Source organism: Odocoileus virginianus, chromosome 30 (genome assembly GCF_023699985.2).
Source record: "Odocoileus virginianus isolate 20LAN1187 ecotype Illinois chromosome 30, Ovbor_1.2, whole genome shotgun sequence".
Taxonomy (NCBI): Eukaryota; Metazoa; Chordata; class Mammalia; order Artiodactyla; family Cervidae; genus Odocoileus; species Odocoileus virginianus.
This window is the reverse complement of record NC_069703.1, coordinates 27406791-27528686: the sequence shown is the minus strand read 5'-3', so window position 1 is coordinate 27528686 and position 121896 is coordinate 27406791. Positions and strand designations below refer to the sequence as shown.

The window sequence follows — 121896 nt, the reverse complement described above, 5'->3', positions numbered from 1 at the left end:
CTTTGGAATGCTGCATTCAGATGGATATATCTTTCCTTTTCTCCTTTGCCTTTTGCTTCTCTTTTTTTCTCAGCTATTTATAAACCCTTCTCAGACAACCATTTGGCTTTTTTGCATTTCTTTTCCTTGGGGATGGTTTTGATCACCGCCTCCTATACAATGTTATGAACCATGATTAGGTCCGTGACGTTTCACCTTCCTATCTTTAATTTACAGCTTTTCCTACATTGGCTCCCTCTAACTGTAATCTTAAAACACTTTAATAAGCTTGTTTCTTACCATTTGCCATATTTTTATAAAAACAAACTTGAAAATGTTCACCTTCAAAGAATAGCTTCTTGCATGCTGAAAAAATATCAACAACCTCACATATGCGGATAATACGACTCTAATGGCAGAAAGCGAAGAGGAACTAGAGAGCCTTTTGATGAGAGTCAAAGAGAGAGTGAAAAAGTTCACTTAAAACTCAACATAAAAAAAATTAAGATATTGACATCTGGTCCTACCACTTCATGGCAAATACATAGGGAAGATGTGGAAACAGTGTCAGATTTCACTTTCTTGGCCTCCAAAATCAATGCAGATGGTGACTGCAGCCACAAAATTAAAAGATGGTTGCTTCTTGGAAAAATAGTTATGACAAACCTAGACAGCATATTAAAAGGCAGAGACATTACTTTGCCAACAAAGATCCACATAGTGAAAGCTATGATTTTTCCAGTAGTCATGTATGGATGTGAGAGTTGGACCATAAAGAAGGCTGAGCTCCAAAGAATTGATGCTTTTGAACCGTGGTGTTGAAGAAGACTCTTGAGAGTTCCTTGGACAGCAAGGAGACCAAACTAGTCGATCCTAAAGGAAATCAGTCCTGAATATTCTTTGGAAAAACTGATGCTGAAACTGAAGTTCCAATACTTAGGCCACCTAATGTGAAAAGCTGACTCACTGGAAAAGACCCTGATGCTGGGAAAGACTGAGGGCAAGAGGAGAAGGGGACAACAGAGGATGAGATGTTTGAATGGCATCACTGAATCAATGGATACAAGTTTGAGCAAACTCCAGGAAATAGTGAAGGACAGGGAAGCCTGTAGTCCTGCAGTCCGTGGGGTCGCAAAGAGTCCATCACAACTTAATAACTGAGCAACCAGCTATGCTGAAATTAAAAAAAAAGGTAAAAGTAGGCACAGAATTGAATTGCATTTTGTTTTTGAATCCAGTGCTTATGTTTTAGCATGGGTGTGTGTGGGTGTGTATGTTCAGTCATGTTCAACTCTTTGCAACCCAATGAACTGTAACCCGCCAGTTCTTCTGTCCATGGAATCTTCCAGGCAAGCATACTGTAGTGGGTTGCCATTCCAGGGGATCTTCCCAGCCCAGGGATCAAACCCACATCTCTTGTGACTCATGCTAGGAGATTCTTTACCACTGCGCCACCTTGGGAGACCTTTCAGTATGGGAACAGTAGTCGCTCAGTGGTGTCTGACTCTTTGCGACCTCATGGACTGTAGCCCTCCAGGCTGGGGGGTGCTGGCCCAATTCTGACGACACGTAACATCTCAGAACTCTGTGTTTTGTTATCTGTTGCTTTCTCTTTGCATGTGTGATTTTCTCTGTTGAATTTCCGGCAGTTCTTTAAAAATTTTGAGTTTTCCTGGTGGTCCAGGGATGAGGACTCAGTATTTTCCCAGCAATGGCCCTGGGTTCTCTCCCTGGCCAAGGAACTAAGATCACAAAACCTGTGTGGTGTGGCCAAAAAAAAAAAAAAAAATTTGAATCAGAACTTAACTATTCTTTACTGGAAACATGTTTGCTGCTAGCATATGATTACTTATTTTATTTCTTCAGTTGTGCTGAGTCTTCATTGAGGTTCAGGGGCTTAGCTGTCCAGCAGCATGAGGGATCTTAGTTCCCAGACCAGGGATCAAACACATGTCCTCTGCAATGGAAGGCAGATTCTCAACCACTGTGCCACCAGGAAAGTCCCAGCATACAATTTTAAATTGTATTCATTTGAAACCAAGCCTGTCTGGATGTAAAGTTACATGTTTACCCCACCTACTTTTCTTTTCTTTGCTTTTTAACCACCACACTGCTCCTTCATCTTCCAATGGCCTGGTGTTACTGCTTCTCTTGTGTGAGGTCCAGTTTTTGTTCACCTGTTGTCCAGAGGAAATAGAGGAGGAAAATAATGGAAGAGGAAGGGTAGTGGTGCTTATTCTTTTTTAATCTTTGTGCTAAATTCTTCATTTGGGTTTTTTCATTTAATCCTTTTAAGAACCCTTTGTGGTAGGAACTAGTTTTATTCCCATTTTGCAGACAAAGAAATGGTCCTTAAATATGGTTTTGCTTTGTTTTTTCCTACCCAAACATTGATTGTGGCATCCTAGAGGAAGCCCAGGGGAAGTGCTAATAAGCACCTTCAAAGATAGCATGGGGTAGAAAAAGCAAGGACTTTGGTCCCAGGCTTATCTGGGATTGAATTCCAGCACTGCTCTTCACTGGCTAGGTTAACACTGGCAAGTTATGCAAACTTCCTGGCCACTAATTGCTCTCATTACCTGTAGAATCAGTACAATAATATTGTATATGTGAAAGCATAAAGTTTTTGAAGTAGCTAGCCTAGCATTCATACTGGATACTAGTTTCTCTCTCCTCTTTCCCTTCACTAGAAATGATGGAGATAAAGTGGAGACTGAACCTGCTTTGGGTAGGCTGATGGGGGATAAAGGGGTATGTGAGACACGTTCCCTGAGGCAAGGCTCACTTTAGGGTGGAGAGTTAAGGTGTGTGGCCTGATGGCATCCTGAATTCCTGGTTCACAGCCTAAAAAGAACACTGGTTGCTTTAACAAAATGCCGATACTGGGCAGGGCACGTAGGCGTTCCTTAGCCCAGGCCCAGGGGTACTTGTTATCAGTTAAGGAAAAATAAACATAAATCTGAGTGAGCAGGACTGGGGATTATGGGTGAGGCCGCCTCTCCAAAGGCAGCCAAAGGGTTCTGGAGTCCCGAAGGAAAGCGCCTTCCATGGGCCAGGAATTGACCTGCTGGCCGAGAAGACCGTAGGGGCCAGAGAGGAAGGGAAGGGGCCGGGAGAATCTGGAACCTCAGAACACTGCTCAGTGGGATCTTGAATCTTGAAGTGAGTTGCATTTTGATTCATTCAAGCATTCACTCAACATGGATTCACTCAAAAGCAGCCACTCTGCAGAGCTGTGGGGGTTCAGAGTATTGGGGGGTGGTGACCAAGACCATGGGCTGTGGAGCCGACTGCCTGGACTTGAGGTTCCTTTAGGAGCTGTGTGGTCTCAAACTGGTTATTTAACCTCTGGCTTAAGACTTCTTTACCCATGTGGTGGGGACAGTAATTACCTGCAGAGGGTCTTGTAGTGAAGGTGAAATGAGTTAATACATGCAAAATGTTCTGAACATTGCCTGCCACATTCAATGCCCAATAAATTTGAACTTGTTTGATGCACCAGCCTGGGCCAGAAGATTAGAAATTCAAAGAATAATAATGTATCTCAGAGGCCTGCACAACACTCAGAGGCCCTTCGTGCCCAGCAGGTGGAGTCTGGGAGTCCTTATCCAGGCAGAGATAGTGTCAAGCAGGTCGTCCATCCAGTTCCCAGCCCTGCTTGATGAGAGGGTGTTTGAAGAGTCTAACTGCTTCCCATGGTTTCATGTCTGAATCTTTCTTCCCTGGCTCCTGACTGGCCTTTTGTACTCAGGTCTTTTTCTGGGGGGAGCAGAGACCACAGTGTTCCCAAACACTGAGAGCCAAGCTTGGGGAGTGCCATGTATTTGGACAAGTTGCAATAGGGACTCTTTGAGGCCTGGGAATTTGGGTGGAAGTTTTGAAAGTTACAAGTTGAACGCAGCTGAGAAGAGCCTACGAGAGCACCAAATCCAATCCCCTAGCTCCTTCTTGACCCTGAGACCGGGTGTGGCTCAGTGACTTAACCACCTAAGGCAAAGGCAAGACTAGAACCCAGATCTCCAGCTGTCATCACAGGCTCCTGAAAGTGTAGAGTTGAAATGGCCACAGGATAGTACATGGGCCAAACGTACTATGTTCACTGAAGGTAACACCAAGGCCCCGCAAGGCTAAAAGACAGTTCATTACTGACCTGACTTCTTTTTTTTTTCCCTGCAGATCCATTTATTTATTAACTTTTTTTATTGTGGTAAAAATCACACAATATAATACAAACTATTTTAACCATATTTACCTGTACATTTCAGTGGCACGAAGTACATTCACGTCGTTGTGTAACTCTCACCATCATCTATCTCCTGAACTTTTCACTTTTCGAACTGAAACTCTGATCCCATTAAACACTGACTCCTCACTCCATACCCCATCCCCAGCCCTTTGGCATCTACCAGTGTTCTTTCTGACTCTATGAATTTGACTATTCTAGGTACCGTGTGTGGGCTTCCCAGGTGTCTCTGGTAGTAAAGAATCTGCCTGCCAATACAGGATGTGAGAGGTGTGGGTTCAATCCCTGGGTCGGGAAGATCCCCTGGAGGAGGGCATGGCAGCTCACTCCAGTATTCTTGCCTGGAGAATCCCATAGACAGAGGAGCCTGGCAGGCCACAGTCCAGAGGGTCACAAAGAGTTGGACATAACTGAAACAACTTAGAAGGTATGCCAATGCAGGAGATGTAAGAGACAGAGGTTTGATCCCTGGGTTGGGAAGGTCCCCAGGAACAGGGCGTGTCAGACCATTCCAGTATTCTTGCTTGGAGAATCCCATGGACAGAGGAGCCTGGCAGGCTACAGTCCATAGGGTCACAAAGTGTCAGACACAACTGAAGCGACTTGGCGGGCACGCATGCAGGTAACTTGTGTAAGCAGAATCAAACAGTACTTGTCTGCACCTAATGTATATTGGAATGCATTTTTAAGGCTCACTTCCTATTTCTTGGTGCCACTGAATCTGAGCTGACTTTCTTGTTTATTAAGCTGTATTTGGAAATATGGCAACTAATTACAGAAAAAAAAACTTCTTAAGAATGGCTCTGGTGCATAAAGGACATTTTTACACTTAACTCCTATCATTTTCTTTTTTTAAATGTGAAATGTCACTTATTTTTATTAATAAAATTTAGGGAGAAGTGTCTGTGTTTTTTTGTGATTTTTTAATCTAAGTATTCAAATCAATGAATTTCAGTTTAACAAACATTGATTACATTCTTACTCTCTGTCAGGCATGTAATTGGAGTCCATTCACTTTTTTAAAATGTTCTTAATTTTATTTATAGTTGGTTACAATGTTTTGTCAGCCTTAGGTGTACAGCAAAGTGATTCAGTTATACATACACATATATTCATTCTTTTTCAGATTTTTCTCTTGTACAGGTTACCACAGAATATTAGGTAGAGCTGCCTGGACTAGACAAGTCTTCATCAGTCATCTGTCATGTATAGTAGTGGATTGCGTTCATTCCAAGCTCCTGATTTATTTCTGTTTCTAATCAAGGTTCATGCCAGTAGCTATTACTCAAAATGAACACACGGGGTCTCTCCTGCCATGTTTTGGCTGAAATCAGCTCACTCTTTTGGTCTTCTTTGAAAGCTATACGAACACCTAACTCTCCTAAGACTGTTAGAGTCTAGTCTTTAAATCCAGCAGAGATTCCTCTGAGAGCTTCATTTCACCAGAAATCAAGCTCTGGGCTAATATGCACACTCCTCTTTTTGCCTGGAAGTGTAGTTTAATGCAAGAGAACTATGTGGGCAAATGTTCAGTGATTACATATGGGAGCAGTGGTAAATGTGGAAAACTCTCTATTCTAAGAAAAATAATTTCCTGGGTTGCTTATGGGGGGGCTCAGATAAGCAAAATAACTTCACTGCCGAGGGCTGAGATGGGTGACACCATTTATAAAAGGATTCAGAGAGGGGAGAGAGGAGTAGGGGACAAACATTCTCCTCATGAATTTGTTAGTCACTGGAAATAAGATTTGGGTGCCATTTTGTTTTAAATTTTTTAAAATTTTTGGCTGCCCTCTGTGGCAGGTAGGGTCTTCGTTCACCAACCAGAAATCGAACCCTGTCCCCTGCATTGGAAGCACAGACTTTTAACCATTGGACTACCCAGAGAAGTCTCTCCATTTGTCTCTTCTTGTTGTTCAGTCGCCAAGCTGTGTCTGATTCTTTGTGACCCCATGGACTGCAGCATGCCAAGCCTCCCTGTGCCCCACCATCGCCCGGAGTTTACCCAAGTTCATGTCCATTGCCTTGATGATGCCATCCAACCATCTCATCCTCTGTCACCCTCTTCTCCTTCTACCTTCAATCTTTCCCAGCATCAGGGTCTTTTCCAAGGAGTTGGCTCTTCACATCAGGTGGCCAAAGTATTGGAGCTTCAGCTTCAGCATCAATCCTTCCAGTGAGTATTCAGGGTCGATTTCTGTTAAGATTGATTGTTTTCATCTCCTTGCTGTCCGGGGGACTCGCAAGAGTCTTCTCCAGCACCACAGTTCTAAAGTATCAATTCTTTGGCATTCTGCCTTCTTTATAGTCCAGCTGTCTCAACCACAGGTGACTGGAAAGACCTTAACCTTGACTATATGCACCTTTGTCAGCAAAGTGATCTCTTTGCTTTTTAACACATTGTCTAGGTTTGTCATAGCTTTCCCGCCAAGAAGCAATCTTCTTCAAATTTTCTGGCTGCAGTCACCATCTGAAGTGATTTTAGAGCCCAAGAAGAGGAAATCTGTCACTGCTTCCACATTTTCCCTTGCAAAAGAAAGCCATGAAGTGATGGGATTGGATGCCCATGATCTTAGCCTTTTTAACATTTAGTTTTAAGCTGGCTTTTTTCACTCTCCTCCTTCACCTTTATCAAGAGGTTCTTTAATTCCTGTCACTTTCTGCCATTAGAGTGGTATCATCCACATATCTGCCTGGTAATCTTGATTCCAGCTTGTAACTCAACCAGCCCAGCATTTCTCATGATGTGCTCTGCATATAAATTAAATAAACAGGGTGTCAGTAAGTAGCCTTGTTGTACTCCTTTCTCAATTCTGAACCAGTCAGTTGTTCCATACAAGGTTCTAACTATTATTTCTTGACCCGCATACAGGTTGATCAGGAGACAGGTAACATAGTCTATTATCCCCATCTCTTTAAGAGTTTTCCACAGTTTGTTATGATCCACACAGTCCAGCTCCAGGGCCAGCTCAGGGACCCAGGCACCCTTGACCAGGTCCCAGACCAACTGTTGCTTGCCCTCGGGCACCATGAACAACGTGTACATGAACATGCCCATGAGCCTCATGCTCAATTGCCAGCAAGCCGGATCATGCCCCATCAGGGGCAGTACCTGCCTCCCCCTTTCGTGGGGGACACTGTGCAGCCAGACTCGGCACCCATGACCCCGGTGCCCCCGTTCCTGGACGAGCAGGCAGATCCAGGCTCTCTTCCCTCACACTAACAGCAAACAGAAGATGTGCCCAGTGATGACCGTGTGACACGGAGTGTGGCCAGGGTCCTGGAACGGAAAGAGGAAAGCGGGAACTATGGGCTCGGGAAGGATTCTAGCCTGGAAGACTGCACTTGGTGGTGGTGCTTTTTATGGCATGGTTCTGTCGGATGGCTTCATTTTCACCCAAACCGTATGAAAACATCTTTCTCCAAATGAAGTGTTTTTAGATATGTTTAGTGCTTCTCTGGTAACTCAGCTGGTAAAGAATCTGCCTGCAATGCAGGAGACACTGATTTGATTCCTGGGTTGTGAAGATCCCTTGGAGAAGGGATAGGCTACCCACTCGAGTATTCTTGGGCTTTCCTGGTGGCTCAGACGATAAAGAACCTGCCTGCAGTGTGGAAGACCTGGGTTTGATCCCTGGGTTGGGAAGATCCCCTGGAGGAAGGCAAAAGAACCCATTCTAATATTCTTGCATGGAGAATCTCCATGAACAGAGGATTCTGGCAGGCTACAGTCCATGGGGTCACAAAGAGTTGGACAAAGCACAGCAGAGCACACAGTCAAAAGGCTTTAGCATAGTCAGTGAAATAGAGGTAGATGTTTTTCTGGCATTCCCTTGCTTTCTCTATGATCCCATGTTGGCAATTTGATCTCTGGTTCCTCTGTTTTTTCCAAACCCAGACTGGATGTCTGGAAGTTCTTGGTTCACATAATGCTGTAGCCTAGAATGTAGAATTTTGAGCATGACCTTATGAGCATGGGAGATGAATGCGGTTGTCCAGTGGTTTGAACATTCTTTAAATACTGCCCTTCTTGGGAATTGGGATGAGGAATGACTTTTTCCAGTCCTGTGGCCACTGCTGGTTTTTCCAAACTTGCTGACATATTGAGTGTAGCACTTTGATAGGATCATCTTTTAGGATTTTATATAGCTCTGCTGGAATTCCACTGCCTCCACTAGCTTTATTGATAGCAGTGCTTCCTAAGGCCCATTTTGTTTAGAAAGGTAAAAGAATTAAGGATTTTTAAAATAAAATTCTAGCTCTACCAGAGTCCTCAAGGCCTGCCTCTCTTGGGAGCAAGAATTCTCCAACCGAGTTGGGACACACGCAGCAGCAAATGTCAGTGACCAGTAGCAGGGAGCAAGATCTTAGTTCCCAGACCAGGAATCCTAAACCATTAGACCACAGAGGCCAGCAGCTAGGGCCTGGATCCCTAGTACTTGCCTGCCTTGTCAAGAAAGAATTCAGGCGAGGAGGCAGAAGGTAAGGAGAAAAGGAAAAAGTATATTGGAAAAGAAAAGTACATGCAGAAAGACCCACAGGCGAACTCAAGAGAGCGAGTCATGCTTTTGGGAAGTTTAAATCCTTTATCTTGTTGTTCTGTCGCTAAATCGTGTCTGACTCTGTGCAACCCCAAGGACTGCAACTCACTAGGCTTCTCTGTCCTCCATTATCTCCCAGAGTTCGCTCAAATGCATGTCCATTGAGTTGGTGAGGCTATCTAACCATCTCATCCTTTGCAACCCCTTCTTTTTTTGCCTTCAGTCTTTCTCAGTTATCAGGATCTTTTCCAATGAGTCAGCTCTTTGCATCAGGTGGTCAAAGTATTAGAGCCTCAATTTCAGCAACAGTCCCTCCAATGAAAATTCAGAGTTGATTTCTTTTAGGATGGACTGGTTGGATCTCCTTGCAGTCCAAGGGACTCTCAAGAGTCTTCTCCAACACCACAGTTCAAAAGCATCAATCCTTTGGCACCCAGCCTTCCTTATTGTCCAATTCTCACACCCGTACATGATTACTGGAAAACCATAGCTTTGACTACATGTACCTGTGTTGGCAAAGTTTCTGCTTTTTAATATGCTGCCTAGGTTTGTCATAGCTTTCCTTCCAAAAAGCAAGCATCTTTTAATTTCATGGCTGTAGTATAAGGGGACAGTTTCTTGGGTCTTTTTCTTCCTTTAGGCCAATCATCTTGTTTTGTCCCCCTCTGGCTAATTTGTCTTAAGATTCTCTCCTGAGCAGAGCACTCACTCGTCAGCCAAGATGGATCTTGACAGGAAGGCTTCTGGGAGGAAGCCTGGCATTATTCTGACTTTTGACCCCAAAGAGTCTTTCTAGCTTGTGTAGTGTCTCCCTTGCCCCAAGAAGTGGGGGGAGGGAGAGTGGAGATCCCTTAATCCTTTACAAACAAAAACAGAGTTTTGTCCCTCTTTGTTCTTGCCCTGACTGTTATCTTAAGGTGTTTGCAAGAGACAAAGACTGTCTATTTACCCTGTTTCTGTTGTTATTTCAATTTTGAAATGCAAACAGGAGGCTGATGGTAAATGCCTTACCTGGAGCCCTCCTATCTCCCCTCTCAGGAAATGCAAGCAGGAGACTAGTTGTTAATATTCAGCCTGAAGCTCAGGTCTTAGGGTCCCATGAAGTGCAAACAGGAGGCCAGTTGTAAAAGTGGAACCTGGAGGATCTCCTGCCTCACAAATGCTCTGCTCCCAGGTGGTTCCAGCTCCACCTGCCTTCCTTCAGTCCCTCCAAGCACTCCCCTGTTCTCTCCCTTCCCCTTTACCTGGCAGGTCCCCTTTCAGCCCTCAGGTTAAATGTCTCTTCATCACAGAGTCTCTCCCTTTATTCCCCTTCTAGGTAGATTCCCCTTTACACTCCGGCCTCTGATTTTATCCATCATAGAACTTATCACAATTTCCAGTGATAGTGTTCTTGCTGGCATACTGGTTACTTTCCATTCTCCACTAGATTATAATCCACTGGGATGCTGTCTGTTTCATCCAATGGAACTTATGCACCTAACCCAGTGCCCGGCACATAGTAGGGACAAAATACAGAATAGTGAAATTGGGCTTAGCAAAGAAAGGAATGGTGACGTATGGATGTGGTGCTTGTAAATAAGGAAGTGACTTTGGGGTCTTCACAAGCTGTGAGGTCTTTAATCATTTATGTTAGAAAGTGAGGGGTTAAAAAAAAAAAAGAAAGAAAGTGAGGGGTAGCCTGTGCCTTGCCTTTGAGGTGCTCTTGGGGAGAGCTTCCTATTAGGGAGTGTTCCAGACAGAACTGAACTGAAAAATGACTGTATTTGTGTGTGGATGCCAGGACAGAGGGCAAACTCAGAACTCCAAATTCTCTACTGGTCTTAGGGGACAGAAAGTTTGAGTGAGATCTTTGTTTTTACCTAAGAAAAAAAATCACAAACATCTAGTATCAACAAGAACTGTTTCTTTTTTTAAATTTATTGGCTGCACTGCACAGCCTGTGGAATATTATCTTCTTGACCAAGGATCAAACCTGCTCCACCTGCACTGGCAGCATGAGTATTAGCCACTGGATGCTCAGTCACGTCTGACTCTTTGTGACCCCATGGACTGTAGCCTGCCAGGCTCCTCTGTCCATGAGGATTCTCCAGGCAAGAATACTGGAGTGGATTGCCATGCCCTCCTCCAGGGGATTTTCCCAACCCAGGGATCGGACTCAGGTCTCATGCATTGTAGGCGGATTCTTTACCATCTGAAACCCAGGGAAGTCCCCAAAACAGTCAATTTTTTTGAAGCACCTTGATGCTGGGAAAGATTGAGGGCAGGAGGATAAGGGGACGACAGGATGAGATGGTTGGATGGCATCACCGACTCAATGGACATGGGTTTGGGTGACTCCGGGAGCTGGTGATGGACAGGGAGGCCTAGTGTGCCATGGTTCATGTGGTCACAAAGAGTCAGACACGACTGAGTGACTGAACTGAACTGAACTGAACTGAATTATGTACCACGGGCTTCCCAGGTGGCTCAGTGGTAAAGAGTTACCTGCCAATGCAGAAGACACAGGAGACTTGGGTTCAGTCCCTGGGTCAGGAAGATCCCCTGGAGGAGGAAATGGCAATCCCACTCCAGTATTCTCTACCATCTGAACCACCAGGGAAGCAGCCAATCCTAAAGGAAATCAACCCTGAATATTCATTGGAAGGACTGCTGCTAAAGCTGAAGCAGCAATACTTTGGCCATCTGATGTGATGAGCCAACTCTCTGGAAAAGATCCTGATTCTGGGAAAGATTGAGGGCAGGAGGAGAAGGGGGCGATGGAGGATGAGGTGGTTAGATAACATCACAGACTGAATGGACATGAATTTGAGCAATCTCTGGGAGAGAGTGAAGGACAGGGAAGCCTGGTGCGCTGCAGTTCGTGGGGTCACAAAGAGTCACAACTTAGTGACTGAACAACAACTGGTATTCTTGCCTGGAAAATTCCATGGACAGATGAGCCTGGTGTGCCAAAGTTCATGGGGTCCCTGAGAGTCAGACACAACTTAGTGATTGAAACAGCAACAACTATGTGCCAGGCACCACACTAGATTTTTCAGGTATGATTATTGTGGTTCATGGTCACAACAAAACTGAATTGTATGTTGGTGTTATATCTCCATTTACAGATGATGAAACCGAGACACAGAGAAGTTTAGGCAATCAGTCCAAGGTGGCAGAGCTAGTGCGTGGTGAGACCAGGACTGAAATCAAAGCCTGTAGTAGAATCTGGGCCCTCACTCTAGGCCTTGGAACAGAGATCCTGAGTCTGCATTTCTCTAGGCAGGGGGCGATTATCATGGGCCCTCCTCACTTCTTCTGTGCCACCAAAATTTGGAGTTCAGTGGCTCTAGTGAGCAGGGCCAGAGTGCTCACAGCTTCCCACCGCAGGACCTTTGTCATGGGTTTGAGTTCACCCTTCCCATCCTTGGGACTCTGACTCACGTCTAAGGTGGTGACTTCATACCTCAGGCTGAAGAAGGGTATGAACGATGTGTGCAGGACTGGGAAGCCTCTTCAGAATTGTGGTTGAGGACTTCCCCAATGGTCCAGTGGTTAAGACTCTGAGTTTCCAATGCAAGGGGTGCAGGTTCCATCCCTGGTTGGGGAACTAACATCCCACATGCCATGTGGCGTGGCAAAACAAAACAAAGAGTTGTCCTCTAAAACAATGGGAGGTTTGGAGTTGGGAATGAAAGGGACAAGACTAAAGGAAGGCTCAAGTGTGGATAAAACATGTGCTGGGTGCTGAAAGAGCACCTTAGTGGAAAGATGATGGACTTAGAAGCCACAGTTACCCCAATCTGAAACCTGGATCTGCACTTTACCACTGAGGTGATATTAACAATTTTTCATCATTCTGAGCCTGTTTCCTCATGTACAAAGGACAGATAACAAAATACACACTATCTGGAGCAATCTCAGTACTTTTCAAAATGTGTGACCAGGGTGGAAACAAGAGTGAAACAAGTGTGACCAGAGAGGAAATGAGTAGCCAGAGAGGAAAAGCATGTGGTTTAAGAAAATAGATAAAGAAGGGACTGAGCCTGCATAGAAAACCTCACCGCTGAATGAATTCTGGCTAGTTGTTTGCTTCACCCATGTCTTAAAATACTAGATCAAAAGGGCAGTATGTTTGTATTAAAGACAAAATTAACAGCCATTATCTAGTACCTACTAACACTCTATTTAGAGTACTGACGAGTAATAGAAAAAAGCCTGACAAGGGCCTAATTTCCAAAATGTACAAACAGTTCATACAAATAAACAAGAGCAACAACAGCAAAAACATCCCAATCAAGAAATGAGCAAAAGACTTGAAAAGACATTTCACTAAAGAAGACAAACAGTTGGCCAATAGGCAGGTGAAAAGATGCTCAACTTTGCTAACTATTAGAGAAATATAAATCAAAACTACAGTGAGGTATCACCTCACATCATTCAGAATGGTTATCACTAAAAATCAACAAATAATAAATGTTGGAGAAGGTATGGAGAAAAAGGAACCCTCCTATATTGTTGGTAGGAATGTAAACTGGTACAGCCACTGTGTAAAACAGAATCTAAATGTACAATCCTGCAATCCCATTTCTGGGCATATATCTAGAGGAAACTCTAATTCAAAAACATACATGTACCCCAATGTTTATTGCAGCACTATTTACAATATCCAAGACATGGAAGCAACCTAAATGTTAGTCAACAGATGAATGGATAAAGAAGATGTGGTATACATAAACAATGGAATACTACTCAGCCATAAAAAAGAACGAAATAATGCCATTTGCAGCAACATGGATGGACTTAGAGGTTATCATACTAAGTGAAGTAGGTCAAAGACAAATATCATATGATATCACTTTTATATGGAATCTAAAATATGATGCAAATGAACTTATTTGCAAAACGAAAATAGATTCACAGACATAGAAAACACATGTTAGAGAAAGCAGTGGAGAGATAAATTAGGAATTTGTAATGAACAGATACACACCAGTATATATAAAATAGTTAAACAACAAGGTCCTACTATATAGCACAGAGAACTACGTTCAATATCCTATAACAAGTCATAATGGAAAAGAATATGAGAAACGGAAATTCCCTGGTGGTCCAGTGGTTAAGACTCTGTGCTTTTACTGCTGAAAGCCTGGGTTCAATCCCTGGTCAGGGAACAATATTCCATAAGCTGTGAGGCACTGCTAAAAATGAAAAAGAACACACACACACACACACACACACACACACGGTGAATCACTTTGCTGTATACCAGAAACTAACACAACATTGTAAATCAATTACACTTCAATAAAAATGCAATTATAAACATATAACCCATATCAATGGATAACTGTATTAGATAAGGCAATACATTTAAAGCCTTCCAGTAAGCAGTTAGTAATTGTTAATTATTATTATTATTAAGAAAAAGCCAGCATGTAATTAGGTATTTTGATGGCATAATATTATAAGGACAGAAATTAGAAGGCAGAGAACCTGATCTCTTTCAACAAAGGAAGGAAAGCATTCTCTCACAAGTTCCTGAATGTAACAGACAGTGAGCTGACATTTTCTTAGGTGATTATCTCCCCTACGCATTGACATCACTGACCCTAAAAACTCTTAGACCATGTGATCACCCAAGTCTTGCTTGTGTGTGCAGATTATTACTCTGCTTATTGCTTGAGTTTTGTGTGAAAGTCAAGTGTGGCTTGCACTGCTGGGGATAAGCTGGCTGGAGACACGGAGCTACCATGCCACCCCACTCAGCTCTCTCCATGGCTTTGAAACATGCTTTTTTTAACTTAATTTTTTTCCCCTGTGAAACATGCTTTCAAGAAGGCACATCAGACTTTGGAAAAGGTGTTTTGATCAGTGAAGAAATAAGGCAGCTTTTAAATAAAGTTAATGCTGGATTTCCCTGGTGGTATACTGGTTGAGGGGCTTCCCCATTGCTCAGCAATAAAGAACTCCCCGCAATGCAGGAGATGCAGGAGACTTGGATTTGCTTCCTAGGTTGGGAAGATCCCCTGGAGGAGGACGTGGCAACTTGCTCCAGTATTCTTACCAGGAAAAATCTCATGGACAGAGAAGCCTGGTGGGCTATGGTCCATGGGGTCACAAAGAGTTGGACACAGCTAAAGTGACTGAGCATGCATGCACAGTGGTTGAGAGTCTGCCTGCCATTGCAAGGGACATGGGTTTGATTCCCTGGTCTAGGAAGATTCTACATGACCTGGGACAATTAAGTCCATGAACAACAACTACTGAAGCCTGCACTCTAGAATCCGTGCTCCAGAAGAGAAGCCACTGCAATGAGAAGCCCAGGCAGCAATGAAGACCCAGCCCAGCCAGAAATAAAAAATAAATTAATTAATTTAAAAAAGATACAGTTAACACTAATTAAATTTACTTCTACTAGTAGCAGCAACTATAATTATAGAGTGTGGACTTTTTAATCCTATGCCCAGTCACTCAGTTGTGTCCAGCTCTTTGCAACCCCATGGTCTATAGCCAGTGTCTTTAGTGAAAGTGAAAGTCACTCATTCATGTCCGATTCTTTGTGACCCGATGGACCATAGCCTGCCAGGCTCCTCTGCTCATGGAATTCTCCAGGCAAGAATACTGGAGTGGGTACCCATTCCCTTTGCTCTGGGGGATCTTCCCAACCCAGGGATTGAACCCAGGTCTCCTGCATTGCAGATGGATTCTTTAGCATCTGAGTCACCAGGGAATCCCTATGAATCCCTTTAGGAGGCATGACGATGATTATCTGCACTTTGGAGATGAGGCAAATGAGGTGCAATGAGGTTAAGCATCTTGCCCAAATTCACCTGGTGGGTCAGAAGAGAGATCAGACCTGCACTTAGGGCATCTGATTGCAGAAACTCTTCCTCTGTAAGACAGTCCTAGCACATTTCCGTGGGCAATGTTAACTCTCCACTCTTTCTGTCCCAACTCACTTGAGGACTAGGTGATTCTGACTCTTCATCACCCTCCCCACTACCTGACCTGGATTTTGAAATCATTGACTTTGAGGTTCAGTCCCTTGCCCAACATATACATGGATCTAATGACTCTGTAGGTATGCTCAGCCTACACATGACCACAGGATTACCTGGGGAGTTAGACTAAATCCTACAAAACCAAAGGTTGTTGCTTGTCAGGAAGATCAGGACTAAGGATTCTCTACTTGATATGAAATTTAAATATCAACCATGGAGTCCAGTATATTTCAGAGGAGACTGGCAATGATGATGGACTTCCCTGTTAGCTCAGATGGTAAAGAATCCACCTGCAATGAAAGAGATCTGGGTTCAATCCCTGGGTCTGGAAGATTCTCTGAAGGAAATGGCAACCCAATCCAATATTCTTGCCTGGAGAATTCCATGGACAGAGAAGCTTGGTGGGCTACAGTCCATGGGGTTGCAAAGAGTCAGACATGACTGAGCAATCAACACTTTCACTTGGCAATGATGATACCACTGTGGCATTAAGCTTCAGTGAAGGCCCCTCCTCCCCAGCTAGAAATCTGAGCCCAAACATCACATCTATGCCTTAGGCAACTCATCAGCATTATACCACTGGATATTGTGAGTGGCCATAAGAGCTTCCTGGAGCAAGGCAGTTGTTTGAGCATTCAGAATTCCAAAGTAGGGTGGGAATAAGTAAGGAGAAAATGGTGGCATAAGTCAGACAAAAGTGCAGTGTTGTTGTCAGGAATAATGCCAATCTTTTGAAACCAAGACCTGGAAGGCAAGTCTCTGAACATGACTGGAGGATTAAAGGCCAGCTCTCAAGGAATTGTTTCAAAGGCTCTTGAGCTTAGTTGGCATCCATTACAGTAACATATGCTGCATTTTTAATGGTAATTGTAACTGCCAGCCAATGTCAAGTTGTATCCGCATTCCATTTTCTTTTCTCCTTCAGTGAAGCAGTGATAACCATCAGCCTACTTTAGTTGAAGTATCTTGTATTTGACCAGATTAACAAGATGAGAAACCCAGGAACTACTCCTCCCCTTCCATTTATTTTTACTTTAGTTAGCCTTTAACCAAATTACCATTATGATCAGAAAAAAAGAATAACCTTATTCATTTCCTGACAAATCTTCTTTGATGACATTAGTAAGTCATTTATTCACAGATTCCAAAGATTACTTTTAAGAATTCAATAGCCATCAGGAAGCATTTTGCTTAATCACACACACACACACACAAATGCATACTTTGTACCTTTTTTCTTTTCTAAAGACAATATGGAATTTACCGTGTGATAAAGAAATATTTGAATAGTATTAATCAATATATATTAATATATCATCTAGTTAAGTACCATTAAACCTCTAAGGCAGAGATACAGGTAACCACAGGGATATTTGCCTCATTCTTTAATAATTTCTCATTCTCAGGGATTTGCAATGTCTATGTCAAGATGGGATGTTAGAGCAGCCCACTCTTATATGCACGTAGCTATGCTTTTAAAGCCCACTTGTGGTCTCTAGAGAAAATAGATGTAATTAACTTATGGAAGGACCAATAGAGCTTGGCAGTCTTTCCCCGAAGAGGGAGGTGCCTACTCAAAGTACCCCCGCCAAGAACTTGTAAGGGTGACGGTGAACCTACGGCATCTGACTTGCTGGCTTTCCCATCTTCCTCAAGGATCTGTCCTGACCTCACTGCATCTCTGGCTCTGGAGTTTACACCCTCTTTCCATAAATCCCTACTGCATGAAAAACATGTTGGAAACACACTTATATAGAAATGGCAACAACTTGAAAGTTTGTGTACTGCTTTCTCAGTAATCAATAAAAGACATTACCTGAAGGAACTGCTTGTGGAAATTTTGTTTTCATTGGAATATGTGTGTGTGCGTGTATGCATATGTGTGTTAATTCACATGCATGTCAGTAAATTAAATCACATTCACACACTGAATTTCTTGGCCAAGTTACTAGTTTCTCTTCAGATCTCAAAAAGGACACTTACAGTCCCACGTGATTGGGATCTAGTTTGAACAGCTCCTTCTGGCAGCATGTCCTTATGCCTTGCAGCCAAATACCTTTTCAAGTTTATCTTTCAAGGACAGCTTTGTTTCAGCCACACGCTGCTAACCTTTTCCACTGCACCCACTCCTGACATCCTCGCCCCCGCTATAAAAACATCAATTGATTCTTGTTGTCTAAAAGTGAAACAGAATTATTTGACTGGCATTGTGCTGTGTTGTGCTTAGTCATGTCCAACTCTTTGCAACCCCATGGACTGTAGCTTGCCAGGCCCCTCCTCTGTCATGGGTATTCTCCAGGCAAGAATGCTGGAGTGGGTTGCCATGCCCTCCTCCAGGAGATCTTCCCAACCAAGGGATCGAATCCAGGTCTCCTGCATTGCAGACAGATTCTTTACCAGCTGAGCCACCAGGGAAGTCCTTGACTGACATTGTTGTGTTAGTCGCTCAGTCGTGCCTCTTTGTGACCCTGTGGACTGCAGCCCACCAGGCTCCTCTGTCCATGAGATTTTCCAGGCAAGGATACTGGAGTGGATTGCCATTTAGTGCCCTTCAAAAATTGGCACAAAACCACACTAGCAGCTTTGAAACACTCACTACCTTAACTCACGCCACATCTCAGTTAAACTTGGAAGTGAGCGTGAAGATGAGAGAGGTCCAGACTCTGACCTAGGTAAGTTAATGCTGTTTGCTCAGCAGTGTCTGACTGTGATCCCATGGACTGTAGCCTGCCAAGCTCCTCCGTCCATGGGATTCTCCAGGCAAGAATATTGGGCTGGGTTGCCATTCCCTTCAGGGGATCTTCCTGACCCAGGGACTGAAACTGCGTCTCTTAACTCTCCTGCATTGGCAGGTGGGTTCTTTACCACTAGCATCACCTGGGAAGCCCCAACCTTGTTTAAACTGAACTTTTATTTTATTTATTTATCTATTTATTTATTCTAGACTTCCTGGGATCTTGGTTGCTGCAAGTGGGCTTTCTCTTTCTGCAGGGAATGGGGGCTACTCTGTGGTTGTGATGCGAGAGCTTTTCACTGCAGTGGCTTCGTTTATTGCAGGGGCTCTAGCGTGAGAGCTTCAGTGGTTGTGACGCAACGGGTTAGTGGCCCTTCAGCACATGGGATCTTCTTGGACCAGGACTGTGTTCCCCACATTGACAGATGGATTCTTAACCCCTGGGCCACCAAGGAAATTCTGAAATTTATTCTTAATTCAAGAGTTACCTGGGTTGTTTGTTACTGGTGGGAATGTAGACCAGTATAAACTGGGACACTCTTTCTTGATGGATATATGGAGAGAGGCTTCAAAAGGTTTATTCTTTTGGACAGTAGTTTGAATTTTATGAATTTATCCTGATGTAACCAGAAACTTGGAGAAAAACTTTATGTACAAGGTTTCCATTGTAATATTCATAACATAAGAAGTGGAAACAATCTCAGTATTTAGTTGTAAGGACTTAGATTTCTAGAATTTCATGATGGGTTTCTTATAAGGGACTAGAACATGAATAGTTCAAGAATGTACTATTAAGTATTATGTATTTTTCATTAATTTCTTTTTTTGGCCCTGTCTTGTGGCATGCAGGATCTAAGTTCCCAGACCAGGGATCCAACCCATGCTCCCTGCAGTAGAAGGGCAGAGTCCTAATCGCTGGGCCACCAGAGAATTCCCTGTGTATGTGTGTGTTTAACTAGAAACTGATAGAGAGATTCTCACAAAATAATATTACATAAAAATGTGTTACCAAGTTTCCTGGTTGAAGCTTGTATCATCTCTCACTTGAAACATTGTAATGACCATTTAAGTCTCTCTGAATCCTCTCTTGTCTGCCACCCGTTAAGTCTCTCTGAATCCTCTCTTGTCTGCCACCCGTTCCGCTGTCCAAACCACAGCAAGTGGGATTGTTAATAAACATCTTTAAACCACAGTTTTGACCCTTCTCTACTTGCAAGCCTTAAATGGCTTCTCATTTCTTGATCTCATATTTTGAATCTTTAATCCAACCTCTGAGGCCCTGCATGTACTCAAGCGTTTTTGTCCAGTGTTCTGACGCTTCATCTGCTCCAGGCCTCTGTGCATGCTGTTTCGCCCCTTCATCTGCTTTCCTTACCTTGTCTCCTGCTCCAGGCCTCAGGTCTCATCTTATACCTTCCTTCCTCAGAGAAACCTTACCTGACTCATTTACGCCTTGAATCCTCTTGAACCAGCCAAATGGTTCAAGTAACTGCAAAATTCAGGCTTGATCTAGGACTCAAAAAGTGTCACGAGCACCTGATTATCTTCTTGTCTCTTGGACCCATTTCTTTGGTGATGGCTTCAAAGAGATGTTCATTCTTCATGGTGCTAAGATGGCTGCAATGGCTCCAGCTTCCTCCTTTAACTTCAAACCTAGTGGGAAGAGTGGATATACTTCTCCAAGAAGATTCCAGTTAATACCCCAGAATTCAGTCTTGATGGCTTGGGTTACTTAACTCCAAGCATATGCCTGTTTCAGAACCAGCCACTGTCTCTGTTGGGGAACAACATTCTGATCTGCCAGGATGCTATCGGGCCATGTGCTATTCCTGAAGTGAAGAGTTATGTATATGTTGGGTCTCCAAACCCAAACTGGGATTTCAGGAAGCAGGGAGAATGGATCCTGGAGAGGAAAGTAAATGTCCATCAGGATTTCTTACAGGTTTGCATAGCACTTTCTCTTTTTGATAATTATATATTTATGTATGTTACTTAAAAAAAGTTGCTTCCCTATAGCACTGCATACTCATCTTGAGAGGGACCATTCGTATCTTTCCCCCTGCCTCACTGTTCTATGCCCAAGGGCCAAAACAGTTCTTGGCACAAAGCAGATGCTCAATTAATATTTGTTCAGTAACTGTTACCCTCACCCCCCAAAAAGCACCAAACAAAAAAACAATCAGTAGAATATAAAACAGTACATATGCTAGGATTCCCATTTTTGTTTTAAAAACTAAATTTCACTCTTGTCCTCTATGCCTGTAAAATACAAATCTAAAAGGAAATACACCAACTATAACAGTGGTTATTTCTTTTTAAAAAAACTAATTAATTAATATATTTTACATTTGACTGTGCTGGGTCTTTGTTGTTGCTCAAGGGCTTTCTCTAGTTGCAATGAGCAGTGGCTATTCTCTAGTTGTGAATTTCTCATTGTAGTGGCTTTTCTTGTTGGAGAGCACAAGCTCTAGGGTGTGCAGACTTCAGTAGTTGTGGTGAGCAGGCTTAGTTTCCCTGCTGCAGGTGGGATCTTCCTGGACCAGGGATCGAACCCATGTCCCCTGCATTAGCAGGTGTATTCTTAACCACTGAACCACCAGGGAAGTTCCAACAGTGTTTATTTCTTGATGGTAAGATTAGGAATGAGGCTTTAAAATAACCCTCTCCTGTATTTTCCAAACCTACACTGAACCTATATTATTTTTTAACTGAAAATGTTTTGAAAATATTCTTAAGAGATACATTGCATAAGGTTATTTTCCTTGGAATAAAACAGTCCAGTTTTGAAAAGAAAAGTTTTCTAAAAACATAAGGCCTCAGACCACAAGTTTTGCCATGACGAGGTGAATTCCTAGACACTTCAGAGGGGGTTACTGGGGATGTTGATGCCTTAAGACACTAATAGGAACACACTGAAGGACAGTGGGGCTTTAGTAAAATGCGTGCTGCCATGGAAGAATTGCACAGGCTGGCTTTGAAGCTGGCTGCTGCTTTGTTCCTTTTATATTGTAAAACTTGCATCTTGACTTTTCTCAATTTCTAGACAGTCGGCATTCTGGTTTATGGACTATCAGTGTTTTACTTCACTATCATGTCCCTGATTTGTAACTCCACCCTCTTCCCCTTCTGTGGACCTCGTGGCGGCTTTAGTATTCTCTGTTCTTTCTGTTAACGTGCAGTTATAGAGTCATCTGAGAAGTGAAACTCACAAATCGAGTTGACCTAATACCAGGGCTTTGTGCACAGAATTACACGAATCAGCTCACAGACGACCTGATCTGAATCATGTGTCATGTACCATGCTTCCTGGCTTCTGCTTATGACAGCGGATTTAGAATCAAAGGCACTTTCAGGACCATCTCCCCGGTAGAGCATCTTGATTTCCAGGGCCTCTGGGTACTCCCTGGGGTTGGGCCTTCTTAATAATAGTGGACCTGCTGTGGAGGTCAAGAGGGAGCAAAGATGAGCTAGGGAAATCAAGACTCAAAAATGCATGCTATTCCACTAAGACCCATGGGTGTTCTGGATAAACATTGTTTCTTCCCCACTGTGTGTCCCGTGTGGCTCTACCATGTGTGAGGCTTCAGTGGGAATAAACTTGAACCTCAGTGCCTTGATTCAAGGCTCAGTTCTGCCTCTGATTAGTTGTCTGTGCTTGCTTTGGTCTCAATGCCTCTGCGATTCAGGCTCTCATCTGTACAGCTTTCTTTTGGAGGCTGTTTGAGGGCCAGATAAGACCACTTATGTAAAGTGTCCAGCCCCAAGAGTGATTTAGGGTGTGATGTGGGAATCTGGAGGGAAGAACATTAGTGAGCAACAGCCCAGGAGAGCATCCTCTGCCCCTCTCAGCAAGGTCATGTGGGAAGACAAAGGATGCTCTTATTCTCAAACCAAAGCTTTCCTAGTCTGGGCCACATAATAAGCGAATTTTCTTCTGCTTTTATCTTTTACTTAACTGTCATGACAAAAGCTTCATTTCTTTAACTTTAAGCCCCACCTTTAGCATTCCCATCTCTTTCCAATGGCAACATCTTTAAAGCAGAAGATTCACAGAATGGTCAAGGTAAATGGGACAGGGGTGAGCCCTGAAGTCAGATAGCAAGTAGGAGAGACAAAGTTTAGACTGAAGCCCAAAATGCCCAAGATAGGAAGAAAATGAACTTTGGGGGTAGAATTTGCTTAGAAAACAGCTCTTCTAAATTTACAGTAAATTGCAGATCCTCTGTCAGAAGGCAAACTCATCCCATAGCCCGGGTTTTAATTATTTCTTAAATAATCCTATTCTAGAGTACTCTGGGCAGATGCCACCACACCAGGGATGGAAGCCATCAGGACAAGGAGGCAGTGAGCATGTTGAGAATTTCCAAGTTTGAAACTGCAGATGTCTTGGGGGCTTTAGTACACGAGTTGCCTTAAGGTAGGAAAGACCCATTGCCTCTTGCCCACCTTTTGACTTCCTGTCACTTAACTCCAGTCACAGAGGTTTTCTTTGAGATCTTTGAGAAGGACAATCCTTTTTTTTTTTTTTTTTCTTTAGCGCACTGACATCTCATCACCATATCTCATGTCACCTCCCCGGGGGAAGCCTTCCCAGGTGCCCCAGCTAAATAACTGTAGCTTCCCCTGTTCCTGTCCCAGCAACCTGTACTCATTGTCTTGGTAATGTTCTCACCTGCTTACTCATTACTTTGTAATGATCTATTTACTTGTTTATTATTTGTTGAGCCAAAAGAGGTTATAAGCTTCTGAAGAAAGTGTCTTGCTGGTTCCCAGCCGGATCCCCCGTGCTCCGTGTGTAGGGCTCTGATTAATGTGGCTTCAACAATGCACGGAGGTGGCTTGATGTTTTTCAGTTGCTAAGCCACGTCCAACTCTTTGCAACCCCAAGGACTGCAGCGCATCCGGCTTCCTTGTCCTTCACTTTCTCCTGGAGTTTGCTCAAACTCACGTCCACTGAGACAGTGATGCCATCCAACCATCTAATCTTCCGTTGCCCCTTCTCTTCCTGCCCTGAATCTCTCCCAGCATCAGGGTCTTTTCCAATTACTTGGCTCTTCACATCAGATGGCTAAAGTATTGGAGCTTCAGCTTCAGCATGAGTTCTTCATGAATATTCAGAGTTAATTTCCTTTAGGGTAGACTGTTTGATCTCCTGCAGTCCAAGGGATTCTCAAGACTCTTCTCCAGCACCGCAGTTTGAAAGCATCAATTCTTCAGCGCTCAGCCTTCTTTAAGGTCCAGCTCTCATATTCCTCTATGGCTGCTGGAAAAATCATAAGTTTGACTATGGGACCTTTGTCGGCAAGGCAACGTCTGTGCTTTTTAATACGATGTCTAGGTTTGTCATAGCTTTTCTTCCAAGGAGCAAGCATATGGGGGATATGCAGCTTATATCTCCAGGTCACCTGGGCTGGATCACACCGTACTAGGCAGATCGGAGGATTTTCACCAGTTTTGACTTCCAGAAACCACCCAGGCAAAGGTTCTTAACCTTTTCAGGGTCACAGATCTCCTTAGGTATTTGGTAAAACCAACCGACTCAACCAAAAGAACATAAAAATGCACTCAAAAACACTACTTACAATTTAGGGTTTGGAGACTCCTGACGCCCCAGGTGGAAACTCCAGGTTTAAGAAAAACCAGGGGGAGAAGAAAGATCAGGAAGTCCACGCCAGAGTCTTAGGAGAGAGTTCTTAAAATCGGGTCTGCTTAAAGTGTCCTATAGTTCTTGGATTTTATACACACACACACACACACGAAAAACAACAACAACAACAACAACAACAACTCGGCGGCAAGAGATCGCTTCTGGTTCCGGCTCGACCAAATGCTCCCTCCCTTACGTGGTTCAGGGGAAGACAACCAGTGACACTTCCCGCCGCAAGTGTCTGGGGAAATCTCTTAGCTAGGTCTGATCAACGTTTGCGGAATGAATGAAATCACATTCACGGCGCGGGTGAATCAAGGAAGTAGTTCCTTCCGCGCTCCCCGCGCAGGGCTCCTCAGTGCGGAACCCGCGTAGCTCTTGGTGCTCCGCGCACCGCACATCAGGCCGGATGCCGAGGTCTGCGCGCAGGTGTATTAGCACCTAGGGCCGCCCGCGCGGTGCCGGGCGGGGCGGGGCGGAGCCATCTGAGGTGGGGCGGAGCCATCTGAGGCGGGGCGGGGCCATCTGAGGCAGGGCGGAGCGGGGCGGGCGGAGGGAGGAGAAAGAAGGGAGTCGGGAAGCGGGGAGGAGAGGGGAGGAGAAAGGAGGGTGAGAAGGGATGAGAAAAGGGGAAGAGCGGGAGGAGGGAGAGGAGGAGGGGAAGGTGGGAGGTGAGGCGGGGAGGAAGTGCGGTAGCGAGGGAGCGGGAGGAGCGGGAGGGGAGGGAGGGCAGCGGCGCGGGGCGGAGTCTGCAAACTTTCGCTTCGAGGGCATTGTGGGAAGCAGCCATGGTCTGATGCAGGCTCCTCACCTGTCAGCCGCGCCGGCTCCAGCGCTCGCGTCTCGCCCTCGCGTCCCCCGCCCTCGTTCCTCGCCGGCCGGGGACGGCGGCGGCCCGGCCACCATGGTGAGTGCGGGAGAGCTGGGCGGCGGCGCGGACCCCGGCGGGTGTGTGCGGGCGCCCTCCCCGAGCACCTGCCGCGCCGGGCCGGGCGCGCGGCCGGTAGGGGAGCAGCCCCGTAGCGCCCCGCGGTCCCCCACCCTGCCATCCCGACCCCGGCCCGGGACACCGGGACGCCAGCTCGGATCCCTTGCGGCCACCGAGCGCCGCTGCTTCATTCATTCGACCGTTTTTGCTGAGCGCTCAGTCTGTGCCAGGCGCGGTGCCGGGCGGCGGAGACGTGGGGACCCGGTGGAGCCCTGGCTGTTGGAGGCTTATCTTCTAGGAGGAGGATGAGGAAGGAGGGAGATGAGTAATAGACCAGTAAAATCGAGATAACTTCCGAGAGTAAGTGCTCTGAAGTCTCAAGTACAACCGGATGCAAGGATGGAGAGGCAGGTATAAAAGAGGGGCAGGAAGCGAAGGCCTCCCTGAGGAGGTGACATCTGAGCTGTTGGAAGTCCTAGGGGGGCATTGCAGGTGTTGGGAGCAGAGAGAGCAAAGGCCAGAGAGGAGGAACCCTTGCTTCTACTAGGACAGGTAGGCAGGTGCCAGATAAGACATCCTCATAAGCCCAGTTAAGGAGTTTGGATTTTATTCCAATCGAGTGGAGGGGGACCAGTCTGCAGTGATCCAGGTGAGAGATCCTGGTTGCTGTTGATGGAAGCAGTAGCTTCAAGCGCCTCTCGTTCTTGCCTTCTGTTCAGGGTAGTTTTTTTTTTTTTTTTTCTTTTGAGCGTGCAGTGCCCTGAACAGCACTGAGTTCCACTTCCCCAGGTGAGCTCACTTCCCAAATCAAAGGAGGAACAAAATTGGCCCGCACTCTGGACTTGAGTACCCACTGCAGGCGGAGCAGGAAGGCGCCAAGGGGTTACAAAAGTTGATGGACAAGGAGGGCATCGGAGTGCTGAGCTCCTGGTCCAGAAGATCACAGATGGTGGTTTCTAGGTTTCACTGCATAGACTGGAGGCGCCATTGTTGTTTGCTGAGGGTGCCTTGTAAATACAGCATGGTGTAAAAAGGAACCTGTAAATAATGGAGCTACTCTCCTGGCTTGCTCAGGTTTCCCAAGGAACACAGTGACATATGTGCAGCACACTGCATCATTTGCCTCACGAAGAATGGAGTGAGGCCCTGGAGTCTGTGAGTTGCAAAAATCTTCCATCCAGAAAGCTGGTACAAGTTCTGGACAACAGTTGCAGTGGAGTTGTATTTTTTCTTGCTGGTGTCAATGATGAGTTGATAAAAAATGTGCAGTTTCCTTATTTTTTCATCAGACCTTGCCCAATGGGAGATATTGATGTTTTTGAGTGCTTGTGATAACCAAGCAGGATGCTCATCTCTTTACCTTCATGATCTCAGTTAGTTCTTGCAACAAGCAACCAAATGAAAGTATTATGCTCTTTGCATTTTACCTGCTCTGGCCTGTCCCAGCAACATGTCCTTGGATCATGCCTTGACCTCTCTGTGCCAGTTTGCTCATTTATAAAGTGGAGATAGTAATTGATCCTAACTCATAAGGCAGTGGTTCTCAAAGTTTGGTCTGGGTACACTTAGGAGTCTCCAAGGTTTTTTAGAAGTCCAGAAGGCCAAAACTCTTTTCATAATAGCACAAAGGTATTATTTGCCCTTTACATGTTCATTCCTACATGAGTGTACATTGTGTTTTCTCAAGGTCAACCTGACCTGGGAGAGTAGTAGAGTGAATGCAAAAGCAGTAGGCCAGTCCAGCTGTCTTCTATTGAGCCAGACTTTAAGGAAATTTGCCAAAATGTAAAACAATGCCATTCTTCTCATTTATTTTTCCTTTGGAAAATATTGTTACTGTTCATTAAAGAGTTTCTGTTAATGTGTAACAGGTTGACTATAGTTTTTAAGTATCTAAATTTTTTCTGTACTTAAATTCACAATACAGTAAACATCAATACAACTTATATAAACAAAAAGTCTTTGGGGCTGAATTTTTAAAAATATATATACATGTTTTGCTTTCTTGTTTTATTTAATTAATACCTTATTTTTATTATTTGGGGCTGAGTTTTTAAGAGTGAAAAGAGTCCCAGACAGGTTCTGTGCATGAATGCAAGTGAAAGCTGGTAGACCAGCTTTGCCCATTGTAAGTGCTCAGTGACTGTCACTTCCTATCTTTTATCACTGTCACTTGGCAGAGAAGCATAAGTGGCCCTCCCCATTGCCTAGCATCTCTAGGCTTTTTCGTGAGGGTTGCTTTGTGACTCCCTGTTTTAGTTCTGCTTCGTTCCTTACTCTTGCTGCTAGGAAACTGGAAGATGCCCACAGCATCCTGCTGGTACCCACACACACAAAATGGTCCTTGGTTCCACGGGGCCAGTGATCTACATTTCAAGGGCAGAAATCTCATACACTTTGCATCTAGGGGCAGTGCTTATAGCTGGATAGTTCTGTTTGCATCAGCTTTGTACTTTTGCACCCTGCCTTTGTTTTAGAAATCTCTACCTTGGGAAATAAAGCTAGGGGTTATTGTGTTTTCAGAGATCCCCACTGGCTGTGAGCCCAGTGCACTTAAACACTTAACTGGGGAGAATTTACTATTGCATGGTTGCCAGTGTTGATGGAAGAAGGAGGATTTTAAAACTGCTCCTTTATGTGTTTGTTTTCCCTTGGACAGAGGAGCCTGGTGGGCTACAGTCCATGGGGTCACAAAGAGTTGGACATAACGTAGACCACCACCATCACCAAGCAGATATCAGTGAGGATTTACAGGGTGAAGTTTGAAAGGCTTTGGGAACACCCTTAATAAAAATGCATGTGGACTTTGTTTTATGTAGTCATCATACTTCTGAAAAGTTGAGGTAACTTTTAACATCACTTTGTGAACAAAACTGGGAAATTACCCATTGAAAGAATCTGAAATGGTGACCCTTTTTGAAACATCAGTAAGCACCTTCTTGTGTTGCAAGTCCAATTCTCATAATATATGTTACTTATCTAAAGTAAAATAGACTTATGTTACAAAAAAGTCAAGGAGTTTTTGATGTGATTTTGCATTTGACTTGAGAGAGACCTTCCCAAACTGAACTGTAAAGGTATTCCTTTATCAGAATTCATGTTTGCATCAGTGTAAGTCCTTTCTATTCCTAAATAGGGTAATTCCAAGCTTCCTTGTGCATCACAATCTCGTTGTATTACAGAGTGAGAAGGAGTTGCCAAGAGTAAGGGTGGAGATATCTAACTCTGAACCTGGAGACCCTGCTGTGAGTCCCCCTCCCCACCAGATGTGTCATTTTTATTGTCTCAGGTTTAAATATATTGTAATTAGCATGATTGCAGCCATGAAATTAAAAGACGCTTGCTCCTTGGAAGGAAAGTTATGACCAACCTAGACAGCATATTAAAAAGCAGAGACATTACTTTGCCAACAAAGGTCCATCTAGTCAAGTCTATGGTTTTTCCAGTAGTCATGTATGGATGTGAGAGTTGGACTGTAAAGAAAGCTGAGCACTGAAAAATTGATGCTTTTGAACTGTGGTGTTGGAGAAGACTCTTGAGAGTCCCTTGGACTGCAAGGCGATCCAACCAGTGCATCCTAAAGGAGATCAGTCCTGGGTGTTCTTTGGAAGGACTGATATTAAAGCTGAAACTCCAATACTTTGACCTCCTGATGCAAAGAACTGACTCATTTGAAAAGACCCTGGTGTGGGAAAGATTGAGGGCAGGAAGAGAAGGGGATGACAGAGGATGAGGTGGTTGGATGGCATCACCGACTCAATGGACATGGGTTTGGGTGGACTCTGGGAGTTGATGGTGGACAGGGAGGCCTGGCGTGCTGCGGTTCATGGGGTTGCAAAGAATCAGACACGACTGAGTGACTGAACTGAACTGAATTAGAATGTATTCTTCTTTTGGTTGGTGGTACATATATACAATGAAATATTACTCAGCCACTAAAGGGAATGAAATTATGTCATTTGTAGAGATGTGAATGGACCTGGAGTCTGTCATACAGAGTGAAGTTAAGTCAGAAGGAGAAAAACAAATGTATATATTAACACATATATGTGGAATCCAGAAAAATGGTACAGATGAACCTATTTGCAGGGCAGGAATAGATAGATAGACAGATGTAGAAAATGAATATGTGAACACAGAAGGTGGGAGGGTGAGATGAATTGAGAGAATGAGATTGACAGATGTGCACAACCATGTGTAAAACAGATAGCTGGTGGGAATCTGCTGTGTAGCTCAGGATGCTCAACGAGGTGCTGAGCAATGATCTAGAGGGTGGGATGGGGGTGGGGAAGTGAGATGGAGGGGATATATGTATGCATAAAGCTGATTCACTTCGTCATACAGCAGAAACTAACGCAACATTGGAAAGTGAAAGTGAAAGTTGCTCAGTTGTGTCCGACTTTTTGCAACCCCATGGCATATACATTCCATGGAATTCTCCAGGCCAGAATATTGGAGTGGATAGCCTTTCCCTTCTCCAGGAGATCTTCCCAACTCAGGGATCAAACCAAGGTCTCTCGCATTGCAGGCAGATTCTTTACCAGCTGAGCCACAAGGGAAGCCCAAGAATACTGGAGTGGGTAGCCTATCCCTTCCCCAGGGGACCTTCCCAACCGAGAAATTGAACCAGGGTCTCCTGCATTGCAGGCGGATTCTTTACCAACTGACCGATGAGGGATGCCATAGTTTTACAACACTGTAAAGCAACTATCAGTTCAGTTCAGTTGCTCAGTTGTATCCTACTCTTTGTGACCCTGTGGACTTCAGCACACCAGGCTTCCCTGTCCATCACCAACTCCCAGAACTTAAACTCGTGTACATCGAGTTGGTGATGCCATCCAACCATCTCATCCTCTGTCATCCCCTTCTCCTCCTACCTTCAATCCTTCCCAGCATCAGTGTCTTTTCCAATGAGTCAGTTCTTCACAGCAGGTGGCCAAAGTATTGGAGTTTCAGCTTCAGCATCAGTCCCTCCAATGAACACCCAGGACTGATTTCCTTTAGGATTGACTGGTTGGATCTCCTTGTAGGCCAAGGGACTCTCAAGAATCTTCTCCAACACCACAGTTCAAAAGCATCAGTTCTTCAGTGCTAAACTCTTTATAGTCAAACTCTCACATCCATACATGACTACTGGAAAAACCATACCTTTGACTAAATGTACCTTTGTCACCAAAGTAATGTCTCTGCGTTTTAATATACTCTCTAGGTTTATCATAGCTTTTCTTCCAAGGAGCAAGCATCTTGTAATTTCATGGCTGCTGTCACCATCTGCAGTGATTTTGGCACCCAAGAAAATAAAGTCTTTCACTGTTTCCATTGTTTCCCCATCTGTTTGCCATGAAGTGATGGGACCAGATGCCATGATCTTTGTTTTTTGAATGTTGAGTTATAAACCAACTTTTTCACTCTCCTCTTTCACTTGCATCAAGAGGCTCTTTAGTTTTTTTTTCGCTTTCTGCCATAAGGTGGTGTCATCTGAATATCTGAGGTTATTGATATTTCTCCTGGCAATCTTGATTCCAGCTTGTACTTCCTCCAGCCTGGCATTTCTCAAGATGTACTCTGCATATAAGTTAAATAAGCAGGGTGACAATATACAGCCTTGATGTACTCCTTTCCCAATTTGTAACCAGTCTGTTGTTCTATGTCCGGTTCTAACTATTGCTTCTTGACCTGCATACAGATTTCTCAGGAGGCAGGTCAGGTGGTCTGGTATTCCCATCTCTTGAAGAATTTTCCAGTTTGTTGTGATACACACAGTTAAAGGTTTTGGTGTAGTCAATAAAGAAGTAGATGTTTTTCTGATATTCTCTTGCTTTTTCTATGATCAAACGGATATTGGCAATTTGATCTCTGGTTCCTCTGCCTTTTCTAAATCCAGCTTGAACATATGGAAGTTCAAGGTTCACGTACTTTTGAAGCCTGGCTTGGAGAATTTTGAGCATTACTTTGCCAGCATGTCACATGAGTGTAATTGTACGGTAGTTTGAGCATTCTTTAGCATTGCCTTTCTTTGGGATTGGAGTGAAAACTGACCTTTTCCAGTCCTGTGGCCACTGCTGAGTTTTCTAGACTTGCTGGCATATTGAGTGCAGCACTTTCACAGCATCATCTTTTAGGATTTGTAATAGCTTAACTGGAATTCCATCACCTCCAATAGCTTTGTTTGTAGTGATGCCTCCTAAAGGCCCACTTGACTTCTCATTCTAGGATGGCTGGCTCTAGGTGAGTGATCACACCATCGTGGTTATCTGGGTCATGAAGATCTTTTTTTGTGTAGTTCTTCTGTGTATTCCTGTCACCTCTTCTTAATATCTTCAGTTCAGTTGCTCAGTCGTTTCTGACTCTTTGCGACCCTATGAATCACAGCATGCCAGGCCTCCCTGTCCATCATCAACTCCCAGAGCCCACCCAAACCCATGTCCATTGTGTTGGTAATGCCATCCAACCATCTCATCCTCTGTCATCCCCTTCTGCTCCCAGTCTTTCCCAGCATCAGGGTCTTTTCAAATGAGTCAGCTCTCCACATAGGTGGCCAAAGTATTGGAGTTTCAGCTTCAGCATCAGTCCCTCCAATGAACACCCAGGACTGATCTCCTTTAGGATGCACTGGTTGGATCTGCTTGCATTCCAAGGGACTCTCAAGAATCTTCTCCAACACCACAGTTCAAAAGCATCAATTCTTCGGTGCTCAGCTTTCCTTATAGTCCAACTCTCACATCCATACATGACTACTGGAAAAACCATAGCCTGGACTAGATGGACCTTTGTTGGCAAAGTAATGTCTCTGGTTTTTAATATGCTGTCTAGGTTGGTCATAACTTTCCTTCCAAGGAGCAAGCGTCTTTTAATTTCATGGCTGCAATCACCATCCACAGTGATTTTGGAGTCCAGAAAAATAAAGTCTTTCACTGTTTCCATTGTTTTCCCATCTATTTGCCATGAAGTGATGGGACCAGATGCATGATCCTAGTTTTCTAAATGTTGAGCTTTAAGCCAACTTTTTCTCTCTCCTCTTTCACTTTCATTAAGAGGCTCTTTAGTTCTTCACTTTCTGCCATAAGAGTGGTGTCATCTGCATATCTGAGGTTATTGATATTTCTCCTGGCAATCTTGATTCCAGCTTGTGCTTCCTCCAGCCCAGCGTTTCTCATGATGTACTCTGCATTTAAGTTTAATAAGCAGGGTGACAATAAACAGCCTTGACGTACTCCTTTTCCTATTTGGAACCAGTCTGTTGTTCCATATCCAGTTCTAACTGTTGCTTCCTGACCTGCATACAGGTTTTTCAAGAGACAGGTCAGGTGGTCTGGTATTCCCATCTCTTTCAGAATTTTCCACAGTTTATTGTGATCCGCAGAGTCAAAGGCTTTGACATAGTCAATAAAGCAGAAATGGATGTTTTTCTGGAACTCTCTTGCCTTTTCTATGATCCAACGGATGTTGGCAATTTGATCTCTGGTTCCTCTGTCTTTTCTAAAACCTGCTTCTGCTAGGTCCATATAAAAAACAAAGAAAAAAAAAAGCTTTTTATGTCTCAAGAAAATTCCAGTTTGAGGGTGAGGACGCCTCTTAACAGTGGTGACCACGCTCCTCTGAGGTGTGCTCTGACTGCTGGGCAGCACTGACTGTGGGTAGAGGGCTTGGGAATAGACTCTCTGTGATGCTCTGTTCTCCCGAGAGGGCTCATCTGCAACAGGCCCTTCTCATGTGTCTCCCAGCAACACCAATGAGACTCGATTTTACCCCTCACTGGGATTGTTACTTCTGAATTCCCGTGACTGGTTTTGTGACAAATACTGTCAACAGCTTACAATTTTTGTGTGGTATTTTATTAACGACAGCGGGAAGGAAGTGGTCAGCTGATTGTGTATTTGCCAGAAATACACAGCTGTTTTTAACATCTGTCCTTTCAGGTTCCATGAATTATTTTAGTACAGATGAAGACATAATGGATAAAATAACCCCTAACACAAGTAAAGAAACCTGCTGTGGAAACTTCCCTGGCAGTCCAGTGGCAATATCTGGTTGGGTAACTAAGATCCTACATGGAAATAAAAAAAAGAAACCTCCTGAGTCTTCAAAGATTAGCATTCCTTGACATCTCTATAAATCATTCCTTCAATTTTATTTTCTTGTTACTATACAGAGATTCTCCCAGTGAGCTGAGGCTTCACTGGGGTTCCTTGTTTCCTAGAGTCTCCCCTTCTGGTGTATCTAGTTTTACTGTGATGGAATTCTTTGCCCAGGAGAAATTCCCTTTCCATGGTGTGAAGCCCCCAAATCCTGTGATGTTAAAGAATGCACGCAGAGATCAGAGGCAGATGCCCCTAAAATCCTCTCTGAAGTGTACTGAGCTGTCTTGCTAGCATTCTGAGTAGCTAGAGAAAATGAACTTCTTGCTAACATGGAATAACTTAAGAATTTTAACAGTGGAAAGGGGGTACTGAAAATTGTTTCGATTAGAAATGAAATGCTGCTGACCATTATGAGGAAGCTGGCCTTCAAAAAATCTCCCACAAAGTCCAAAGTCTGAAAACTTCCCAACAGGAAGAACTGGGTTCTGAAATAGCTCTCTCTAAATGGTTTCTAGAAACTGCCTGGGGAAAAAGAATATGACCATTCGTTAGTCTCTTAAGTGTGATGGAGCATAGACCTATGTTATTTTCAGTCTAGAACACAGGCGTGTGGGATTCTGTGTTTGATATCCTTGCTGTATCTTCTCTAGCAGGGCTTCTGGGACGATAAGAAATGATGGGTGTGTGGCAAGGTTCAGTGACCAGTGAAATGCTCCAGGAGGCTTCCTTCTATGCTGGGCCTATTAAGGAGGAGGAATTAAGGTCACCTGTGGTCTGCAAACTGGTGCGTCTGCCCTTTTTGTATAACCACCCTTGTCAAAGGGGGACTTCTAGAGATAAAAACAACCCATCCAACTCATTGTAGATTAATAGAATTTTTTTCTTTTTTGCGTTAAAACATCAATGTATTTGGGTCCAAGATACAAAATTCACCTAAACTTTAAAAATAAAACCCTAAGAAATAGGTTGTTTCTGACTAGTTTGTTGTTATTCAGTCACTAAGTCATGTCTGACTCCTCACAACCTCATGGACTGCAGCTTGCTAGGCCACCCTGACCTTCACTATCTCCCAGAGTTTGCTCAAACTCGTGTTCCCTGAGTTGAAGGTGTTATCTAACCATTTCTTTCTCTGCTTCCTCCTTCTCCTCCCTTCAATCTTTCCCAGAATCAGGATCTTTTCCAATGATGAGTGAGCTCTTTGCATCAGGTGGCCAGAGTATTGAAGCTTCAGTTGCTTAAGGCTAACCCTCCAGGTCTCACACACCTACCTGCCTTTTCTGCTATTACAGTTATTTGGGAAGAGAAATTTGAGGCAGTGTTCTCAGGCAGATGTCTGAAACATCTTTTCTGTAAAGGGCCAGATTGTAAATATTTCAGGCTTTCTGGGCCCAATAGTCTCTGTCCCTATTACCAGCCCTTCTGTTGCAGAGTGAAAGCAGCCGTGGGCAGGAGGCAAATGGCTTTGACTGCGTTTTAATAAAGCTTTATTTACCAAAGCAGGTGGGGGAGCCAGAATTGGCTTGGAGGCTGTGGTTTGATTTGTAGACTCATGTCCTACCTTAGGTTCCATTAATTCACTCATGTGTGTAGTTTTTTCCCTTTTGGGGGCCGCTCTGCAAGATGTGCAGAACTTCCCCAACCAGGGACTGAACTCGGGTACTCTGCCTTGGAAGCCCAGAGTCTTAACTACTGGACCACCAGGGAAGTTCATTCATGTGTGTGTTTGACAAATATATTGAACACCTGCCCTATGACAAGCAATGATCCAGGCAGGACCACTGTGTGATTTGTGGTGCGTGTGTGGGTGCCAAGACACTCAGTCTTGTCCGACTCTTTGTGGCCCTTTGGGCTGTAGCCCACTAGATTCCTCTGCCCTTGGGGATTCTCCATGCTAGAATACTGGAGTGGGTTGCCATGCTCTCCGCCAAGGGATCTTCCTGACCCAGGGATCGAACCTGCATCACATGTCTCCTGCATTGGCAGGCAGGTTCTTTACCTCTGGCCCCACTTGGGAAGTCCGTAATTTGTGGCACTCGGTGCAAAATGAAAATGTGGGACCCCTTGTTTAGAATTTATTGGGAATTTCAAGATGATGTCTGCAGAGCGTTAAATCAAGGATGGTGCCTTTCTGAACCTATGACCCCAGTGTCCACAGAAACCAGCCCTGGTTCTGGGCCACAGAAGTTGTATTGAATAACCCGGAAACTCTCCTGGAGGCCACTTTCTGGGTGGGGTGATGGTGAGGGGAGTTCTGTAAGCTTTTTTAATATGTATTTTGAATCAAGCACACAGAAGAGAGTTATACTCCCAAAGCAGTTGTTAGTCACCATCTCATTTTTACCTGGTGAACGTTGTAGGTGCTTCCGAGGCAGGTGGCACAGGGACCCTAGCAGTGTTGGTTTTGGTGGCCCCGACACATCCTGCCACCCTGTCTCTTCTTGTCCTGAGGTGGTGGGGCCGTTTGTCCAGCGGCCTCACACTGCGCTTGGTCACTGCCTGTACATGGTCTGGTGGATGGAAAGTTCAGAGCCATATCTGTGCCCCCGCATCTGCTGTAGATTCAGTCCTGAGGTTAGTGCTTCTGCTGCTGACGGCACTTTTGCATGCCCATGGAGCCCTGGGCACAGGATGCCATGTCTTCTCTAGGTTCTCCCAGTTCTGCCTGATTTTCAGGTGTAGTGTCACTTGTCAGCTTAGGTCCTATACATTATTTCCCCATCTGTGTAAAATCAGGACACACATATGCCTACATATAAGCAGAAAACTCCAGAAGAGTATGCTAGAGACACTGATTGTTTTGGGAAAGAACTTTAAGCATCTGGTGTTTAAAAAGATTCACTTTTTATTGTGTTCTGTTAGATCCTTCAGTTTTTTTATATTTGAATGTAATACCTTTTAAATTATATGAAAAATGACTTCAAAAATATTTCCATTTGTGTTATTTCTTCAGCAAAACTATTTTTCCCCGTGTTTTATAACTTCTTAAGCTTGGGTATGTCTGGAATTGGAATGGAAGCAGAATGAGTTTCCTTAAAATACACACACACAGACACACATGCAATACACACACATACATGTACACACACATGCGTGCATACACACAGACACTTTGTTCTTTTCTCTTTAAGTTGGCTCTTGGCCAGGCTTCCAGGACCCCTCTTTTTATGTTGTTTTTGTTAGAGAATTGAGAATAGCTGAGGGGAAAAAAATGTGATCCAACTTTCTCACTGAAATGACTCTGAAAACTTCTGGTCATAAGATAAAATAATATTTCCAGTCACTTCAGCAGACGGAAGCATTAAAGCACAGAGATGTTTATCTGATGGTCTTGGGTTGGCCTTGGTGGAACGTTCTAGCAAGATTGAGAAGTCCTGTCTCTGAAAGAGTCAGGAAGGATTAGTCTAGGCCGGAACCAGATTCAGATGACACGGAATAGTTCAGCCCCCAGTCTGCTGCCCACTCACAGCTTCCCTTGGTTTCCTTAAAAAATATCAGGGCAGCAACTTTTCCTTATGCAGGTGAAGCTACTAGAGGCCCGAAACAGATAAGTGTTTAAGTGTGAGAGCTTCCTTGGGCTTATATAAATGCTGAGCTACGTGTCCCTGTGGGAGTGACCTGCATACAGCGTTTCAGGAAGGCTGTCTGCATTCAATTCTGAAGGCAGGTACGGGACACGGGCGTGATGTGGTTGGAGGAGACTGTGCTGAGGCGCCGGGCCCTGGGCCCCTGTGTGCAGGCTTCGTAATCTGGGTTGCTGGGCTCTTTGCTGTCGTAACTGGTCCCACTTCCTAAATTTTCCTGAAGATTGAATGAGCCAGTCCAATCCTGGCACACATTCCATCAGTGGTAACCAGGATATTTTTAAGAGAAATAGGAAAAAGCTAACTAAGGAAACACTTAAAAATAGATTGCAGAGACTGGGGAGGTGGGAGAAGGTAAGGGCTGTTCGTGTGTGCTCGCTCAGCCGCTTCAGTCGTGTCCGACTCTCTGTGCCCCTGTGGGCAGTAGCCTGCCCAGGCCCTTCTGTCCATGGGATTCTCCAGGCAAGAATCCTGGCTACTGGAGTGGGTTGCCATCCCCTCCTCCAGGGGATCTTCCTGACCCAGGGATTGGACTTGCGTCTGTTATGTCTCCTGCATTGGCAGGCAGGTTCTTTACTGCTAGAGCCATCTGGGAACCTTTGAAGGTAAGAGTTATTGTACAATGATATCATATTAAAAAATGTGATTCTAAACTCAGTGTATGTGTCTGAAACAAGTACTTGCCCTCAGTTTCTTTATAAGAAGACACGTTCTCAATTCTAAGTGCCCTGAGTATGAGTCCTGCCTTTATAAATCTGTTTGGCCTCAAGATTAGGATACCTTAAGAATTCAGAAAATCTAGCCTGTGTTGACAGTCTTTGCCAAAACTAAAGGGAAAGAGGGAGGCTTGACTGTATAACAAGGCAGGTCTGTCTCTCAGATTGAACCCAAACTTTCAAAAAATGTGATGGTTGTACCATCTCTTAAATTTTGTTCACAACTGTCGACATGGTCGTGAAGGTAGAAAGGCCCTGGGGACAGACTTTTAATGAGTGTTGAGTAGGCTGCAGTAGGAAGGAAAAAGAGGGTCCTTAATAAACGTTTAAGTGGTCATTACCATGCAGGGCGCTGAGTTTAGCATGATGATAGCCTTCCGAACAAAGTTGTTCCTGACCACAAAAAAATTCACACTAAGAAAGATCAAATAAGCATCACTATGAAATATGAATAGGGTCCCACGTTGTTAATGTTTCATTCAACTTCAAAGACATGTTGAAAATTGCTTGGACATTCTCCTCCCTGTTTCTAGGATCTTTTTACTCCTTGAATGATTTGAAACAGAACCAGAGGCCAGTCTACCTCTCCGAGAGATTCCAGGAGAGAATCTAATTAGGAACGTATTGACTATAAGACAAAATTTAACTACTGACAGGTATTGTTGATAGACCCTAAGTTGATTACTCTGTCCAGAGGAAATGATACATGGAAAAAGAATAAATGAATCACTTTTCAGAGTTTTTTGTTTTTTGTTTTTTCTTCTTTGTTTGTTAATCCTTGTGTTCTTAACTGGGGAGGTTATTAGAAAAGAAAACCTGCCAGTATCTGTTTCTTGATTCCAAGGAAATTCTGGTGTTGGGAAGAAATTTCTCACATGCATAGCAAACCTAGATGAATATGGGAGTGTGTAATTAAGCTCTGCAGTATGTAATTCAGATTACATAATTGCTGTGGGAATACTGTGGAGGACAGGGGAGGGCCTGAGGCTGGAAAAGCAGGTGACCCTGCCATTAGCTTTTCAGGAAGACTGTGTATATCTGGTATGTACGTGAGTGGGAAGGGGTTAATAAGGAGACAACACGGAAAGGTAGTATTAGGAAAGTGAAGTCCTGGAGGAGGGCTTGCTGAAGGTCCGCTACAACAAACTGGATTCTTATTGATTGTCCCATCTCTGACTCTGCCCTCTAGTCACCCCCACTAAGAAATTCTTCATCCAGTATTATCAGAATGACGTTTCTCACATAGGGACTTTCCGGAAAATGAAAACGGATGAACTTTTTATTTATTTTAGAGTTAAAAAATATTAAATATTAATATCTTCCTTAAGTATTTAGGGAAATGGGTCAAAAGTAGCTTGAGGCTTGTCCAGAGTCAGGAGGAACCTCACCTCATTCGACTGCATGGTTTTGGAGGTGACTTGCCTTCTTAGCAGAAACAATGTTACTGATGTTGCAAGTGTGTTGCGAGGGATGTGTGTGTGTGTATATTAATACTTTGTCTCTGAGTGGGCTAGATTCCTTGTGTATCTCTAAGAAACCATCTGCTGTTACCTTTCTCCATCACTTTAATGAATGTTTTGAAAATGAAAGCTTATTTTTTTAAAAACTTTTTATTTTGTATTGGGGTATAGCCTATGAACAATGTTGTAATAGTTTCAGATGAACAGGGAAGGGACTCACCCATACATATACATGTATCCATTCTCCCCCAAACTCCCCTTCCATCCAAGCTGCCACATAACTTTGATCAGAGTTCCATGTACTATACTGTAGGTCCTTATTAGTTATCCATTTTAAATATAGCAGCATGTATTTGTCAGTCCTAAACTCCCTAACTGTCCCTCCCCCCTGCACCCCACAACTATCAATTTGTTCTCTAAGTCTGTGAGTCTCTTTCTGTTTTGTAAGTTCATTTGTTTCATTTATTGTTAGATTCCACGTATAAGGGATGTCATACAATATTTCTCCTTCTCTGACTTACTTCACTCAGTATGGCAATCTCTAGGTCCATCTATGTTGCTGCAAATGGTATTATTTCATTCTTTTTTAACAGCTGAGTAATATTCCATTGTATATATGTACCACATCTTTTCATAGAAGCATTAGGCAAACATCACTAGAAAGACAGAAGAGCATGGTGCTTCAAAGGACTGTTGGACTGGAAGATAACGGAATTTGGATCCTGTTCCCGGCCTTGCTCATAACCATGACCTTTATTTACCAGATTACCTAACTCTCTGGGGCCAGTTCTCAGCTGTTACATGAGGTGAGCATGGGCCCGAGAAAGAATCTTAAAAATCCTTTCTGGCTCTCACAGCTTGTATCAGCTACAAGAAAAATTGTTTGTCTCCCCAAACTCAGTATACATTATTTTCTGCATGTGTCAGATTCAGAAGCAAGGCAGGCTTTATTCTAAATTGTTGATCCATATGTTCTTGTGTTGCTGAAGATCAGGATCTGGGCTTGTCTTAAGTGCAGCCCGCAGGTGGGGTTGTCATGTACCATGACGGTGGAGCAGCTGTACCAACAGAGCTCATGTCACTGGATAAGGAGTCACTGCACTGCTGGCCCGTCAGTTTATGTGTGCATTTTAGGCACAGGAGGAAGTACAGTTTGGACTTCAGTCAAGTCAAGTGTGAAAGAAACACAGCATTATTATTTTGCTGTGGGTACATATTTCCTGAATATCAACTGTGTCCTATACTCAGAATTGGAGATGATTAAGAGAGAAGAGACAGATGATTATGCTTCTGATTCCACAGGGAGGGAAAATGTATAACTAAAACAAGTTGCCTGCTACCCTAAAGTATAGGTTTCTTTTAAGAATGTTGAAAATAGAGATATAGTTGGGAAAGGACAAAGTACATGGGGAAGTGTAAATTTTATGGGAGGTTCTGGAAAGGTGTTATAGGCCTGGTTTGGTGAAGAGTGTATTTCAGGCATGGGGGAGAAAGGAGGAGCTGGGGTGTGAGATGAATCCTAATAAGATGTGTTTCAGGTCCTGCAAGCAGATTGGTGTGGCTGCCTGTGGGAATGGGTTTGGGGCACACATATGCACGCAAACTGAAACCTCCTAGAAACCTAGTCCCTTAGAAAAAGTGGAGGTATTTGGTGGAGGATGTTGAATGATGGAGAAGATTTTCTTCCTGTCATTTGTCAGGAGGATAATCCAGAAAGGTCTGGCTTTTTTGTTGTTGTTCAGAAAGATTTTAAAGTGAAATTTAAAGTTTTATATTCATTTTCTTTCATATGAGGTAAGTTGAACAACCGTGCCCATATCTCAGAAAAATTTGAATCTATCTTTTGTAGTTTTTTTCACTTCCTCTTTATTGAGAACCTCCTGATCATGAGCTTGATTGTTGGAGCAATGCCAAACTGCTGTAAATTTTTTTGAAATATAACTGGCATATAATAATATATTAGTTTTAGGTCTATAGTTTAATGATTCGGCATATGTATAAACTGTGAAATGATCATTGCAATAAGTCTAGTTAACATCTGTGGTCATTTTTTAAGGAAAACTAACTATAATAATCATTATATTTAGCAAATATTCATAACATGAATGCTTCCATAATATACTTCCAACTTAGAATTATATTCTGTGCTAGAGTCTTGGGTATGGAAGCTAAAAATTGGGCCTTGAAAGAGTGACCAAAAAAAAAAAGACACAAATTCTTTTAATTAACTGTGAAATAAGATAATCACAAATGAAAAAGAACTTTTCTTTACAAAGCATCTTTTTTCTTTCCAATTTTTTTGAGATATAATAGACCAAAGCACCTTGGGGTGGTATTTTTTGGTAATAGCCTTGGAAGATCTATAATTGAACATTAGTTTTATCACCAACTGCCATATTTATTTATGGGTGCCAGAGACATTATAGTTTATTTTGTAGTTATACATTGCTAAAATTAGGTTAGATTTCTGAATTTGAAGTAACTACTTAAAATTTTGGGCAAGGGAAAGAAATGAGAAAATAGAGTGTCTTTTTCTTTCGTTGCCCATTTCTCTACCAGGTGATGTAAAGAATGGTTATTTCCTGCAGAAGTGAACCCCAAATATCTTTTGCATCCTCCCCTAAAAAAATTTCATGCTACTTGGTAGATCTAATGAAAAAAGAAACAAGTGTTCAAAATTGAAGATGTTAAGTCCATCTTCAGCCCTCTCTGCAGATGACTAATTGCTATGACCCTAAGATGGGCCAGGCCAGCCCTGGGTGTGGTGTGGTGTTCCCTGAGCTGTGTAGGGAGCTGGAAGCCACCAGGTAAAGAACAGGTGTACTCTAGCCAGTGCATATTTATTTGTTAATACTGCCCACCTTTACTCACATCACATTATAAGAATAGAAAAAGACCCTAAATATAATGAGATTTGAACAGAAGGCCAGATTCACTATCATTGTAATTAGCCCTGAAATTACTCTGTTGGCAATTTAAATAGGTATAAACTATTTCCCTGTGACTGAATCTGTGACCATTAAATAATGTCATTTTCAAAGCAGCTGATGGTTATTAAAGTTTTCTGGGATAAGAATCTTTTCAAAAATCTGCTAAAATTTCTGGACTTTTTCCTTAGATCAATGCTCATAAATCCAAAATATATTTTTAGGAAGTCTACCAATACCCCTTTCTCTTCCAGATTATCCCTAGACATTGGGCATTTCTTGTCAAGCTATAGAGTTCTATGTGAATGCAATACCTAGCCCTGCCATCTATAGTTGATCACTCCAGGAGTCTTCTAAGTGTCAGCAGTGTAATTTATTATTATGATTATTATTATTGTCTTCAATGTTGGCACCTTACCGTGGTGTGTGAATTAATGCATATAAATGTGCCCAGCATTTTGCCTGCCATGCAGTGGGCCATTTTTACCGATAAATAAAAATGTCATGTAGAATACTGCATTCATATTAGTTGGTCAGCAGGTTCCCGTCTCCTTGGAGGAAAGACTCCCAGGTAAGTTAGAAGATGATCAGAAGATTTTGTGGGGATCTTAGGACTGGAGTAGCCAGAGTTGGTGCACCAGCGCCAGTGTATCCCGTGTCGTCTGACTCATAGCTCTTGTGTCTGTCTCCCCTTGAGGTAAAGAAGTCAGCAGCAGACTCTTAAAGAGGTCAGATGGGGCGCCTTTGCCCGGAGATGTGTTCACAAATTCTTCCAAGTTGTCTTCTTTTTTTGAGGACTGTAAGCAGGCACTGCTGTAAAGACGGCCTTCTTCAGGCAGGCTACCATAGAGTAGATCCTGGAGCCACATTCTAGTTGTCATTCCAACCATCTCGTCCTCTGACCATCCCACAGCTGTGCTGACTGGAACGTGTCTTCTGCAGAGGAGTAGTCACGCTGCCTGTGGCTGTTTTACTTGCCAAGTTGGGGGGTGGCCTGTAGTCATTTGTGAGCAGTCTGCAGTACTGTTGATTCTAGTGTCACGCGTCCATTTAACAGAGACTCCAAAGACTTGTGTAGTGTAACAGCAGTCCTATCTCCACTGTGCATATATGTAGATTGCCTTCAGTTGTGTGGATGATGGGAAGACCTTAGGCTTTACAGTCAGGGCTGTGTTGGAATCCCTGTTGTTTACTATCCTTACAGCGCATTCGTTAAGGTAGGTATTATGGTACATCTATCCGTGGCCTCAGATGAGCACTCAGTCTGTTCACTGCTGATGATTGTCTTGATTGTGATGACTTGTGGCTGCTCACATTTCCTGCTTCTCTTAGCAATGCTACGTGTTCATGCTTAGCTTTGCTCAAAAAAGGGCCATTGGATCTGTTGATTTGCTTCTGACAAGTGACCAGCTGAAGTAGTTTTTTCAAATACGTGGGAGTGGAAAAAAAATCATCCACTCTCTGTTGTGGAAATTTATCATAGAATATATTACTTACAGGGCTTCCTAGGTAGTGCTAGTGTTAAAGAACTGCCTGCCAAAGCAGGAGACACAAAATACACAGGTTCGATCCATGGGTTGGGAATATCCCCTGGAGGAGGGCATGGCAACCCGCTTCGGTATTCTTACCTGCAGAATCCCGTGGACAGAGGAGTCTGATGAGCTGCAGTCCGTAGGGTCACACAGAGTCTGACACTACTGAAGCGCCTTACATGTTACTTACATTCCTAATTTAACCGATTAACCTAGATCATGACTAAGTTCATTGTGGTGGTATTGTGTTCTGTGGAATGTGGAGTTATGTATAGATAAGAATGGTTTATGTACTTGGGTTATTTGCTGTGGAATTTTGAGCATCTTAGATTTTAGCTGACAAGGACCCATTGCCTTAGTTTTTCTTACAAGGTTCAAATGCTAGGTTGATTTTACAGTATATGCAACATTCATCTTGGGTTCATTTCTACCTCAGTCCTTAGGAATTTGAAGTTAGTTCATAAACTAGAAGGAAAAGTGATTGTTATCTGTGAGTCAGACTCTAAAGAATCATTACTTGAGTCTGTCTAAAATTTAACCCAGTCTGTTTCCTTTGGATTATACCCCAAATCAACCTGGGATGGTTTCTGCAAGAATTAGTTCCTTTAGGCTCTTCCTGTCAGAGACAATGTATCCTACACTGGAGGCCATGGCTGGAATTTACCAACCAAGGAGAACCAATGACTGTTGCAATGCAAAAGAGTCTCATGAGTTTTGCAAAATTTTTAGAAAACCATATGGTTCTAGAAACCTTATGGTTCTAGAATACCATAGATTCTGGTTTATAGAACATTGATACTGACTTTCAGAATCAATGGTATTATTCTAACTCTGTCTATCCTATTGGTAGAATGAATTAAAAGTACAAAAATCCGAGTCAAAAACCAAATCTCATTCTTTTAAAATAAAGATTGGGTCTTTGTTATTATTGTCAGCCTGTTATCTCCTCTACAGTAGCCTTAGGACCCTTATAATTTTTTCATTTCGTGTACAAGCCTCGTTTTGACTGAAGTAAAACTACATTGGAAACACGAAACTACATATTTTGCAAATGGTGGCTGTTTCCATGATCAATGAGAATTTTGTTTGTAATATTTGGTAGGGTCATTGGAAAACCAGAGGGTTGCCATGTCCTCCTCCAGGGGATTTTTCTGACCCAGGGGTTGAACCTGCATCTCCTGCATTGCAAGTGGACTCTTTATCACTGAGCCCCCTGGACTTCCCCCGGTATTGGGTAGTGTCATTGGAAAATCAGCCCTGGCCACATGCCCCTGATTATCGTGGCCTAGAGAGAGGCCAGGGATGGTTTAAATGTTACCTTACCAGTAGATTCAGTTTCAGAATTAGGTGATGTCTGCAAAGCAGAAAGCCCAGCCTTTTGTTATTTTTGCCTCTTTGTTAGCAAACTCAGTACTGATGGGTGTGGTCTCTGTTCCTAGGCTGTGAACTAAACAGTGCAGAACAGAGTAAAAGTCACAGGGAGCAGCTGCTCCCCGATGTTACTGGACTAAACAAGGAACAGAGTGGGAGAGTTTAGTGATGCCAGCCGTGAACACCGTGGTCTCTTCTGATTTTTCTCTGACTTGCTCAGCACAGTCTCGCTCACAATGAGAGTCACAAAGGGTCAGAGCCTGCGGGGTGGAGAGGGCGTGAAGCCCAGGCCACTTCCATATTCTAAAGCCACTGGCATGTGACAAAATGAAGAAGTGTCCAAACAAGGCTATAAATATTGTGGCACTCTTTCAAGCCTTATGTTTAACAAGATAATACATGCAGTGTTCATAAAATGCTGTGCACTTTCATTGTGCCATTTGCAAAGTATTTTAAGAATTTGTGAAAATATATTGATTCACCGTGTATGTCAGGATCTTGAACTGGTAGTGGGACACAGGCTTTTAGCCATACAAAGAATATCTCTGTCTTTCAGCCTCATTGGGGCTTTTCTGTGACAGCCTGAGAGATGCACGATTCTAAATTTGAGATGCTTTGTGGGTGTGAGGCCTGCCCCTTCCTTCTCACCCCTTTCATTCAGTGGGGCTTCCTCTGATTCTGAGGCTGATTTGTCTATATTTGCATCCAACACTCAGCACTTGAAGTATCCATATTTTGGAAAATGGCTTGTAGGAATGATGCAGGGGCTGGGTCAGAATGGGCTTAGCCAGGCTGTGTCTTCCAAACAAGGCTATAGAAGGCAAAAATATTCAGAGGCAGGGATTTGCTGCCAGTCTGCTGGCTTCCAAGTCTAATACTATCACCTGTAGCTGTGTGACCTTGGACACATTTCTTAACCTCTCTGTCTCTCAGTTACCCCAACATAAGAAGTAGAAAATGCCTATCTCCTGTGTTCATTGTGGAAATTATATGATGTAAAATACTTAGCACAGGGCGTGACTGGCAGCAATGATATTCCAAATTATGCAAAGTGGTAATAAATTCCTATTTGTTGTATTACTCATTCTTCTTCCCAAGACTTTAGTTTATTTGTTCTCTTGCTCTTGGGCTCAGGCAGATGATGAAGGCCCATGAATATACCATGTGGAGATGCTGTGCTTCATCGCTAGGCATCAATTTAAAAAAGCAGGCTTTGGAAGTCATAGAAAAGTCACTCAAGTAAAGCTTCGTGGAGTTCTCTGAAGCCTCCAGACTCTCTTTAACCAGAGTTGTTCAGATTTTGCCTCTTACTTTGTAATTAATTTTTATTTAGATTCAGGGTTTCAGTGTTTAAGAAAAATCTCAGGGCAAGGGGACCAAAATTTATTACACTTCCCTCACAGCAGATAAACAATGGCTCACACATCGACAGGCATAAATGGGGAGGACTTTGACTAATGAATGTGGTATCTGTGTTACTCTAATATTTGGTTTCTGAGAAATATGTAAAAAATGCTTTATGACTGCTGATCTGAGAATCATTCTCCATATCCCATTATTTTAAAGAATGTGTGGTTATCTTTGTCTTGTGTGATAAATGGCTAGCGTCAGATGTTTAGAGGTGAAAAATACCTTAGAAAGTACTGCAGGTCCAGCACCCCAGAGATGTTGGTCAACTTGCAAGTCATATGGAACTGGTTTTTGGCAAAAAGCTTGACTCGTAACCACATGGTAAGCCACAATGCATATTGCTTTTCCTAAGGTTGTTGTTTTGCTGCTGCGACTGCTAACTCACTTATTCTACTGGGTCAGTAGTAAATAGACAGAGAATAAAGAGGTCGTAAGCTAATTATACACAGGAGACACGGGTTTAATGCCTGGGTTGGGAAGATCTCTTGGAGGAGAAAATGGCAACCCACTCTGGTATTCTTATAATCTTGAAAAATTCCATGGACAGAGGAGCCTGGTGGGCTACAGTCCATGGGGTGCTAAGAGTTGGACATGACTTAGTGACAGCACACACACATACAACTTTATGACACCTGAAAACTACTAGATCATATATTCTTAATTTCTACAGCTTATGTTCAAGGCATCCCAAGACATAAACATGATTCTCATGTTCCAAATAACCATTAAACTGAAAAGAGCCAGCATTTACAATTGTATATAGATGGAAGTGTTTTTGGATGAAGCCAAAAACAGCTTCAGAGGAAGGTGGACAAAGAGCTTGAATAGACATTTCTCCAAAGAAGATATCCAAACGACCAACAAGCACACTCTCACAGTTCTCACCATCACCATTCATTCAGTTCTGGCTACTATGCTCTGAACACAGTTCAGTTCAGTTCAGTTCATTTCAGTTCAGTTCAGTCACTCAGTCGTGTCCGACTCTTTGCGACTCCATGAACTGCAGTACGCCAGGCCTCCCTGTCCATCACCAACTCCCGGAGTTTACTCAAACTCATGTCCATCGAGTTGGTGATGCCATCCAGCCATCTCATCCTCTGTCATCCCCTTCTCCTCCTGCCCCCAATCCCTCCCAGCATCAGGGTCTTTTCCAATAAGTCAACTCTTCACATGAGGTGGCCAAAGTATTGGAGTTTCAGCTTCAGCATCAGTCCCTCCAATGAACTCCCAGATCTGATCTCCTTTGGGATGGACTGGTTGGATCTCCTTGCAGTCCAAGGGACTCTCAAGAGTCTTCTCCAACACCACAATTTAAAAGCATCAATTCTTCGACACTCAACTTTCTTCACAGTCCAACTCTCACATCCATACATGACCACTGGGAAAACCATAGCCTTGACCAGATGGACCTTTGTTGGCAAAGTAATGTCTCTGCTTTTTAATATGCTATCTAGGTTGGTCATAACTTTCCTTCCAAGGAGTAAGCATCTTTTAATTTCATGGCTGCAATCACCATCCACAGTGATTTTGGAGCCCCCCAAAATAAAGTCTGACACTGTTTCCACTGTCTCCCCATCTATTTCCCATGAGGTGATGAGACCAGATGCCATGATCTTAGTTTTCTAAATGTTGAGCTTTAAGCCAACTTTTTCTCTCTCCTCTTTCACTTTCATCAAGAGACTTTTCAGTTCCTCTTCACTCTCTGCCATAAGGGTGGTGTCATCTGCATATCTGAGGTTATTGATATTTCTCCTGGCAATCTTGATTCGAGCTTGTGCTGGAATTCATTAGGGAAAAAATTCATTAGGGAAATGCAAATCCAAAGCACAATGAGATAGTATTTAGTACCCATTAGAATGGCTATTTTTGTTTAATCCAATGACAGAGTTTATTTTTTTTTTTTATTAAATAGATAGAGTCAATGAACAAGTAAAATCGCATACAACGTAATCTCCAAGGATTTACCAATCAGGAGGCTACGAGAGCATTTATCCACATCAGGTGGGCCATGAAAATTTCTGAACTTGCTGCCCTGTTTTAAAGGAACTTCAAGGGCCAACAAAGCTACACAGAAGTGTCTAAAGTTTGCTAAAGGGAGAGTTAGCAGAAGAGGTGGAGTCCCAAAAAGGATAAAAGTTAGAATGGCTACTATTTTTTTAAAAAATCAGAAAATAAGTATTGGCGAAGATGTGGATAAGTTGGAACTCTTGTGTACTGCTTGTAGGAATGTGAAATGGCGTGGCTGCTATGAAAATAGTATCACAGTTCCTCAAAATATTAAACATAGAATTATCATATTATTAACTAATTCTGCTTCTGAGTGTGTACCCCAAAGAATTGAAAGCAGAGACTTGAAGAGATATTTATATATGCTCTTTATAACAACATTATTCACAAATAGCCCAAAGGGGAAAGCAGCCCAGGTGTCCATTCATGGATGAATGGATAAGATGGACTATTTTTATGCAGTGGAATATTATTCAGACTTAAAAAGGGAGGAAATTCTGACATGTTTCAACATGGGTGAACCTTGGAGACATTATGTGAAGTAAAATAAGTGAGTCACAATAATTATAATACTGTGTAATTTCATTTTTAAGAAATACCTAGAATAGTCAAGTCCATAGAGACATAAAGTAGAATGGTGTTTGCCAGAGGTTAGGGAAAGAAAGAGCGAGGAGTTACTGTTTAATGAGTACAGAGTTTCCTTTGGGGAAGATGAAAAAAGTTCTAGAGCTGGATGGTGGTGATGGTTCCATAACATTATGGGTGCCTTTAATAATACTGAACTGTTCACTGAAAAATTATTACAATGACAATTTTACATGTAGTTTTTTTTATATAAAAGTTAAAAAAACCTTAACAATGGAGCCAAAATTTAAGCCACAGTAAAAAGATAATGTACTTCTGCAAAGAATATTGCAGTTAATGGGTCGGTAAGGGAGGAATCTTAAAGGGTTTTAGGATTTAATTATCAGGAGTTTGTACCCATCACTAAGGATTTGTTGAGTGTTTCTGTAAAGTATATATATATATTTTAAATTCAGGACCATATCTTTGCATTTAGGCAAGTAGACATTACATTACATGATGTGCTGTTTCAAGAAAGGAAAAAAATACTAGTTCTTTGGGTCAGGTGCAAACTTAAGAGTAGTACATTTAGAAAACTGAAAAAGAGAGAAGGGATTGGGGTGGGGTCAGGTATCATTTATTTTTCCCTCTGTCATAGATTAAGCTATTTATTCTAAATTTTCACTGCCCCAGCTGCATTTTGCTTTGGTAAAAAGACAACTGTGTTTGGGGTCCAAGATTCCCAGGCTCTCAACAGCTTAACAGCTTTGTGACTTTGGGCTGAGGCATTTTCTATAAAACTGACTTTCTATTAGATTCTGTCCAAAATTCTATCCTGCTTTAGCCTTTTGTGAACTCTCCTGTCTATTACTTTGGGATTTTTATTTATTTATTTATTTTTACTTTGGGATTTTTAATGCACACACAGATTTTAAAAATATTGCTGTCTGCTCATGATCCATATAGATCTTTCCTAATTTCTAAAAAATTCCTCCAAGGTTCATTTTGAATGGACTGTAGGAAACCCTGTGGACTCAGTTATTAGCCCTGACTTGAGAAAGGCCATGGTTGAAGATGTAAAGGCCTCTTGATTGTAGAAGGTGTTCTGTTGCATCATTCAGTATTACTGATAGAAGCATTATTGGGAAAGCTGTTATGAAGCCCTTGATGCTAGAGCTGATGGAGTCAGTTATTCACTCATTCTAGAGTTCTGCATCCAGTGGACATTGCTGCTATTCTGTGACTTGAAGGACACATGGAAAAAGTCCTAAGGAGAACAGAAAGGGACGGATGATGACCAAGGCTTGGATCCTCATACTGAATTTAGTGGCTTGTAAATTAAAACTTAAGTTCTTCCAGGAAAACAAAAAAGTAAGATGACTTCCACTAGTAATGGCTTTAAGAAAACCCTTAGATTTCACCCCCACCTACAGCTTCAAGGGTCCTTAGGTAGAGGTTTGTTTTCTGCTTTTGTACCTTGGTAAGTCTTAAGATGTTAAGTGCTCAGCCCAGTCTACTTTTGTGTTGTCAAGACATTTCTTTTGGCCATTATTTTGTTTTCTGATTGTTTATTATCTCTGTCTTATTTTCTGGGAGGGGGGTAATGTTGAATATGTTGGAAGAACAGATATTAGGTAGCCAGTCAGAAAGTTAAATGTTCATTTCTTTATTTAAAATTCAGCTAAATGTTAAGTCCCCATGGCAGTTACTTTATGATTGTTAGCCTTACCAATAAATGGGCCAAGGGAGATTTTTTTTTTTTTGACTTTACTATGATGGATCATTACATCTTTTTGTTTTTACAATGACATTTACAGGAAGGAAAATTCATAGTGTTTTCATGTTGCTTTTAGTGTATTGTCCTAGAATTATCTATCATAGATTGACACCAAATGTACTTGTATGCTTTATTTCCATAAAAAGTTAATCCCACAGGCAAAATCTGCTATTAAAATGTGACATAGAGATGGATTTAGACATAATTCAAAACCCATCAGTATTCTAAATGTTAATCTTCTCAATTCTTACAGTTTCATTGTAAGTTAATTAGGTAATTACATTTTATGTGTTATGTTTTCTTTTTTTGTATTAGGGACCTACTATTAAGTAAATCCGTGCTTTGTTTTCACACAAGAATTGATTTGCCAAGGAACTTCATCCATTCATTCAGATGGTATTTCTTGAGGACCTCAGCTCAGTCACTCAGTCATGTCCAACTCTTTGCAACCCCATGGACTGCTGCATACCAGGCTTCCCTGTCCATCACCAACTCCCAGAGTTTACTCAAACTCATGTCCATCAAGTCGGTGATGCCATCCAACCATCTCATCCTGTGTCGTCCCCTTCTCCTGCCTTCAATCTTTCTCAGCATCAGGGTCTTTATCAGTGAGTCAGTTTTTCCCATCAGGTGGCCAAAGTATCGGAGTTTCAGCTTCAGCATCAGTCCTTCCAATGAATATTCAGGACTGATCTCCTTTAGGATGGACTGGTTGGATCTCCTTGCAGTCCAAGGGACTCTAATCAGTCTTCTCCAGCACCACAGTTCAAAAGCATCAGTTCTTCAGAGCTCAGCTTCCTTTATAGCCCAACTCTCACATCCATACATGGCTACTGGAAAAACCATAGCCTTGACTAGATGGTCCTTTGTTAGCTAAGTAATGTCTCTGCTTTTTAATACGGTTAGTCTAGGTTGTCTAGGTTGGTGTCTAGGTCGGTGTCTAGGTGCCTAGTTTGGTCATAGTTTTTCTTCCAAGGAGCAAGTGTCTTCTAATTTCATGGCTGCAGTCACCATCTGCAGTGATTTTGGAGCCCAAGAAAATAAAGTCTCTCACTGTTTCCATTGTTTCCCCATCTATTTGCCATGAAGTGATGGGACCAGATGTCATGATCTTAGTTTTCTGAATGTTGAGTTTTAAGGCAGTTTTTTCACTCTCCTCTTTTACTTTCATCAAGAGGGTCTTTAGTTCTTCACTTTCTGCCATACGGGTGGTATGGCATATCTCAGATATCTGCATATCTGAGGTTATTGATATTTCTCCCAGGAATCTTGAGGACCTACTATGTACTAGTCCAGAACCTACTATGTACTATTCCAGAACCTTCTGGTGTTGAGAGAGCTACTATATTCTATATTTTCTTAGAAATAACTTAAATTTTTTAAAATTTTGACTAATACATAATTATTATAGAAAAATTGGAAAAAAATGTAGAAATGTAAAGAAGAAAATAAAAACTACCTGAAATGATGCCTTTGGAAAATCATTACAATATTGTTTATACTATTACTTTTTTCTTAAAATAGTATAAAAAGTAAACATGAGCACTATTTCAGCATATATATATATATGTATATATATATATAAATATTTGCATTCATTTTGAGTACTGAAAGTATAAAGTTAACTTTCAAAAGTAAGAAGAGTAAAAGGGAGAATCTAAAGGATATAAAATGATATGCAGTAAAATGATATAAAAACAGCTGAGTGATATAAAATGGTATAAAAATAATCAGCTAAATAATATGAAAATAAACATATGGAAAAAGAATTCTTCATTTATATGAAAAACTGAAATATGACTATGAATTTCACAAGAGATGCATTTTGCTTTTACTGGTGTGGTTCCCAGGGTATTATTTGGGTTATTTGGGTTTGGCACTGTCAGTAGTGAAAGCATTCACTCAGTTGGAACCTGTCTGGTTGCTTTTTAACTTGGCAGGCATACCTGCTAGAGAGCTGTGCAGTTTTTCTAGTGTTTATACTCAAGTCTATCTTTATTTTTGTTTCTTTAGAACTTAAAAGTTTGACATCCTTTCTCTGTCTCTCATTTGGTAAAATCTCTACTTAGTATGGAACCAATTCCCCTGGAACATTGGATTTTATGCTTGATCAGTCAGTGTTAGGAATGGAGATTTCTGGTCTACTCGGAGTAGTGAAGGCACAGAAAGTATTCAAATTTAATCTCAGATTCACCATCGTTTGTAAAAGTCTGGAAAAAAATTATAATAAATTATGTGTACTACTTGGGGAAAACAAAGCAAAAAAGGACACAAAAATTCTCTGAGGTGTCAAAACTAAATTGAGATATAGCCTGTGAGAAATCAAAATGCATTGTCTGAGAAATATAAGAGGTTAAATGTGTTTTTTTTTTTTTTGAAAGTTTCAACAAAGCATTGATATTTTTTTTCCTTTAATTTAATTTAATTTTTTTCATTTATTTTTATTAGTTGGATGCTAATTACTTTACAATATTGTAGTGGTTTTTGCCATACATTGACATGAATCGGCCATGGATTTACATGACAATGAGGTATTAGCCTATACTTGTTAAAGTAATTTGGAATGGTATTGGATACACATCTAAAAGTATCCAGTGAGTCACTTACCAAGCAGAATGAATTCTGAGACTAATTTTGTCTTGACACCAGAAATCTAGCACTTTATATTGTAAATTTAAAGGTACAATGTTCAGAATTGTTTTGGAAGACTATGCATCAACATAATGGTAAAACTGTAATGGTCACTATTTCCTACTTCCTATGCCCCACTGATGGGTTTAAAGGCTTCTGTTCCACACTGGCCTTTTCTTTGCTGGCCATCAGAGTTCTTTCTGAACTTGTTTCTCCATGAATGTTTTCTCACAGGTTTGTTTTCCTTGGCTTATTGTTATACATGCATGAGCTTAAATCCTGAATAATTTCAGCTGTCAGTTTAAGGTGGTTTTCAACTAACTTGAAATGGAGTGCTCATTCCCTACAGCACTGCTGCAAAATTAAGTCTTCTCCTGATTCAGTATTCACGATGGACATGCAAGCACAATTTTCAGATTTTACCATTAATATCCTTCCTTTCGAAACTCACCTTCTTTTCATTTCCTTCAGAAGATTCTAGTCTTTTCCAGCTTCCTCTAGTTTGGAATTAGTGACCTGGAAAACTGGAGGAAAAGTGATTATGGCACTGGCAAGCAGGCATGCACACTTGAAAGTACATTGTGGAGATAATTAGTGGTTCCATCTCTGTGTTGATAGCGTAGATCTGCAGTCGCTAATTTGGATGTGTGCACCCACTAATTTGGGTTTGGAATGTGTGCCTAGCCACTGGCTACTCTGTCATGCCAGAGTCATGGGTGGGACCTAAATTAGGAGCATGAATCTAGGCATCAATTGGGAGATTCTCTGTGTCTAGCTTTACCTGGCTTGCGTCACACATTGTTTTTTTTCTGTTAAAGGGCCATTATCCAGCCTATGGAAAAGGGAAGATGCAGGGTAAGTTGGGAAAAAATTCATCATTCTATTTGAGTTTGAATAGACATCCTTACACTACACATTTGTGTGGTCCATTCCACCTTTCAAAGGTCAGGAAAATTTTGTTCCAAAATTTTTGGATACCTAATTTTCACACCAAAGATAATCAGTGACCTGCCATCCTGGCTATTCTGTTACCTTTACCCTCATGCTTAGGTGCCATGCTTTTAGGATAGAACTCATTAATTATTGTATGAAGTGAAAGCATTTACATATGGACTTCTGTGCGGTAACATTTAGTGACACTATAAACTTGCACCACAGTCTGTAATTTTTGCATGCCATTTTGGCTTCTCTTAATCATCTTGGATGTAAATTGAAAAGCATAACTGGTTGCATTTAGCTTTGAATAAAGGTTTAGCTCTCTGAAAGAGGAAGACTGATAAATGAAATTATGACCTGTTCAAAGAGAGAAGATCTTGGAGTTTGGGTGGGTTGTCTTCACTGAGAGCTAGCGGTTTACAAAGAGGAAAAGCCTGACTGCTGATCGTTGTGCTTGTTTGCATTTGACAACATCAGTGCCGTTTAAAGTGACTCTAGATGGGGTCAAGCAGTCATAGAAAATGGTTGGTCTGAACTATCAACTGATACAGAAATTTCGACTGATGGAAATGTTTAGACTTTAACGAAATTAAGTAGATTCCAATAATTTGAAAACTATCTTACTTTGATTCCAGCTTATGCTGGCTTATATAGCCAAGGATACAGACGCTTATTTATTGCAACTTCATCTATAAAAATGCTTAGTTGTTCAAATATATTTCTGGATTATGTAGTGTGCAGAAAGATTTTTTTGTTTTTTTTATTTTTTTTTATTTTTTTTTATTTTTTTCCCATTTATTTTTATTAGTTGGAGGCTAACTACTCCACAGCATTGCAGTGGTTTTTGTCATACATTGAATTAGCCATGGATTTACATGTATTCCCCATCCCGGTCCCCCCTCCCACCTCCCTCTCCACCCCATCCCTCTGGGTCCTCCCAGTGCACCAGGCCTGAGCACTTGTCTCATGCATCCAACCTGGGCTGGTGATCTGTTTCACCCTAGATAATATACATGTTTCGATGCTGTTCTCTTGAAACATCCCACCCCCGGGTTCTCCCATAGAGTCCACAAGTCTGTTCTATACATCTGAGTCTCTTTTTCTTTTTTTGTATATAGGGTTATCGTTACCATCTTTCTAAATTCCATATATATGTGTTAGTATACTGTAATGGTCTTTATCTTTCTGGCTTACTTCGCTCTGTATAATGGGCTCCAGTTTCACCCATCTCATTAGAACTGATTCAAATGAATTCTTTTTAACGGCTGAGTAATATTCCATGGTGTATATGTACCACAGCTTCCTCATCCATTCATCTGCTGATGGGCATCTAGGTTGCTTCCATGTCCTGGCTATTATAAACAGTGCTGCGATGACCATTGGGGTGCACGTGTCTCTTTCAGATCTGGTTTCCTTGGTGTGTATGACCAGAAGTGGGATTGCTGGGTCATATGGCAGTTCTATTTCCAGCTTTTTAAGAAATCTCCACACTGTTTTCCATAGCGGCTGTACTAGTTTGCATTCCCACCAACAGTGTAAGAGGGTTCCCTTTTCTCCACACCCTCTCCAGCATTTATTGCTTGTAGACTTTTGGATAGCAGCCATCCTGACTGGCGTGTAATGGTACCTCATTGTGGTTTTGATTTGCATTTCTCTGATAATGAGTGATGTTGAGCATCTTTTCATGTGTTTTTTAGCCATCCGTATGTCTTCCTTGGAGAAATGTCTGTTTAGTTCTTTGGCCCATTTTTTGATTGGGTCATTTATTTTTCTGGAATTGAGCTGGAGGAGTTGCTTGTATATTTTTGAAATTAATCCTTTGTCTGTTGCTTCATTTTCTATTATTTTCTCCCAATCTGAGGGCTGTCTTTTCACCTTGCTTATAGTTTCCTTTGTTGTACAAAAGCTTTTAAGTTTCATTAGGTCCCATTTGTTTATTTTTGCTTTTGTTTCTAAAATTCTGGGATGTGGGTCATAGAGGATCCTGCTGTGATTTATGTCGGAGAGTGTTTTGCCTATGTTCTCCTCTAGGAGTTTTATTTTGAGAACTGTGATGGTGGAGAGAACTCAAAACTTCAGAAAAAATGCTTCTTATCGAAACTATTGATGGTGCTCAACAGTTTATCTGACACTGAGGTTCAAAGAATAAAATGGTTTGCCTTTGTTGCATTTGAGATTAGTGTGGTTTGGGGCTAAAATTGTGTAGGTGGTACTGTTTTTTTTTAACTAGTTTGCATATTGCCTAAGAATGTAATTTGTAATTTTAGAAATCACTTTTAAAAAATAGGGTTCATTAATGGAAATCAAAAAGGCAAAAGACCATTAGTAATTTTTACATTGTGTTTTATGAGAAGATACTTTTATTTGTTTATGTTAAAAACTTTGAAATGGTTAAAACAATATGGAAAATAAATCGCTATTTTTTTTTTACATGTTAATGTTAACTGGGTGACAGGCTGGATGAGAGGGGAGAGTGGATACGTGTGTGTGTATGGCTGAGTCCCTTCAGTGTTCACCTGAAATTATCACAGCATTGATAGTCAGCTATCCCCAATACAAAATAAAAATTAAAAAAAAAATTAACTGGGACCATCCGTATAAGCATCTGGGCTTCCCTGATAGCTAAGTTGATAAAGAATCCTCTTACAATGCAGAAGACCCCAGTTTGATTCCTGGGTCAGGAAGATCCTCTGAAGAGGGATAGGCTACCCATTCCAGTAATCTTGGGCTTCTCTTGTGACTCAGCTGGTAAAGAATCTGCCTGAAATGCGGGAGACCCGGGTTCGATCCCTGGGCTGAGAAGATCCCCTGGAGAAGGGAAGGGCCAGTATTTTGGCCTGGGGAATTCCATGGACTATACAGTCCATGGGGTCACAAAGAGTCAGACATGACTGAGTGACTTTCACTCACTCACATATAAGCATTACTGATTACATGGTTTATTACTGGGAAGTGGTTCATTATTGTAAAATTCTGAGATACTCCTAATTGACATAGTATTATTTTTTTTCCCTGAGTTATTTTGAAATGCTCTTCTAAAGTGAATCCAAAATTTTAAAAGAAATAGATAAGCAACACAAGGGATGTAACTAATGCTATCTTGCTGTCCAAGTTGGACAGCATGCCAGGCTCCCCTGTCCTTCACCTACTCCTGGAGTTTGCTCAAACTCACATCCACTGAGTTGGTGATGCCATCCAACCATCTCATTCTCTGTTGCCCCTTTCTCCTCCTGCCCTGAATCTTTCCCAGCCTCAGGGTCTTTTCCAGTGAGTCTGCTCTGCACATCAGGTGGCCAAAATATTGGAGCTTTAGCTTCAGCATCAGTCCTTCCAATGAGTATTCGGGGTTGATTTCCTTTAGGATTGACTGGTTTGATCTCCTCATAGTCCAGGGGGCTCTCAAGAGTCTTCTCCAACATCACTGTTGAAAAGCATCAATTCTTTAGTGCTCAGCCTTTGTGGTCCAGCTCTCACTACTGGAAAAACCATAGCTTTGACTCTACAGACCTTTGTCGGCAAAGTGATGTCTCTGCGTTTTAGTATGCTGTCTAGGTTTGTCATAGCTTTTCTAGATATTCAGTAAATACTTGCTGAATAAATACATGAAAAAAAGGAGAGAAAGGAAGAAAGGTAAAATTCTGTGCATTTTCAGTAAGAAAGCAAGCCCAGCAGGCTCAGCCGTACCTTCTTCCTCTCCTTTCTTGGCACCCTTCTCTCTACCTCTTACCCCGTTTCTGTTAGAAACAGGGACTTCCTTGCCAATACAGGCCCTGTTTTAGTTATCACCTCAAAGGAAGTAATGGCCTTTTCTCTCAGTAATGTTGTAGACCCTTGATAGAGCTATCTAAGGGAGTTTTTTCCCCAAGTTCAAGTTCCTCACTGCTCCCCATTCATATGAGAAGTGATAAGGGTCCATGTTTGATCTAACCTAACTGCATAGATGGGTTCACATGATCTTTTTCTGCTAGCGAGAAGTTTCCAGTGTAATAAACTTCTCTAGATATTTTCTTCACCTACCTTGATGTTACTGCTGTGATACGTTTAATAGTAGTGAGTGACTCAGAATGATTCGGTGCTAAAGGCATTATTATCTTCGGTTGAATGTTTATTTCTCTTATTTGGCCTTTTGACCCTACCTGCTGATTTTAAAAATTGTTCCAGAAAAAAAGGAGCTTCCCAGGTGGCTCTGGTGGTGAAGACTTTGCCTGCCAGTGCAAGAAATGAAAGAGGCAGGAGTTCGATCCCTGGGTCGGGAAGAGCCCCTAGAGAAGGAAGTGCAACCACTCCAGTATTGTTGCCAGGAAAATTCCACAGACAGAGGAGCCTGGTGAGCTACATTCCTTGGGACTGCAGAGAGTCAGACAGGACTGAACATAGACAGACAGATACAAAGAAAAAAACTGTTACAGAAGCTTTTGGTATCAGATAGGGCAGGGAGAGCTTCGAGGTCTACCTTCTAGTTACAAAGATGGTCGATATCATATTGACTTCAAAAGTGGGCAGATCCAGCCTCACTGGTGCCAGTGTCTGTATCTTTGCTGTCTTCCCACGGGGTGATATTGCAGAGCAATTTAAAAAGTGGGTATCCGAGATATAATATATATCCACATAATAGAGGCAAAGATGAATCCAGAGAGATAGAATCGAGAAAAGAATATATCTATATTATATAGATACCATCTTAAAATATAATAAGACTACTATAAAAATCTTTATACCAATAAATTTTGTTACTTAAAAAAAAAAAAGTGGACTCTAGAATGAAAACCCAGCTTTGGAACCTTCTTGCTGCTTAACCCAGAACAAGGTACATAACTCTGTTGGACCTCAGTTTCCTTATCAATCAAGTGAGGGTAATAAATAGTATCTACATCTCACAGTTTTAATGAAGGGTAAATGAGGTGATGTGATGTGCTCAGTGTGGTGTTGGCACATTTTTCAACATGTTGGTCATTATAAGTAGGTCTCTGGCATTAGTATGAGATTTGACTGTCATTATTTGCATAAATGAAAAAAAAAAGTAGTAGTTTTAGCTTTGCTGGATAAAAGTGGTTTTAAGGTGCCAAGTGCAAAGAGCCTTGGGCTGAGAGAAGGAGGTGGTTTTTAACTCTGCTTCTTCTTTATGCAACCGAGGGTCCAGTCACCGGCAATCTGTGTTAAAATTAGATTTGCACCAAATCGCCTCTGTTATCCTTCCTAATGTTACTACATTACTTCCTAATGTCATTTTGTGAGTCTAGGAATGAGTGGTGGTTTCATTTTAAATACCTCACTGGGACAGACACTGAATAAATATTTGCTAAGCTGATTGGAATCTGCTGACTTTGTCTCTGGAATATAGACAATTTGGTTTTATGATTTTGAATTGTAACCGACATGGAAAACAATGGTGGTGATTTTGAGATTTTTTTTTTTTTTTAAAAAGACATAAGATTAAAAGCCAGAGAGAAGTTTTGTACTAGGGCTATTGGTAGAAAGTACCACACACTGAGTGGCTTAAATGATGGAAATGGATAGCTTCAGTTTTGGAGGCTGAGAGTACAAGGGCAAGGTTTCAGGAGGGCTGGTGCTCCTGGGGACCCTGAGATGCTCATGCCTCTCTCCTCGCTCCTGCTGCTTTGCTGCCAACTTTTGTGTTCCGGGACCTCTACTGCATCGCCTCACTCTCTGCCTTTATCTTCACACAGTGTTCTTTCCGTATGCACGTCTTGTCCAAATTTCCCTTTGTTATTATTATTTTTTGGCCATGTGGTGTGGCATGTGGGATCTTAGTTTCCTGACCAGGGATCGAACCTTTGCCCATTGCACTGGAAGCTCAGAGTCTTAACCACTTTACTTGTGGAAGTCTCCAGATTTCCCTTTTTTGTAATGAAGCCTATCATTTTGATAGGTTAGGGGCCCACCCTGCTCTCGTATGATCTTAACTTACTATTACATCTTCAGTGACCAAGGTCCCATTCTGTGGTTCTGGAGTTAGGACTTCAGCATATGAATCTTAGGGTGATGCAAATCCAGCCCCCAGCTGCTTGTCCTGTCCTTTTCATGTAACTATCCATCTCTCCATCCTCATTTCCTTCCTTGCTTTCTTCCAGTAAACAGTATTGTGCAAGGCAGGTGGATGGATAGCAATTTTCTTTATTTATTTCTAACACCAAAACCACCTTGTTTTGGGGTATAGCCTATTAACAATGTTGTGAGAGTTTCAGGTGAACAGCAAAGGGACTCAGCCACACATATACATGTATCCATTCTCCCCCAAATCCCCCTCCCATCCAGGCTGGTACGTAACATTGAGCAGAGTTCCATGTACTATACAATAGGTCCTTGTTGGTTATCTATTTTAAATATAGCAGTGTGTACATGACCTTCCCAAAGTCCTTAACTATCCTTTCCCCCCTGGCAACCACAAGTTTCTTTTCTAAGTCATAACAGACAATTTTAGGAGCATCTTTAAAGCTTTACATAAATGACTTCTAGCTAGATCTCAGCAGTTGACCTTTTAATATGTGGATTACTCATGACCTTTATCTCCATCTTATTTCCTTCTTTTTTTTTTCTCTTACCATTCCTTTTACTCTCCTCTTCCTCTTTCCTCCTCACCCAATTCACCTAATTTTCCTTTTTCCCTGAGCATTTCACTTGTTATAAATAGAGAGTTCCACCACCAGATGGTGTGCAAGAATTGGGAAAGGATTTGAAGCACACTGGCCAGTGTAGCAGATTTTAACATTTTGTCTCAGGAAGAAGGCTGACATAATAAGCCAAAAAATGAGGTTGTATAGATTTTGCTTCTCTATATATGCTTTTTCTCTTCCTGTATTTGTAGAAACAGAAACCTGAGCTGGAAATCTTGAGGGCAAAAATGTTTAAAAATTTGGTGAGTAAGAGTTCACAGGTCACTGATCTGAGAACAGTTTCAATAATATTCAACAATAATATTAGGCTGAAAGGTGGAAGCCGGCTCTAAGGTCCGAGGTCTACTTCCTCAAACAGGTTCCAAAACCACAAAAAAGGGGAAATCAGTTGAGTGCCATGGGCTTCCCAGGTGGCTCAGTGATAACGAATCTGCCTGCCAATGCAGGAGCCAAAGGAGACTCAGGTTTGATACCTAGATTGGGAAGATCCCCTGGAGAAGGAAATGGCAACCCATTCCAGTGTTCTTGCCTGGGAAATCTATGGACAGAGGAGCCTGGTGGGCTACAGTCCATGGGGTTACAAAGACTAGGACATGACTGAACGACTGAGCGTGCACGTTGAGTGCAATAAAGCTGTAAAAGGCATTCATGAAATGAGAGCCTTCAACTGTCACCTAACTTAGCAGTTTCAAATGAGGTCTGCAGCCCGAATGTAGCTCATGACCACAGTCACTCACAATGTGCCTTGTTTGACTTGCACAGGGGTTTGTTGTCATTATCCCTATTAATTGCCAATATTAAAATAATCCCAGTATTTCACATAATCATCCAGGTTTCAGGCTTCTTTTGGGGGAAAAAAAAAAAAATTGAAGACCTGGTGATACTGGCTGAATATTTTTCTTGGCAAAACCTTACTATGGCTGAGTTGAAGCTGTCCCTTCAGTTGGAACTTGTGATTTACAGTTTGACTTTGTGTTTTCATTCTCCTGTTGAATTACACTGAACCTTCACCCTTGCTGAAAATGTTGCCAGATTCTGGAAAGGTATTTGGATACCTGACCCAGCTCTCCTGTTTCTTAGATGAAGAGATGAGGCCCAGAGAGGGGAGCTGGCAGCTGATTCAGTGCCACACCTGTCCTCGATTTCCTCTGTGAAAGAGAAACTGGTGGTTAAAGAGTGAGTGTGACCCACCAGAGACAAGTGATGTGGTTCAAGCAGAGAGTCAGGAGGGAAGCTGAAAACGTGACTTGCTCTTACTCAATTATAGAAAAAGAAACTAGAGCCGCACGCACACACAAGTGAAAAAAATGAGGAACCCCAAAGTAAACACTTTACAGGGAACTTGGAGAGAATTCTTAAATACATGATCAGAACGCCACTGGTCAGGTATCAAAAGGTAGAAAGGAACTCTAAAGAGCTTACTTATACTTTTGGGCTCTCTATGGAAGAAATTCATTGTTTAAGCGTTAGGAAGGTGATTGATGAGACTGGGGGATTGAGAAGGCAAGATAGCAAGTTGTCCATTAATTAATATTATCCAAAGAAACAGCAGACTGCCTTTCTGGGTACCTGTGAAATGACTGTCACAGGCACTTTCCATCAGAACATGGGAAAAGTGATGGAGGGGTGTGGAATGATTCCAAAGGCAGAAGTGGGGAGTTTTTTGCTTGCCTCAGTGGAGATAAATGGGACTGTAAGTGAGTGGGGCTGACTCCCCGATGATTCCTTAGCCATAGTAAGTATTCACTGAGAGCTTACTCTGTGCTAAGCTCCTCACCGAAAGATAGTGTCCTCTAACATGACTGATGTCATTTACTGTTGTCATCCCTGGTTCATAGATGGAGAGGCTGAGAAACAGAGAGATCAGGTAACTTTTACAAATGGTGGAACCAGGATGCAAATGCAAACTCTCAAGCTGCCTATCACCAGAATCTTCCCACTTAACAAGCAACCTGCTCTACTGCCCCTGGCCCTGGCCAAGGTTGTGACCTGGCCTAGTGATAAATGCCCCTCATGTCCTGAGTCTAATTTGAGTTGTGTTGTTGAGTCGCTAAGTCGTGTCTGACTCTTTGTGATCCCATGGACTGAAGCACACCAAACTTCCCTGTCCCTCTCTATCTCCCAGAGTTTCCTCAAATTCATGTCTACTGACTCAGTGATGCCATCCAACCATCTCATCCTCTGTCGTCCCCTTCTCCTCCTGCCCTCAATCTCTCCCAGCATCAGGGTCTTTTCCAATGAGTCAGCTTCCACATCAGGTGGCCAAAGTATTGGAGCTTCAGCTTCAGCATCAGTCCTTCCAATGAATACTCAGGGTTGATTTCCTTTAGGATGGACTGGTTTGATCTCTTGCTGTTCAAGGGACTCTCAAGAGTCTCCTCTGGCACCACAGTTCAAAAGCACCAGTTTTTTGGTGCTCAACCTTCTTTATGGTCCAACTCCCACATCTGTACATTACTGCTGGATGTGAGAGTTGACCTAGTGGTAAATGTGGGCTCTCTGGTGGCTCAGTGCTGAAGAATCCACCTGCCAATGCAGAAGACATGAGTTTAATCCCTGGGTCAGGAAGATCCCCTAAAAGAAAATGAAAAACCCATTCCAATATTCTTGCCTGGAAAATCCCAGAGGACAGAGGAGCTACAGTGTACCACGGGGTTGCAAAGAGTCAGACATGACTAAGTGACTGAGCATAAACAGATATACACAGTGGTAAATGCACAGCATGTCCTGGATCAAGTCTGAAACAATGGTTGAGGTAACACAATTTTGACTAAATGGCATATACTAATTTGATAAAACTAAAATTTAAATTTCCAGGTAATTCCCTGGTGGTCCAGTGGTTATGATTTGGTACTTTCATGGACAGGGGGGCTTTGATTCCTGGTCAGGTAACTAAGATCTTGCAAGTTCTGTGACATGGCCCAAACAAACAAACAAACCACTTCCAGCATGCAATTAGTTAGTTTCAAAGGGTCACTAAGTTAGGAAACTGGCCAGTTGTCAATGAACCTTTGTCCTAAAAACATGGGTAACTGATTTCTGGGAAACTTTGGTCTGACATATCTTCTTATTTCTACCTGGAGTTTGCTGGTAAAATAAAGGTAGATCAGTTCAGTTCAGTCACTCAGTCATGTCCGACTCTTTGCGACCCCATGGACAATAGCATGCCAGGTTTCCCTGTCCATCACCAACTCCCGGAGTTTAGTCAAACTCATATCCATTGAGTCAGTGATGCCATCCAACCATCTTATCCTCTGTCATCCCCTCCTCCTCCCACCTTCAATCTTTCCCAGCATCAGGGTCTTTTCAAATGAGTCAGCTCTTCCCATCAGATGGCCAAAATATTGGAGTTTCAGCTTCAACATCAGTCCCTCCAATGAACACCCAGGACTGATCTCCTTTAGGATGGACTGATTGGATCTCCTTGCAGTCCAAGGGACTCTCAAGAGTCTTCTCCAACACCACAGTTCAAAAGCATCAATTCTTCGGTGCTCAGCTTTCTTCACAGTCCAACTCTCACATCCATACATGACCACTGGAAAAACCATAGCCTTGACTAGACAGACCTTTGTTGGCAAAGTAATGTCTCTGCTTTTTAATATGCTGTCTATGTTGGTCATAACTTTTCTTCCAAGGAGTAAGTGTCTTTTAATTTCACAGCTGCAGTCACCATCTGCAGTGATTTTGGAGCCCCCCCCAAAATAAAGCCTGCCACTGTTTCCATTGTTTGCCCATCTATTTGCCTGAAGTGATGGGACCAGATGCTATGATCTTAGTTTTCTGAATGTTGAGCTTTAAGCCAACTTTTTCACTCTTCTCTTTCACTTTCATCAAGAGGCTTTTTAGTTCCTCTTCACTCTCTGTCATAAGGGTGGTGTCATCTGCATATCTGAGGTTATTGATATTTCTCCCAGCAATCTTAATTCCAGTTTGTGCTTCATCCAGCTAAGGTAGATCACTGGGAGCTTTAGCAAATTACCTTTTTACCAAGAAGGCAGCTTGGTTTGTGGAAGAGAGAACTGGAGCTCAATGAGAAAGTGAGTAAATGAGGCTGGTGAAGAAACAGTGGATAGTCCGTCTATCTATTTTCTGGAAACCCCTCCGATAGACCAAAGGGAGATGCCTGAGAGGCAACAGTCCTAGGGGGTTGGTCTTGTCATATTTAGAGAAGGCTTAGAGGAAGGAAATCAGGCTAGTTGTTTTGTTTTAATTTATTTGGCCTCGTCAGGTCTTAGTTGCGGCATGCAGAATCTTCTTTGCCTCACGTGGGATCTTACGCTGTGGCTCATGGACTCTCTAGTTGTGGTGTGCAGGCCCCAGAGCATGGCTCAGTAGTTGCACTCGGGCTTAGTTGCTCCGTGGCAGGTGGGGTCTTAGTTCCCTGGCTAGAGATTGAACCCATATCCATTGCAGCAGAAGGCAGATTCTCAACCACTGGCCACCAGGGAAGTCCCCAGGCACATTGTTAAAGGGATCATTCTTACGTTCAGGTATGAAGTGGGGCCCTGAAGAAATGAATGCCCAGACCAGTCTTGTGTAACGTTTGTGTAACTGACCTAGCAGAAAGAGCAGAATGACTGGAGCTCTTGGTGTGTAAATGCTATTACACCCTCTGGCCAGAGAACTATTAAATCAGTCAGGATAAACAACCAGAAGATTTGGCAAAAACAAGTGATAGGTGAGTTTACTGAATCTGGAGAAATACAATCCCAGTTTCAAGCTCATGATGCTCAATAAAACCCCAAGCCACAGTGTTCTCCATCCCTTGTAGAAAACTCAGTTCTCTACTCAGAATATTAAGACAGAGCTAGTTGCCATTTCTCAAAAGTCAACAGTTCTGCCTGTATTTACTGAGTCCTTGTTATGAGAAAAATGTGGAGTTAAACATCATTCAGGAAGAAACATGCAAAATGGTAAGAGAACTAAGAAGCCGATAGTATGAAAAGAAGCTTCAGAGGCAAATGTCTTTGCTCCACAGGGAAAAGCCTGCGGGCGGGGGTGGGATGGTGGGCATCAGGTGTGTGCGTGTAGGGAATTGTTAGTACATGAAGGATAAGCCAGAATCTCCACAAAATTTCATCTGTCCTCCATTTTTAAAAATTATATTAGAGGGACTTCCCTGGTGATTCAGTGGTTAAGAATCCACCTTCCACTGCAGGGGATGTGGGTTCAATCCCTGGTCCTGGAAGATTCCACCTGCTATGGAGCAATTAAAGCCCATGTGCCACAACAAGAAAGCCTATGAGCCTCTGCAGCTAAGACCCAAGGAAAGCCCAAAATAAATAAGTATAAAAAATATATTAAAGAGTTGTATTAGGAACAGTAGAATTCTGGCCAAATGTTATGTGCTTGAAGTAAAATCAGGACATAAAATATATTATTCCACCTGGAAGCTAGTAAACTAGTGGCACTCTTACTCATGAGGTTGAAAAATAAAACTGCATCAGATAAAATCAAATGAGAGCTCATAAATGATAGTTTAGAACATTTAATGTATTTATGGATTTTTCCCTTCAAACTTGGGGTTTAATATTGGGAGAGGGGAAAATATCTCAGAATATATTTTTAATGTCGCTGTTAAATATAGGTAATCTACTATCCCTTATTTATTGACTTTTAATTCCATTAAAAATTTTAAATTTATATATGTGCATATTTTAAAAGATTTACTTGGATTATGTAATGAAACACAGCAACTCTTCTTCTTTACTGTGTTTTTCTCCTAGAGGCATTTAGTTTCAATAATTTCAGCCTTTCCTTTGGTGACAACCCACTTCAGTATTCTTGCCTGGAAAACTCCATGGACAGAGGAGCCTGGTGGACTATAGTCCATGGGGTCACACAGAGAAACGACTGGGTAACCAAGCACTTTGGGTATTTCCATCTATAATTCTAAGTAATATGCTTATGCTGGCAGTTTTCTACTCAGAATTCTTCACATTATCTCCTGACTAATGGTAACTGAGCATGTACTTCTCTTTTGCTCACACACATACTTCCTCACTTCTCTTTCTCCCGAAGTAGTTTTGAGAGCTAAGATTATGATTTCTTGCTTGTGTCATTTCTTTTTCTGAAGTTGGTAAGTATTTTTTCCACCGTCTGGTTTTCTATATAGCTATCATTATTTTTCCCTCCAGTCATCTGACAGATCTTGCAGATGACTATTAATATTTTTTCCAACTATAAAAAGGAATGAAATGATCTATAAATTCTGTCATTCCCTTCCCCACCTCTTCCTCCAGCCTCTCCCACTTCCGGCCGAAATGGTCGCTTTCTTGGTCTGGCGTGTGGTTGTCATTCTGGTCTTTCCTTTCGCCACCATTTGCTTGGGTTCCCTGTACTCTAAGTTCTTGTTGTTCAGTCGCCCAGTCGTGTCCAACTCTTTACAGCCTCATGGACTGCAGCACTCCAGGCTTCCCTGTCCTTCACCAGCTCCCAGAGTTTACCCAAGTTCATGTCCATTGCATCCGTGATGCCATCCAGCCGTCTCATCCTCTGATGCCTGCAAGAATACTGGAGTGGGTTGCCATGCCCTCTTCCAGGGGATCTTCCTGACTCAGGGATCAAACCTGTGTCTCTTACGGGTCCTGCATTGGCAGGCAGACTCTTTACCACTGTGCCACCTGGGAAGTCCGTACTCTAGGTAACCATATCTAACTCTCTCCTACACTTTGCTGAGAGACATCTTCCATTGGCTTCCTAAGGAAGATAGTTGTTGTTGAGTTGCTCAGTTGTGTTTGACTCTTTTGCAACCCCATGGACTATAGCCTGCCAGGTTCCTCTGTCCATGGGGTTTCCCAGGAAAAGATACTGTAGTGAATTGCCATTTCCTTCTCCAGGGGATCTCCCTTACCCAAGGATGGAACCTGTGTCTCCTGCATTGGCAGGCAGATTTCTTTACCACTGAGCCGCCAGGGAAGCTAGATGCAAATTTCTTCTTTATTTTTCTCTTGATTTTTAGTCTATGCAAGGGTGAAAACCAAAGGTCTCTTCCTCTCATTCACTGAGTTGATCATTTGGTTGGATGTAGACATCTAGTCTTCTAACAGCTGCAGGTCAGGAGTCCTATCCTCTTTTGATTGCTGATCTGTTGAGTGTGAACTTTTTGTCCTCCTGGAATCTCTTAAGCTATTCTCCTTATCATAAGAGTTCTTTCATGCAATGTCCTTTTAATATTCTTTGTGCTGGGCACATGATGAGCCTATCTAATCTGACGACTCATCTTGTTAGACCTAGGACATTTTTTGAATTCTTTCTTTGAGATTTTCTCCCATTATCTCTCTTTTAGCTCTCTGAATTTTGCACCTTCTGTGTTGACTCCTCAATAGTTTTATCTTTTCCTCTAATTTTCCTTCTGTTTTTCTGTTTGTCCCCATTTCTCGGAGAGTCCTTTGGCTTTATTTTGGTTATCATACTTTTTAATTCACAAGAGTTTTTTTCTTATCTCTTTTTTCCTCCATAGAATCCTTTTGTTTTATTGATATAGGAACTTCATCTTTGAACTCTCTGAGCCTACTCATGTCTGTGTGTGTGTGTAACAGTTTGTCCTGCTCCATGCTTTCTTACTATATCCACTGTCCTTTTTTTTTTTTTTTTTTTTACTGTTTGTTCTTTTTAGTCTCTTTCTTTGACATTAGAGACTATTCTCAGATGTCAGGTAATCCTTGGCCTCTACTCATATTTAAAAACGGGTGCTAAGATGCTACTAGACAGTTCTGGGGGCATAGTCAGGTGGCCTGGGAGGCTCTGTTGTTAGTACCTAGAGATATTTTCTCTGCCATTTAGTGTCTTCAGGGAGGAATCATTCAGTTTCCTAATTAATAGATGAGCTTTTTAATACAACAGAGTTTGGTGGTAGAGGTGAGGAACACGTTCCTCTCTTGGTGAAGATGCATATATAGCTTTGCAGCTCTGAATTATGTTTAAGATGCAGGAGGGTTGCAGATGTCTGTAAATATTTCTTTTTGTGGATGTAGATTACTTGTGTAAGTCCCCTGAGAGAGGTAACGTAAGCCTTAAGTAAAGAAGTAGTGTGTGTGTGTGTGTGTGTGTGTGTGCGCGCGCGCATGCGTGTGTACATGCTCAGTCGTATCCAAGTCTTTGTGACCCCATGGAACCTGCCAGATTCTTCTGTCCATGGAGTTTTCCAGGTAAGAATTCTGGAGTGGGTTGCCATTTCCTCCTCCAGAGGATCTTTCTGACCCAGGAATTGAACCTGCATTTTCTCCATTGGCAGGCAGATTCTTGACCACTCGGCCACCTGGGAAGAAATATGGCTTTGCACAGATTTGAGCTTCTCAGGTTGGGTAAACCAAGCCTTGTTGGCATTGCCAGTTGCTTGCTACCTGTTACTGACTGGGGGCCAGAGGAAGCTGAGCCAAGAGATGCCCCAGCTACCTGGATCCCACTTAATTTCTGTACCCTTGAGTAAAGCGGCTGGGAGCTTACTGTGGAGTGTGTGTATAAGCATGTGTTCTGTGTGTGTATACATGCGTCAGTGTTCTCACTTAACTGGAATCCCCCAGGAATGCCATAGGTGGTCCATGCCAACCACTCTGTAGGTAGACCTTTAGCCAGTGTCCCTGTTTTTAGAACTTTGGGGGGCTATGGTATCCCCAAGTGCTGCTCTCAGACTTTCTCTGGTTTCCTCTTTGGAATCTACCTCAAGCTACAGTTTTCCTTGATTTGCTAAGTTAGTTATCAGTCTTCTGTCTCCTTCCATCTTCCAAAGAATTGTTGAAATCTCTTGGCTGCTTTCACATCCCCTGCCATTCTCCTGGCCTTTGAGGGTTAATGCACTAAAGAAATTTTGCTATTGTCATTTTAGTGGCATTTTGGGAGATAGAAGAGGTGAGGGCTTCCTTGGTAGCTCAGTCTGTAAAAAATCCACCTGCAGTGCAAGAGACCCAGGTTTGATCCCTGGGTCGGGAAGATCCCCTGGAGAAGGAAATGGCTACCCACTCCAGTATTCTTGCCTGGAGAACCCCATGGACAGAGGAGCCTGGTGGGATACGGTCCCTGGGGTCGCAAGAGTTGGACACAACTTAGTGACTAAACCACCAACCACCAACAGAAGATGTAAAGGCCTGTGGTTTAATTAAATACATTTACTATTTTTTTTTTTGACTCTTTGTCATGATTAAAAGCTGTTCAACGTAAAGAACATAAAGAAGTTTCATGTTGTAGGTTCATGGTGCACATAATAGGTACTTAGTAAATATGGATTTCGTGAATAAATAATCTGTACTTTAAGGTCTCTGAAATACAGTTAATTTAGCTGCCAGTGTGATTATTTCCTCTCAGATCATCTCAGGTTAACCTTGAATGAGGGAGGGAGATCTCGGTGAAGCCAGATGCCCACCCGAGGCCAGAGCAGTTGGCCCAGATATAAGAAGTCAGCCTTGCTCATCGCACTGCATTGGATTTTAGGGTTATTTCTGGAGTTGGCATTTCCCAGAAGAGGATTACCAGTCAACCTCTGCATTACTCCCTTCTTCTCAGCAATGTTATTGAAACAAAATGCCTAGGTGTTGTTTTCTGAAGTCAGATGAAGTTTGTTCATGACATCAACTTGAATTTAAGTTGACTCTGTGTATATTAGGGAAAAAAAAAAACTTTCCAATTGCCTTTTTTTCCTACTCTTTAAGCTAATGCTGATCAAAAATGGTATTTGATTAATCTCTTGAAACGTATTATCCAAATATGCCTTGACTGACTAAGCAGGTAAATTGGAAAACATTAATTGCTAGAGGCAATGAACTCCTGTGAGTCACTACAATTCATTCCACCAGTTTTCTCATGCTCCATTGTTCAGTTTGAGATGTAACAGACACCAGGCACCACAACACAAGCTCCTTCTTCCTCAGAGTAGAACCTGGGAAAATGAAATCTTTCATCACTGTCTTAATCAATGCAATGATTGGAAAAACTTGAATCTATTTGTTGCTTCTTTTGAATCTGAAACACATTTTTATATTTAAAATGACCTTATGAATGTGGGTATTATGTTCTTGATCATCATTTCTCTTTGAATTCATTGTTAGAATGAAAAAGAGTTCTTTCTTTATTTTCTACCTTGTTGATCCATTTAAGAAGGCAGGCACTTGATATTGAGAGAAGGTTGCAAGAGAACTAGAAAGTAATCCATAATTAAACTCAGCAATAATTCCAGCCTCTCACTGGAACTTTGGGCATTGATCTGAGATCTTTAAATTAAAAGTGACATTTATCTGTGAAGCAGTCCTGGAGGAACTGTAACAATGACAGTTTTGAAATCTGGTAATAGAACCAATAAGGAGACATGAAACCGGGTAATTTCTTCTGGAAGGAAAAGACTCCAGATACACTTTAAAGCCTGTCTTCAAATATGTGGAGACATACTTATTATTTCAAGGATAGTGATATATTGTCTTTTAACATGCTCTGTGGATAAAATCAGGGAAAATCAGTTTAAATTGTAACAGAAGAGATTTAGGTTACATGGGAAGAACAAAATGTTCTGATAGAAGATGCAAAGTCAACACCCAGAATATATGTGAATTTCATTTCTCTAGCAAAGATCTGACCACTCACTTGAAATAGGATTGAATAGTCTTATCTACTGGTGATAATCCAAAGCTGAACCTTGTTCTCAAGATCCTGAAGTTTTATTATTCTATTCCCATTCAATTTTTTACTTTTAGAATGTCACTTTTATGATGATCTCTTCTTAGAAGCTAAAAATATCTTTCTCTCAATATGATTCTTAGAAAGTGGTGGTTATTTCATTATTGAATTATCTACACCTGCACTGATAGTGAAATGGGTGTTTAAGAAAATGCTATATTCTAACTAGGTGCTTAAAATTCCAGACTGAGGGTGATTTTTCTTAAAATGGCTAGATGAGCAGGACTTTATAACTTGCTTTCTATTCATTTTCTATGTCTTGGTTTTTCAAGACCTTGTTATAAGGTCTTTTTTTTTTCTAAGAGATAATATAACTTATTAAGAAGACTTCAAATTCTTCAGGGGATGCCCTGAAGAAAGAGCCTGGTTTCTTTTGGTTTTCAAATATCTCCACCTGCTGAGTTTGTATGACATATGACATATGCTGTGACATTCAGAGCCAAATCTCTTTAATAAAAAGAGTTGAATATTTGTAAAGTTTGATAATTTTAATTATTTTGGTTCCTAGTATATATTATTCCCTCCGTGACACAATTAACCTCAATAATGAATTTCATTTTGTAAAAAACTACAAAATAAATTATGATTCTGGAATTGATCTTTTTATACTGTAGACCGAGAAAACTTAATCTCTTATAAAATGAAGATCAGATCATCTGACAATGACTGAAAAACAAGTCTTTACTACCCCCCAGGTTCCGCAGTAAGTTTCTACATATCACAGTGTCTTCTATTCATTTAAAGCTTTCAAAATTCACTTAAATGGGAACAAGCATTTCAAATACACATTTTGAAACTTAATTGAAAATAAAATCAGGCTTCTCCCTAATGTGGTCAACACTATCTAAATTGTTAAATATTTATTGTGATGCCAAAGATAATTTGATTCCAAATGTCTCAGCCAAGTAACCCTCAAAGAACTTACATTTGAGACTTAGTTTGATCTTTGAGAAAGGTGCCAAGAACACCCAATGGAGAAAGGACAGTTTCTTTAATAAATGGTTAGGAAAACTAATATCCACATACAGAAGAATGAAATTGGACCCTTATCTCACTTCACATATAACAACCAACTTAGAATGGATTAAAGTTTTAAATGTAAGGCCTGAAACTGTTGAACTGTAAAACTATTAGAAGAAAACATACAGAAAATAGTTCTTGACATCGACATTGGTTTGGCCAATGATATTTTGGATATGACTCTCAAAGCATAGGCAACAGAAGCAAAAATAGACAAATGAGATTGCATCAAACTCTGTGCAAAGCCTCTGCACAGCAAATGAGACAACAGAGTAAAAAGACAACTTATGGAATGGAAGAAAGTCTTTACAAATCATACATCTGTTAATAGGTTAACACCCAAAATATGTAAGGAATTCAAGCAAGTCGATAGCAAGGAACAAATAACCTGATTAAAAAACTGGCAAAGGACCTGAAGAGACATACTTCCAAAGAAGACATATAGATGTCCAACAGGTATTTGAAAAGATGCTCAATATCACTAATCATTAGGGAAATTTCAATTAAAAGAACAATGATGTGTCACCTTATACCTGTTAGAATGGCTGTTATCAAAATGGCAAGAGATGAGAAGTGTTGGTGAGGGTGTGAAGAAAAGGGAACCCTTGCACACAGCTGGTGGGAATGTCCATTGGTACAGCCATCCTGAAAAATTTAAAAGTAACACTACCATATGATAGTACTTCTAGGTATAGTTCCAAGGGAAATGCTACATCTAGGTATGTTTGCATTGGAAAGGAGATCAGTTTCTCAAAGCAGTAACTGTACCCCCGTGTTCATTGCAGCATTATTGACAGTAGCCCAAATATAGAAATCAAACTGTGTCCATTTTCAGATGAATGGGTAAAGAAAGTATGGTGTGTGTATATGCATACATATATACATATACATACAATGGAATATTATTCCGCCTTGCAAAAGAAGAAAATCCTGCAATTTATAACAACATGGATGAACCTAGAAGACATCACGTTAAGTGGAATAAGTCAGGCACAGAAAGACAGATACTGCTTGGTATTACTTATATATGAATCTGGAAACATCAAACTCATAGAAGCAGAGAGTAGAACAGTAGTTTCAGGGATTGGGGAGGTGGGAGAAATGGAGAGATGATATACCCCTATAATGAGTTTGTGACTCATAAAATGAATTATCTCTCTCCTGTAGTATAAATAAGTTATGTTTGCACTGTATGCATTTCTTTGTTCTTTTTGGGTTAAATGTCATTTCCAGGTGGGATAGTTTTCATGCTGTAAGTATTTTTCCTCTGTTCCAACTTATACTCCTTTGAAAACCCTGCTGCTGAATTTTAATATCTGTGGTAGAATGATTTATCTGACCAAATTCCATCTTTTTTTTCCCCCTGTCCTTTATTTGTTCTAGATACATTTCATATTGCTCTTCAGTCGACAAGGGAAATTACGGCTGCAGAAATGGTATACTACTCTCCCTGACAAGGAAAGGAAAAAGATCACGCGCGAAATTGTTCAGATTATTCTCTCCCGTGGTCAGAGAACAAGCAGTTTCGTTGACTGGAAGGAGCTAAAACTTGTTTATAAAAGGTGTGAGTAACTTTTTGAGAGCTGAATTTCTCATTACTGTTTCGTTTGTTTAATCCTAAGCATTTTAGATTGCAGTACCAATTCCATCATTTACTGTAAACTTTGAAGGCTGAAGCCCAAATGTTTGTACCAATAGGCTAAACAGAAGAGAACTCTCATTTACTGAATGGTTTTCCATGTACCAGGATGGATTCTAGATACTTATTTTAGATAATTTACATGTTGATAATATATGCATACATTCAAGAAATATTTTATGAGCATCTATTATATTTCCAACACTGTTCTAATGACTGTAGATGCAGTATCGAACAAGACATAGAGCATTCCTGGTCTCTTGGAACTTATTCATCTATTAAGTAAACAAAACAGTTTCAGTTAGTAACATGCTGTAGAAAAAAAGGTTAATGTGCTAGAAAGATGAGAAGCTCTTTGTTATTCACATTTGCAGTTGAGGAAACTGAAGCTACAGAGAATTTAAGTAATTAATCCCCAGTTGCAGTAATTGTGTGGTAACTGGCAGAAAAATCCAGATTTTTTCCCCTGATTTTAAAGCCTTTATATCTTATCATTACTGCACCTGGTTGCCATGGAATGACCATACTAGAAAGGGACCTCACTTTTTGGATGAGGAAACCGAGACCCCGAGAGGTGAAGTCGTTTCAACATAAAGACCCAGATAACTGATGCCTAAGCCAGGACCAGGACATAACTGATGTGACCCTGCATCTAACATCATACTGCAACTTTCAGAAGCAAAATGCACATTAGAAAGGCTCTCACAAGGGATGTTTACAAAACTAGAAGGGGAAAGACAAGGGTAACATTGAAGGCTCTATTTAATGGAGTAAATTACCAGGAAGTGCCTGGGCAAAGCTTCTTCTGCTGGGCCCTGTGTCAAAGCTTTTCATATGAGCATCATGAGAGATGTAAGCGAAGGCACCTTACAGTATTAAGCATCTCAGGGATGGAAAGGCAAAAGGCAATATTTGCTTCTCTCTGCCTGCTGGTTTCTACAACTTTGGGTTCAGTTGTGATTTAAACTGTTACATGAAAAATAGACTTCAGCAGTTCTCTCAACAGCCACTGTTTACAGCTACTGGATAAACAACAGTGAACTAGGCAGACTCAGTACCTGCCTTTGGGAAGCCACTGATCTAGTGGGGGAGAGACAGGCCATGAAATTACCGAGTGGATGGTGCTAGACACCCTTTGCGGGAAGGGCAGGCACAGCAATGCGTGGCAGGGGCATCCAGGGCAGTCAGAGAGGACAGAGGTTTCCTGAGGGCAAGGACGCCCACGCTCAGAGCTGCAGGAGAAGTAGGAGAGAGCCCCATGAATGGGGAGGGGAGGAGTATTCTAGGTAGGAGAAACATACATGGAGGGAGGACCTAAGAAGCTGAGGATGGGATATACTGTGGTACAAGGTAAAGTGAGAGGGTGGGCAATGTGGGCCCCTGGGCCCCTTGGTCGGGGGTTTGGACTTTAGATAGGACAATTCACCAACCAAAGAAGCATGAATAGACACCGATTAAAGGACTTTGTCCCCTGATCACAGCGCCTCAAGGTACAGTTTTGTTGAGGATCTTTCACATAATTAACGGAAATGATCCAGTCACCACCATGTTTTTTCTGTATGCTGTTTTACATTTTGGGAGGATATTGAATGTGGTGAAGGATGTTTCCATCTTGAGTGTGAACAGGGAGACTGCCTGGAGAGGAGGAGGTAACTGCGTATTCATAGAAAAAAACCATCGTCAGGTTGTGTTATGTGTCATCCTATTTTACGTTATATTTTTTTTTTCCTTTTCAAGGTATGCTAGTTTATATTTTTGCTGTGCAGTAGAAAATCAGGACAATGAGCTCTTGACCCTAGAGATTGTGCATCGTTATGTGGAGTTGCTGGACAAATACTTTGGAAATGTAAGTGGTGTCCTGGTATTTAGAATGAGTTGGTCTTCACCCCAACTCTGACTTCAGTTCTAAGTCTGTCATCACATTTCTTCTCTCTCTCTGTCAAGTCTAAGATATGAACTATGTTTGTACTGAGGACCAGAACAGAAGGCTTTCCCTACTTCCTGTAATTCTTAGTAAATGGAAGATCCAAAGCTTATCAGAAGCAAGTGGCGTGTGTATCTCCAGGCCTGAGCCACAACTAGACACCTTGCTTCCATGAACTGGAATTTAATTGTGAAGGATTCCTTAATATTTTGTCCCTTTGTCTCCATGGACCGTCTTCTCTTTTCTATTATGACTTTTTAATGCCCTCTCTGGTTTTTGTTTTGGGGGGCTTCCCTGGTGGCTCAGATGGTGAAGAATCTGCTTGCAGTGTGGGAGACCTGAATTCAATCCCTGAGTTGGGAAGATCCTCTGGAGAAGGGAATGGCAACCCTCTCCAGTATTCATGCTTAGAGAATGCCATGGACAGAGGAGCCTGGGGCCTGGTGCGCTACAGTTCCTGGGGTCACAAAGAGTTGGACACGAATCACACGCTGGTTTCTTTTAATAAACACCCAAGTGTTTTTTAATATTATTTGTATGTAAGACAAATAAAGAAAGAAGACCAAAATCCTTTCCCTTCACGTTGCTATCCAGCCTCCATGCATTTACCTCCTGGTAACATACTCTCAGAGCTGTCCTGATTTTAGAACTGGTACTTTGTTGCGCTTACGGCTTGACTTCACCTTTACTCCTCCAAGGAAATCTTAATGCTCACACCAGTGATTATTCTTTACTCTTCACCCGCCTTCGCGTCTCTGCAGCCCTGCACCCTTGCTCATCACAACCCTGTCTTTAAATCCGCTCCTCTCTGTCTCCCCCTGACCCTGAGTTCTGCTGACTCAACATGTGTTTCTCAAGACCCCAACTCGATTTCTTCTCCAGCTCCCTCCCTCCCTTTGAAGTGTCCTCTTGCTGTTTTTCCTCTCCTGTGTGTTCACTAGGCTTTCTCTCCTGGAAACCCATCACCAGATGGCTCTTCTTCACTTTGCTGGTGACGGTCTTCACTGGGCTTCTTCGTGGTCATCTCAGCCTTAATGTGACAAGGACTAAAATCATCTTCTGAAAACCTCTTCAGTCTTGTGATTAGAATTATTATGTCCCAGGATCTTTCAGTGCAAAAGGACATTGTTTCTTACATCTTTCTCCACCCTTTACTTAAGTCTCCCTCCGTCTATTCAAATTGGACTGAAGCTCATCTTGTTTCACTCTCAGTGGTATTACAGTTTTGCTTTTCTTTTAAACCTCCGCTTTGCCCCTTTCTGTTTCTGGGCTTGTCTCTGCTTTCCTTTCCTGGCCTGTTCATTATCACCATCCTTCCAAGGCACCGATCTCAGATGACATGCCTCCTCAGTCACTCTCCTCCAGCTTTAATGGATAAAATTCAAATTTCTTAGCCCGGCATTTTCTTGTTCTACACATCGGCCCCAGACCCCACTTCTCCAACCTTCTCACTTTTCTGTCTTTTTATCCCTGGCATAGCCAGTGCTCCAGCAACACGGACCAACCTTGTATTATCCTCAACTTGTACACCATTTGCCTGCCACCAAATTGCAAGTCTCTGGAGATCATGACCAGGGACTTACATGTTTGTTTTTTCCGACACTTGGAACCAGCTCTGGGTCAAGTTATAGCAAATGTTCCGGAAACTTTTTATTTAGTTCACAGTCTCAAGAAATGAATTAGTAGACTAGAAAAATGTGTTCTTCTCAGTAATATTCTCTTCCCCACTCCCTTGTTCACTGAAGATTTTTAAGTACTGTTAGAAGAATTTGCTTCCTTAAGAGTTTTCTGTAGTGTATTCTATATAATGGAATGAACAGCATTAGAGGTACTGGATAAGATTTTATAAGATTTATTGCAGCAGTTTTCACAAAGATGAGTTCTTGGAAGGTTTCTGGATTAATTTGCCCTCCCTCCCTTCCTTTCTGTCTTTTATTTTTCCTTTTTTTCTTTTCTTTGTAAATGATGTTATAAGACCTAAATATTGCTTCAGAAATTTCAGTTTGTTGGTCAGTGTTTAGAAGTGATAAGACAGACCATTTTTCTTTTGCTCTCTCTTGGTTCACTAAGTTTATTTTCATTTTTTAAAGAGATATTTCCAAATATGTAATGGCATGTTTTCAAACTGGAGTTTATTTAATTTTATGCCTTCAGTTATTCAAATGAATTCTGACATTGTGGTACTTTTTTTGAAATAAACCGCCGACTTGGCCTTTTGCAAAAGAGTTCTCCTGAGGCTCAGACTTTCCCATAACCTGCCTTCTCCCCCTCATTTCTGCACTGTGGGTGTGACCTGTTGTGTTTTCTTAGATGTATCCAACAGTGATAATGTGAATTGGGACTGAATTTTGATTTCAATCTTACTGCCCAAATATCAGATATTTCAGAACACATTGCTTTCTCAAGAGAATTGAATCACCTTCACCTATTCTAAACCCAGTTAAAGGATAAGCAGAATCAGAATGCATTCCAATTTCTCCAACATTAATTTTTCATCCTATTTTGGCATACCTTTAGAAGCCCTATCTTTGTCATGGACCAAAATTTAATGCACTAAAAAAACTTCAATGAATCTTTCATTAAGCTAAGAGAAGCTCAAGGCTCTGTGCCCAGTAGGTATTTGGTTTTTATTAATTAACTATGATGAGTAAACCCAGCAATACTGAGTCTCATGACATCATATCAGGTATAATATATTTCTTTTTGGTCTTCTTTTCCTCTTGTGTTAATATTTAAGGTTTCCTTGAATTTTACCCTTACACTCTCCCAGAAAAATACCTGCATTGAGCTTCTCATAACCCTAGAAAATATTACCTTCCTGTGACAGATGAATCAAAATCTCAGGCTACTTATTTATGTATTTTTTTTTTTTTTAGCACTTTTCAATTCCCAAGAGATTTATAGGGATTAACTGGTTAATCTTTTGGTCTTCCTTAAGTAGCATGAAGCCCAATTTATAGAGGCTAAGAGGCAATGCCTCTTAGGGTCAGGAGATAAGGGTCAGATTGAGGATTTAGACACCTGCCAATTTCACATTATGGGATGCCACATGAGATTTTACTGATGGTGTGGATGTTGCCGTCCCAGAGAGGTTTGATCTTGATTTCGGGAGTTTTTCTGTTGTCAGCAGAGGGAAGCTCTGTGTCCTCCTGGACCCTGGTGTCAGCCGGCTCTCTCACCAGACCCATGATTTGGCTCATCATTGATTCACAGATAAGAAAAATGACACACACATAGTTTAATAGAAATATTTATTTTGCTAAAGCTCCTAGGGGCTATTGTGAGGATCAGAGATGTAGTGTAATTAACAATACTTTGTAAACTGTCAGTTGCTATGCACTCTATACTTTGCATTATTGTTTTATATATACATTTATGTACCTGCTGTATGTAACTTGAGCTTTTTGTATTTTCTTTAGAACAGAATTCAGTAAGGGAAGGTCTTCTTAGATTCTATCCAAAAGGATTTAATTATTGAAGCACTGGAGATCCTCTCCCTACATCACGTGTTCTGCTCTAATAGAAGTCCCTCAAGCCAAATTGCAGGAGAATCGTAGTCAAGCACAACGCTGGGGGATCCAAGATAACATTAAGTGGCCGCTGCTTCTTCCTTTTATAGGCTTTCTTCCAGAATACAGAGACATGAAAACAATGAGAAAAGATGAGGAAAGGGGCTCACGTGTTTATTACCACGGAAGCCATGAGCTTGTGCATAAAATGGAGGGCACTCATTTGAGCATCAAGGGTGTATTTCTGATATAGTGGGGCAGCACCCTGAAGGTAGAATTAGAAGTAATGTTTGAGTAATTAGACAGGAGCTGAAAAAATCTGCATTAGATCTTAAGTTCTTGTCTTACTCTCAGGTACAATAACCCTTTGGGGTTAGATTCAAAGAATAGCGAATAGTATTTTGGAATTGCTGTATATGAGTCTTGCTCATTTGTAACATTCTTTCTAAGGCCAACAGAACTTGTGCCGCACATCACAAGTTCCCTTGTGATCTGGAACAAGTAACTATAATCAGTGTGTGTGTGTGTGTGTGGGTGGGGGTTGTGAGTATCTGGCTTTGCCTGTCACCTTACTTTGTCCCATTCCTTGAAACTTGGTGCACTAAATTAACTGCCCTGTGGCTGCTGGTGAGGTCGATAGCCTTGGGGATAGTTGCTGCTTGAAGAGTGGAGAGTGGGGTATGAGACCTTCCCAGAGCACTTGGATTAGTATCTGTCAAGTTCACTTCACAGGATTCTGGTTGCCGGTTTCTCCTAATGAGGTTCCTGTCTGTCCTCGACTCCTGGTCTGCACCTGCCTTGAACTCTGGGCTTCCCCAGCTCTTACTACTGTAACTCCTGACCTCCCGCCTCTTCTGACCTCTGGTAACTGCTTACTTCTTGTACCTTCTTTGATGTGCATGAATGTCTAATCTATGGTGCTTTCTTCCTGTTTATCTGTATTGTTTAAAATTGCAATTTTTTATGTATCCTTTTTTAATGTATCCTTCTAGACGTATACAGTTTTTTAAGTAAAAAAAAAAAAAATGGGATTGCATTATGCATATTATTCTGCAACTTTCTGTTGTTCCTCTTACTAGCCTGTCTTAGAAACTATTTCCCTGCTTATCCATGGAAATCTACTTTATTCTTTCCAACTTAAACATAGAATTTCCATGGTATGCGATACAATACCAAGCAGGGGCAGACCATACTTTATTTAAGCAATTCCATTATGGCTGGACTTTGAGTTGTTTCCAGTTGTTATTAAAAATGATGCTACCGTCATCCTTGTTGTTAATACATATTATTGTGTATTAGTTTGGGTATAGCATAGGAATAAATTCTTTTCAGAATTATTGGGTCAAAGGATTTGTACATTCAAAATTGATGGACACTACAATTTGAGACTTCAAAATGGCCTGTAAAGTTTACAAATTCCACCAGCAGTGAGTACCTATTTATCCATACACTTAACAGCAATGAGTATTCTCTCTTCGTAATAGTCAGATGGTCATTAATTCAATTTGCATTTTTCGGATAACTAGTGCGGCTATGTATGTCACTGGATGTGTATTGGCCTTTTCCATTGCTTGCCTTGTCTATTAATTGCTTCTTGACAGCTTTTATTTGATTTTTTATGCTGTGGTGTTTATCTTAGGGATCTGCAGGAATTCTCTCTATATATTGGGCTTTCCTTGTGGCTCAGCTGGTAAAGAATCTGCCTACAATGCAGGAAACCTGGGTTTGGGAAGATCTCCTGGAGAAGGGAAAGGCTACCCACTCCAGTATTCTGGCCTGGAGAATTCCATGGACTGTATAGTCCATCAGGTTGCAAAGAGTCAAACACAATTGAGCAACTTTAACTTCACTTTCTATATCTTGTATAGGGTATGTCCCTTTCTATTATATATGTTGCAAATATTATCCCCAATCCAGTGCTCCACTTTTAACCTATACTCTGATCTTTCCACATTTTTGCCTGAGAAATTTGTTTCCACTGTCATTAAAATTCCTGGAGTGAAAGTGTTCTAGAAATAAAAGAATGGGTTTATAAGCTGAGAACATGTACCTTTATAATGCCATCCTTTTTCTGATGGTTGTTCTCAAGAGGAAACCCTAACGGTCTGGGGAAGTCCTAGATTATAGTATCATGTCCCAGTGAACAGATTCTCATTTTAAACTTTATGTATATGCATATATGTATGTTTGTGTATATGTGTGGAAAGACAGACAGAGAGAGGGAAAGAGACAAAGAGTCAGACCCTGTAGGGAGAGGGAACTTAGATGCGTGTGTTACACACACACACTTGTTGATTTCTTTTTCCTTTTTCTTTTGTTGGGCCACACCATGTGGCATGTGGGATTGTCCCTGACCAAAGATGGAACCTGGCCCCCTGCACTGGGAGTGTGGAGTCTTAACCACTGGACCACCAGGGAAGTCCCATACTTGTTGATTTGATGCTATTTTCTAATGAATGAAGAGACCATAATGTTTGCAGATTAGTTAGGTTAGTTTTTCTGAGCTGGCCATATATTATAGTGATTTTGTACTTATTTGTTCTTATGCTTCTAGGTTCAGTTAGAAAGTCTGCAAGTTTATTGACCTAGAGCATAAATATATGAAGTAATTTATTAAAATACTAACACCTGTTTTATGTAAAGTCATAAAAACCAGAGGACTGTAGATCTGGGAAGCCATTAGTCCCCAGCAGCATAAAAGCAAGGCCTGTATGGTGGCTGATTCATTCATTCATGCTGCAGGCATTTATTGCATCCTACTATGTGCCAGGTTCCAGGGACACAAGGATGACTAAGGCAAGGTCTGTGCCTGAGCTCACAGGACAAGGGGAAGTGATTGATACGTAAGTGTATACTGAGTCACACCAGATGTAAGAGAGAACATAGAGGAAGTGATGCAAAATCTCAAAGGGAGAAATGAGGATTTGAGGGAATCATTTTGCTTATAACTTTTGAATTTGTCCTTGAAAAATGAGCTTGATTTTGTCAGCAGAATAAAGGAAAGTTCTTTTGGAGAACGTTCCAGGAATTTCTGGAATGTGCAGGGAGCAAAGGCAGGAAAGAACGGGGTGAGTTTGTAGAATGCATAGCTGTGGCATGGGGTAGGTGCCAGCACAAGAAGCCGGTGAGCAAGCCGCAGGCTGGGCTGGAGAGATTCCTATGTGCCGTGCTGAGGAATTCAGACTGTCCTGGACAGAAGAGCTCACCCAGCAAAGGAGCCTGATGAGCACTTCAGCAAAACATTAGTGGTCGTTGGCCTCTTGTGGGCACAGACACCACCAGGAAGGTCACTGCAACCTAAGTAAGAGATGTTGCAGGTCTGAGCAGCAGCAGTGAGAATGGGCAAGAGAGGAAGGGTTATGGGCTTCTGTACAAGATGGAATCCGTAGGAGCTGGTGATCAAATTGAGAGGGATGAGATCAAGGGAGGGAGAAGTGGGAGAGAGAGGGGGAATGGAATAAATGTAGAATAAATGAGATTGAGCTACTAGATAGACGCTGCAGCTATTGAGCAAAGTAGGGAATAAAGGGAAAGGAATATGCTTGACTTAAGTTTGGGATTCAAAGACTTGGATGGAGGAACATGGAGGTAGAGATGTCTGGTTAGTGGGTGAAGGTACTGGATGAGCACTGCTGAGAGAGATCAGGCCCAGGTATCTCAGTTTGCTAAGTCACCTGATGCAAGACTCAGCTGCAGAGAGTCAATGAGATCGTCCAGGAGAGTGTATGTGTTGCAAAGAGGCTCTCTTGAGAAGCATCAGTCTTTAAGAGGAAAGCAGGTCCCTAGGATGTGAGTATCCTGCTGCAGAGATTTTTTTGCTTTGTCCATTGATGTGTCTCAAACGTTTTGTAAATACTTTTTAAATGAATGCAAGGTTCAGGGAGAGATAAATCATCCAAGGAGCCTTGGAAGAATCATCAGAGATGGAGGAGGAAAACAGGCATTGAGTTGTATTGCCAGCATCAGGCAGCCATCAAGAAGAGATTTTCAAGCAGGGGATTGGCGAAGTGTATCAAGTGCTGTTGAGTAGCGAAGGTGAGAGAGGCTGAAAGCTTCCAGTGAGCAGGCATTCTGGAGGGAAAGGAAAGGGAGAGTTGAGGACTATGTGGGAAGGAAAACGGTAGGGATGGGGCCTTGCTGGCTGGCTAGCCTTATTTGGATTATGGGTCTTGCTACTTGCTACCTATAACCAAATCTATCAGCCTCTGCACTGGTCTGCGACAGTGGAAGTGTTTCTCCACGTGTGGTCCCCACACCAGCACCATTAGCCTCACCTGGGAACCCGTTAGAAGTTCAGCCTCTCAGGCTTTAACCTACTGAATCAGAAACTCCAGAGGTGGGGCCCAGTAGTGTGTGTGCAGTGAGCTTTCTGGCTGATTGGGTCACACTCTGAAGGTTGAGAACCACTTTTTTGAGACATAGTTTTGAGGAAAATTAGCACAATTGAGCTAATTTGCCTCTGAAGAATGAGCTTCTGAGAGTTCTAAAGCTAGGAGCCAAATTTACAGACCAGTGATCAGGAGCAACGAAGCTGCCCTTATGCCTGAAATCAGCAAGGATTCAGCTTTTACCTGTGCTGATGGAAGGATGAACTGGGCAGCTCCCCACCTCGACTAAGCCTCAAATTTCCTGTTGTGACTTTAAACAGTATTATCTGTGGACATGCTCTGCTTTAATAGAATGTGGTTTTGCTTTTTTTTCAGGGCTCGGATTCCCCTAGTTCTGCTTTTCTGGCCTTAAAAATACCATCTGATATTTTTATCTTTGCTGTGCCACTTGGGTGTCATCGTTGCAAAGTTTGAATCCCTGGCACGTGTTTCCCCTGATACTGCTGCACGTTTATCAACACATTTGCTTTTGTCTTACCAGGTCTGTGAGCTAGACATTATCTTTAATTTTGAAAAGGCTTATTTTATCCTGGATGAGTTTATCATCGGTGGAGAAATTCAGGAAACATCCAAGAAATCTGCCGTCAAAGCCATCGAGGATTCTGATATGTTACAGGAGGTCAGTACACATTTTCTCATGCCCTGGGAAAAGATGATGGTCGTGGCGGGGTGGTGGTGGTGATGTATTAGCTGACACTTACTGACTGTTTACTTTGTGCTGGGTATAGTTTCTAAGTAAGTTACATGTATTAAGTTATTTAATTATCACTTCAACTCTAAGAGGTATATTGTTACCCACTGTTTTTTTTTTTTTTTTTTGGCTCTGCCACAGCTTGTGGGACCTTAGTTCCCTGACCAGCCATCAAAATTTATGCCCTCAGCAGTGAGAGCACAGAGTTCTAAGCATTGGACCACCAGGAAATTCTCTAGCCTCATTTTAAAGATGAATAAACGGAGACACAGAGAGTTTTAATGACCGCTCAGTGTCACGGAGCGAGTGATCGTGGAATAGAGATTTGAACCCAGGCACTTGGGCTCCAGAGTCTTTGCTCTTCATGTTTGACCTTATCAGTGAGGATCCCTCCCTCTCAAAAAGATATTAAATAATTGGTGCTATTCTTCTCAAGAATAATTTTATGGGAGGTATAAAAAGACTTGCATTAAAATACCCGCGTTGCCTTGGGAAAGAAGAATAACATCATTATTCTATTTGCCAAGGTTATTAAAGCTTTATTACTGAAAGTGGCATTTATCATTTTAATTAAAATTTCCTACCTTCCTGGAGAGGCTGTGTGTGTGTTCCTATTTGCATAAATAAATTGGGAATTCTGTAGCTTGCTCTCAAGGAATAAATGGGCCCTGAAATGTCCATTTGGTCATGCTCCGGACTCTATGATACTTATATAAAATGCTGTGGGGCTTTTCTTGTAGATCCAGTCTGGATTTGCATCATTCCTAATAAGGGAACTTACCTACATTAGCCCACAGGCACTATGAGAAAGAGTGCTTCGCCCCACTGACCTTTGCCCTCCCCAATGAGATGATCTGCCTAACGCCTGACCCAGCATGCCTTTGAGGGCCTGGGTTCCATGCCTGCTCTGCCACTTCTAGGTTCTTCTCCTCACAGCATCGTTGAGTCCTTCTGTCTTTCTGTTTCATGACAGCAGGTCACAACATCTCAGAGCATTACGAAGTATCTTTTTTTTTTTTTAATTTTTAAAAATAATTTAAACTTTTTTATTTTTTATTATTATTTTTCCATTTATTTTTATTAGTTGGAGGCTAATTACTTTACAATATTATAGTGGTTTTGGCCATACATTGACATGTATCTTTTAAAAATTGGTGGTAAAGTCATTCTTGCAGCTGTTTGGAAATAAGAGCATGCTTGAGTTAGTAAAACAGCATTAGGAATGACTTCCAAGTAATGGTTTTGGCACATCTTTGAGCTGATGACTTGCTCCTGCCCATCCAGGAACCAGTCCTCAGGTGAATGGATACTAAGAAAGATACAGGGTACCCCTGAGCCTCTGTGCTTGCCTATTAGGAAGCTGCTGCATTCATCTCTAGATGTGTTATCGCCTCAAAATATGCATTTAAACTTTCTGATGCTCATTTGGCTTTCCCCAAATGCCACAGAAAGGGAATTTTACAAGGTACTTGAGAAATCACTGGTTTGGAAATTCCACAGAACAACCTTTCTTAAAATATGCCAGGGAGTTATTTATAATTCTGTCCTCAGGGCCCTTACTGTGGAATCACCTTATAGGAGAAACAGGCATTTAACAGGGTCTTTGGACCTTCAGTAATTAAAGCCGCTTGAATTAGGGCCAAGACACCCCCAGGTTAAGCTGAGTTTCCCCTCCACAGGAAATAGAGTTTTAAAGGGCTTACAGGTTGTCTGGGGCTTCTTGTTCCAGTTAAATCTGGGAAGCAGGGAAGGTCTGCTATTTCAAGAGAGAGGCCCTTCACAATGAAACATTGATTGGTCATTCATATCCCTGGTTATTGAGTGGAAGGTCTTGATAGGTAGGTCTCAGGGGGCCCCGCATTTAGCTGGCTTGTCCCCATAGTGAGCAGGCAGTATCACGACTGTGCTCTAAAACTCTCAATGAATCAGCAACCCCTGCCAGATAGAGACAGAGTCATCAGTGTTCTCTTGGGGTCTGGTACTTCAGCTCAGTCCATGAATGTTTGAGGAGCTGGTTGAAAAATTGACGTTGTACTTTGTGTATCTGGTCAGAACTGCTGATATAATTGGGTAAAGAGAAAAAAATATTGCTTTCTTTTTTCCCTGTCCTTTGGACCTAAGCGTGTGTTTGTACTTGCTGATGTTTAAGGGAGGCCTTTGTAATATTCCTTTTTCTTTTAGTATAACTGAAAATCTCAAACTAGGCCCTGGACTTTACGCTGACCCCTACCCAATAAAGGTTTTTTAGAATAAAAAGACGTCTCTATGTTTTTAGTGAGAAAATGCATAGTCTTAAAGCTCTAAATTCTCAAAGCTTATTCTGAGTGTACTGGGGCTAGACGTTGAAAATATGGAATGAAGGAAGAGTTTAACTGGTTGGGATGACTAAAGGTACCTTATTTTGAAGGTACCTATGGACACTGGTACAAAATGATTAGAAGATAAAGGAAACTCTGAAAGGAAAAAGATGATATTGTTGTTCAGTCGCTAAGTTGTATCTGACTCTTTGCAACCCCATGAACTGTAGCATGCCAGGCGCCTCTGTCTTCTACTCTCTCCCAGAGTTTGCTTAAATTCATGTCCATTAAGGCAGTAATGCTATCTGACCATTTCATCCTTGCCACCCACTTATTCTTTTGCCTTCAGTCTTTGCCCCGGTCTTTTCCAATGAGTTGGCTGTTTGTATCAGGTGGCCAAAGTTTTGGAACTGCAACTTCAGTATCAGTCCTTCAATGAATATTCAGGGTTTATTTCCTTTCGGATTGACTGGTTTGTTCTCCTTGCTATTCAAGGGACTCTCAAAAGTCTTCTCCAACACCACAATTCAAAAGCATCGATTCTTCGGTGCTTCGTCTTCTTTATGGTTCATCTCTCACATCTGTACATGACAACTGGAAAAACCATAGCTTTGACTATACGGACCTTTGTCAGCAAAGCGATGCCTCTGCTTTTTAATACACTGTCTAGATCCTTAAATGCAGAGGTTGGGACTCTGGGGATCACCAGTGCAGGTGACAAACAGATGTTCTGAGCACAGAATAAGAAAGTGAGTTAAGAAGGGAGGGTCAAATGGTATCTCATTAAGTCAAGCAATGAGATACCACATATGTGTATGTGGGGATTCATGAGAACTGGCTAGGTGCACCCCAACACCGTCTCCCAGAAAAGCACAAACCATAGTAAGCAGCTAAACCATAATGCAATAAAATGTTGTAGCATTCCCAGTGCTGAATGCACAAGAAGCACTGCTATGCTGGATAAATATCTGGAGTCCCATGATACCCAGGGCAGAGCTCTTTAAGCTTGTGTGGCCTGAAAGTCTGTCCCAACTTTTAAAGGGACAAACTCCAGAAAATGCCAACCGCATCTGTCATTGGCTCATGTAACTTGAGTAGCAGCAGAGCTAGAGCTCTGGAAGGGCAGCCAGTCTTGAGCAGACTGACTCAGTGGTGTGAATCAGTGCCAGTGACTAAAGACCGATGAACTGTGAGGCCAGGGAAGTGACAATTCCAGGGTCTTTCCTGGGCCAGGCCCCTTCCACGGCTGCAAGCTCCTATGGTCAAATTTGCAAAGGCAAGGTATCTCAGCTGCAGTGACCTTGTGGCCATTTAATGAATATGTAAGCTATTATAGAGGTGTGTCGGGCATTTGATGAATGAAACCCATATGCTATTGTTCTGGATTTTGTGATTTTTAAAAGTCTTTTAGAAAATTTATAATCTACTCTCACTTTTTCTCATTCTTATTAAACTTTATACCCAATTCAGTATTTGTAATTTTATATACATCTTTATTTTTAAATTTTTATTTATTTTTAATATTTTTTTACTAATTAATTTATTTTAATTGGAGGACAATTACTTTGCATATTGTGGTGGTTCTTGCCATACATCAGCATAAATCAGCCACGGGTGCACGTGTGTCCCCCATCCTGAACCCCCCTCCCACCTCCCTCCCCACCCCATCCCTCTGGGTTGTCGCAGGGCTTTGAGTGCCCTGCTTCATGCATTGAACTTGCACTGGTTATCTACTTTACATGTGGTAATATACATGTTTCAATGCTAACCTCTCAAGTCATCCCACACTCACCTTCTGCCACAGAGTCCGAAAGTCTGTTCTTTACATCTATATCTCTTCTAATATCTATTTTTATTTGTTTATTTTGTTGTGCTGGGGTCTTAGTTGCGGCATGCGGGATTTAGTTCCTTGACCAGGGTTGAATCTGGGCCCCTTACATTGGGAGCACAGACTCTTAGCCACTGGACCACCAGGGAAGTGCCTATATACCTAGTTAAATGGTATAAACTCTAGGTACCAAGAGACATTCATGGGCTCCTGGCCAATGTGATACCCCAGGTTTAAAGACATGGACAATATCTTGGATTTCCCTTGTGGTCCCGTGGTTAAGACTACATGCTCCCAATGCATGGGGTATGGGTTCGACCCCTGGTTAAGTATCTAAGCCTGGTTAGGGATCTAAGATCCCCCATGTCACACAAGGTGTAGCACCCCCCCCCAAAAAAAAAAATATATGGGCAATAGCTATAAGAGGAGATACAGGGCAGAGGTCTTAAGGTGTGGGCTTGTTCATCCAGGAGGTATAAGAGCTTTGTAAGAAAGTGTGGATGATGACACATGAGTATTTTCAGCAGAGGAGGACTGGAATTCTAAATAGAGCTAGTGGAAACAGGAAACCTGATTTCTAACCCTAATATCCTCTGAGCAATCTTGCTTAGCCATGGTCTAGTCTGTTTGGCCCCTCTGGTGGGTGTCTTCACTGGCAGGTGCATGTGAATCATGTCCCCTGGAGTTCAAGCTTAAGAACAGGTTGAACATTACTGACTGTACATGATTTATGCAGAAGCAATAGGGGTATTACTTAAGGCTGGCCCCTTGAGTTCCCTGACTGATTCAACCCAGAGGTCACGGTATTGCATAAGTATATGTTTATAACAGGGACAGAGTGGAAGAGGAAGCCCACCCATCATGCATAATAAAGGTTTGCAACATCAGTGTAATTTTTAACTCTGCCTGTAACTGTGAATCCATTTAAATATATTTTTTTTAAGTACTGGGAAAGAATTATGATATTGTGGCATATTAGCAAACTTGGTAAGTGATGAGGAGGATGAAGAAACATAATTTGTATACTTTGGAGGAAAGCCTTTTCAAAATACATGGAAGAAATTTCAAGTATTATGGTCTGTTTATCCTTTATGTCTTGGCAATAAAATATTCTGTATCTGTAATGATACCTATGGCTCCCCCAGTGGCTCAGCAGTAAAGAATCTTCCTGCAATGCAGGAGATGCAACAGGAGCCGTGGGTTCAATCCCTTGGTCAGAAAGTTCCTCAGGAGAAAGAAATGGCAACCTACTCCAGTATTCTTGCCTGGGAAATCTCATGGACAGAGGAGTCTGGCTGGCTGCAGTCCATGGGTTCGCAAAGACTCCAATATGACTTAGTGACTAAACAATAAAAACAATACATATTTAATACAAATACCATTCAGATTTCTCTAATACCTGTTCCTGGAAATGGTCCTCATGGTCATTTTAGCAGGTACGTTTTTCTGAAGTCAACTGTGATAGCTTGGCAGCTGTTGTTTAAGCATTTCTCTCATCAGGCATTGATTTTACAGTCAAACTTAGCTTTTCCTCTGTTGAAAGTTATTTAATTCCAGCCATAGGGATGTGTATATAAATTACACTCAAACTTTGAACCACCTTTCTTGATTAGAATGCAAATATTTATGACCACGTACACTTCCCCAAACTTCTTTTTGGAAATTACCTGGCCATCCAGTGGTAGGACTCTGCACTTTCACTGCTGTGGACTTAGGTTCAGTTCCTGGTGATGGAGGTAAGATCCTACAAACTGTGAGGCATGGCCAAAAAAAAAAAAAAAAAACCCAAACAAACCAAAAAACCCCCAAACAAACAAACAAACAAAAAGTTTCTTTTCACCAGTGGCATAATTCACGAGTAAAAGAATGAAGATATTTTCAAAGTCTCCTGAAGCATGTGGTTTAAGGGGAAATCATTTTAATCTGTTGTTCTCTTTCAGACAATGGAAGAATACATGAACAAGCCTGCCTTTTAACCATACATCTACTTGAAAACTACAAGTGCTATGTGTTATGAACCTGTAAATAAACAGTGCCTTGAATTCAGTTAGATGACAGAGCCTCTGGCACCATGCCAAAAATAACTTGAAAGGGATTTTTTGTTCACTAGCAAAAATTAAAGTTGTTTGACATAATATATTTATCATTATTCATGTCTGTATTATACTGTATATGACTGCTTGGATGTTAAAAAGCTGCTTCATAGTTCGATAGACTGAATGTTTGCAGTGTTTTAACTCCATGTCATATTTTTGAGCGAATTTAAATAAATTTGTTGCAGCATGTTTTGTTGCCTTTGATCCTCTTCTGACAGGATGAAAACTGTATTATAATCCATGATTTTGATGTAAAGTATATCTTGTACTAGTAATACTTTTTCTAAATGTTTAGCTTTTTAAATTGTGTAGTGATTCACATGTTAATAATTCAGAGTTCATACATGATGTTAGACATTTTTAGTACACAATGCTGTCATTTCGATCCAGATACAGAGTATCTGATTTTGATGTCCTGAAGTCATTAATCTTTCAGGGCTAGAATTAAGGAAAACAACCAAAGATAGTATAGGACTTAAGTGTTGTTGTTGTTGTTGTTTTAAATTTTATTTTATTATTAATTAGAAGATAATGACTGGACTTAAATGTTTTTGATATCTTAGAAGCTGCTATCTAGGTGAGGTTTTAATTTTACCTTTTAATTGAATATGAGGGGCATTCCAATAAGGTTGTGTTTTCTACAAGCTCTGTGTATTTATTAAGATTTTGAGACATCTGAAAATAAAGTGTCTATAACTCCCCTTATCATAAATAGTGTAATAAAGATTAATAACAGTGGCAATAACAGTTATTAATACTGCTATTTTAATTATCTTTTATGTTACAAGTACCCTTAGTTGCTTGAGAGGTTTTTGTTTCCAGTATGTTTTCATGTATATCTAATATATTTGAAGACTTACTGTTTATTAGGCTTGCTTGGAACATTGAATATTATTGTAGCCTGAATAGTACGTGCCTTTCTCCTTTTTCTCTCCTCATCTCCCAAAGGAAATATTTGCTGCTGCCTATTATTATTGTGACTATGTCACATTCATGCTTCCTGAAATGCAAGTTCTATATAACCAGGTAATAAAAGTGGTCAGACCCTCTAGGGAGAACTAGCTTCTACTGTTGTCTTGGTGCCCTGTTTGATGTCTTACCTGTGCATTTTCAGTGTCCATTTGAGGTCAAATATCATCATGTTGCAGTGGTTAGGGCCCCTCTAGTGTTCTTCCTAAGAGAAGAGTGTGCTTCCTGTTGCAGAATCCAATATGAGAGAAAAATGTCCTCTTTAACTTATCTTGCCAGACATACTTAGGGAAAAACGGCTGGAGAGGAGTGGAAGAACATGAGTAAAAATTGAGCAACTCCAAAATAGAACCATCATAAAAAAGAAATAACTCAGATTAGTCTACGAAGTAATTATGAGACTTTTAATATCTAACATTTCCTCAACTTAATAATGTATTTACAAGTAGGGCATCAGGTTGAAATTTGTCATTTTTATCACTTTGTTTACTTTAGATCTTTAATTTTTTGCTTTAGCTTTTTTTTTTTTTTTTTAAGTACGGCAGAGCTCTTTAAGAATAATTTTATTAAGGTAAACTTCATGTAATTATCTAAGTGTTTCTGGGTCTTTTGAAGTTCACTTTTGGATGAAGGTATTGATTGAACCTCACTCATACATACTCTACATATACTGGAGAATTCTATATTAGACACTGTCTGTAGATGGGAATTCTCAAAGTTCATGTCTGTAGCACACATAGAACATGAACATGAATGATATGGCACTCTGGGGTAAGTCCGAGGGATCCTGGGTGCGTCTTACATGGACCTTGGTGAAAATAATCATGTTTTCTTTATATCATTTAATGTAATAAAACTACTAAGGGTAAGGAAAGATAATAAATATTAAACTTGTATAAAACTTCCAAATAAAATTTTTTTAAGTTTTTTAATGAGGAATTTGAGTGTGTTTTTATGAATATATATTTTTTTAAATCAGATTTTATGTCTGAAATTGCTATTCACAATTTCTAGTGAAGTCCTTATAACCTCTTAATTTTCTATCTAATCAACAAGGAGAAACTTCATAAGCAGGTGACAGCTAATGAGAGAAGAGAATTCATTGTTTTGCACCCATTGGCTTCTTCCTCACTATTCACCTACATTTTGATAATTTGATCTTTTTATGTGTGGTAAATCATTCTTTAAATCTACTAACTCCTTTTCTTTTATTAACAAATGTAAAGTTGACATTTCTTATGACCAGTCAAGTAAATTTTTAATTCAAACTTTTTCCCATATCAAGTCTCCTAAAATAATAAAAAGCTTTTCCCTCAAACATACACACCTGATGTTCTTCTACATCTAATAATTCATTTTTAGGATTTGTATTACAATATCCATGAAACATCACTCATGCACTCTGTTTAGCTTTACTTTTCTGTTTTAATTAATCAATAAACTTTACTGATAAAAGTTTTAATTTCTTTTCCACATGGTCCCTGCAATTTTAAATTAAGTTCATTAGATCCTCTGGAATGCAAGTAAGCAAGCCAATTATTTGCAAAGGGAGGGTCAATACATGTTTTTTCAATCCTTGTTTTAACTCTTGAAAAATCCTGCCCTTCAACAATGTTCTGTGGGTATGCAACAGTGATAATCTGTTTTGCCACATAAAGCTAAAACTAGAAAAGACTGTAATAACCAGGGCTGAGTTAGGTTCACTATTTGATAATGGAATTCAAGCCAACCATTTAGTATGGAAGGTGTACTTTTACTGTTGATCAGCTCTTTGTGAATAAACTCACATGTTGACCGAATCCAACTGACTGAGCCTCCTTTCGTGTGTGCCCTTGGTGGGTAACTCACACTGTGTTTCCATCACAACTTGTTTCAACGCGTCAATTTACTATCACTTTTTCACTTTCACTTTGTTTTGCTACTTTACGGAATAAATAATGGAAGCATATCTCTTCAGAGCTTAATAGCACAGTTCCTAATAACAATAGATTAATATGAGATGATATGTTTATGATTTAACCATCTTCTAGATTAGACCAAGTTATTTTCATGTCTTTGGCACGTCCTCTGTTTAACTAATAGTATTATTCAAAAGTGGTAATTTTTCCTCATTCCTTTGGAAAATATTGAGTGTTTCCATTGCGGAAATATTGAGTGTTTCCATTGCGGTTGTCTGCAATTCTGTGAGTTAATGTGGGCTTTGGCAGTTGTTAGCATGACCTTAAAACTAGCTTTATGAGCTACACCTGATATTGTTAATTTCAAAAAGAACTGTGCTTCTTATTTTATTCTTGTACATATTTAAAATGTCAATCTTGTATATAGTGGATGTTTAGTAGAAAGATGCCAGCATGTTTACTTGATAATAATTTGAAGTAAATAAGACATTTAAACTGAACAAGAGGAAGAATTATGGGAACTCTCGGTTGCAAGTGTAAGATAATCCTCATACTGCTTTGTTAGTAATTTAAACTCTTCTATGCAGTTTTCTGGAGGGAGAGACATCTGTTGAATTTATGAAGCCTCCAGTTTAAAAAAACAGTTTTACTCTGTTGTGGAAAAATATCTGTGAAATTTGAGCCTATATAAATGTGAAGAAAAATAATGGACTTATAAGAGGTTTATGGTCAGAAATTAAGTTTTAAAAATAATTTAGGCTTTTATACTTTTAAGAATGACACAAAAATTAATTTTAAAATTATAAAAATGTAATTTTGAAAATGAATGCAGTCAATATTGGAAACAGTAAAATATTAATTTCCATTTAATAAAATAAACTAAAAATGTCTTAAAGTATAAATATTACTTTCACTTATGTGTGTATGTGTATTAGTTGCTCAGTTGTGTCCAACTCTTTGCGACCCCATGGACTGTAGCTCTCCAGGCTTCTCTGTCCATGGAATTCTCCAGGCAAAAATACTTGAGTGGGTTGCCATTCCCTTCTCCAGGGGTCTTCCCGACCCAGGGATTGAACCCAGGTCTCCCACATTGTGGGCAAATTCTTTACCATCTGAGTGACCAGAGGAGCCTTATGTAGAATTAAATAATTTTGGAGAATCTGTACATAATGATTATATTTTCATGTTTTTAAAAATAAGCATTTTTATTTCTTGAAGTGTATTTTTAATGATCTTTTACCGAGTCAGTTTAGCTAATTATAATATTTAAAGCTAAAAGTGAAACAATGGATGTGCAAGTGAATAAACAAAGGCACATAATAAGAAAAATAAATAAAATAAATTATTCTCTACTTAAAATATGTAATTTTATATGATGATAATGGTAAAGAAAATGTGTACATACTTCCTCTATTAGTTGAATACTTCATTAAAAATGTAAGAGTAGGCAGCAAATTAAGTTGCAAGAAAATTTAAATTTTTACCTACATGCAAAGAAGCTCAAGAATGACAAATCATAAACTAAAAATCAGACTCATTTAGGGAATGTTACCTGTATTTATATTTTATTTACACCCTCTCTGCTCTCTCTGCTTTCTGTATTCAAAATCTTACAAGCGTAATTACTGAATTTTTCTGAGGCAGCCATCCAAATGCTATTCAAATATAAGTTAAACTCTTGTGACCTTTTGAATTGATGGAAATAATTGCTTATTCTTTCTAAAATTTCTGTATATGATTTTCATCTGTCAGTCTCTCAGGGCAAACAAGTGGGCCATCACTCACTGCTAAGGATGTTCTGAGCCGTAAGACTAAGTGTCTTGATTATGTTTAGAGCATCAAAATGGACTAGGAATTGGGAGCTTTCATACTCATTCTGAATGTACCACTGACAAGGTTCATGAACTTGCTCTTTGAAATGAATGGATGTCAGATTTAAATGGGATCATGGAACTGAGCTAGTCTAAACCATTCACTATACAGAAGAGGAAAGAATAATCATTACATTGACATTTATGCTTTGATCAGGTCCCAGTGCTAGTCATTTGCTTAATCAAACCTTGTCTTGATCAAAGATCTTAAACTTCATGAAAGTATTTGATGAGTTTGTTTCCTGGTATGAAATAAAAGCCTAATGACATTAAAGCATGTTTTTCACCCTTTTAAATGGTACAAGTGAAGTATATTGGGTGCACTTTAGATAAAGGGTGCCATTATAGGAGCAGAAAGAAGGGCAACTCTTGGAATACAGATAGTGAATCACCAAGGTTGTGTTGTTGAATTTTGGAGGTGGAATATCTTATGTGTTTTAGGGGAAAGAAGAGAACAGAAGTGCAATACATTTTGTGGCTAATGTGAATAAAAGATTAATAATCTAGAAAAATCACTAAATTGGGTGACATTTCCTGCTTTCAGTTACAGAATGTCACTTCAACTTTTTTTTATAGCTAACTATGAAATAAAACCTTACATTTGGTTCTGAGTCAAGGACCAGTGCTGGATGAAATCAAAACACTGCTTGGAAAATATGGTAGAGACGAGATGTTCATTTACCAAATCATTTCGTGTTTCCTCCTGGGCTTACTGCTAGACTTCACTTCCCACCCTTCTTGAAGTTTGATTTATCTATAATGGAACCATAAGCAGTGCATGTGGGTCCAAGTAATATACGCCCAAGTGCAGGTCTGGCTATTGAAACACTCCCATGTGTAACCCTCCATTCTCTCATCTTTCCCGGTTTATGGCTAAAGGGAAATATGCCAGAATCCAGAGAAGGCAAAGCCATGAGGTGGAAGGAACCTAAAAACCTTTTGTTGGGAAAGCCAACCAAGCAGGAACAGTCACACTGGACTGTCATGTGTGATGGAAGTAAGCTTCTGTGATATTAAGTCCCTGAACACTTAGGCTTCTTCATTACAGCAGTGAGCCTACCCTGATACATGAAACAATTGTGGACTACCATCAGCAGGGTCAGGATTTGTATAATCAAGGTTATCTTCAGAGAGTGGAAAAGTATAGTACCCTTTAGAGTTAACACACACAACTAATTATGTAGAAGAAGCAATCAGATAATAAATCTGATTGGGAGAGTGGTCTGCCAAGAAGTAGAAACAGCATTACCATCCACTCAACATGTCAGTTTTGCAAATTGGGTGCCACAGGCTACCCTGAGCCTGCATACAAATTTAGTTTGGCTCTCACTGTATAAAGAAAGGAATCAATCATGTGATTTCATATAAAAATTAGATTTCCCTTTTTTTTTTTTTTTGCTTTGCTTTGCTTAGAAAATTGTGAGAACTGGCCACTTAGGGAGAGCCTGCATTCAGGAATCAGCAGAAGGTGGGGGAAGTGCACCGAAGACTTCTACAGTCCCCACTGATAATTCATACCCACCTAACCTCACTGATGGTACATGGGCTTGCACCTTGTACTAAACATTTACCCTGCTTCGGTGGTTGCTGATGAAACTTCTTACTCTGACTTTTAAGACCTTCCATGATCTGACTTCTAAGTCACACAATCCCACCCTTCCACAGGTTGATGTGTTACTTTCTTGGCTGTTGCTTGTTCTGCTTTTTCCTTTTGTGGGAAATGTTATTTACTCCATCTCCCTATGTCCAGATTCTTTTAGTACCCAACTCAAGTATCACTTTCATGACTTCTTTCTTATTTCAGTCTACCTTCCTCTTCTGAAAATTAAAAGATGAAATTAAAAGGTGCTTGCTCCTTGGAAGGAAAGCTATGACAAACCTAGAGAGCATATTAAAAAGCAGAGACATCAGTTTACTGACAAACGTACATATAGTCAAGGCTATGGTCTTTCCAATAGTCATGTATGGATGTGAGAGTTGAACCATAAAGAAAGCTGAGTGCTGAAGAATGGATGCTTTTGAACTGTGGTGTTGGAGAAGACTCTTGAGAGTCCCTTGGACAGCAAGGAGATCCAACCATTCAATCCTAAAGGAAATCAGTCCTGAATATTCATTGGAAGGACTGATGCTGAAGCTGAAGCTCCAATACTTTGGCTACCTGATGGGAAGAACTGACTCATTGGAAAAGACCCTGATGCTGGGAAAGGTTGAAGGCAGGAGGAGAAGGGGACGACAGAGGATGAGATGGTTGGATGGCATCACCAACTCTATGGACATGAGTTTGAGCGAGCTCCAGGAGTTGGTGATGGACAGGAAGGCGTGGCATGCTACAGTTCATGGGGTCGCAAAAAGCCAGACATGACTGAGCAACTGAACTTCTTCCTCTAAAACCCCTTTGTTTTATAATTGTGCCTCCTAGTGTACTTATCATTTTTAGTATAATAGTATAAATATTTATAGACCAGACATATCGCTTGCAACTATGAACAGTCCTTGAGAACTGAGGGTGTGTGTGTGTGTGTGTGTGTGTGTGTGTGTGTGTGTGTATGAAAGAGAGACAGGGAAGATTGCTTTTCTGAATCTCCTAAAGGGCCCAATAAAGGCTTACAGTCACTGACACAATTTCTCATACAGGTATCCCTCACTTTTCAAAAGTTTGCTTTACACCGCTTAGCTTTTACAAAAGACCTTTAGTACCTGTTGTTGATATCCAAAATGAATTTGAAGAGGATTTTCAATTTAACAAAAAAAGGCAAAAAACGAAAATAGGATACTGTGTGTGTTTCGTGGGGAGCTGCTTCCCAGGTGGTGCTAGTGGTAAAAAACCTGCCTGCCAATTCAGGAGTCTTAAAAAAAAGACTCCGATTCGACCCCTGGGTTGGGAAGATCCCCGGAGGAGGAGGGCATAGCAACCCACTCCAGTATTCTTGCCTGGAGGATCCCTTGGATGGGAGACCCTGGCAAGCCACAGTCCATAGGGTTGCAGAGTCAGACACGACTGAAGCGACTTAGCAAAAAGGCAAGCATGTGTGTTTCATGGGGAGCTGCTACAGCGGCAGCAGGCACCCTGAACGGGAGAGTGGGGCCACGAAGCTCCTTCTGCGGAGCTATACCCAGCACCTCAGCATCAAGCAGCCATAGCTTTGAACTGTATCTGTAAGTACCTGTGCTTTATCTCTGTTTATTTGTGCATCTGTGAGCAACCTGTGTCCTAAGGTAATTGCTTCTGCACATTTATGCCGTTATGGCTTACAAAAACTTTCATAAGACACCCTGCTTTTGCATAATGGAGGAAACCTATAGTTATCAAACCAGAACCTGAAACCTCCCCCTTTAAGAAAGTATATTTTTCAGCAGTTCCCTGGTGGTCCAGGGGTTAGGACTCAGCGCTTTCACTATCATGAGCCCAGTTTGATCCTGGTTGGGGAAATAAAGCTCCACAAGCTATGCAGTATGGCCAAAAATGAAATAAAGAGAGTTTTCTTAACACTTCCAGATGGGAATGTTTTTGAAGAATCTTAAGAGAATCATTAGGCCAGCGAGCAGTCTGCTCATTTCTAGAGTATGTCACCAGAACAGTTCATTTTTCACCAAGAGAGTTTATACTGTCTCTTGTGTTGTCTTGGTACAGTTCATTACAATTCTTGATACTATTCAGAAATAGCATTAAATTACTGTATTTCTGAAGCACAGTAGAGTCCCACAACTCCAGGGGACACTTCTGTTTCCGCTTTGTCTGCAGATAGGTACCCAGAGCGCTTATCAGTGCCTGTTGTTATTGTTGTTCAGTTGCTAAGTCCTGTCCGACTCTTTGTGAGCCCATGGACTAAAACATGCCGGACTTCCTTATCCTTCACTATTTCTAGGAGTTTGCTTAAATTCACGTCCATCGAGTTGGTGATGCTGCCTAACCATCTCATCCTCTGCTACCCCCCTTCTCCTTTTGCCTTCAGTCTTTCCCAGCATCAGGGTCTTTTTCCAATGAGTCATCTCTTTTCATCAGGTGACCAAAGTATTGAAATTCCAGCTTCAGCATCAGTCCTTCCAGTGAATATTCAGGGTTGATTTCCTTTAGGATTGACTGGTTTGACCTCCTTGCTGTCTAAGGGAATCTCAAGAGTCTTCTCAAGAGTCTTCTCAAGAGTTTGAGAGTATCAATTCTTTGGTGTTCAGCCTTCTTTATGGTCCTGACACACAGTAAAATATCAATAAATGTTAGCTAAATGAAATTGGATGACAAAAAGCTAAATTCTATATGGCAGCTAATTGGTTGCAGTTGTCCCTGTGATAATAGTAAAGTGACCAAGATTAACACAGTACTTGGTGGTGGTACCATAATGGTATGTTTCGTTTCTTGGGAAAGAGGAAACATAATAATAAAGTGATCAAGGTTAAAACAGTACTTGGTGGTGGGACATAATGGTAAGTTTCGTTTCTTGGGAAAGAGGAAACATAATAGTAAAACGACCAAGGTTAAAACAGTACTTGGTGGTGGGACCATAATGGTATGTTTTGTTTCTTGGGAAAGAACACAAGTGATTTGGGACCAGAAGTTAACCTATTACACTTCCAGGTCAGTCTTAATTCAATACCTTTTATGTGAGTGACTGAACTTTTTTATATTGATATCATTCATCTGAGTTGTAAACCCATTGTCAGCTCTTACCAGCAACATGAGAGAATCTAACGGTTTATTGATGTGGTTGTACAAAGAACAGCCTCCTAAAAAATATATATATTTAACTTCTATCCAAAGATATGTGCTTTTTGTGGTTTTAGTTGTGTCACATAGACTATGTATGAGTCTGCTATGTGATTATTACAGAGGTTGGCTTTTTTGTTAGAATAGAACTTCCCTTTCTGATTTTTTTTTCTAATTCCTGGAATAGAAAATAGTGATATGCTAGTTCCCCTCCATCTCTTCAGCTTTCCTTTGCCCTCTGCTACAAAAAATGAGTTGACTAGATTTTTAGATACCATGGGAGATCTGTACTAATGCAACTGATGTGAAAACAAAGCTATGAGGATACATAACGGAAATGGAAAAACACCTTCCAAAGAAGCTTGCTGTAGCAGAGGGTGGTATTTGCCTTGGTAATGATAGCTACCATAAATTATAATATAATATAATATAAATTATATTTCACAGTAGACTTAGCTAAGACATAACTCATAAGGGACCAGAAAGGCAATTTCTTTTAAAAGTTTAGGACAGATGAGTAAGGAAGGAAGTAAAGACAGCATAAAAGAGAATAGGTTATTTCGTGATGGTAACTGTAAAGGTTGTCCATTTATTTTTTTTCATCTCATTCTCCTGTTAATAAATTGAAAAGTGGTAAAATAAAAATTAGAATGAGCATAAATTGTAAAGGAAGTCTGAGAGCCAAACAGGGTTATCTTTTATGAGTGTCATGACGTAAAAAGGTTGGGAAACTGCCATAAACTACCCAGTAAAACTAGCCTTACAAACTTGACCTTACAGAGAGGACTTAGAAAAGTAACCTTATTAATATGACAGTCTGGAGACTCCCAATGCTTGAAGCTCTTCAGTCTTTAATACATGTGCCTGACCCTTAACCTGAATACCCTAGAAAACTCTTTCCTGCCTTGAGAGCATCCTGCTCACTGTTGACCTGGCGATTCTCGGTCACCATCTGGGCCCCAGTTCGGGTGTCGGCTCCCGTGAAACTGCCTGCATTGTCCCTCCCCAGCATTAACGGATGACATCAGATGCTACAGGAATGGAGAACACTGGCTCAGAGATAAGGTGACCACACATCCACAAAAGGGTACATCTGACTCAAGATTGCGAGTGTCTTCAGGGCAGATATAGCTACTTACTCTTTGTTCCACAAGTAAATACATTTGAACTGGTGGAAGTTAAGGTTAAAACTCCGTTCGGGGGTTCCCACTGAATCCATGAGGATTTAGGCTCCTACTGATCCCCCTTTTTAAAAGTAATTTTTTTTCTTAAAAGATTTCTAAAAATGTATTTATTTGACTGCAACAGTCTTAACTGTGGCATGCAGAATCTTCACTGTGGCATGTGGAATCTAGTTCCCTGACCAGGGAACCCAGGCCCCACTGCAAGCACACTCTTAACTGCTGTACCACCAGCAAAGTCCCCCTATTGTCCCATTTTATTTCTCAATGTTGTAGATAAATTCACTTGAGAAGGTCTTTCTCTCTTTTTCTCACAACTTGTACAGAAAGGGTTAACTCAGCAGGTCTGCATTGCTCAAACCCTGCACCTTCTAAATAAAAGCCTGCCTCCAGAGCTGGCTGGCTCTAGGGAGAAAACCTCTGAGCCTTTGGAATGTTCTGCCTGATAAGAGGTTTTTCATGCCTGAGGGCTGGGCCATGCAACTACAGCCTGACAGTTTATCCTGACAATGGGAGTGATGGTAAACACCTGTCTTTTTTTGAACATTGAGGCTCATGTACCCTTTCTATCTATTTTTTAATTGTTATTTATTTAGTTTTGGTTGCACTGAGTCTTCACTGCTGTGTATGGTCTTTCTCTAGTTGCAGGGAGCGGGGGCTACTCTGAGTTTCAGTGGCTTTGCTTTTTGCAGAGCACACACTCTAGGCATACGGGTTTCAGTAGCTTCAGCACACAGGGTCAGTAGTCATGGCGCATGGGCTTAGTTGTTCTGTGGCATGTGGAATCTTCCTGGACCAGGCATCGAACCCGTGTCCCCTGCATTGGTAGGTGGATTTTTATCCAGTGTGCCACCAGGTAAGTCCTAAAAGCCTGACTTTCTGAGTTGGGGAACATCCCTGATTGTCAGCACTTAGCATGTGTTGCACCCATCATTGCTGGGAGAATTAAGGGTAGTCCCGTGTGACACCATCCAGTGGGACACATAGGCTGCACCTGGTTTCTCCTGGACTTTGCCCCACATGCCTCTTCCCTTTGCTGATTTTGTTTTATGTCCTTTTACAGCCATAAACTGTAACTGTCACTCTCACAGCTTCTGATCCTTGGGAGTCCTAGTGAAGCATCCAGCCTGAGGGTGGTCTTGGGGACCCCAGATAACAAGGCTATTCAGATGTTATCACTTAGGAGTATAGTCAAAGCTATGGTTTTTCCAGTGGTCATGTATGGACGTGAGAGTTGAACTGTAAAGAAAGCTGAGTGCCGAAGAATTGATGCTTTTAAACTGTGGTGCTGGAGAAGACTCTTGAGAGTCCCTTGGACTGCAAGGAGATCCAACCAGTCCATCCTAAAGGAAATCAGTCCTGAATATTCATTGAAAGGACTGATGCTGAAGCTGAAGCTCCAATACTTTGGCCACCTGATGCAAAGAACTGACTCATTGGAAAAGACCCTGATGCTGGGAAAGATTGAAGGCAGGAGGAGAAGGATGAGGTGGTTGGATGGCATCACTCACTTAATGGATATGAGTCTGAGCAAACTCCAGGAGGTAGTGAAAGACAGGAAAGCCTGGCCTGCTGCAGTCCATGGGGTCACAAAGAATTGTACATGACTGAGCGACTGAACTGAACTGATTGAAAACAAAACATTATGGAAATCAGGAAGGGGAGAGTCTAGGAAGATGTTTTGGGGAATGGAGAGGAGGTGGAGTCATTCCCCTTTGCTGGGATTACATGATCAGAGCCAGAGTTGACATGGCTGGGGGAAAAAACTCTCAGCTCTGTTTTTCCTTCTTTTTAAAAATTTTATTTATGTATTTGTTATATTTGGCTACACTGGGTCTTCGTTGTGGGAGGACTTTCTCCATTTGTAGCAAGCAGGGGCTACTCTCTGGTTGTGGTGCGTGGGCTTCCTGTTGTGGTGGCTTCTCTTGTTTTGGAGCACAGGCTCTAGAGAGTGTGGGCTTCGATAGTTGGGGCTCGCAGGCTTAGCTGCCCTGAGGCATGTGGAAGCTTCCTGGAGCAGGGATCAAACCTGTGACCCCTGCATTGGTAGGCAGATTCTTAACCACTAGACCACCAGGGAAGCCTAGTTCTGTTTCTTCTGACATGAAAAGTATCTCCGTGTTCCTAAGGGATGAGATAAGCAAAAGGTAACTATGTATAAAACAGACAATTTGGCTGACTTGGAGTTCTAACTCTGCCTGCAAAGATTGTCTATCAGCCTTGCTGGGACCGGTCTCTCAGGGGAATCAGGAAAGGCAGACCTGCATGAGAGCAAGGGAAGGGGGACTCTTCTCAGCTTTAAGGCCAGGTTAATTTCTTTACATAGTCCACTTTTTAAACTCTGACATTAGCACCTAGAATCTCTGAGTTGATCAATAAGGTATCCAAGGTCTTATTTGGACATGGGACTTTGGGATTCAGATCCTGATCCTGTTACCTGCCAGTTGTGTGACTTTGACAGGTATGTTACACCAGCCTCAGCATCCCATCTCTGCTCAGGACAGGGTGTGGAACCCTGGAAGGGCTCCATCAATGCTGGTCTTGGTTTTTCTTCTGGATTATCTTCAGGGAGGAAATAGATGGGCCCCAGGCTGAGCAGCTGAAATCTGTCCCCTGTGGACAGAGCCTCTAAAATGAAGATAATGGCAAGAACAAAGAGGAACTGAGTCCTGCCCAGGTAAGAGATAAAGAGATCACATATTTCTCATTTTCAAGGTCAAGGAGCCCTTCCTATGTACATGTGCACAGAAAAGGTCCCTGCAGGCCAAAAAGGGAAGGATTGCCACCCCATAATATGTGGTGTCAACCTACCCATAGTCCTCTATGCTGGAATCCAATCCATCTTGCACACATACACAGGGAAGGACCCTGAATTATACCAAGTACGGACTCAGAACCAGGCAAAGCAAGATGGTTGGCCAGAGGGAAACCAGAAGACATGCCCCATATAAGTGATTTAAACTGCCACAAGGGCAGGAGTCTGTCTGAACCCACCCATATGTATCTATCCACCTATACTGTTTTTCATCCTAATAAACACCTTACTTGTTTCACTAGTTTCTGTCTCTGTTGAAATTCATTTGCACATAGCAGACAAGCTAGGGCCTTGTCACCGGCCATTGGCTTGAGCTTGTGGTCTCGTGGTTAAGTCCAGTGCCACAGCCTGGCTTCAATCTCTGGTCGGAGAACTGAGATCCTGCTTCAAGCTACTAACTGTTGAGGGCCCTGAGATCAGTGGAAACAATGGAAACAGTGAGAGACTTTATTTTTTGGGGCTCCAAAATCACTGCAGATAGTGACTGCAGCCATGAAATTAAAAGATGCTTGCTCCTTGGAAGAAATGCTATGACAAATCTAGACAGCTTGTTAAAATGCAGAGACATTACTTTGCCAACAAAGGTCTGTCAAGGCTATGGTTTTTCCAATAGTCATGTGTGGATGTGAGAATGGACTATAAAGAAAGCTGAGTGCCGAAGAATGGATGCTTTTAAATTGTGGTGTTGGAGAAGACTCTTGAGAGTTCCTTAGACTACAAGGAGATCCAGCCAGTCAATCTTAAAGGAAATCAGTCCTGAATATTCATTGGAAGGACTAGTGCTGAAGCTGAAGCTCCAGTACTTTGGCCACCTAATGCAAACTGACTCATTGGAAAAGACCCTGATGTTGGGAGAGATTGAAGGCAGGAAGAGAGGGGAATGACAGAGGATGAGATGGTTGGATGGCATTACCCACTAGATGGACATGAGTTTGAGTAAGCTCCAGGAGTTGGTGATGGACGGGGAAGCCTGGTATGCTAAAGTCCATGGGGTCACAAAGAGTCGGACACGACTGAGAGACCAAACTGAACTGAGATTAGTCTGACAAACAGCAGACAAGCTGTCCCAACTGTGATGTTAGGGGAGATAGCGTCAAGAAGAAAACTAGAGCTTCCTATAAGTTGATTGCAGAAATTGCACTTGAATACAGGGCTTCCTGGCTCAGTGGCAAAGAACATGCCTGCCAATGCAGGAGATGCAAGATACACAGGTGGGTCAGGAAGATTCCTTGGAGGAGGGCATGGAAACCCACTCCAGTAATCCTGCCTGGAGAATCCCATGGACAGAGGAGCCTGGTGGGCTACAGCCCTTGGGGTAGAGTCAGATGCAATTGAGTGAGCACGCACAAACACACACACCAGGTCTTACATATTGAATTCAAGGAAGAGGATTCCTTCAAGGCAGACGTGGTGGTCTTTTCCTCCCCTCTTCCCCACGAGGTCTTTTCTGAACTCCTGCCTGCCATTGTGATGGAAGCTGCAGGCCTGCTGCCGGCCAGGATGAATTTCTTGCTTCACTGGACAAAGCAAGCGTGAGATTAATATCACCCCTGGGGCCAAGAGGATAAATTTGACTCAAGATGAACTTTAATCATAGGCAAACTCTAGGTTTAAAACGGTCTCTTCCTTTGACATATTCAGGATAATTCCCAAATGAAAAGCTAATTTTTACACAGCTTCAAAAGGCCACGGGCTAGTCATGGAGTATAACATCCTCAGTGCACTGAGGGTCTGATGTGATGTGGCACCTTCTGTGATTTGCTAGGCTGCCTCTCCACAATACAGTTAAAAGGATGGCAGAAGGAGGCATTTTATTTCTCTGGGGCCATGAGCTCCACTTCCAAACTCTTAAAAGTTGTAATAAAATGGAAATGATAAGGATTTCTGGCAAAATTTCTTTAATGAAAATATAAGTGATATTTAGCAAAAAACCCCAAACTGAGAATAATGCCCAACATTGGATAGCATGGGTAACAGCACACACTGTTGAAGAAGCATTTGTTATACATGTAAATAGCATTCTAATGACCCTATCCTTTGGCTGAGGAATTCTGAGAATGTAATGCAGGGTTGACCATGGACTAAATTCAATCTGAGGACCATTTTTGTATAACCATCCAGTTAAGGATGGATATACATGTTTAAAAAATTATTAAAAGAGGAAAGAGAAGAAAAAGGAGGAGGAAGACTGCGTGCCCCACCAAACCTAAAATTTTTGCTATCTGAACCTTCCATAGCAAATTTGGCTACTCCTAAAAATATGAAATATCAAAATGAGCAAAGATAATCTTGGCAGTAGTTTTGCAGTAGTTGAAAAGGTTAGGACCAATCTAAATGCTCAGGATAGGGGAATAGTTATGTTTTAACAGCTATTAAGTATTTGTTGTTCTTGTAGTTTGGTTGATGAGTCATGTTGACTTTTTGCAACCCCACGGACTACAGCATGCCAGGTGTCCCTGTCCTTCACTATTTCCTGGAGTTTGCTCAAATTCATGTCCATTGAGTCGGTGATGCCACCCAACCATCTCATCCTCTGCCGCACCCTTCTCTTCATGCCCTCTAATCTTTCCCAGAATGAGGGTATTTTCCAATGAGTTGGCTCTTTGCATCAGGTGGGCAAAGTATTGAGTTATTAAATATTAATATTAAAGATTAAGTATTGGGCTGTCAAGTATTGGGATTGGCCAAAAAATTCATTTGGGGTTTCCATCCCGTCTATGGAAAAATCCAATCGAACTTTTTGACTAACCCAGTAATTCATGTGGGTATATTTTATGACCACTAAAGTGATGGCTAGTGAGGGTTACGGGTCCATGATTCTGAATTTTGTCCATCTTGGACAAAATTGCATGGCTCACAGACCTCTTCCCACTCTTCAGTGCTCAAAACAGATGTTGGATAAACTGTATATTTAAAAAACTGATGATGAAATTAAGGAAGAGACCCTGGCAGTTCAGGACACTCTGTGCTTCTTTGTCTTTTAAGGAAGCTTCTCCTTTTCCTGGCTGCCTGAAGGACCCCTTTCTCCACACTCTGCAGAGTTTGCTGTGGGTGGATGGGATTCTTATGCTCCTTAATTGATTTATGTCCTTTTGAAAACTGATGCTATAGGGCATGTCACACATATCTCATTTCTTGTGACTTTTGTGGTTATTTCTGTAAAAGTCTGGCTTCAGAGCTTCGCCTGGGAATATAATCATGGTCATATTTCTTTTTTGTTGAAAAACATCAGATATAGTTTACACTGTTTGCCCTTTTTCAGGGGAGGAGACAATGTTGACTGTTTCAGTCTCTTCAATGAAGAATTGGAGAGTTAATTTTTAACCCAGGTTCTGTGCCAGTGATATTTTTGGGACTGAGCAAAACACAGATAAGTTACTACCCCTTTATTACCCTAAACCCTGCCATGTTCCCTGGTGCCTGTAAAGTAATGTCCAAATTCTCTATCATGCCTGAAGTCTTGTCCCAGTCTCTCCACCTCAGTGACTGCAGTAACCATCCGCATGTAACCCAACACGTGATGTTGTTGCTAAGTCGTGTCTGACTCTTTGCCATGCCCTGGACTGCAGCCTGCCAGGCTCCTCCTTCCATGGGATTTCCTAGGCAAGAATCCTGGAGTGGGCTGCCACTTCCTTCTCCAAGGGATCTTCCCGACCCAGGGACTGAACCTGCATCTCCTTCATTGGCAGGTGTAGGCAGGAGGATTTTTTTTTTTTTCACTGCTGAGCCACCGGGGAAACCCAACATATGTGACAGCCTCTGGTTTTCTTCTGCAATTTTGCATGTATGGTATATGTAAATATGTCATCTTCTCAGAGAGTCTTTTGTTGACCACTCCAGTTAAGCCCCAATCTATCTCTCTCACCCTTAACACTTTCTTTTCCATGTCCCTGTCTTTATTATAATTGAAAAACTTTTAAATAAGTTTAAGATAGACTTATTTTCAGCAAGTGACTTTCCCAGTAGATAGTGAATTGCGGAGTTGAAGACGGAACCCACATCTTGGAACAGATTCCTAGTTCAGTGCTGAAGTTAGACCAGAATTCCTTATTCAATGTCATGTTTAGACTAGAGTTCCTTATTCAAGGTCATAATTAAATATTTAATATGAATTTGAATCTCAGCTCTACTCCTTATTCTCAGTGGGACCTTGGGTTTTCAATTTTTTTCATCAGTGGAACTGAGGGGGAGAAAAATGCCTCTTTTCATTTAAGATTGTTGTGGGAATTGAATGAAGTAAAGCTTCTAGGAGCTTGGTTCAATGCCTGAGAATTAGAAAGACCTCAATAACTGTCAGCTAACCCTGATAGCTCAATTGGTAAAGAATCCGCCTGCAATGTAGGAGACTCCGGATCGATCTCTGGGTCATGAAGGTCCACTGGAGAATGGATAGGCTCCCCACTCCAGTATTCTTGGTCTTGGGCTTCCCTTGTGGCTCAGCTGGTAAAGAATCCACCTGCAATGCAGGAGACCTGGGTTTGACCCCGGGTAGGGAAGATCCCATAGAGAAGGGAAAGGCTTCCAGTATTCTGGACCGGAGAATTCCATGGACTCTAGAGTCCATGGAGTTGTAAACAGTCAGACACAACTGAGCGACTTTCACTTCACTTAAATCCAGTTATTTCCCCCGCCTGCTAATGCAGGAGATGCAAGAGATGCAGGTTTGATTCCTGGGTCCGGAAGATTCCCTGGAGGAGGGCATGACAACCCACTTCAATATTCTTGCCTGGATAATCCCATGGACAGAGGAGTCTGGTTGGGAACAGTCCATAGGGTCACAAAGAGTGGGACACGATGGAAGTGACTTAGCGTAAACTCAGTTATGGGTACTTGAATGAGTGGAATTGAGCTGTTGTGACAGACCCTCTTCTGAGACATCCACACGACAGTCAGAAAGTAAATTGATCCAGGATGCTGGTGAGTGGGTAGATGCTAAATGCATTGAGGAACTCTGCCAAAGAAACAGCTGAGTGAAAGGCCAAATTCCTGGCTCACAGTAATTTAAAAAAACGGATTCCTGTCTATTCCTGGTTTGGCCAAGAATGCATTCAGAACAGAAGGATGGAAGCTTGACCATGAGGAGGCGGGCCAAGGGAAGACTGCACCTGTGTTTTTCAGGTGCTTCCAAGTTCTGGATGTCCTGCACAGGGCCCTCTGTGGCCTTGTGACCTAGAGCGAGAGAAATTGCTCTAGGTGGGTTCAAGTAAAGACTGGGCAACCCTGAGAAACGTGCCATTCACCGAGGGGCTCACCCCCAGCTCTTCTCTGCAGAGTCCTGCTTGGAGCTCCTCCTTGCCCCCTGCCTTCTCCAAGGGGCCTCTCCAAGTTTCCTGCTCTAGCAGAGGTACCCCGCCATGGTGCTGAGTGACCCATTTCTCTTCTGTTGGCAAATCCCTGCAAACATCCCAGTCATCTAAGCAGTTCTTGGCTCTTAAGAGGCTCTGCCTCAGCCCAGATGAAGGACGTGCCCAGCCGAAGATCTGGGGGGTGGGACACAGAGCCACAACCCCACAGTCACAAAGTTTGCCTTGAGCCAAGCCTGAGGTTTTCTCCCTCTGTGACCTGTGCTCAACCTTTACTCTATTCTCTCTTCTCGGTTGTTGCCCCCTAGCTTTAAAACATTTAATTAATTAATTTATTTTTGATTGCCCTGGGCCTTCGTTACTGTGCACAGGCTTCCTCTAGTTGCAATGAGCAGGGGCTACTCTTTAGTTGCAGTGTGTGGGCTTCTCATTGCGGTGGCTCTAGGTGCAGGGGTTTTAGGAGCTGCAGCACGCAGGCTTACTTGCCCCATGGTTTGTGGAATCTTCCCAGAGCAGGGATTAAATCTGTCCCCTGCACTGGTGGGCAGATTCTTAACCTATGAACCACCCAGGGAAGTCCTTGCTGTCCCCTAGCTTTGGGGCTCTTGGAGGTGGGGTGTCCACCTCTGATCTCGGGCTCTGTGTTTGCATTCGCCTCTCAGTCATGTGTGGCTCCAGAGCCTTCCTGGTAGTTGACCTCCTGGACTTGACCTCAGAGTCCTCTGACTAATTCCTTCCGACAGCCTGAAGGCTGAGTTTGGACCGCGCCACAGCCACTTCCCGGGCTTAGTTGCTGTGCTACATGTGGGATTTTCCTGGACCAGGGATGCACTGGCCTGCAAGGCAGAGGGATTCTTTTTTTTTATTTCATTTTCACTGAGAACTTCATTAAAGTTTTGTTCCACTACCTTCTGCCATTTTTTCAGGCAGCGTCATAATTCTGTCTTCCCAAAACTTTCTATCTTTTTGAGCAAAGAACTCTTCTAGGTGATTGTTAAAGTCTTCAGGGAAGGCAGGCAGATTCTTAACCATTGGACCACCAGTGAGTTCAAGAATATGCTTTACTGGAGTTGGTAACCGTTCCCTTCTTCAGGGGAATCTTCCCAACCCAGGGATCGAACCCAGATCTCCCACATTGCAGGCAGACTCTTTACCATCTGAGACACCAGGGAAGCCCCAGAGGGAAGGCAGGTGGATTCTTAACCACTGGACCACATGGGAAGTCCAAGAGCATGCTTAGCTTTTAAAGAAACTGCCAGATGGTCTTCCAGACTGTGCCGCTTTGCATTCCCACCAGCAGTGAATGAGAGGGTCTGTTGATCCGTACCTTCGCCAGCATTTTGGACTGTCAGCAATTGCCTCCCTTGTAAAGAGGAAGCTGAGACTCAGACAGGGAAGTAGTCCCACAGAGACTGTAGAGACAGGGTTTAATCCCTGACCCGGAGTCTGCTGGGTGTGGACTCAATGTTCCCTCTGGCAATCTGGGGTGAGGAACACACCTCTTGCTGTCCAATCTGCTGGTGCCCCCGGTCAGAGTGGCAGGAGAGAAGCAGTGTCACTTCTCTGGACAGCTGTCCAGAAGGGCCAAGAAGGGAACCCACTCTCTGTTGCTGTGGGGCTGACCGGTGAGTCTAGCCTTCATAATCTACCTCTATACTTGGTTCATCCCTCTCCCTCACCTCCAGCCCACCTCTAAGATTTGTCAGGTGTCTCTTCCAAAGATTTAAAAAATTCAGACTATGCTTGTCACCTCTGCCTTTACTACCCTAGTTCAAGCCACCACAAAATTTTATATAATTTTTAAAGTTTACTTTCCATTTATAGCTAATACAAAATGTTGACTGTAGTCCCCATGTTGTACAACACATCCTTGAGCTTATCGTACACTCAACACTCTGTACCTGCCCCCCACCTCCAACACCGTCCTTCCCTGCCTCCCCCGCCCCCATAACCATTAGCTTATTCCGTTTATCTGTGAGTCGGTCCAGCCACCAACATTTATTGCCAGGATATCATTAAGGTCCTTTAGCTGGTCACGTTCATTCTTGCTTTACTACAGTTCATCCTGTAACAGTAAGAGTGATCTTTTAGAAATGATAAACACATCATGGCCTTTCTTTTCTCAAAAGCTTCCCATCACATGTTAAATCAAGTTCAGATACTTTATCTTCATCTGCATGAACCTGGCTCCTGCCAGCACTTCTACTTTCAGGTCACTCTCCCCTTTGGTTTACTGGGGCCATGCAGGTTTTCACTCCCGATTTGTGATGGAGCCCAGCCAAGATCAGCAGGGTCATCTAGCTAAGCCCCTGGACATGTGGAAAGCACAAGCGCAGTGTTACTCCACAGAGGCTTCATACTTGCTGTTTATAGGCACCATTTGGCTTTAAAGAGCCAATTGTCTGTTATTATATTACTACAGCACAGGGAATAGAGCCAATATTTTATAATAACTATAAATAGAGTATAACCTTTAAATAGTGTGAATCACTATACTGTGTACCTGTAACTTACATAGTATTGTAATCAATTACACTTCAATTGAAAAAAGAGAATGTAAAAAAAATGAGTCCATTGTCTGGCTTCCTCACTTTACTGATTTGTATTTGAATGTCCCCTACTCAAAGTGGCTGTTCCCGACTTTCCATTTATTTTTTATTATAATTTTTTTAAGAAAATCTCTTTTGCTTTATTTGTATCACTGCTTTCTATTTCTTCAGAAATTCTATTTCCTTACTTTGCTTTAGCTTCTTCTAGTAGTTATCAGTATCTCCAGTGATAGCATAGACTCATTATCTACTTATTTACTGTCAGTCTCTCTCAATAAACGACCTGAGAGCAGGGGTCTTGTCTCATTCATTACTCTATCCCCAAGGTCTATGACAGTGCTTGTGTAGATAAGAGGCTCGAAACACTTAGTTTTTAATTTTTAAACATTTATTGACCTCATTTTTGGCAATCTTTGTTGTGGTGTGCGGGCTTTCTCTTGTGGCAAGCAGGGGCTGCTTTTCCAGTTGAGGTGCACTGGCTTCTCATTGCAGTGGCTTCTTTTTTTGCAGAGCAGCAGCTCTAGAGTTCGGGCTCAGTAGTTATGGCTCATGGGCTTAGTTGCTCTGTGGAATATGGGAACTTTGTGGATTAGGGATCAAACAGGTGTCCCTTGCATTGCAAGGCGGATTCTTTTCTTTTTTTTTTTTCCATTTATTTTTATTAGTTGGAGGCTAATTACTTTACAATATTGTAGTGGTTTTTGTCATACACCGACATGAATCAGCCATGGATTTACATGTATTCCCCATCCCGATCCCCCCTCCCACCTCCCTCTCCACCCGATCCCTCTGGGTCTTCCCAGTGCACCAGGCCCGAGCACTTGTCTCATGCATCCAGCCTGGGCTGGTGATCTATTTCACTATAGATAATATACATGTTTCAATGCTGTTCTCTCGAAACATCCCACCCTCGCCTTCTCCCACAGTCCACAAGTCAGTTCTATACATCTGTGTCTCTTTTTCTGTTTTGCATATAGGGTTATCATTACCAGCTTTCTAAATTCCATATATATGTGTTAGTATACTGTAATGTTCTTTATCTTTCTGGCTTACTTCACTCTGTATAATGGGCTCCAGTTTCATCCATCTCATTAGAACTGATTCAAATGAATTCTTTTTAATGGCTGAGTGATATTCCATGGTGTATATGTACCACAGCTTCCTTATCCATTCATCTGCTGATGGGCATCTAGGTTGCTTCCATGTCCTGGCTATTATAAACAGTGCTGTGATGAACATTGGGGTGCATGTGTCTCTTTCAGATCTGGTTTCCTCGGTGTGTATGCCCAGAAGTGGTATTGCTGGGTCATATGGCAGTTTTATTTCAGTTTTTTAAGAAATCTCCACACTGTTCTCCATAGCGGCTGTACTAGTTTGCATTCCCACCAACAGTGTAAGAGGGTTCCCTTTTCTCCACACCCACTCCAGCATTTATTGCTTGCAGACTTTTGGATAGCAGCCATCCTGACTGGCGTATAATGGTACCTCATTGTGGTTTTGATTTGCGTTTCTCTGATAATGAGTGATGTTGAGCATCTTCATGTGTTTGTTAGCCATCTGTATCTCTTCTTTGGAGAAATGTCTGTTTAGTTCTTTGGCGCATTTTTGGATTGGGTCATTTATTTTTCTGGAGTTGAGCTGGAGGAGTTGTTTGTATATTTTTGAGATTAATCCTTTGTCTGTTGCTTCGTTTGCTATTACTTTCTCCCATTCTGAGGGCTGTCTTTTCACCTTGCTTATAGTTTTGTTTGTTGTGCAAAATCTTTTAAGTTTCATTAGGTCCCATTTGTTATTTTTGCTTTTATTTCCAATATTCTGGGGGGTAGGTCATAGAGGATCCTGCTGTGATTGATGTCGGAGAGTGTTTTGCCTATGTTCTCCTCTAGGAGTTTGATAGTTTCTGGTCTTACATTTAGATCTTTAATCCATTTTGAGTTTATTTTTGTGTATGGTGTTAGAAAGTGTTCTAGTTTCATTCTTTTACAAGTGGTTGACCAGTTTTCCCAGTACTACTTGTTAAAGAGGTTGTCTTTTTTCCATTGTATATCTTTGGCAAGGCAGATTCTTAACCACTCGATCACCAGGGAAGCCGTTGATAAATATTTGTTGCATAAAGGACTGATATTAAATTCTTTCCCTCTCAACCTATGTGTTACCTTCAGGAGGACCTTCTCTGATTCTGCCTACTCAATGGTGATATGTACTCAGACCTGGTACTTCTTCCCTCTCCAGAATTTTCCTGGCTTAGCACTTGCATGGTGCTTGTCTATTTATCCGCATTTATCTCTAGACAATAAGTTTATGGAGCCCAGGGGCTCAGGGCTGCTTGTCCTTTTATCCCTAGGGTTTAGCACAATGTCTTTGAATATTGCGCTGGGTGCTAAATATTTTCTGAAGTTATGAGTCTCAGCGCACAGTCTATTCTGGGATGAATAAATTTATCTATTGTGCTAAGGGAAGAAGCAAATAGAGAGAAAAATACCCCAAAGAGGAGAATAACATTTCCTTATGCTCACTTGTTTTCTTTGTATAGGGTTTATTTTATGAAAATTGAAAAATTTACTTTTAGTTGACTGAACTGTCTACCCACAGATGATTTAAAATTGTCCCTGAAGAGGGAATGACGCAGAAAAACAAGAATAACTGGTGTTGATGTGTGAATTATACCCTTCAAAGACACTCAGCAGCCTGCGTATCAGTTACACCAGGCTCTTCTTCCTTATTGTATTTATGATGTGAACTTAGATTCAGAAGACTAAATATAGCTTCAGAAGCCCCAGGCACTTCATAGGAGACATTGCCAAGAGTTTATCTCACGGTTTCCTTCCATCTAGCTCCCATTTGAGCCTGTCCCTTTTAATCTGGTTTAACTGGATAAACCAGGAACAAAGAAATGTTTTATTACAGATAAACTTATTTAAAGTTAAAAAGTACCTCCACCTGTGACTTGGAGTGCAGAACATATTCAAAGCTGGTTTTATTTGTTTTTGTCACTTTCCTCCTGCCCTCTGCTCCTTTCTCCGTTCCTTCTCTCCCTCTCTCTCGTTCTCTCTCTTCTTTCATTCTCCTTTGCCCCTCTCTCCTCCCTCCCTCCCTCTGTCCTTTCCCTCCATCCCTTCCTCCCTCCCTCTTTCCTCTCTTCCTTCCCTTCCTCCCTCTTTTGCTCTTTCTTCCTTTTCCTCTTTCTCTTTTTCTGCCTCCCTCCCTCCTCCTCCTTCATGAATACTGAAGCCTCACTAAAAGAGTAGACATATATCCACAATAGTAATTAGATCACTTGACAGGGAGATTGGTAACTCATTGAGGTCCATGCTGAAGTCAGTCCCTATTCCAAAGGACAACTTGTAAAAGCAAGTCTGTGCTGCCTTGGAAGAGTCCAAAGCTTTTATTTAGTTTGGGGAAAGGGTCCAAGGTCATGGTGTGAAGATGTGATCTATCCTATTGCTTTCTAAGGAGAAAGACCAAAATGAATTATAGACATGAGTAGCTAATAGAGTAATGAATTATTCACACTTGTGCACAATCACCACTTTTTTAACGCAAGACTGAGAATGTGCGTGCTTAGTTGCTCAGTTGTGTCCGACTGTTTGCAACACTTTGGACTGTGGCCCCCACCAGGATCCTTTGTCCAAGGGGTTTTTCATGCAAGACTGAGAATATGGGTAACTAAAGGAGTTGAACTGAAACTCTCATCCTTCTTAGTTAGATCTGGCTGGGAGAGCAGACGACAGAATCCATTGAGATGGTCAGCACGGTGCCTACTACCCAGGGAGGACTCAGTGGATGCTAGCTGCAATTATTTTTTTGTTGGTATTGCTACTATTTACTGAGTTCTTAGTATGTGCTAGATACTATTCTAGAGGCTTTGTATTCATGCACTTAATTCTTACAACAATCTTACTAAGTATATATTCTTATCATTTCCATTTTCCATTTGAGGAAGTGGAGGGAGAGCACAAGATCACACCGGTAGGTAAGTGCTGAAGCCAGATTATCATCATCACAAACACTGTCACAACCTTTGTTACTTACACCTGGTTTTGGGTACTATGTATGAAGGAGGATTCCTGCATAGCTATTACACAGGATAGGGCTTTTATTTGAGAGGCTTTTAACACAAGATTAGTCAAACTATAAAGCAAGTATAAATTTATCACAGAGACCTCAGAAAAGAAAAAATTAATTTTAAGAAAGAAAATGAATCCTACTCGTTATCCTACTCTAACAAGAAGACCTGGATTATACTCCTATTTCTGGATTCAAGCCAATTCCAAAATAACATATTTACACCCTTCTCAAGGATCTTTTCTATAAATGGTAGCTTTCTTCTTATATAAAGTACTCCCACAACACTTACTATTTTACAACATCATATCACTTAATGATTGTATTACAATTTATCTGTGTACATTTATTTCTACTAGACTGCCTCTTCCAGAAAAAAATAGAAAACAACAACAACATTCTTGAGGGCAACCTTCTTGTCTCATCATCTTTTCATCCTTTGCTCAGTGTCTGATACATAGTAGGTACTCAGCAAATAGCATTACTGACCGATTTAAACACACACAAACAGAATCACAAGGATATACTCTAATTTGTCATCTAAGCCTTTCACAAAAAGACCTCAAAGACTTATAAAATGCAGAGATGTTGATCATCCTGATATTTCAAAGAACAACACACTAGGCTACAACGTTGATGACATTGTGCCCACTGGAGCTAGATAAGCCAGAATTACCAACTAACTTAGCCACCTTCAGTTCAGTTCAGTTGCTCAGTTGTGTCCAACTCTTTGTGACCCCATGGACTGCAACATGCCAGGCTTCCCTGTCCATCACCATCTCCTGGAGCTTGCTCAAACCCATGTCTGTTGAGTAGGTGATGACATCCAACCATCTCATCCTCTGTCATCCCCTTCTCTTCCTGCCTGCAATCTTTCCCAGCATCAGGGTCTTTTCCAATGAGTCAGTGCTTCACATCAGGTGGTCAAAGTTTTGGAGCTTTAGCTTCAGCATCAGTCCTTCCAATGAATATTCAGGACTGATCTCCTTTAGGGTGGGCCGGTTGGATCTCCTTGCAGTCCCAGTGACTCTCAAGAGTCTTCTCCAACACCACAGTTCAAAAGCATCAATTCTTTGGTGCTCAGATTCCTTTATAGCCCAACTCTCACATCCATACATGACTACTGGAAAAACCATAGCTTTGACTAGATTGAACCTTTGTTGGCAAAGTAATGTCTCTGCTTTTTAATATGCTGTCTAGGTTGGTCATAACTTTTCTTCCAAGGAGCAAGCATCTTTTAATTTCATGGCTGCAGTCACCATCTGCAGTGATTTTGGAGCCCAAGAAAATAAGTTTGTCACTGTTTCCATTGTTTTCCCATCTATTTGCCATGAAGTGATGGGATCGTAGTCCTTGATCTTAGTTTTCTTAATGTTGAGTTTTAAGCCAGCTTTTTTACTCTCCTCTTTCCCTTTCATCAAGAGACCCTTTAGTTCTTTGCTTTCTGCTATAAAGGTGGTGTCATCTACATATCTGAGGTTATTGATGTTTCTCCCAGCAATCTTGATTCCAGCTTGTGCTTCCTCCAGCCCAGCATTTTGCATGATGTACTCTGCATATAAGTTAAATGATCAGGATGACAGTATACAGGCTTGTCATATTCCTTTCCCAATTTGGAACCAGTTCATTTTTCCATGTCCGTATCTAACTGTTGCTTCTTGACCTGCATACAGATTTCTCAGGAGGCAGGTAAGGTGGTCTGGTATCAGCCATCTTTCTAAGACACATGTGAGCCAGTGGGTGGGAAAGAAATCCAATTTCTGGTATCAATAATAATATCAGTTAAGATTCAGCCATTAAAACAGATATGAGTCATTTTAGCAGAGAGAATGTAATATAAAGAATTGTTTGAACAGGACGAAAGGTTGAAAAGGCTAAAATTGAATTCTGATGTGTCACAGAGGAAGTTGGCACTCTTAGCAAACAGAGGAAAGAGGCTGGAATTATTGGAACCTAGAATCTTGAAGGAGAAATGAATAATCCAGAGTCTGGCCTGGGTCTCTGACAAGTTTTAGGATTTGAATGGGGTCTGTGGCCCTGCAGATTTACTGACATTCAGACCTTCCTCTGAAAGAAAGAATGAGAGAAATAACAATAGGAACTATTGTTGGACAGAAAATGAAGTTTCATACAAGTGTGTTGGAACATCAGTTTATACTTACCATGTTGGGAAATTTATTCAACTTGATATATTTTAGGAATGGGATGAGGAAGTAAATGTATGAGATGAGATAACATTCAAGAAGATGTAGGATATATTTCAAGGAGATATAGCTCACTTTTATTCCATGTTAGAATCAATGTTGGCAGAGATGCAATGCCTCCAGAAAACAAGCAGAAAGTCAACAGAAATACAGTCACTGATTCCTGGAGCTGAGAGGCAGCAGTTCTAGAGAAGTAAAGAGAAATGTGACATTATGCACGTTATTAAACCTTGAGATTATATATATATATACACACACACACACACACATATATATTTGTCTGCATCAGGTCTTAGTTGCAGGTGTGGGATCTTTGTTGTGGCACTCAGGTTTCTCTCTAGCTGTGTTGTGAGTGTGTGTTCAGTAGATATGGCACGAGGGCTTAGTTGCCCTGCAACATGTGGGATCTTAGTTCCCTGACCAGGGATTAAACTCGAGTCCCCTTCATTGCATGGTGAATTCTTAACCACTAGACCACAGGCAAGTCCTAAACCCTGAGATTTTTATTACACTATCACATATTGAGTTCTACAGAGTTAAAACCAAAGTGCCATATTACTCCTGCACTTAGCCATACTTCATTTTGGGCCTGCTTCTCCCCTAAAGATCCCCTGGAGGAGGATATGGCAACCCACTCTAGTATTCTTGCCTGGAGAATTCCATGGACAGAGGAGCCTGGCAGGTTACAGTTCATGGTATCACAGAGTCAGACACGACTGAGCGACTAACACTTCTCCCCTAAAACTCTCCAGTATAATAACCATGAAACACCTGCCTTTATCTGATCTCTGATAATCATGTATGATGCTCCTTTTTTCCCTAGTAGATGCCAAATGTTTGGATCTCTTTAGGGTGAGCTTCTGGAACTGTTTCAGTTTCTTGACACAACCCCAAACTTGGGACATTCCAGACTGAATATGGAATACAAAGGGTTAGAGGCTACCAGGTGGATGTTCCCCAGGAGTCCAGAATGCAGAATCTCAGTGAGAGTGATAATAACAATACCCAGCACAGAAATGACCCCTCTAAAGAGAGGGGGGAAAGGCAGAGAGTTTTGAGATAGTATGAAGATGTAGAATTCACAAGATACAGACTTATGTAAAGTTTAGACAAAGGAGTCAGAGGATAAGACTTGGTCATGGAATATATTCATTGGAAAGACTGATGCTGAAGCTAAAGCTCCAATCGTTTGGCCACCTGATGGGAAGAGCTGACTCGTTGGAAAAGACTCTGATGCTGGGAAAGATTGAAGGCAAAAGAAGGGGACGGCAGAGGAAGAGATTTTTGGATAGCATTACCAACTCAATGGACACGAATCTGACCAAACTCCAGGAGACAGCAAAGGACAAAGGAGCCTGGCATGCTGCAGTCCACGGGATTGCCAAGAGCTGGACATGACTTAGTGACTGAACAACGGCAACAATGGTGGCTCCAGGCATTTCCCAAAGATCAGGGTTCCAGTTTCCAGAGACCAAAATGTTATCCTTCTAGAAGGAAAGGGCAATTTATCAGCTTTCTGAAGCCTGTTGAGAATGTCTCTGTTTAACTCTTATCCAACATTCATCAGGCATCTACTTTTTGTTCTCATTGGCTTTACTTAGCAGACTTATACTCTGGGAAGGCCCTCTGCTAGTGTCATAGCTCATAGGCTAGGTCCCTCTCTCCTGATGTCAACAATTGACATTACTAATGTCAATTAGTAATTACTGTTACTAATCGGTCCTGTGTACATTTGAGTGATGATGTCACACTGAGGCCTAAGCTGGTGCAGGATGTAGCATCATTAGGACTAGTCTCTCATATCAATAGCATAGATGCAGATATGTTAAGGGGTCCCCAAAGTCCTTCTTACCCTGAACTGTCTTAATTACCCACCTACTATAATACCTTAAATGCTACTATTAGGTTTATGCCATTTCACTTTAGTTTCAGAGGTTGCCATCATGTAAATTTTACGTAATCTCAAAAGTTCTTATAGGGTGAACCTTTAGTGCAAAGCGTTGTGGTGATGGATGCTCTGAGTAAAAGAAAGACTAGGATGATGATCTAGTAAGTTTATCTCTCTCAAGATCCACAAAGCAAACTGTAAGATACAATGAAAGGTTAATATTATATAAAAAATTCTTAAAGGTGTGATAAGGACCTTTATAAAATAAAAATTCAGAGAATTAAGTGATCAGTGGGTGCTGGAACAGACATATGACTTTAATTGAGACTTCAGAGGAAGACCAAGTAACCCACTAGATGTCATCAACAATTTAGGTTTAACTTTTACCCAGTTTAATTAGACATCCAGTTTCCCTGGAAAGAAGAGAAAGATTTAGAATAGATTCAGTGAAATAGATCGGATGACCCAAGAGATTAAACAGTAAAAGCAAGCCTGGGCAGAAGGCCCCAGGACCGATGCCAAAGGGGGCTGAACTGTGACATGGCCAAAAAGTTTCCAAGGTCACATTTGTTTAACTTTTCTGACTCTTGTCAGAGCTTTGTTGAACTGTGACCCAGAGGTTACTCAGTGCACTTGACCCTCTGTTTGAATGAGTAAGTAGTGGAATGGCCCTATGCATAACCCGGTAAAGTCCTTGGCAATCATAAAGAAAAAGCTACACTGGAACTGATTACTTCTAACACGTAAGTGAAAGTTGCTCGGTCATGTCCAACTCTTTTGCTATCTTCCAGGCCAGAATACTGGAGTGGGTAACCTTTCCCTTCTCCAGGGGATCTTCCCAACCCAGGGAATGAACCCAGGTCTCTCACATTGCAGGCAGATTTTTTAGCAGCTGAGCCGCAAGGGAAGCCCAAGAATACTGGAGGGAGAAGCCTATCCCTTCTCCAGTGGATCTTCCCAACACAGGAATCGAACCAGGGTCTCCTGCACTGCAGGTGGATTCTTTACTAACTGAACTATCAGGGAAGCCCTCTAACATGTAAGTAAATGATTATTTACTGCACATGTGTGTCCCTCCCACATTCATGTGTTGATGCCCTGACCCTCAATGTGATGGTGTTTGGAGAGCGGCCTTTAGAAGGTCATTAGGCTTAGATGAGGTCATGATGGCGAATGCTCCCTGATGGGATTGTTGTCCTTATAAAATGAGGAAGAGACCAGAGCTCCCTCTTTCTCTCTTTCTTTCTCTCATGGGAGGATATAGCAAGAAGGCAGCCATCTGCAAACCAGGAAGAGGGTCATGGTCAGATCCCAAATCTGCCAGCACTTTGATCTTGGATTTTCCAGCTTCCAGAACTGTGAGAAATAAATGCCTGTTGTTTAAGCCACCAGGTTGGTAGTATTTGGTATAGTAGCCTGAGCTAAGACCCAAATCAATACAAAACACAGTATGAAAGGGATTGTATTCTTTTAGCATTTTCCAAAGAGAAAACAAAACAAAACAAAACTCACAATGAAGCTTGGCTATCACTTGACAGAAGGAAAAATTCCTGTTTTTGGTTTTCCAGTCACCTTGACAATGAAATTGGGAGTTTTCACAGCTTCCACTTTCCTTGGGTTGAAATCATCACCGTCAGGCAGGGGAGGAGGAAGCCGTCATGACCTGCACAGACTCAGGGGGCATCTGGGTCATTCGACCCAGGCCATT

At 41.6% G+C, this 121896-nt stretch overlaps 1 protein-coding gene and 1 long non-coding RNA gene across 2 annotated transcripts; one reads left to right on the top strand and one right to left on the bottom strand.

The window, feature by feature from the left end:
• Positions 1–4160: 4160 nt before the first annotated feature.
• On the bottom strand, positions 4161–24614 carry LOC139032193 (uncharacterized). Its single transcript, XR_011484710.1, has 3 exons — positions 24066–24614; positions 19921–20386; positions 4161–6973 (listed from the first exon to the last, which is right to left on the bottom strand). It is a non-coding gene; the product is annotated as an uncharacterized lncRNA (long non-coding RNA).
• A 251-nt stretch (positions 24615–24865) lies between these two features.
• On the top strand, positions 24866–93511 carry AP1S3 (adaptor related protein complex 1 subunit sigma 3). Its single transcript, XM_020877725.2, has 5 exons — positions 24866–25037; positions 73755–73933; positions 75748–75856; positions 84313–84450; positions 90588–93511. Exons 1-5 carry the CDS (start codon positions 24927–24929, stop codon positions 90621–90623), a joined length of 573 nt encoding a protein of 190 aa, XP_020733384.1. The 5' UTR covers positions 24866–24926; the 3' UTR covers positions 90624–93511.
• Positions 93512–121896: the final 28385 nt, after the last annotated feature.

Coding starts and splice junctions, on each gene's coding strand:
- AP1S3 (XM_020877725.2), top strand. CDS start 24,927: ATGCAGGCTCCTCACCTGTCAGCCGCGCCGGCTCCAGCGCTCGCGTCT. Junction 73,934..75,747: donor CTAAAACTTGTTTATAAAAG/GTGTGAGTAACT, acceptor TTCCTTTTCAAG/GTATGCTAGTTTATATTTTT. Junction 75,857..84,312: donor TGGACAAATACTTTGGAAAT/GTAAGTGGTGTC, acceptor TTGTCTTACCAG/GTCTGTGAGCTAGACATTAT.